This window comes from Stenella coeruleoalba, assembly GCF_951394435.1.
Source record: "Stenella coeruleoalba genome assembly, contig: scaffold_40, whole genome shotgun sequence".
In the NCBI taxonomy this organism is placed as follows: domain Eukaryota; kingdom Metazoa; phylum Chordata; class Mammalia; order Artiodactyla; family Delphinidae; genus Stenella; species Stenella coeruleoalba.
In genome coordinates, this window is record NW_027646100.1 from 2,480,598 (window position 1) to 2,624,776 (window position 144,179).

Below are 144,179 nucleotides of genomic sequence, written 5' to 3' on the forward strand. Positions count from 1 at the left end.
AAGCAAGCATAAGTTGGTTTTCTAAATTTGAGACCCTGTTCTGTTCTGTAATTCAGTTCCTGTGTAGCCAAGTTTACATTCCGTGTATTACTGATATCTTATGATGTTTCTTTTTCTGTGTGACTTACTTCAGTTAGAATCATCATACCTGAATCCACTCATTGTGCTGCTAAGGGCCTGATGACACAGATTTCATTGCTGAGTGATATTGCTTTGTAAGTAAATACCACAACTTCTTTATCCATTTTTCACTTTCTGCGATGTTGAACTTGTACTGTAAACGAGGTTGTTGTAAACAGAGCCGTTCCAAACTTTGGGGTGGCTGTGTCTTTTTGATTTTAATTTCCCTAAGCTATAGGACCATAAGTGGCAGTGCCCTAGGCTCTGTTGCTTTGTTTTTTAGATGTTTCAGGAAACACCATACACTTCTCCCGAGTGTCTGTTGGCAATTTACATCCCGCCCATCAGCATAACAAGGCTCCCAGTTCTCCATGGCCTGTCCTGCCTTTCTGGATTTTACACTTTTTTCAGATGGCCCTTTTGACCGGGGGGAAGTGAGACTTCATTGTAGTGCAGATTTCCTTTGCAAGCTTGCTTGGTTGGCCAAAAAGGGGGTATGTGTTTTTTCCTGAATATATTCAGGAAAAAACGCATACGCCCTTTTTGGCCAAGTGCATCATTGTGGACGTTCTGCCTCTTTTCCTATGCTTTCAATGCAATTCCAGTCTACCTCCTGAAATCGGTTTCCTGCAATTCTGCCCCGCTTTCAAGTCCTCTTGGCAGCCTTACTTCAGTCTATTTTTGGACGATAGCTGTCATTTATAACTCTGCAGGTTTGTGAATTACAGTGCCCCTGAGCTCCTTTCTTCAACTCGCTTTCTTTTGAGCTGGCCGCAACACCGCAGGATGGCTTCAGGCCCTAATCTGGTTCCGGCCCGGCATGCTGAGCCTTTGGTTAATTCCTCTTCCTGGTGGGAAATGAGAGTTAAATTTGCCCGTCCAGACACCTCCAGCTAGCCTCTCATTGGTTCTCGCTATTCCTGTTCATCTTCCGCAGAAATTGCAAACTGGGCCAAACAGGAGGTTAAAGGGACTGACTCTCCAAGTGGGGAGAGTGTTAGTAAAGCGTCTGGAATGTTGCACCCGAGTACCAGGGGAGGAAAACTGAGACATATTTGAACACGTCTCCCAATCACATGGTTGATCATACTCTAGGTTCCACATGCATGTTTTAGCTGAAGGAAGAATACCTTAAACCTGGGTAGTTGAAACCCGTGGAATGGGTACCATGCAATATGACTTCAAAGGGTCTTCATTTGCTCACCGAACCTCTCCAATCCTATCACTGCTGCGTTTATGCCCCTGTACACATGCTTGATTCTCTTTCGGAGACATAGCAATCCATAGGTTTTAAGATACTTACTAGTCAGGTACATTCTTAGGCGTTTAATATGGGGTGTTGAGTCCATTTCGTTGAGCAAGGAGTAGCTCTTGTCTATTCCATATTTGGCTTAAGGAACTTTATCTGTGCTCATTTCAATCTCTGGTTTTATGCAGCACCCCAACTCACCTTTACCCTTAAGCAAGAATAAGTTGGTTTTCTAAATTTGAGACCCTGTTCTGTTCTGTAATTCAGTTCCTGTGTAGCCAAGTTTTCATTCCGTGTATTAGTGATATCTTATGATGTTTCTTTTTCTGTGTGACTTATTTCAGTTAGAATCATCATACCTGAATCCACTCATTGTGCTGCTAAGGGCCTGATGACACAGATTTCATTGCTGAGTGATATTGCTTTGTAAGTAAATACCACAACTTCTTTATCCATTTTTCACTTTCTGCGATGTTGAACTTGTACTGTAAACGAGGTTCTTGTAAACAGAGCCGTTCCAAACTTTGGGGTGGCTGTGTCTTTTTGATTTTAATTTCCCTAAGCTATAGGACCATAAGTGGAAGTGCCCTAGGTTCTGTTGCTTTGTTTTTTAGATGTTTCAGGAAACACCATACACTTCTCCCGAGTGGTTGTTGGCAATTTACATCCCGCCCATCAGCATAACAAGGCTCCCAGTTCTCCATGGCCTGTCCTGCCTTTCTGAATTTTACACTTTTTTTCAGATGGCCCTTTTGACCGGGGGGAAGTGAGACTTCATTGTAGTGCAGATTTCCTTTGCAAGCTTGCTTGGTTGGCCAAAAAGGGCGTATGCGTTTTTTCCTGAATATATTCAGGAAAAAACGCATACGCCCTTTTTGGCCAAGTGCATCATTGTGGACGTTCTGCCTCTTTTCCTATGCTTTCAATGCAATTCCAGTCTACCTCCTGAAATCGGTTTCCTGCAATTCTGCCCCGCTTTCAAGTCCTCTTGGCAGCCTTACTTCAGTCTATTTTTGGACGATAGCTGTCATTTATAACTCTGCAGGTTTGTGAATTACAGTGCCCCTGAGCTCCTTTCTTCAACTCGCTTTCTTTTGAGCTGGCCGCAACAGCGCAGGATGGCTTCAGGCCCTAATCTGGTTCCAGTACGGCACACTGAGCCTTTGGTTATTTCCTCTTCCTGGTGGGAAATGAGAGTTAAATTTGCCCGTCCAGACACCTCCAGCTAGCCTCTCATTGGCTCTCGCTATTCCTGTTCATCTTCCGCAGAAATTGCAAACTGGGCCAAACAGGAGGTTAAAGGCGCTGACTCTCCAAGTGGGGAGAGTGTTAGTAAAGCGTCTGGAATGTTGCACCCGAGTACCAGGGGAGGAAAACTGAGACATATTTGAACACGTCTCCTGATCACATGGTTCATCATAATCTGGGTTCCACATGCATGTTTTACCTGAAGGAAGAATACCTAAAACCTGGGTAGTTGAAACCCTTGGAATGGGTACCATGCAATATGACTTCAAAGGGTCTTCATTTGCTCACCGAACCTCTCCAATCCTATCACTGCTGCGGTTATGCCCCTGTACACATGCTTGATTCTCTTTCGGAGAGATAGCAATCCATAGGTTTTAAGATACTTACTAGTCAGGTACATTCTTAGGCGTTTAATATGCGGTGTTGAGTCCATTTCGTTGAGCAAGGAGTAGCTCTTGTCTATTCCATATTTGGCTTAAGGAACTTTATCTGTGCTCATTTCAATCTCTGGTTTTATGTAGCAACCCAACTCACCTTTCCCCTTAAGCAAGCATAAGTTGGTTTTCTAAATTTGATAACCTGTTCTGTTTTGGAATTCAGTTCCTGTGTAGCCAAGTTTACATTCCGTGTATTAGTGATATCTTATGATGTTTTTTTTCTGTGTGACTTATTTCAGTTAGAATCATCGTACCTGAATCTACTCATTATGCTGCTACGGGCCTGATGACATAGATTTCATTGCTGAGTGATACTGCATTGTACGTAAGTACCACAAGTTCTTTATCCATTTTTCACTTTCTGCGATGTTGAACTTGTACTGTAAACGAGGTTCTTGTAAACAGAGCCGTTCCAAACTTTGGGGTGGCTGTGTCTTTTTGATTTTAATTTCCCTAAGCTATAGGACCATAAGTGGAAGTGCCCTAGGTTCTGTTGCTTTGTTTTTGAGATGTTTCAGGAAACACCATACACTTCTCCCGAGTGTCTGTTGGCAATTTTCATCCCGCCGATCAGCATAACAAGTCTCCCAGTTCTCCATGGCCTGTCCTGCCTTTCTGGATTTTACACTTTTTTCAGATGGCCCTTTTGACCGGGGGGAAGTGAGACTTCATTGTAGTGCAGATTTCCTTTGCAAGGTTGCTTGGTTGGCCAAAAAGGGCGTATGCGTTTCTTCCTGAATATATTCAGGAAAAAACGCATACGCCCTTTTTGGCCAAGTGCATCATTGTGGACGTTCTGCCTCTTTTCCTATGCTTTCAATGCAATTCCAGTCTACCTCCTGAAATCGGTTTCCTGCAATTCTGCCCCGCTTTCAAGTCCTCTTGGCAGCCTTACTTCAGTCTATTTTTGGACGATAGCTGTCATTTATAACTCTGCAGGTTTGTGAATTACAGTGCCCCTGAGCTCCTTTCTTCAACTCGCTTTCTTGTGACCTGGCCGCAACACCGCAGGATGGCTTCAGGCCCTAATCTGGTTCCGGCCCGGCATGCTGAGTCTTTGGTTAATTCCTCTTCCTGGTGGGAAATGAGAGTTAAATTTGCCCGTCCAGACACCTCCAGCTAGCCTCTCATTGGTTCTCGCTATTCCTGTTCATCTTCCGCAGAAATTGCAAACTGGGCCAAACAGGAGGTTAAAGGGACTGACTCTCCAAGTGGGGAGAGTGTTAGTAAAGCATCTGGAATGTTGCACCCGAGTACCAGGGGAGGAAAACTGAGACATATTTGAACACGTCTCCCGATCACATGGTTGATCATACTCTAGGTTCCACATGCATGTTTTAGCTGAAGGAAGAATACCTTAAACCTGGGTAGTTGAAACCTGTGGAATGGGTACCATGCAATATGACTTCAAAGGGTCTTCATTTGCTCACTGAACCTCTCCAATCCTAGCACTGCTGCGTTTATGCCCCTGTACACATGCTTGATTCTCTTTCGGAGACATAGCAATCCATAGGTTTTAAGATACTTACTAGTCAGGTACATTCTTAGGCGTTTAATATGGGGTGTTGAGTCCATTTCGTTGAGCAAGGAGTAGCTCTTGTCTATTCCATATTTGGCTTAAGGAACTTTATCTGTGCTCATTTCAATCTCTGGTTTTATGCAGCACCCCAACTCACCTTTACCCTTAAGCAAGAATAAGTTGGTTTTCTAAATTTGAGACCCTGTTCTGTTCTGTAATTCAGTTCCTGTGTAGCCAAGTTTACATTCCGTGTATTACTGATATCTTATGATGTTTCTTTTTCTGTGTGACTTATTTCAGTTAGAATCATCGTACCTGAATCCACTCATTGTGCTGCTAAGGGCCTGATGACACAGATTTCATTGCTGAGTGATATTGCTTTGTAAGTAAATACCACAACTTCTTTATCCATTTTTCACTTTCTGCGATGTTGAACTTGTACTGTAAACGAGGTTCTTGTAAACAGAGCCGTTCCAAACTTTGGGGTGGCTGTGTCTTTTTGATTTTAATTTCCCTAAGCTATAGGACCATAAGTGGAAGTGCCCTAGGTTCTGTTGCTTTGTTTTTTAGATGTTTCAGGAAACACCATACACTTCTCCCGAGTGGTTGTTGGCAATTTACATCCCGCCCATCAGCATAACAAGGCTCCCAGTTCTCCATGGCCTGTCCTGCCTTTCTGGATTTTACACTTTTTTCAGATGGCCCTTTTGACCGGGGGGAAGTGAGACTTCATTGTAGTGCAGATTTCCTGTGCAAGCTTGCTTGGTTGGCCAAAAAGTGCGTATGCGTTTTTTCCTGAATATATTCAGGAAAAAACGCATACGCCCTTTTTGGCCAAGTGCATCATTGTGGACGTTCTGCCTCTTTTCCTATGCTTTCAATGCAATTTCAGTCTACCTCCTGAAATCGGTTTCCTGCAATTCTGCCCCGCTTTCAAGTCCTCTTGGCAGCCTTACTTCAGTCTATTTTTGGACGATAGCTGTCATTTATAACTCTGCAGGTTTGTGAATTACAGTGCCCCTGAGCTCCTTTCTTCAACTCGCTTTCTTGTGACCTGGCCGCAACACCGCAGGATGGCTTCAGGCCCTAATCTGGTTCTGGCACGGCACGCTGAGCCTTTGGTTATTTCCTCCTCCTGGTGGGAAATGAGAGTTAAATTTGCCCGTCCAGACACCTCCAGCTAGCCTCTCATTGGTTCTCGCTATTCCTGTTCATCTTCCGCAGAAATTGCAAACTGGGCCAAACAGGAGGTTAAAGGCGCTGACTCTCCAAGTGGGGAGAGTGTTAGTAAAGCGTCTGGAATGTTGCACCCGAGTACCAGGGGAGGAAAACTGAGACATATTTGAACATGTCTCCCGATCACATGGTTGATCATACTCTAGGTTCCACATGCATGTTTTAGCTGAAGGAAGAATACCTTAAACCTGGGTAGTTGAAACCCGTGGAATGGGTACCATGTAATATGACTTCAAAGGGTCTTCATTTGCTCACCGAACCTCTCCAATCCTATCACTGCTGCGTTTATGCCCCTGTACACATGCTTGATTCTCATTCGGAGACATAACAATCCATAGGTTTTAAGATACTTACAAGTCAGGTACATTCTTAGGCGTTTAATACGCGGTGTTGAGTCCATTTCGTTGAGCAAGGAGTAGCTCTTGTCTATTCCATATTTGGCTTAAGGAACTTTATCTGTGCTCATTTCAATCTCTGGTTTTATGCAGCACCCCAACTCACCTTTACCCTTAAGCAAGCATAAGTTGTTTTTCTAAATTTGAGACACTGTTCTGTTCTGTAATTCAGTTCCTGTGTAGCCAAGTTTACATTCCGTGTATTACTGATATCTTATGATGTTTCTTTTTCTGTGTGACTTATTTCAGTTAGAATCATCATACCTGAATCCACTCATTGTGCTGCTAAGGGCCTGATGACAGAGATTTCATTGCTGAGTGATATTGCTTTGTAAGTGAATACCACAACTTCTTTATCCATTTTTCACTTTCTGCGATGTTGAACTTGTACTGTAAACGAGGTTCTTGTAAACAGAGCCGTTCCAAACTTTAGGGTGGCTGTGTCTTTTTGATTTTAATTTCCCTAAGCTATAGGACCATAAGTGGAACTGCCCTAGGCTCTGTTGCTTTGTTTTTTAGATGTTTCAGGAAACACCATACACTTCTCCCTAGTGGTTGTTGGCAATTTACATCCCGCCCTTCAGCATAACAAGGCTCCCAGTTCTCCATGGCCTGTCCTGCCTTTCTGGATTTTACACTTTTTTCAGATGGCCCTTTTGACCGGGGGGAAGTGAGACTTCATTGTAGTGCAGATTTCCTTTGCAAGCTTGCTTGGTTGGCCAAAAAGGGCGTATGCGTTTTTTCCTGAATATATTCAGGAAAAAACGCATACGCCCTTTTTGGCCAAGTGCATCATTGTGGACGTTCTGCCTCTTTTCCTATGCTTTCAATGCAATTCCAGTCTACCTCCTGAAATCGGTTTCCTGCAATTCTGCCCCGCTTTCAAGTCCTCTTGGCAGCCTTACTTCAGTCTATTTTTGGACGATAGCTGTCATTTATAACTCTGCAGGTTTGTGAATTACAGTGCCCCTGAGCTCCTTTCTTCAACTCGCTTTCTTGTGAGCTGGCCGCAACACCGCAGGATGGCTTCAGGCCCTAATCTGGTTCCGGCACGGCACGCTGAGCCTTTGGTTAATTCCTCTTCCTGGTGGGAAATGAGAGTTAAATTTGCCCGTCCAGACACCTCCAGCTAGTCTCTCATTGGTTCTCGCTATTCCTGTTCATCTTCCGCAGAAATTGCAAACTGGGCCAAACAGGAGGTTAAAGGGACTGACTCTCCAAGTGGGGAGAGTGTTAGTAAAGCGTCTGGAATGTTGCACCCGAGTACCAGGGTACGAAAACTGAGACATATTTGAACACGTCTCCCGATCACATGGTTGATCATACTCTGGGTTCCACATGCATGTTTTAGCTGAAGGAAGAATACCTAAAACCTGGGTAGTTGAAACCCGTGGAATGGGTACCATGCAATATGACTTCAAAGGGTCTTCATTTGCTCACCGAACCTCTCCAATCCTATCACTGCTGCGTTTATGCCCCTGTACACATGCTTGATTCTCTTTCGGAGACATAGCAATCCATAGGTTTTAAGATACTTACTAGTCAGGTACATTCTTAGGCGTTTAATATGCGGTGTTGAGTCCATTTCGTTGAGCAAGGAGTAGCTCTTGTCTATTCCATATTTGACTTAAGGAACTTTATCTGTGCTCATTTCAATCTCTGGTTTTATGCAGCACCCCAACTCACCTTTCCCCTTAAGCAAGCATAAGTTGGTTTTCTAAATTTGAGACCCTGTTCTGTTCTGTAATTCAGTTCCTGTGTAGCCAAGTTTACCTTCCGTGTATTACTGATAACTTATGATGTTTCTTTTTCTGTGTGACTTATTTCAGTTAGAATCATCATACCTGAATCCACTCATTGTGATGCTAAGGGCCTGATGACATAGATTTCATTGCTGAGTGATATTGCTTTGTAAGTAAATACCACAACTTCTTTATCCATTTTTCACTTTCTGCGATGTTGAACTTGTACTGTAAACGAGGTTCTTGTAAACAGAGCCGTTCCAAACTTTGGGGTGGCTGTGTCTTTTTGATTTTGAATTCCCTAAGCTATAGGACCATAAGTGGAAGTGCCCTAGGCTCTGTTGCTTTGTTTTTTAGATGTTTCAGGAAACACCATACACTTCCCCCGAGTGGTTGTTGGCAATTTACATCCCGCCCATCAGCATAACAAGGCTCCCAGTTCTCCATGGCCTGTCCTGCCTTTCTGGATTTTACACTTTTTTCAGATGGCCCTTTTGACCGGGGGGAAGTGAGACTTCATTGTAGTGCAGATTTCCTTTGCAAGCTTGCTTGGTTGGCCAAAAAGGGCGTATGCGTTTTTTCCTGAATATATTCAGGAAAAAATGCATACGCCCTTTTTGGCCAAGTGCATCATTGTGGACGTTCTGCCTCTTTTCCTATGCATTCAATGCAATTCCAGTCTACCTCCTGAAATCGGTTTCCTGCAATTCTGCCCCGCTTTGAAGTCCTCTTGGCAGCCTTACTTCAGTCTATTTTTGGACGATAGCTGTCATTTATAACTCTGCAGGTTTGTGAATTACAGTGCCCCTGAGCTCCTTTCTTCAACTCGCTTTCTTGTGACCTGGCCGCAACACCGCAGGATGGCTTCAGGCCCTAATCTGGTTCCAGCACGGCACGCTGAGCCTTTGGTTATTTCCTCTTCCTGGTGGGAAATGAGAGTTAAATTTGCCCGTCCAGACACCTCCAGCTAGTCTCTCATTGGTTCTCGCTATTCCTGTTCATCTTCCGCAGAAATTGCAAACTGGGCCAAACAGGAGGTTAAAGGGACTGACTCTCCAAGTGGGGAGAGTGTTAGTAAAGCGTCTGGAATGTTGCACCCGAGTACCAGGGGAGGAAAACTGAGACATATTTGAACACGTCTCCCGTTCACATGGTTGATCATACTCTGGGTTCCACATGCATGTTTTAGCTGAAGGAAGAATACCTAAAACCTGGGTAGTTGAAACCCGTGGAATGGGTACCATGCAATATGACTTCAAAGGGTCTTCATTTGCTCACCGAACCTCTCCAATCCTATCACTGCTGCGTTTATGCCCCTGTACACATGCTTGATTCTCTTTCGGAGACATAGCAATCCATAGGTTTGAAGGTACTTACTAGTCAGGTACATTCTTAGTCGTTTAATATGCGGTGTTGAGTCCATTTCGTTGAGCAAGGAGTAGCTCTTGTCTATTCCATATTTGGCTTAAGGAACTTTATCTGTGCTCATTTCAATCTCTGGTTTTATGCAGCACCCCAACTCACCTTTACTCTTAAGCAAGAATAAGTTGGTTTTCTAAATTTGAGAACCTGTTCTGTTCTGTAATTCAGTTCCTGTGTAGCCAAGTTTACATTCCGTGTATTACTGATATCTTATGATGTTTCTTTTTCTGTGTGACTTATTTCAGTTAGAATCATCATACCTGAATCCACTCATTGTGCTGCTAAGGGCCTGATGACACAGATTTCATTGCTGAGTGATATTGCTTTGTAAGTAAATACCACAACTTCTTTATCCATTTTTCACTTTCTGCGATGTTGAACTTGTACTGTAAACGAGGTTCTTGTAAACAGAGCCGTTCCAAACTTTGGGGTGGCTGTGTCTTTTTTATTTTAATTTCCCTAATCTATAGGACCATAAGTGGAACTGCCCTAGGCTCTGTTGCTTTGTTTTTTAGATGTTTCAGGAAACACCATACACTTCTCCCTAGTGGTTGTTGGCAATTTACATCCCGCCCTTCAGCATAACAAGGCTCCCAGTTCTCCATGGCCTGTCCTGCCTTTCTGGATTTTACACTTTTTTCAGATGGCCCTTTTGACCGGGGGGAAGTGAGACTTCATTGTAGTGCAGATTTCCTTTGCAAGCTTGCTTGGTTGGCCAAAAAGGGCGTATGCGTTTTTTCCTGAATATATTCAGGAAAAAACGCATACGCCCTTTTTGGCCAAGTGCATCATTGTGGACGTTCTGCCTCTTTTCCTATGCTTTCAATGCAATTCCAGTCTACCTCCTGAAATCGGTTTCCTGCAATTCTGCCCCGCTTTCAAGTCCTCTTGGCAGCCTTACTTCAGTCTATTTTTGGACGATAGCTGTCATTTATAACTCTGCAGGTTTGTGAATTACAGTGCCCCTGAGCTCCTTTCTTCAACTCGCTTTCTTGTGAGCTGGCCGCAACACCGCAGGATGGCTTCAGGCCCTAATCTGGTTCCGGCACGGCACGCTGAGCCTTTGGTTAATTCCTCTTCCTGGTGGGAAATGAGAGTTAAATTTGCCCGTCCAGACACCTCCAGCTAGTCTCTCATTGGTTCTCGCTATTCCTGTTCATCTTCCGCAGAAATTGCAAACTGGGCCAAACAGGAGGTTAAAGACACTGACTCTCCAAGTCGGGAGAGTGTTAGTAAAGCGTCTGGAATGTTGCACCCGAGTACCAGGGTACGAAAACTGAGACATATTTGAACACGTCTCCCGATCACATGGTTGATCATACTCTGGGTTCCACATGCATGTTTTAGCTGAAGGAAGAATACCTAAAACCTGGGTAGTTGAAACCCGTGGAATGGGTACCATGCAATATGACTTCAAAGGGTCTTCATTTGCTCACCGAACCTCTCCAATCCTATCACTGCTGCGTTTATGCCCCTGTACACATGCTTGATTCTCTTTCGGAGACATAGCAATCCATAGGTTTTAAGATACTTACTAGTCAGGTACATTCTTAGGCGTTTAATATGCGGTGTTGAGTCCATTTCGTTGAGCAAGGAGTAGCTCTTGTCTATTCCATATTTGACTTAAGGAACTTTATCTGTGCTCATTTCAATCTCTGGTTTTATGCAGCACCCCAACTCACCTTTCCCCTTAAGCAAGCATAAGTTGGTTTTCTAAATTTGAGACCCTGTTCTGTTCTGTAATTCAGTTCCTGTGTAGCCAAGTTTACATTCCGTGTATTACTGATATCTTATGATGTTTCTTTTTCTGTGTGACTTACTTCAGTTAGAATCATCATACCTGAATCCACTCATTGTGCTGCTAAGGGCCTGATGACACAGATTTCATTGCTGAGTGATATTGCTTTGTAAGTAAATACCACAACTTCTTTATCCATTTTTCACTTTCTGCGATGTTGAACTTGTACTGTAAACGAGGTTCTTGTAAACAGAGCCGTTCCAAACTTTGGGGTGGCTGTGTCTTTTTGATTTTAATTTCCCTAAGCTATAGGACCATAAGTGGAAGTGCCCTAGGTTCTGTTGCTTTGTTTTTTAGATGTTTCAGGAAACACCATACACTTCTCCCGAGTGTCTGTTGGCAATTTACATCCCGCCCATCAGCATAACAAGGCTCCCAGTTCTCCATGGCCTGTCCTGCCTTTCTGGATTTTACACTTTTTTCAGATGGCCCTTTTGACCGGGGGGAAGTGAGACTTCATTGTAGTGCAGATTTCCTTTGCAAGCTTGCTTGGTTGGCCAAAAAGGGCGTATGCGTTTTTTCCTGAATATATTCAGGAAAAAACGCATACGCCCTTTTTGGCCAAGTGCATCATTGTGGACGTTCTGCCTCTTTTCCTATGCTTTCAATGCAATTCCAGTCTACCTCCTGAAATCGGTTTCCTGCAATTCTGCCCCGCTTTCAAGTCCTCTTGGCAGCCTTACTTCAGTCTATTTTTGGACGATAGCTGTCATTTATAACTCTGCAGGTTTGTGAATTACAGTGCCCCTGAGCTCCTTTCTTCAACTCGCTTTCTTTTGAGCTGGCCGCAACACCGCAGGATGGCTTCAGGCCCTAATCTGGTTCCGGTACGGCACGCTGAGCCTTTGGTTATTTCCTCTTCCTGGTGGGAAATGAGAGTTAAATTTGCCCGTCCAGACACCTCCAGCTAGCCTCTCATTGGTTCTCACTATTCCTGTTCATCTTCCGCAGAAATTGCAAACTGGGCCAAACAGGAGGTTAAAGGGACTGACTCTCCAAGTGGGGAGAGTGTTAGTAAAGCGTCTGGAATGTTGCACCCGAGTACCAGGGGAGGAAAACTGAGACATATTTGAACATGTCTCCCGATCACATGGTTGATCATACTCTAGGTTCCACATGCATGTTTTAGCTGAAGGAAGAATACCTTAAACCTGGGTAGTTGAAACCCGTGGAATGGGTACCATGTAATATGACTTCAAAGGGTCTTCATTTGCTCACCGAACCTCTCCAATCCTATCACTGCTGCGTTTATGCCCCTGTACACATGCTTGATTCTCTTTCGGAGACATAACAATCCATAGGTTTTAAGATACTTACAAGTCAGGTACATTCTTAGGCGTTTAATACGCGGTGTTGAGTCCATTTCGTTGAGCAAGGAGTAGCTCTTGTCTATTCCATATTTGGCTTAAGGAACTTTATCTGTGCTCATTTCAATCTCTGGTTTTATGCAGCACCCCAACTCACCTTTACCCTTAAGCAAGAATAAGTTGGTTTTCTAAATTTGAGACCCTGTTCTGTTCTGTAATTCAGTTCCTGTGTAGCCAAGTTTACATTCCGTGTATTAGTGATATCTTATGATGTTTCTTTTTCTGTGTGACTTATTTCAGTTAGAATCATCGTACCTGAATCCACTCATTGTGCTGCTAAGGGCCTGATGACACAGATTTCATTGCTGAGTGATATTGCTTTGTAAGTAAATACCACAACTTCTTTATCCATTTTTCACTTTCTGCGATGTTGAACTTGTACTGTAAACGAGGTTCTTGTAAACAGAGCCGTTCCAAACTTTGGGGTGGCTGTGTCTTTTTGATTTTAATTTCCCTAAGCTATAGGACCATAAGTGGAAGTGCCCTAGGTTCTGTTGCTTTGTTTTTTAGATGTTTCAGGAAACACCATACACTTCTCCCGAGTGGTTGTTGGCAATTTACATCCCGCCCATCAGCATAACAAGGCTCCCAGTTCTCCATGGCCTGTCCTGCCTTTCTGGATTTTACACTTTTTTCAGATGGCCCTTTTGACCGGGGGGAAGTGAGACTTCATTGTAGTGCAGATTTCCTGTGCAAGCTTGCTTGGTTGGCCAAAAAGTGCGTATGCGTTTTTTCCTGAATATATTCAGGAAAAAACGCATACGCCCTTTTTGGCCAAGTGCATCATTGTGGACGTTCTGCCTCTTTTCCTATGCTTTCAATGCAATTTCAGTCTACCTCCTGAAATCAGTTTCCTGCAATTCTGCCCCGCTTTCAAGTCCTCTTGGCAGCCTTACTTCAGTCTATTTTTGGACGATAGCTGTCATTTATAACTCTGCAGGTTTGTGAATTACAGTGCCCCTGAGCTCCTTTCTTCAACTCGCTTTCTTGTGACCTGGCCGCAACACCGCAGGATGGCTTCATGCCCTAATCTGGTTCTGGCACGGCACGCTGAGCCTTTGGTTATTTCCTCCTCCTGGTGGGAAATGAGAGTTAAATTTGCCCGTCCAGACACCTCCAGCTAGCCTCTCATTGGTTCTCGCTATTCCTGTTCATCTTCCGCAGAAATTGCAAACTGGGCCAAACAGGAGGTTAAAGGCGCTGACTCTCCAAGTGGGGAGAGTGTTAGTAAAGCGTCTGGAATGTTGCACCCGAGTACCAGGGGAGGAAAACTGAGACATATTTGAACATGTCTCCCGATCACATGGTTGATCATACTCTAGGTTCCACATGCATGTTTTAGCTGAAGGAAGAATACCTTAAACCTGGGTAGTTGAAACCCGTGGAATGGGTACCATGTAATATGACTTCAAAGGGTCTTCATTTGCTCACCGAACCTCTCCAATCCTATCACTGCTGCGTTTATGCCCCTGTACACATGCTTGATTCTCTTTCGGAGACATAACAATCCATAGGTTTTAAGATACTTACAAGTCAGGTACATTCTTAGGCGTTTAATACGCGGTGTTGAGTCCATTTCGTTGAGCAAGGAGTAGCTCTTGTCTATTCCATATTTGGCTTAAGGAACTTTATCTGTGCTCATTTCAATCTCTGGTTTTATGCAGCACCCCAACTCACCTTTACCCTTAAGCAAGCATAAGTTGTTTTTCTAAATTTGAGACACTGTTCTGTTCTGTAATTCAGTTCCTGTGTAGCCAACTTTACATTCCGTGTATTACTGATATCTTATGATGTTTCTTTTTCTGTGTGACTTATTTCAGTTAGAATCATCATACCTGAATCCACTCATTGTGCTGCTAAGGGCCTGATGACAGAGATTTCATTGCTGAGTGATATTGCTTTGTAAGTGAATACCACAACTTCTTTATCCATTTTTCACTTTCTGCGATGTTGAACTTGTACTGTAAACGAGGTTCTTGTAAACAGAGCCGTTCCAAACTTTAGGGTGGCTGTGTCTTTTTGATTTTAATTTCCCTAAGCTATAGGACCATAAGTGGAACTGCCCTAGGCTCTGTTGCTTTGTTTTTTAGATGTTTCAGGAAACACCATACACTTCTCCCTAGTGGTTGTTGGCAATTTACATCCCGCCCATCAGCATAACAAGGCTCCCAGTTCTCCATGGCCTGTCCTGCCTTTCTGGATTTTACACTTTTTTCAGATGGCCCTTTTGACCGGGGGGAAGTGAGACTTCATTGTAGTGCAGATTTCCTTTGCAAGCTTGCTTGGTTGGCCAAAAAGGGCGTATGCGTTTTTTCCTGAATATATTCAGGAAAAAACGCATACGCCCTTTTTGGCCAAGTGCATCATTGTGGACGTTCTGCCTCTTTTCCTATGCTTTCAATGCAATTCCAGTCTACCTCCTGAAATCGGTTTCCTGCAATTCTGCCCCGCTTTCAAGTCCTCTTGGCAGCCTTACTTCAGTCTATTTTTGGACGATAGCTGTCATTTATAACTCTGCAGGTTTGTGAATTACAGTGCCCCTGAGCTCCTTTCTTCAACTCGCTTTCTTGTGAGCTGGCCGCAACACCGCAGGATGGCTTCAGGCCCTAATCTGGTTCCGGCACGGCACGCTGAGCCTTTGGTTAATTCCTCTTCCTGGTGGGAAATGAGAGTTAAATTTGCCCGTCCAGACACCTCCAGCTAGTCTCTCATTGGTTCTCGCTATTCCTGTTCATCTTCCGCAGAAATTGCAAACTGGGCCAAACAGGAGGTTAAAGACACTGACTCTCCAAGTCGGGAGAGTGTTAGTAAAGCGTCTGGAATGTTGCACCCGAGTACCAGGGTACGAAAACTGAGACATATTTGAACACGTCTCCCGATCACATGGTTGATCATACTCTGGGTTCCACATGCATGTTTTAGCTGAAGGAAGAATACCTAAAACCTGGGTAGTTGAAACCCGTGGAATGGGTACCATGCAATATGACTTCAAAGGGTCTTCATTTGCTCACCGAACCTCTCCAATCCTATCACTGCTGCGTTTATGCCCCTGTACACATGCTTGATTCTCTTTCGGAGACATAGCAATCCATAGGTTTTAAGATACTTACTAGTCAGGTACATTCTTAGGCGTTTAATATGCGGTGTTGAGTCCATTTCGTTGAGCAAGGAGTAGCTCTTGTCTATTCCATATTTGACTTAAGGAACTTTATCTGTGCTCATTTCAATCTCTGGTTTTATGCAGCACCCCAACTCACCTTTCCCCTTAAGCAAGCATAAGTTGGTTTTCTAAATTTGAGACCCTGTTCTGTTCTGTAATTCAGTTCCTGTGTAGCCAAGTTTACCTTCCGTGTATTACTGATAACTTATGATGTTTCTTTTTCTGTGTGACTTATTTCAGTTAGAATCATCATACCTGAATCCACTCATTGTGATGCTAAGGGCCTGATGACATAGATTTCATTGCTGAGTGATATTGCTTTGTAAGTAAATACCACAACTTCTTTATCCATTTTTCACTTTCTGCGATGTTGAACTTGTACTGTAAACGAGGTTCTTGTAAACAGAGCCGTTCCAAACTTTGGGGTGGCTGTGTCTTTTTGATTTTGAATTCCCTAAGCTATAGGACCATAAGTGGAAGTGCCCTAGGCTCTGTTGCTTTGTTTTTTAGATGTTTCAGGAAACACCATACACTTCTCCCGAGTGGTTGTTGGCAATTTACATCCCGCCCATCAGCATAACAAGGCTCCCAGTTCTCCATGGCCTGTCCTGCCTTTCTGGATTTTACACTTTTTTCAGATGGCCCTTTTGACCGGGGGGAAGTGAGACTTCATTGTAGTGCAGATTTCCTTTGCAAGCTTGCTTGGTTGGCCAAAAAGGGCGTATGCGTTTTTTCCTGAATATATTCAGGAAAAAATGCATACGCCCTTTTTGGCCAAGTGCATCATTGTGGACGTTCTGCCTCTTTTCCTATGCATTCAATGCAATTCCAGTCTACCTCCTGAAATCGGTTTCCTGCAATTCTGCCCCGCTTTGAAGTCCTCTTGGCAGCCTTACTTCAGTCTATTTTTGGACGATAGCTGTCATTTATAACTCTGCAGGTTTGTGAATTACAGTGCCCCTGAGCTCCTTTCTTCAACTCGCTTTCTTGTGACCTGGCCGCAACACCGCAGGATGGCTTCAGGCCCTAATCTGGTTCCAGCACGGCACGCTGAGCCTTTGGTTATTTCCTCTTCCTGGTGGGAAATGAGAGTTAAATTTGCCCGTCCAGACACCTCCAGCTAGTCTCTCATTGGTTCTCGCTATTCCTGTTCATCTTCCGCAGAAATTGCAAACTGGGCCAAACAGGAGGTTAAAGGGACTGACTCTCCAAGTGGGGAGAGTGTTAGTAAAGCGTCTGGAATGTTGCACCCGAGTACCAGGGGAGGAAAACTGAGACATATTTGAACACGTCTCCCGTTCACATGGTTGATCATACTCTGGGTTCCACATGCATGTTTTAGCTGAAGGAAGAATACCTAAAACCTGGGTAGTTGAAACCCGTGGAATGGGTACCATGCAATATGACTTCAAAGGGTCTTCATTTGCTCACCGAACCTCTCCAATCCTATCACTGCTGCGTTTATGCCCCTGTACACATGCTTGATTCTCTTTCGGAGACATAGCAATCCATAGGTTTGAAGGTACTTACTAGTCAGGTACATTCTTAGTCGTTTAATATGCGGTGTTGAGTCCATTTCGTTGAGCAAGGAGTAGCTCTTGTCTATTCCATATTTGGCTTAAGGAACTTTATCTGTGCTCATTTCAATCTCTGGTTTTATGCAGCACCCCAACTCACCTTTACTCTTAAGCAAGAATAAGTTGGTTTTCTAAATTTGAGAACCTGTTCTGTTCTGTAATTCAGTTCCTGTGTAGCCAAGTTTACATTCCGTGTATTACTGATATCTTATGATGTTTCTTTTTCTGTGTGACTTATTTCAGTTAGAATCATCATACCTGAATCCACTCATTGTGCTGCTAAGGGCCTGATGACACAGATTTCATTGCTGAGTGATATTGCTTTGTAAGTAAATACCACAACTTCTTTATCCATTTTTCACTTTCTGCGATGTTGAACTTGTACTGTAAACGAGGTTCTTGTAAACAGAGCCGTTCCAAACTTTGGGGTGGCTGTGTCTTTTTTATTTTAATTTCCCTAATCTATAGGACCATAAGTGGAACTGCCCTAGGCTCTGTTGCTTTGTTTTTTAGATGTTTCAGGAAACACCATACACTTCTCCCTAGTGGTTGTTGGCAATTTACATCCCGCCCTTCAGCATAACAAGGCTCCCAGTTCTCCATGGCCTGTCCTGCCTTTCTGGATTTTACACTTTTTTCAGATGGCCCTTTTGACCGGGGGGAAGTGAGACTTCATTGTAGTGCAGATTTCCTTTGCAAGCTTGCTTGGTTGGCCAAAAAGGGCGTATGCGTTTTTTCCTGAATATATTCAGGAAAAAACGCATACGCCCTTTTTGGCCAAGTGCATCATTGTGGACGTTCTGCCTCTTTTCCTATGCTTTCAATGCAATTCCAGTCTACCTCCTGAAATCGGTTTCCTGCAATTCTGCCCCGCTTTCAAGTCCTCTTGGCAGCCTTACTTCAGTCTATTTTTGGACGATAGCTGTCATTTATAACTCTGCAGGTTTGTGAATTACAGTGCCCCTGAGCTCCTTTCTTCAACTCGCTTTCTTGTGAGCTGGCCGCAACACCGCAGGATGGCTTCAGGCCCTAATCTGGTTCCGGCACGGCACGCTGAGCCTTTGGTTAATTCCTCTTCCTGGTGGGAAATGAGAGTTAAATTTGCCCGTCCAGACACCTCCAGCTAGTCTCTCATTGGTTCTCGCTATTCCTGTTCATCTTCCGCAGAAATTGCAAACTGGGCCAAACAGGAGGTTAAAGACACTGACTCTCCAAGTCGGGAGAGTGTTAGTAAAGCGTCTGGAATGTTGCACCCGAGTACCAGGGTACGAAAACTGAGACATATTTGAACACGTCTCCCGATCACATGGTTGATCATACTCTGGGTTCCACATGCATGTTTTAGCTGAAGGAAGAATACCTAAAACCTGGGTAGTTGAAACCCGTGGAATGGGTACCATGCAATATGACTTCAAAGGGTCTTCATTTGCTCACCGAACCTCTCCAATCCTATCACTGCTGCGTTTATGCCCCTGTACACATGCTTGATTCTCTTTCGGAGACATAGCAATCCATAGGTTTTAAGATACTTACTAGTCAGGTACATTCTTAGGCGTTTAATATGCGGTGTTGAGTCCATTTCGTTGAGCAAGGAGTAGCTCTTGTCTATTCCATATTTGACTTAAGGAACTTTATCTGTGCTCATTTCAATCTCTGGTTTTATGCAGCACCCCAACTCACCTTTCCCCTTAAGCAAGCATAAGTTGGTTTTCTAAATTTGAGACCCTGTTCTGTTCTGTAATTCAGTTCCTGTGTAGCCAAGTTTACATTCCGTGTATTACTGATATCTTATGATGTTTCTTTTTCTGTGTGACTTACTTCAGTTAGAATCATCATACCTGAATCCACTCATTGTGCTGCTAAGGGCCTGATGACACAGATTTCATTGCTGAGTGATATTGCTTTGTAAGTAAATACCACAACTTCTTTATCCATTTTTCACTTTCTGCGATGTTGAACTTGTACTGTAAACGAGGTTCTTGTAAACAGAGCCGTTCCAAACTTTGGGGTGGCTGTGTCTTTTTGATTTTAATTTCCCTAAGCTATAGGACCATAAGTGGAAGTGCCCTAGGTTCTGTTGCTTTGTTTTTTAGATGTTTCAGGAAACACCATACACTTCTCCTGAGTGGTTGTTGACAATTTACATCCCGCCCATCAGCATAACAAGGCTCCCAGTTCTCCATGGCCTGTCCTGCCTTTCTGGATTTTACCCTTTTTTCAGATGGCCCTTTTGACCGGGGGGAAGTGAGACTTCATTGTAGTGCAGATTTCCTTTGCAAGCTTGCTTGGTTGGCCAAAAAGGGCGTATGCGTTTTTTCCTGAATATATTCAGGAAAAAACGCATACGCCCTTTTTGGCCAAGTGCATCATTGTGGACGTTCTGCCTCTTTTCCTATGCTTTCAATGCAATTCCAGTCTACCTCCTGAAATCGGTTTCCTGCAATTCTGCCCCGCTTTCAAGTCCTCTTGGCAGCCTTACTTCAGTCTATTTTTGGACGATAGCTGTCATTTATAACTCTGCAGGTTTGTGAATTACAGTGCCCCTGAGCTCCTTTCTTCAACTCGCTTTCTTGTGAGCTGGCCGCAACACCGCAGGATGGCTTCAGGCCCTAATCTGGTTCCGGTACGGCACGCTGAGCCTTTGGTTATTTCCTCTTCCTGGTGGGAAATGAGAGTTAAATTTGCCCGTCCAGACACCTCCAGCTAGCCTCTCATTGGTTCTCACTATTCCTGTTCATCTTCCGCAGAAATTGCAAACTGGGCCAAACAGGAGGTTAAAGGGACTGACTCTCCAAGTGGGGAGAGTGTTAGTAAAGCGTCTGGAATGTTGCACCCGAGTACCAGGGGAGGAAAACTGAGACATATTTGAACATGTCTCCCGATCACATGGTTGATCATACTCTAGGTTCCACATGCATGTTTTAGCTGAAGGAAGAATACCTTAAACCTGGGTAGTTGAAACCCGTGGAATGGGTACCATGTAATATGACTTCAAAGGGTCTTCATTTGCTCACCGAACCTCTCCAATCCTATCACTGCTGCGTTTATGCCCCTGTACACATGCTTGATTCTCTTTCGGAGACATAACAATCCATAGGTTTTAAGATACTTACAAGTCAGGTACATTCTTAGGCGTTTAATACGCGGTGTTGAGTCCATTTCGTTGAGCAAGGAGTAGCTCTTGTCTATTCCATATTTGGCTTAAGGAACTTTATCTGTGCTCATTTCAATCTCTGGTTTTATGCAGCACCCCAACTCACCTTTACCCTTAAGCAAGCATAAGTTGTTTTTCTAAATTTGAGACACTGTTCTGTTCTGTAATTCAGTTCCTGTGTAGCCAACTTTACATTCCGTGTATTACTGATATCTTATGATGTTTCTTTTTCTGTGTGACTTATTTCAGTTAGAATCATCATACCTGAATCCACTCATTGTGCTGCTAAGGGCCTGATGACAGAGATTTCATTGCTGAGTGATATTGCTTTGTAAGTGAATACCACAACTTCTTTATCCATTTTTCACTTTCTGCGATGTTGAACTTGTACTGTAAACGAGGTTCTTGTAAACAGAGGCGTCCCAAACTTTGGGGTGGCTGTGTCTTTTTGATTTTAATTTCCCTAAGCTATAGGACCATAAGTGGAAGTGCCCTAGGTTCTGTTGCTTTGTTTTTTAGATGTTTCAGGAAACACCATACACTTCTCCCGAGTGGTTGTTGGCAATTTACATCCCGCCCATCAGCATAACAAGGCTCCCAGTTCTCCATGGCCTGTCCTGCCTTTCTGGATTTTACACTTTTTTCAGATGGCCCTTTTGACCAGGGGGAAGTGAGACTTCATTGTAGTGCAGATTTCCTTTGCAAGCTTGCTTGGTTGGCCAAAAAGGGCGTATGCGTTTTTTCCTGAATATATTCAGGAAAAAACGCATACGCCCTTTTTGGCCAAGTGCATCATTGTGGACGTTCTGCCTCTTTTCCTATGCTTTCAATGCAATTCCAGTCTACCTCCTGAAATCAGTTTCCTGCAATTCTGCCCCGCTTTCAAGTCCTCTTGGCAGCCTTACTTCAGTCTATTTTTGGACGATAGCTGTCATTTATAACTCTGCAGGTTTGTGAATTACAGTGCCCCTGAGCTCCTTTCTTCAATTCGCTTTCTTTTGAGCTGGCCGCAACACCACAGGATGGCTTCAGGCCCTAATCTGGTTCCGGCACGGCACGCTGAGCCTTTGGTTATTTCCTCTTCCTGGTGGGAAATGAGAGTTAAATTTGCCCGTCCAGACACCTCCAGCTAGCCTCTCATTGGTTCTCGCTATTCCTGTTCATCTTCCGCAGAAATTGCAAACTGGGCCAAACAGGAGGTTAAAGGGACTGACTCTCCAAGTGGGGAGAGTGTTAGTAAAGCGTCTGGAATGTTGCACCCGAGTACCAGGGGAGGAAAACTGAGACATATTTGAACACGTCTCCCGATCACATGGTTGATCATACTCTAGGTTCCACATGCATGTTTTAGCTGTAGGAAGAATACCTTAAACCTGGGTAGTTGAAACCCGTGGAATGGGTACCATGCAATATGACTTCAAAGGGTCTTCATTTGCTCACCGAACCTCTCCAATCCTATCACTGCTGCGTTTATGCCCCTGTACACATGCTTGATTCTCTTTCGGAGACATAGCAATCCATAGGTTTGAAGGTACTTACTAGTCAGGTACATTCTTAGTCGTTTAATATGCGGTGTTGAGTCCATTTCGTTGAGCAAGGAGTAGCTCTTGTGTATTCCATATTTGGCTTAAGGAACTTTATCTGTGCTCATTTCAATCTCTGGTTTTATGCAGCACCCCAACTCACCTTTACTCTTAAGCAAGAATAAGTTGGTTTTCTAAATTTGAGACCCTGTTCTGTTCTGTAATTCAGTTCCTGTGTAGCCAAGTTTACATTCCGTGTATTACTGATATCTTATGATGTTTCTTTTTCTGTGTGACTTATTTCAGTTAGAATCATCATACCTGAATCCACTCATTGTGCTGCTAAGGGCCTGATGACACAGATTTCATTGCTGAGTGATATTGCTTTGTAAGTAAATACCACAACTTCTTTATCCATTTTTCACTTTCTGCGATGTTGAACTTGTACTGTAAACGAGGTTCTTGTAACCAGAGCCGTTCCAAACTTTGGGGTGGCTGTGTCTTTTTTATTTTAATTTCCCTAAGCTATAGGACCATAAGTGGAACTGCCCTAGGCTCTGTTGCTTTGTTTTTTAGATGTTTCAGGAAACACCATACACTTCTCCCTAGTGGTTGTTGGCAATTTACATCCCGCCCTTCAGCATAACAAGGCTCCCAGTTCTCCATGGCCTGTCCTGCCTTTCTGGATTTTACACTTTTTTCAGATGGCCCTTTTGACCGGGGGGAAGTGAGACTTCATTGTAGTGCAGATTTCCTTTGCAAGCTTGCTTGGTTGGCCAAAAAGGGCGTATGCGTTTTTTCCTGAATATATTCAGGAAAAAACGCATACGCCCTTTTTGGCCAAGTGCATCATTGTGGACGTTCTGCCTCTTTTCCTATGCTTTCAATGCAATTCCAGTCTACCTCCTGAAATCGGTTTCCTGCAATTCTGCCCCGCTTTCAAGTCCTCTTGGCAGCCTTACTTCAGTCTATTTTTGGACGATAGCTGTCATTTATAACTCTGCAGGTTTGTGAATTACAGTGCCCCTGAGCTCCTTTCTTCAACTCGCTTTCTTGTGAGCTGGCCGCAACACCGCAGGATGGCTTCAGGCCCTAATCTGGTTCCGGCACGGCACGCTGAGCCTTTGGTTAATTCCTCTTCCTGGTGGGAAATGAGAGTTAAATTTGCCCGTCCAGACACCTCCAGCTAGTCTCTCATTGGTTCTCGCTATTCCTGTTCATCTTCCGCAGAAATTGCAAACTGGGCCAAACAGGAGGTTAAAGACACTGACTCTCCAAGTCGGGAGAGTGTTAGTAAAGCGTCTGGAATGTTGCACCCGAGTACCAGGGTACGAAAACTGAGACATATTTGAACACGTCTCCCGATCACATGGTTGATCATACTCTGGGTTCCACATGCATGTTTTAGCTGAAGGAAGAATACCTAAAACCTGGGTAGTTGAAACCCGTGGAATGGGTACCATGCAATATGACTTCAAAGGGTCTTCATTTGCTCACCGAACCTCTCCAATCCTATCACTGCTGCGTTTATGCCCCTGTACACATGCTTGATTCTCTTTCGGAGACATAGCAATCCATAGGTTTTAAGATACTTACTAGTCAGGTACATTCTTAGGCGTTTAATATGCGGTGTTGAGTCCATTTCGTTGAGCAAGGAGTAGCTCTTGTCTATTCCATATTTGACTTAAGGAACTTTATCTGTGCTCATTTCAATCTCTGGTTTTATGCAGCACCCCAACTCACCTTTCCCCTTAAGCAAGCATAAGTTGGTTTTCTAAATTTGAGACCCTGTTCTGTTCTGTAATTCAGTTCCTGTGTAGCCAAGTTTACCTTCCGTGTATTACTGATAACTTATGATGTTTCTTTTTCTGTGTGACTTATTTCAGTTAGAATCATCATACCTGAATCCACTCATTGTGATGCTAAGGGCCTGATGACATAGATTTCATTGCTGAGTGATATTGCTTTGTAAGTAAATACCACAACTTCTTTATCCATTTTTCACTTTCTGCGATGTTGAACTTGTACTGTAAACGAGGTTCTTGTAAACAGAGCCGTTCCAAACTTTGGGGTGGCTGTGTCTTTTTGATTTTGAATTCCCTAAGCTATAGGACCATAAGTGGAAGTGCCCTAGGCTCTGTTGCTTTGTTTTTTAGATGTTTCAGGAAACACCATACACTTCTCCCGAGTGGTTGTTGGCAATTTACATCCCGCCCATCAGCATAACAAGGCTCCCAGTTCTCCATGGCCTGTCCTGCCTTTCTGGATTTTACACTTTTTTCAGATGGCCCTTTTGACCGGGGGGAAGTGAGACTTCATTGTAGTGCAGATTTCCTTTGCAAGCTTGCTTGGTTGGCCAAAAAGGGCGTATGCGTTTTTTCCTGAATATATTCAGGAAAAAATGCATACGCCCTTTTTGGCCAAGTGCATCATTGTGGACGTTCTGCCTCTTTTCCTATGCATTCAATGCAATTCCAGTCTACCTCCTGAAATCGGTTTCCTGCAATTCTGCCCCGCTTTGAAGTCCTCTTGGCAGCCTTACTTCAGTCTATTTTTGGACGATAGCTGTCATTTATAACTCTGCAGGTTTGTGAATTACAGTGCCCCTGAGCTCCTTTCTTCAACTCGCTTTCTTGTGACCTGGCCGCAACACCGCAGGATGGCTTCAGGCCCTAATCTGGTTCCAGCACGGCACGCTGAGCCTTTGGTTATTTCCTCTTCCTGGTGGGAAATGAGAGTTAAATTTGCCCGTCCAGACACCTCCAGCTAGCCTCTCATTGGTTCTCGCTATTCCTGTTCATCTTCCGCAGAAATTGCAAACTGGGCCAAACAGGAGGTTAAAGGGACTGACTCTCCAAGTGGGGAGAGTGTTAGTAAAGCGTCTGGAATGTTGCACCCGAGTACCAGGGGAGGAAAACTGAGACATATTTGAACACGTCTCCCGTTCACATGGTTGATCATACTCTGGGTTCCACATGCATGTTTTAGCTGAAGGAAGAATACCTAAAACCTGGGTAGTTGAAACCCGTGGAATGGGTACCATGCAATATGACTTCAAAGGGTCTTCATTTGCTCACCGAACCTCTCCAATCCTATCACTGCTGCGTTTATGCCCCTGTACACATGCTTGATTCTCTTTCGGAGACATAGCAATCCATAGGTTTGAAGGTACTTACTAGTCAGGTACATTCTTAGTCGTTTAATATGCGGTGTTGAGTCCATTTCGTTGAGCAAGGAGTAGCTCTTGTCTATTCCATATTTGGCTTAAGGAACTTTATCTGTGCTCATTTCAATCTCTGGTTTTATGCAGCACCCCAACTCACCTTTACTCTTAAGCAAGAATAAGTTGGTTTTCTAAATTTGAGAACCTGTTCTGTTCTGTAATTCAGTTCCTGTGTAGCCAAGTTTACATTCCGTGTATTACTGATATCTTATGATGTTTCTTTTTCTGTGTGACTTATTTCAGTTAGAATCATCATACCTGAATCCACTCATTGTGCTGCTAAGGGCCTGATGACACAGATTTCATTGCTGAGTGATATTGCTTTGTAAGTAAATACCACAACTTCTTTATCCATTTTTCACTTTCTGCGATGTTGAACTTGTACTGTAAACGAGGTTCTTGTAAACAGAGCCGTTCCAAACTTTGGGGTGGCTGTGTCTTTTTGATTTTAATTTCCCTAAGCTATAGGACCATAAGTGGAACTGCCCTAGGCTCTGTTGCTTTGTTTTTTAGATGTTTCAGGAAACACCATACACTTCTCCCTAGTGGTTGTTGGCAATTTACATCCTGCCCTTCAGCATAACAAGGCTCCCAGTTCTCCATGGCCTGTCCTGCCTTTCTGGATTTTACACTTTTTTCAGATGGCCCTTTTGACCGGGGGGAAGTGAGACTTCATTGTAGTGCAGATTTCCTTTGCAAGCTTGCTTGGTTGGCCAAAAAGGGCGTATGCGTTTTTTCCTGAATATATTCAGGAAAAAACGCATACGCCCTTTTTGGCCAAGTGCATCATTGTGGACGTTCTGCCTCTTTTCCTATGCTTTCAATGCAATTCCAGTCTACCTCCTGAAATCGGTTTCCTGCAATTCTGCCCCGCTTTCAAGTCCTCTTGGCAGCCTTACTTCAGTCTATTTTTGGACGATAGCTGTCATTTATAACTCTGCAGGTTTGTGAATTACAGTGCCCCTGAGCTCCTTTCTTCAACTCGCTTTCTTGTGAGCTGGCCGCAACACCGCAGGATGGCTTCAGGCCCTAATCTGGTTCCGGCACGGCACGCTGAGCCTTTGGTTAATTCCTCTTCCTGGTGGGAAATGAGAGTTAAATTTGCCCGTCCAGACACCTCCAGCTAGTCTCTCATTGGTTCTCGCTATTCCTGTTCATCTTCCGCAGAAATTGCAAACTGGGCCAAACAGGAGGTTAAAGACACTGACTCTCCAAGTCGGGAGAGTGTTAGTAAAGCGTCTGGAATGTTGCACCCGAGTACCAGGGTACGAAAACTGAGACATATTTGAACACGTCTCCCGATCACATGGTTGATCATACTCTGGGTTCCACATGCATGTTTTAGCTGAAGGAAGAATACCTAAAACCTGGGTAGTTGAAACCCGTGGAATGGGTACCATGCAATATGACTTCAAAGGGTCTTCATTTGCTCACCGAACCTCTCCAATCCTATCACTGCTGCGTTTATGCCCCTGTACACATGCTTGATTCTCTTTCGGAGACATAGCAATCCATAGGTTTTAAGATACTTACTAGTCAGGTACATTCTTAGGCGTTTAATATGCGGTGTTGAGTCCATTTCGTTGAGCAAGGAGTAGCTCTTGTCTATTCCATATTTGACTTAAGGAACTTTATCTGTGCTCATTTCAATCTCTGGTTTTATGCAGCACCCCAACTCACCTTTCCCCTTAAGCAAGCATAAGTTGGTTTTCTAAATTTGAGACCCTGTTCTGTTCTATAATTCAGTTCCTGTGTAGCCAAGTTTACCTTCCGTGTATTACTGATAACTTATGATGTTTCTTTTTCTGTGTGACTTATTTCAGTTAGAATCATCATACCTGAATCCACTCATTGTGATGCTAAGGGCCTGATGACATAGATTTCATTGCTGAGTGATATTGCTTTGTAAGTAAATACCACAACTTCTTTATCCATTTTTCACTTTCTGCGATGTTGAACTTGTACTGTAAACGAGGTTCTTGTAAACAGAGCCGTTCCAAACTTTGGGGTGGCTGTGTCTTTTTGATTTTGAATTCCCTAAGCTATAGGACCATAAGTGGAAGTGCCCTAGGCTCTGTTGCTTTGTTTTTTAGATGTTTCAGGAAACACCATACACTTCTCCCTAGTGGTTGTTGGCAATTTACATCCCGCCCATCAGCATAACAAGGCTCCCAGTTCTCCATGGCCTGTCCTGCCTTTCTGTATTTTACACTTTTTTCAGATGGCCCTTTTGACCGGGGGGAAGTGAGACTTCATTGTAGTGCAGATTTCCTTTGCAAGCTTGCTTGGTTGGCCAAAAAGGGCGTATGCGTTTTTTCCTGAATATATTCAGGAAAAAACGCATACGCCCTTTTTGGCCAAGTGCATCATTGTGGACGTTCTGCCTCTTTTCCTATGCATTCAATGCAATTCCAGTCTACCTCCTGAAATCGGTTTCCTGCAATTCTGCCCCGCTTTGACGTCCTCTTGGCAGCCTTACTTCAGTCTATTTTTGGACGATAGCTGTCATTTATAACTCTGCAGGTTTGTGAATTACAGTGCCCCTGAGCTCCTTTCTTCAACTCGCTTTCTTGTGACCTGGCCGCAACACCGCAGGATGGCTTCAGGCCCTAATCTGGTTCCAGCACGGCACGCTGAGCCTTTGGTTATTTCCTCTTCCTTGTGGGAAATGAGAGTTAAATTTGCCCGTCCAGACACCTCCAGCTAGTCTCTCATTGGTTCTCGCTATTCCTGTTCATCTTCCGCAGAAATTGCAAACTGGGCCAAACAGGAGGTTAAAGGGACTGACTCTCCAAGTGGGGAGAGTGTTAGTAAAGCGTCTGGAATGTTGCACCCGAGTACCAGGGGAGGAAAACTGAGACATATTTGAACACGTCTCCCGTTCACATGATTGATCATACTCTGGGTTCCACATGCATGTTTTAGCTGAAGGAAGAATACCTAAAACCTGGGTAGTTGAAACCCGTGGAATGGGTACCATGCAATATGACTTCAAAGGGTCTTCATTTGCTCACCGAACCTCTCCAATCCTATCACTGCTGCGTTTATGCCCCTGTACACATGCTTGATTCTCTTTCGGAGACATAGCAATCCATAGGTTTTAAGATACTTACTAGTCAGGTACATACTTAGGCGTTTAATATGCGGTGTTGAGTCCATTTCGTTGAGCAAGGAGTAGCTCTTGTCTATTCCATATTTGGCTTAAGGAACTTTATCTGTGCTCATTTCAATCTCTGGTTTTATGCAGCACCCCAACTCACCTTTCCCCTTAAGCAAGCATAAGTTGGTTTTCTAAATTTGAGACCCTGTTCTGTTCTGTAATTCAGTTCCTGTGTAGCCAAGTTTACATTCCGTGTATTACTGATATCTTATGATGTTTCTATTTCTGTGTGACTTATTTCAGTTAGAATCATCATACCTGAATCCACTCATTGTGCTGCTAAGGGCCTGATGACACAGATTTCATTGCTGAGTGATATTGCTTTGTAAGTAAATACCACAACTTCTTTATCCATTTTTCACTTTCTGCGATGTTGAACTTGTACTGTAAACGAGGTTCCTGTAAACAGAGGCGTCCCAAACTTTGGGGTGGCTGTGTCTTTTTGATTTTAATTTCCCTAAGCTATAGGACCATAAGTGGAAGTGCCCTAGGCTCTGTTGCTTTGTTTTTTAGATGTTTCAGGAAACACCATACACTTCTCCCGAGTGGTTGTTGGCAATTTACATCCCACCCATCACCATAACAAGGCTCCCAGTTCTCCATGGCCTGTCCTGCCTTTCTGTATTTTACACTTTTTTCAGATGGCCCTTTTGACCGGGGGGAAGTGAGACTTCATTGTAGTGCAGATTTCCTTTGCAAGCTTGCTTGGTTGGCCAAAAAGGGCGTATGAGTTTTTTCCTGAATATATTCAGGAAAAAACGCATACGCCCTTTTTGGCCAAGTGCATCATTGTGGACGTTCTGCCTCTTTTCCTATGCTTTCAATGCAATTCCAGTCTACCTCCTGAAATCGGTTTCCTGCAATTCTGCCCCGCTTTCAAGTCCTCTTGGCAGCCTAACTTCAGTCTATTTTTGGACGATAGCTGTCATTTATAACTCTGCAGGTTTGTGAATTACAGTGCCCCTGAGCTCCTTTCTTCAACTCGCTTTCTTTTGAGCTGGCCGCAACACCGCAGGATGGCTTCAGGCCCTAATCTGGTTCCGGCACGGCACGCTGAGCCTTTGGTTAATTCCTCTTCCTGGTGGGAAATGAGAGTTAAATTTGCCCGTCCAGACACCTCCAGCTAGTCTCTCATTGGTTCTCGCTATTCCTGTTCATCTTCTGCAGAAATTGCAAACTGGGGCAAACAGGAGGTTAAAGACACTGACTCTCCAAGTCGGGAGAGTGTTAGTAAAGCGTCTGGAATGTTGCACCCGAGTACCAGGGTACAAAAACTGAGACATATTTGAACACGTCTCCCGATCACATGGTTGATCATACTCTGGGTTCCACATGCATGTTTTAGCTGAAGGAAGAATACCTTAAACCTGGAGAGTTGAGACCCGTGGAATGGGTACCATGCAATATGACTTCAAAGGGTCTTCATTTGCTCACCGAACCTCTCCAATCCTATCACTGCTGCGTTTATTCCCCTGTACACACGCTTGATTCTCTTTTGGAGACATAGCAATCCATAGGTTTTAAGATACTTACTAGTCAGGTACATTCTTAGGGGTTTAATATGGGGTTTTGAGTCCATTTCGTTGAGCAAGGAGTAGCTCTTGTCTATTCCATATTTGGCTTAAGGAACTTTATCTGTGCTCATTTCAATCTCTGGTTTTATGCAGCACCCCAACTCACCTTTACCCTTAAGCAAGCATAAGTTGGTTTTCTAAATTTGAGACCCTGTTCTGTTTTGGAATGCAGTTCCTCTGTAGCCAAGTTTACATTCCGTGTATTACTGATATCTTATGATGTTTCTTTTTCTGTGTGACTTATTTCAGTTAGAATCATCATACCTGAATTCACTCATTGTGCTGCTAAGGGCCTGATGACACAGATTTCATTGCTGAGTGATATTGCTTTGTAAGTAAATACCACAACTTCTTTATCCATTTTTCACTTTCTGCGATGTTGAACTTGTACTGTAAACGAGGTTCTTGTAAACAGAGCCGTTCCAAACTTTGGGGTGGCTGTGTCTTTTTGATCTTGAATTCCCTAAGCTATAGGACCATAAGTGGAAGTGCCCTAGGCTCTGTTGCTTTGTTTTTTAGATGTTTCAGGAAACACCATACACTTCTCCCGAGTGGTTGTTGGCAATTTACATCCCGCCCATCAGCATAACAAGGCTCCCAGTTCTCCATGGCCTGTCCTGCCTTTCTGGATTTTACACTTTTTTCAGATGGCCCTTTTGACCGGGGGGAAGTGAGACTTCATTGTAGTGCAGATTTCCTTTGCAAGCTTGCTTGGTTGGCCAAAAAGGGCGTATGCGTTTTTTCCTGAATATATTCAGGAAAAAACGCATACGCCCTTTTTGGCCAAGTGCATCATTGTGGACGTTCTGCCTCTTTTCCTATGCATTCAATGCAATTCCAGTCTACCTCCTGAAATCGGTTTCCTGCAATTCTGCCCCGCTTTGAAGTCCTCTCGGCAGCCTTACTTCAGTCTATTTTTGGACGATAGCTGTCATTTATAACTCTGCAGGTTTGTGAATTACAGTGCCCCTGAGCTCCTTTCTTCAACTCGCTTTCTTGTGACCTGGCCGCAACACCGCAGGATGGCTTCAGGCCCTAATCTGGTTCCAGCACGGCACGCTGAGCCTTTGGTTATTTCCTCTTCCTGGTGGGAAATGAGAGTTAAATTTGCCCGTCCAGACACCTCCAGCTAGTCTCTCATTGGTTCTCGCTATTCCTGTTCATCTTCCGCAGAAATTGCAAACTGGGCCAAACAGGAGGTTAAAGGGACTGACTCTCCAAGTGGGGAGAGTGTTAGTAAAGCGTCTGGAATGTTGCACCCGAGTACCAGGGGAGGAAAACTGAGACATATTTGAACACATCTCCCGTTCACATGGTTGATCATACTCTGGGTTCCACATGCATGTTTTAGCTGAAGGAAGAATACCTAAAACCTGGGTAGTTGAAACCCGTGGAATGGGTACCATGCAATATGACTTCAAAGGGTCTTCATTTGCTCACCGAACCTCTCCAATCCTATCACTGCTGCGTTTATGCCCCTGTACACATGCTTGATTCTCTTTCGGAGACATAGCAATCCATAGGTTTTAAGATACTTACTAGTCAGGTACATTCTTAGGCGTTTAATATGCGGTGTTGAGTCCATTTCGTTGAGCAAGGAGTAGCTCTTGTCTATTCCATATTTGGCTTAAGGAACTTTATCTGTGCTCATTTCAATCTCTGGTTTTATGCAGCACCCCAACTCACCTTTCCCCTTAAGCAAGCATAAGTTGGTTTTCTAAATTTGAGACCCTGTTCTGTTCTGTAATTCAGTTCCTGTGTAGCCAAGTTTCCATTCCGTGTATTACTGATATCTTATGATGTTTCTATTTCTGTGTGACTTATTTCAGTTAGAATCATCATACCTGAATCCACTCATTGTGCTGCTAAGGGCCTGATGACACAGATTTCATTGCTGAGTGATATTGCTTTGTAAGTAAATACCACAACTTCTTTATCCATTTTTCACTTTCTGCGATGTTGAACTTGTACTGTAAACGAGGTTCCTGTAAACAGAGGCGTCCCAAACTTTGGGGTGGCTGTGTCTTTTTGATTTTAATTTCCCTAAGCTATAGGACCATAAGTGGAAGTGCCCTAGGCTCTGTTGCTTTGTTTTTTAGATGTTTCAGGAAACACCATACACTTCTCCCTAGTGGTTGTTGGCAATTTACATCCCACCCATCACCATAACAAGGCTCCCAGTTCTCCATGGACTGTCCTGCCTTTCTGTATTTTACACTTTTTTCAGATGGCCCTTTTGACCGGGGGGAAGTGAGACTTCATTGTAGTGCAGATTTCCTTTGCAAGCTTGCTTGGTTGGCCAAAAAGGGCGTATGCGTTTTTTCCTGAATATATTCAGGAAAAAAACGCATACGCCCTTTTTGGCCAAGTGCATCATTGTGGACGTTCTGCCTCTTTTCCTATGCTTTCAATGCAATTCCAGTCTACCTCCTGAAATCGGTTTCCTGCAATTCTGCCCCGCTTTCAAGTCCTCTTGGCAGCCTAACTTCAGTCTATTTTTGGACGATAGCTGTCATTTATAACTCTGCAGGTTTGTGAATTACAGTGCCCCTGAGCTCCTTTCTTCAACTCGCTTTCTTGTGAGCTGGCCGCAACACCGCAGGATGGCTTCATGCCCTAATCTGGTTCCGGCACGGCACGCTGAGCCTTTGGTTAATTCCTCTTCCTGGTGGGAAATGAGAGTTAAATTTGCCCGTCCAGACACCTCCAGCTAGTCTCTCATTGGTTCTCGCTATTCCTGTTCATCTTCCGCAGAAATTGCAAACTGGGCCAAACAGGAGGTTAAAGACACTGACTCTCCAAGTCGGGAGAGTGTTAGTAAAGCGTCTGGAATGTTGCACCCGAGTACCAGGGTACAAAAACTGAGACATATTTGAACACGTCTCCCGATCACATGGTTGATCATACTCTGGGTTCCACATGCATGTTTTAGCTGAAGGAAGAATACCTAAAACCTGGGTAGTTGAAACCCGTGGAATGGGTACCATGCAATATGACTTCAAAGGGTCTTCATTTGCTCACCGAACCTCTCCAATCCTATCACTGCTGCGTTTATGCCCCTGTACACATGCTTGATTCTCTTTCGGAGACATAGCAATCCATAGGTTTTAACATACTTACTAGTCAGGTACATTCTTAGGCGTTTAATATGCGGTGTTGAGTCCATTTCGTTGAGCAAGGAGTAGCTCTTGTCTATTCCATATTTGACCTAAGGAACTTTATCTGTGCTCATTTCAATCTCTGGTTTTATGCAGCACCCCAACTCATCTTTACCCTTAAGCAAGCATAAGTTGGTTTTCTAAATTTGAGACCCTGTTCTGTTCTGTAATTCAGTTCCTGTGTAGCCAAGTTTACATTCCGTGTATTACTGATATCTTATGATGTTTCTTTTTCTGTGTGACTTACTTCAGTTAGAATCATCATACCTGAATCCACTCATTGTGCTGCTAAGGGCCTGATGACACAGATTTCATTGCTGAGTGATATTGCTTTGTAAGTAAATACCACAACTTCTTTATCCATTTTTCACTTTCTGCGATGTTGAACTTGTACTGTAAACGAGGTTCTTGTAAACAGAGCCGTTCCAAACTTTGGGGTGGCTGTGTCTTTTTGATTTTAATTTCCCTAAGCTATAGGACCATAAGTGGCAGTGCCCTAGGCTCTGTTGCTTTGTTTTTTAGATGTTTCAGGAAACACCATACACTTCTCCCGAGTGTCTGTTGGCAATTTACATCCCGCCCATCAGCATAACAAGGCTCCCAGTTCTCCATGGCCTGTCCTGCCTTTCTGGATTTTACACTTTTTTCAGATGGCCCTTTTGACCGGGGGGAAGTGAGACTTCATTGTAGTGCAGATTTCCTTTGCAAGCTTGCTTGGTTGGCCAAAAAGGGCGTATGCGTTTTTTCCTGAATATATTCAGGAAAAAACGCATACGCCCTTTTTGGCCAAGTGCATCACTGTGGACGTTCTGCCTCTTTTCCTATGCTTTCAATGCAATTCCAGTCTACCTCCTGAAATCGGTTTCCTGCAATTCTGCCCCGCTTTCAAGTCCTCTTGGCAGCCTTACTTCAGTCTATTTTTGGACGATAGCTGTCATTTATAACTCTGCAGGTTTGTGAATTACAGTGCCCCTGAGCTCCTTTCTTCAACTCGCTTTCTTTTGAGCTGGCCGCAACACCGCAGGATGGCTTCAGGCCCTAATCTGGTTCCGGCACGGCACGCTGAGCCTTTGGTTAATTCCTCTTCCTGGTGGGAAATGAGAGTTAAATTTGCCCGTCCAGACACCTCCAGCTAGCCTCTCATTGGTTCTCGCTATTCCTGTTCATCTTCTGCAGAAATTGCAAACTGGGCCAAACAGGAGGTTAAAGGGACTGACTCTCCAAGTGGGGAGAGTGTTAGTAAAGCGTCTGGAATGTTGCACCCGAGTACCAGGGGAGTAAAACTGAGACATATTTGAACACGTCTCCCAATCACATGGTTGATCATACTCTAGGTTCCACATGCATGTTTTAGCTGAAGGAAGAATACCTTAAACCTGGGTAGTTGAAACCCGTGGAATGGGTACCATGCAATATGACTTCAAAGGGTCTTCATTTGCTCACCGAACCTCTCCAATCCTATCACTGCTGCGTTTATGCCCCTGTACACATGCTTGATTCTCTTTCGGAGACATAGCAATCCATAGGTTTTAAGATACTTACTAGTCAGGTACATTCTTAGGCGTTTAATATGGGGTTTTGAGTCCATTTCGTTGAGCAAGGAGTAGCTCTTGTCTATTCCATATTTGGCTTAAGGAACTTTATCTGTGCTCATTTCAATCTCTGGTTTTATGCAGCACCCCAACTCACCTTTACCCTTAAGCAAGAATAAGTTGGTTTTCTAAATTTGAGACCCTGTTCTGTTCTGTAATTCAGTTCCTGTGTAGCCAAGTTTTCATTCCGTGTATTACTGATATCTTATGATGTTTCTTTTTCTGTGTGACTTATTTCAGTTAGAATCATCATACCTGAATCCACTCATTGTGCTGCTAAGGGCCTGATGACACAGATTTCATTGCTGAGTGATATTGCTTTGTAAGTAAATACCACAACTTCTTTATCCATTTTTCACTTTCTGCGATGTTGAACTTGTACTGTAAACGAGGTTCTTGTAAACAGAGCCGTTCCAAACTTTGGGGTGGCTGTGTCTTTTTGATTTTAATTTCCCTAAGCTATAGAACCATAAGTGGAAGTGCCCTAGGTTCTGTTGCTTTGTTTTTTAGATGTTTCAGGAAACACCATACACTTCTCCCAAGTGGTTGTTGGCAATTTACATCCCGCCCATCAGCATAACAAGGCTCCCAGTTCTCCATGGCCTGTCCTGCCTTTCTGGATTTTACACTTTTTTCAGATGGCCCTTTTGACCGGGGGGAAGTGAGACTTCATTGTAGTGCAGATTTCCTTTGCAAGCTTGCTTGGTTGGCCAAAAAGGGCGTATGCGTTTTTTCCTGAATATATTCAGGAAAAAACGCATACGCCCTTTTTGGCCAAGTGCATCATTGTGGACGTTCTGCCTCTTTTCCTATGCTTTCAATGCAATTCCAGTCTACCTCCTGAAATCGGTTTCCTGCAATTCTGCCCCGCTTTCAAGTCCTCTTGGCAGCCTTACTTCAGTCTATTTTTGGATGATAGCTGTCATTTATAACTCTGCAGGTTTGTGAATTACAGTGCCCCTGAGCTCCTTTCTTCAACTCGCTTTCTTGTGACCTGGCCGCAACACCGCAGGATGGCTTCAGGCCCTAATCTGGTTCCGGCCCGGCATGCTGAGCCTTTGGTTAATTCCTCTTCCTGGTGGGAAATGAGAGTTAAATTTGCCCGTCCAGACACCTCCAGCTAGCCTCTCATTGGTTCTCGCTATTCCTGTTCATCTTCCGCAGAAATTGCAAACTGGGCCAAACAGGAGGTTAAAGGCGCTGACTCTCCAAGTGGGGAGAGTGTTAGTAAAGCGTCTGGAATGTTGCACCCGAGTACCAGGGGAGGAAAACTGAGACATATTTGAACACGTCTCCCGATCACATGGTTGATCATACTCTGGGTTCCACATGCATGTTTTAGCTGAAGGAAGAATACCTAAAACCTGGGTAGTTGAAACCTGTGGAATGGGTACCATGCAATATGACTTCAAAGGGTCTTCATTTGCTCACCGAACCTCTCCAATCCTATCACTGCTGCGTTTATGCCCCTGTACACATGCTTGATTCTCTTTCGGAGACATAGCAATCTATAGGTTTTAAGATACTTACTAGTCAGGTACATTCTTAGGCGTTTAATATGCGGTGTTGAGTCCATTTCGTTGAGCAAGGAGTAGCTCTTGTCTATTCCATATTTGGCTTAAGGAACTTTATCTGTGCTCATTTCAATCTCTGGTTTTATGCAGCACCCCAACTCACCTTTACCCTTAAGCAAGCATAAGTTGGTTTTCTAAATTTGAGACCCTGTTCTGTTCTGTAATTCAGTTCCTGTGTAGCCAAGTTTCCATTCCGTGTATTACTGATATCTTATGATGTTTCTTTTTCTGTGTGACTTATTTCAGTTAGAATCATCATACCTGAATCCACTCATTGTGCTGCTAAGGGCCTGATGACACAGATTTCATTGCTGAGTGATATTGCTTTGTAAGTAAATACCACAACTTCTTTATCCATTTTTCACTTTCTGCGATGTTGAACTTGTACTGTAAACGAGGTTCTTGTAAACAGAGCCATTCCAAACTTTGGGGTGGCTGTGTCTTTTTGATTTTAATTTCCCTAAGCTATAGGACCATAAGTGGAAGTGCCCTAGGTTCTGTTGCTTTGTTTTTTAGATGTTTCAGGAAACACCATACACTTCTCCCGAGTGTCTGTTGGCAATTTACATCCCGCCCATCAGCATAACAAGTCTCCCAGTTCTCCATGGCCTGTCCTGCCTTTCTGGATTTTACACTTTTTTCAGATGGCCCTTTTGACCGGGGGGAAGTGAGACTTCATTGTAGTGCAGATTTCCTTTGCAAGCTTGCTTGGTTGGCCAAAAAGGGCGTATGCGTTTTTTCCTGAATATATTCAGGAAAAAACGCATACGCCCTTTTTGGCCAAGTGCATCATTGTGGACGTTCTGCCTCTTTTCCTATGCTTTCAATGCAATTCCAGTCTACCTCCTGAAATCGGTTTCCTGCAATTCTGCCCCGCTTTCAAGTCCTCTTGGCAGCCTTACTTCAGTCTATTTTTGGACGATAGCTGTCATTTATAACTCTGCAGGTTTGTGAATTACAGTGCCCCTGAGCTCCTTTCTTCAACTCGCTTTCTTGTGACCTGGCCGCAACACCGCAGGATGGCTTCAGGCCCTAATCTGGTTCCGGCCCGGCATGCTGAGCCTTTGGTTAATTCCTCTTCCTGGTGGGAAATGAGAGTTAAATTTGCCCGTCCAGACACCTCCAGCTAGCCTCTCATTGGTTCTCGCTATTCCTGTTCATCTTCCGCAGAAATTGCAAACTGGGCCAAACAGGAGGTTAAAGGGACTGACTCTCCAAGTGGGGAGAGTGTTAGTAAAGCATCTGGAATGTTGCACCCGAGTACCAGGGGAGGAAAACTGAGACATATTTGAACACGTCTCCCGATCACATGGTTGATCATACTCTAGGTTCCACATGCATGTTTTAGCTGAAGGAAGAATACCTTAAACCTGGGTAGGTGAAACCTGTGGAATGGGTACCATGCAATATGACTTCAAAGGGTCTTCATTTGCTCACCGAACCTCTCCAATCCTAGCACTGCTGCGTTTATGCCCCTGTACACATGCTTGATTCTCTTTCGGAGACATAGCAATCCATAGGTTTAAAGATACTTACTAGTCAGGTACATTCTTAGGCGTTTAATATGGGGTGTTGAGTCCATTTCGTTGAGCAAGGAGTAGCTCTTGTCTATTCCATATTTGGCTTAAGGAACTTTATCTGTGCTCATTTCAATCTCTGGTTTTATGCAGCACCCCAACTCACCTTTACCCTTAAGCAAGAATAAGTTGGTTTTCTAAATTTGAGACCCTGTTCTGTTCTGTAATTCAGTTCCTGTGTAGCCAAGTTTACATTCCGTGTATTACTGATATCTTATGATGTTTCTTTTTCTGTGTGACTTATTTCAGTTAGAATCATCATACCTGAATCCACTCATTGTGCTGCTAAGGGCCTGATGACACAGATTTCATTGCTGAGTGATATTGCTTTGTAAGTAAATACCACAACTTCTTTATCCATTTTTCACTTTCTGCGATGTTGAACTTGTACTGTAAACGAGGTTCTTGTAAACAGAGCCGTTCCAAAGTTTGGGGTGGCTGTGTCTTTTTGATTTTAATTTCCCTAAGCTATAGGACCATAAGTGGAAGTGCCCTAGGTTCTGTTGCTTTGTTTTTTAGATGTTTCAGGAAACACCATACACTTCTCCCGAGTGGTTGTTGGCAATTTACATCCCGCCCATCAGCATAACAAGGCTCCCAGTTCTCCATGGCCTGTCCTGCCTTTCTGGATTTTACACTTTTTTCAGATGGCCCTTTTGACCGGGGGGAAGTGATACTTCATTGTAGTGCAGATTTCCTGTGCAAGCTTGCTTGGTTGGCCAAAAAGTGCGTATGCGTTTTTTCCTGAATATATTCAGGAAAAAACGCATACGCCCTTTTTGGCCAAGTGCATCATTGTGGACGTTCTGCCTCTTTTCCTATGCTTTCAATGCAATTCCAGTCTATCTCCTGAAATCGGTTTCCTGCAATTCTGCCCCGCTTTCAAGTCCTCTTGGCAGCCTTACTTCAGTCTATTTTTGGACGATAGCTGTCATTTATAACTCTGCAGGTTTGTGAATTACAGTGCCCCTGAGCTCCTTTCTTCAACTCGCTTTCTTGTGACCTGGCCGCAACACCGCAGGATGGCTTCATGCCCTAATCTGGTTCTGGCACGGCACGCTGAGCCTTTGGTTATTTCCTCCTCCTGGTGGGAAATGAGAGTTAAATTTGCCCGTCCAGACACCTCCAGCTAGCCTCTCATTGGTTCTCGCTATTCCTGTTCATCTTCCGCAGAAATTGCAAACTGGGCCAAACAGGAGGTTAAAGGCGCTGACTCTCCAAGTGGGGAGAGTGTTAGTAAAGCGTCTGGAATGTTGCACCCGAGTACCAGGGGAGGAAAACTGAGACATATTTGAACACGTCTCCCGATCACATGGTTGATCATACTCTGGGTTCCACATGCATGTTTTAGCTGAAGGAAGAATACCTAAAACCTGGGTAGTTGAAACCTGTGGAATGGGTACCATGCAATATGACTTCAAAGGGTCTTCATTTGCTCACCGAACCTCTCCAATCCTATCACTGCTGCGTTTATGCCCCTGTACACATGCTTGATTCTCTTTCGGAGACATAGCAATCTATAGGTTTTAAGATACTTACTAGTCAGGTACATTCTTAGGCGTTTAATATGCGGTGTTGAGTCCATTTCGTTGAGCAAGGAGTAGCTCTTGTCTATTCCATATTTGGCTTAAGGAACTTTATCTGTGCTCATTTCAATCTCTGGTTTTATGCAGCACCCCAACTCACCTTTACCCTTAAGCAAGCATAAGTTGGTTTTCTAAATTTGAGACCCTGTTCTGTTCTGTAATTCAGTTCCTGTGTAGCCAAGTTTACATTCCGTGTATTACTGATATCTTATGATGTTTCTTTTTCTGTGTGACTTATTTCAGTTAGAATCATCATACCTGAATCCACTCATTGTGCTGCTAAGGGCCTGATGACACAGATTTCATTGCTGAGTGATATTGCTTTGTAAGTAAATACCACAACTTCTTTATCCATTTTTCACTTTCTGCGATGTTGAACTTGTACTGTAAACGAGGTTCTTGTAAACAGAGCCATTCCAAACTTTGGGGTGGCTGTGTCTTTTTGATTTTAATTTCCCTAAGCTATAGGACCATAAGTGGAAGTGCCCTAGGTTCTGTTGCTTTGTTTTTTAGATGTTTCAGGAAACACCATACACTTCTCCCGAGTGTCTGTTGGCAATTTACATCCCGCCCATCAGCATAACAAGTCTCCCAGTTCTCCATGGCCTGTCCTGCCTTTCTGGATTTTACACTTTTTTCAGATGGCCCTTTTGACCGGGGGGAAGTGAGACTTCATTGTAGTGCAGATTTCCTTTGCAAGCTTGCTTGGTTGGCCAAAAAGGGCGTATGCGTTTTTTCCTGATTATATTCAGGAAAAAACGCATACGCCCTTTTTGGCCAAGTGCATCATTGTGGACGTTCTGCCTCTTTTCCTATGCTTTCAATGCAATTCCAGTCTACCTCCTGAAATCGGTTTCCTGCAATTCTGCCCCGCTTTCAAGTCCTCTGGGCAGCCTTACTTCAGTCTATTTTTGGACGATAGCTGTCATTTATAACTCTGCAGGTTTGTGAATTACAGTGCCCCTGAGCTCCTTTCTTCAACTCGCTTTCTTGTGACCTGGCCGCAACACCACAGGATGGCTTCAGGCCCTAATCTGGTTCCGGCCCGGCATGCTGAGCCTTTGGTTAATTCCTCTTCCTGGTGGGAAATGAGAGTTAAATTTGCCCGTCCAGACACCTCCAGCTAGCCTCTCATTGGTTCTCGCTATTCCTGTTCATCTTCCGCAGAAATTGCAAACTGGGCCAAACAGGAGGTTAAAGGGAGTGACTCTCCAAGTGGGGAGAGTGTTAGTAAAGCGTCTGGAATGTTGCACCCGAGTACCAGGGGAGGAAAACTGAGACATATTTGAACACGTCTCCCGATCACATGGTTGATCATACTCTAGGTTCCACATGCATGTTTTAGCTGAAGGAAGAATACCTTAAACCTGGGTAGTTGAAACCTGTGGAATGGGTACCATGCAATATGACTTCAAAGGGTCTTCATTTGCTCACCGAACCTCTCCAATCCTATCACTGCTGCGTTTATGCCCCTGTACACATGCTTGATTCTCTTTCGGAGACATAGCAATCCATAAGTTTTAAGATACTTACTAATCAGGTACATTCTTAGGCGTTTAATATGGGGTGTTGAGTCCATTTCGTTGAGCAAGGAGTAGCTCTTGTCTATTCCATATTTGGCTTAAGGAACTTTATCTGTGCTCATTTCCATCTCTGGTTTTATGCAGCACCCCAACTCACCTTTACCCTTAAGCAAGCATAAGTTGGTTTTCTAAATTTGAGACCCTCTTCTGTTCTGTAATTCAGTTCCTGTGTAGCCAAGTTTACATTCCGCGTATTACTGATATCTTATGATGTTTCTTTTTCTGTGTGACTTATTTCAGTTAGAATCATCATACCTGAATCCACTCATTGTGCTGCTAAGGACCTGATGACACAGATTTCATTGCTGAGTGATATTGCTTTGTAAGTAAATACCACAACTTCTTTATCCATTTTTCACTTTCTGCGATGTTGAACTTGTACTGTAAACGAGGTTCTTGTAAACAGAGCTGTTCCAAACTTTGGGGTGGCTGTGTCTTTTTGATTTTAATTTCCCTAAGCTATAGGACCATAAGTGGAAGTGCCCTAGGCTCTGTTGCTTTGTTTTTTAGATGTTTCAGGAAACACCATACACTTCTCCCGAGTGTCTGTTGGCAATTTACATCCCGCCCATCAGCATAACAAGGCTCCCAGTTCTCCATGGCCTGTCCTGCCTTTCTGGATTTTACACTTTTTTCAGATGGCCCTTTTGACCGGGGGGAAGTGAGACTTCATTGTAGTGCAGATTTCCTTTGCAAGCTTGCTTGGTTGGCCAAAAAGGGCGTATGCGTTTTTTCCTGAATATATTCAGGAAACAACGCATACGCCCTTTTTGGCCAAGTGCATCATTGTGGACGTTCTGCCTCTTTTCCTATGCTTTCAATGCAATTCCAGTCTACCTCCTGAAATCGGTTTCCTGCAATTCTGCCCCGTTTTCAAGTCCTCTTGGCAGCCTTACTTCAGTCTATTTTTGGACAATAGCTGTCATTTATAACTCTGCAGGTTTGTGAATTACAGTGCCCCTGAGCTCCTTTCTTCAACTCGCTTTCTTGTGAGCTGGCCGCAACACCGCAGGATGGCTTCAGGCCCTAATCTGGTTCCGGTACGGCACGCTGAGCCTTTGGTTATTTCCTCTTCCTGGTGGGAAATGAGAGTTAAATTTGCCCGTCCAGACACCTCCAGCTAGCCTCTCATTGGTTCTCGCTATTCCTGTTCATCTTCCGCAGAAATTGCAAACTGGGCCAAACAGGAGGTTAAAGGCGCTGACTCTCCAAGTGGGGAGAGTGTTAGTAAAGCGTCTGGAATGTTGCACCCGAGTACCAGGGGAGGAAAACTGAGACATATTTGAACACGTCTCCCGTTCACATGGTTGATCATACTTGGGTTCCACATGCATGTTTTAGCTGAAGGAAGAATACCTTAAACCTGGAGAGTTGAGACCCGTGAAATGGGTACCATGCAATATGACTTCAAAGGGTCTTCATTTGCTCACCGAACCTCTCCAATCCTATCACTGCTGCGTTTATGCCCCTGTACACATGCTTGATTCTCTTTCGGAGACATAGCAATCCATAGGTTTTACGATACTTACTAGTCAGGTACATTCTTAGGCATTTAATATGCGGTGTTGAGTCCATTTCGTTGAGCAAGGAGTAGCTCTTGTCTATTCCATATTTGACTTAAGGAACTTTATCTGTGCTCATTTCAATCTCTGGTTTTATGCAGCACCCCAACTCACCTTTACCCTTAAGCAAGCATAAGTTGGTTTTCTAAATTTGAGACCCTGTTCTGTTCTGTAATTCAGTTCCTGTGTAGCCAAGTTTACATTCCATGTATTACTGATATCTTATGATGTTTCTTTTTCTGTGTGACTTATTTCAGTTAGAATTATCATACCTGAATCCACTCATTGTGATGCTAAGGGCCTGATGACATAGATTTCATTGCTGAGTGATATTGCTTTGTAAGTAAATACCACAACTTCTTTATCCATTTTTCACTTTCTGCGATGTTGAACTTGTACTGTAAACGAGGTTGTTGTAAACAGAGGCGTCCCAAACTTTGGGGTGGCTGTGTCTTTTTGATTTTAATTTCCCTAAGCTATAGGACCATAAGTGGCAGTGCCCTAGGCTCTGTTGCTTTGTTTTTTAGATGTTTCAGGAAACACCATACACTTCTCCCGAGTGTCTGTTGGCAATTTACATCACGCCCATCAGCATAACAAGGCTCCCAGTTCTCCATGGCCTGTCCTGCCTTTCTGGATTTTACACTATTTTCAGATGGCCCTTTTGACCGGGGGGAAGTGAGACTTCATTGTAGTGCAGATTTCCTTTGCAAGCTTGCTTGGTTGGCCAAAAAGGGCGTATGCGTTTTTTCCTGATTATATTTAGGAAAAAACGCATACGCCCTTTTTGGCCAAGTGCATCATTGTGGACGTTCTGCCTCTTTTCCTATGCTTTCAATGCAATTCCAGTCTACCTCCTGAAATCGGTTTCCTGCAATTCTGCCCCGCTTTCAAGTCCTCTTGGCAGCCTTACTTCAGTCTATTTTTGGACGATAGCTGTCATTTATAACTCTGCAGGTTTGTGAATTACAGTGCCCCTGAGCTCCTTTCTTCAACTCGCTTTCTTGTGACCTGGCCGCAACACCGCAGGATGGCTTCAGGCCCTAATCTGGTTCCGGCCCGGCATGCTGAGCCTTTGGTTAATTCCTCTTCCTGGTGGGAAATGAGAGTTAAATTTGCCCGTCCAGACACCTCCAGCTAGCCTCTCATTGGTTCTCGCTATTCCTGTTCATCTTCCGCAGAAATTGCAAACTGGGCCAAACAGGAGGTTAAAGGGACTGACTCTCCAAGTGGGGAGAGTGTTAGTAAAGCGTCTGGAATGTTGCACCCGAGTACCAGGGGAGGAAAACTGAGATATATTTGAACACGTCTCCCGATCACATGGTTGATCATACTCTAGGTTCCACATGCATGTTTTAGCTGAAGGAAGAATACCTTAAACCTGGGTAGTTGAAACCCGTGGAATGGGTACCATGCAATATGACTTCAAAGGGTCTTCATTTGCTCACCGAACCTCTCCAATCCTAGCACTGCTGCGTTTATGCCCCTGTACACATGCTTGATTCTCTTTTGGAGACATAGCAATCCATAGGTTTTACGATACTTACTAGTCAGGTACATTCTTAGGCGTTTAATATGCGGTGTTGAGTCCATTTCGTTGAGCAAGGAGTAGCTCTTGTCTATTCCATATTTGACTTAAGGAACTTTATCTGTGCTCATTTCAATCTCTTGTTTTATGCAGCACCCCAACTCACCTTTACCCTTAAGCAAGTATAAGTTGGTTTTCTAAATTTGAGACCCTGTTCTGTTCTGTAATTCAGTTCCTGTGTAGCCAAGTTTACATTCCGTGTATTACTGATATCTTATGATGTTTCTTTTTCTGTGTGACTTATTTCAGTTAGAATCATCATACCTGAATCCACTCATTGTGCTGCTAAGGGCCTGATGACACAGATTTCATTGCTGAGTGATATTGCTTTGTAAGTAAATACCACAACTTCTTTATCCATTTTTCACTTTCTGCGATGTTGAACTTGTACTGTAAACGAGGTTCTTGTAAACAGAGCTGTTCCAAACTTTGGGGTGGCTGTGTCTTTTTGATTTTAATTTCCCTAAGCTATAGGACCATAAGTGGAAGTGCCCTAGGCTCTGTTGCTTTGTTTTTTAGATGTTTCAGGAAACACCATACACTTCTCCCGAGTGGTTGTTGGCAATTTACATCCCGCCCATCAGCATAACAAGGCTCCCAGTTCTCCATGGCCTGTCCTGCCTTTCTGGATTTTACACTTTTTTCAGATGGCCCTTTTGACCGGGGGGAAGTGAGACTTCATTGTAGTGCAGATTTCCTTTGCAAGCTTGCTTGGTTGGCCAAAAAGGGCGTATGCGTTTTTTCCTGAATATATTCAGGAAAAAACGCATACGCCCTTTTTGGCCAAGTGCATCATTGTGGACGTTCTGCCTCTATTCCTATGCTTTCAATGCAATTCCAGTCTACCTCCTGAAATCGGTTTCTTGCAATTCTGCCCCGCTTTCAAGTCCTCTGGGCAGCCTTACTTCAGTCTATTTTTGGACGATAGCTGTCATTTATAACTCTGCAGGTTTGTGAATTACAGTGCCCTGCGCTCCTTTCTTCAACTCGGTTTCTTTTGAGCTGGCCGCAACACCGCAGGATGACTTCAGGCCCTAATCTGGTTCCGGTACGGCACGCTGAGCCTTTGGTTATTTCCTCTTCCTGGTGGGAAATGAGAGTTAAATTTGCCCGTCCAGACACCTCCAGCTAGCCTCTCATTGGTTCTCGCTATTCCTGTTCATCTTCCGCAGAAATTGCAAACTGGGCCAAACAGGAGGTTAAAGGCGCTGACTCTCCAAGTGGGGAGAGTGTTAGTAAAGCGTCTGGAATGTTGCACCCGAGTACCAGGGGAGGAAAACTGAGACATATTTGAACACGTCTCCCGATCACATGGTTGATCATACTCTGGGTTCCACATGCATGTTTTAGCTGAAGGAAGAATACCTAAAACCTGGGTAGTTGAAACCCGTGGAATGGGTACCATGCAATATGACTTCAAAGGGTCTTCATTTGCTCACCGAACCTCTCCAATCCTATCACTGCTGCGTTTATGCCCCTGTACACATGCTTGATTCTCTTTCGGAGACATAGCAATCCATAGGTTTTAAGATACTTACTAGTCAGGTACATTCTTAGGCGTTTAATATGCGGTGTTGAGTCCATTTCGTTGAGCAAGGAGTAGCTCTTGTCTATTCCATATTTGGCTTAAGGAACTTTATCTGTGCTCATTTCAATCTCTGGTTTTATGCAGCACCCCAACTCACCTTTCCCCTTAAGCAAGCATAAGTTGGTTTTCTAAATTTGAGACCCTGTTCTGTTTTGGAATGCAGTTCCTGTGTAGCCAAGTTTACATTCCGTGTATTAGTGATATCTTATGATGTTTCTTTTTCTGTGTGACTTATTTCAGTTAGAATCATCATACCTGAATCCACTCATTGTGCTGCTAAGGGCCTGATGACACAGATTTCATTGCTGAGTGATATTGCTTTGTAAGTAAATACCACAACTTCTTTATCCATTTTTCACTTTCTGCGATGTTGAACTTGTACTGTAAACGAGGTTCTTGTAAACAGAGCCGTTCCAAACTTTGGGGTGGCTGTGTCTTTTTCATTTTAATTTCCCTAAGCTATAGGACCATAAGTGGAAGTGCCCTAGGTTCTGTTGCTTTGTTTTTTAGTTGTTTCAGGAAACACCATACACTTCTCCCAAGTGGTTCTTGGCAATTTACATCCCGCCCATCAGCATAACAAGGCTCCCAGTTCTCCATGGCCTGTCCTGCCTTTCTGGATTTTACACTTTTTTCAGATGGCCCTTTTGACCGGGGGGAAGTGAGACTTCATTGTAGTGCAGATTTCCTTTGCAAGCTTGCTTGGTTGGCCAAAAAGGGCGTATGCGTTTTTTCCTGAATATATTCAGGAAAAAACGCATACGCCCTTTTTGGCCAAGTGCATCATTGTGGACGTTCTGCCTCTTTTCCTATGCTTTCAATGCAATTCCAGTCTACCTCCTGAAATCGGTTTCCTGCAATTCTGCCCCGCTTTCAAGTCCTCTTGGCAGCCTTACTTCAGTCTATTTTTGGACGATAGCTGTCATTTATAACTCTGCAGGTTTGTGAATTACAGTGCCCCTGAGCTCCTTTCTTCAACTCGCTTTCTTGTGACCTGGCCGCAACACCGCAGGATGGCTTCAGGCCCTAATCTGGTTCCGGCCCGGCATGCTGAGCCTTTGGTTAATTCCTCTTCCTGGTGGGAAATGAAAGTTGAATTTGCCCGTCCAGACACCTCCAGCTAGCCTCTCATTGGTTCTCGCTATTCCTGTTCATCTTCCACAGAAATTGCAAACTGGGCCAAACAGGAGGTTAAAGGGACTGACTCTCCAAGTGGGGAGAGTGTTAGTAAAGCGTCTGGAATGTTGCACCCGAGTACCAGGGGAGGAAAACTGAGACATATTTGAACACGTCTCCCGTTCACATGGTTGATCATACTCTGGGTTCCACATGCATGTTTTAGCTGAAGGAAGAATACCTTAAACCTGGAGAGTTGAGACCCGTGTAATGGGTACCATGCAATATGACTTCAAAGGGTCTTCATTTGCTCACCGAACCTCTCCAATCCTATCACTGCTGTGTTTATGCCCCTGTACACACGCTTGATTCTCTTTTGGAGACATAGCAATCCATAGGTTTTAAGATACTTACTAGTCAGGTACATTCTTAGGCGTTTAATATGGGGTTTTGAGTCCATTTCGTTGAGCAAGGAGTAGCTCTTGTTTATTCCATATTTGGCTTAAGGAACTTTATCTGTGCTCATTTCAATCTCTGGTTTTATGCAGCACCCCAACTCACCTTTCCCCTTAAGCAAGCATAAGTTGGTTTTCTAAATTTGAGACCCTGTTCTGTTTTGGAATGCAGTTCCTGTGTAGCCAAGTTTACATTCCGTGTATTAGTGATATCTTATGATGTTTCTTTTTCTGTGTGACTTATTTCAGTTAGAATCATCATACCTGAATCCACTCATTGTGCTGCTAAGGGCCTGATGACACAGATTTCATTGCTGAGTGATATTGCTTTGTAAGTAAATACCACAACTTCTTTATCCATTTTTCACTTTCTGCGATGTTGAACTTGTACTGTAAACGAGGTTCTTGTAAACAGAGCCGTTCCAAACTTTGGGGTGGCTGTGTCTTTTTGATTTTAATTTCCCTAAGCTATAGGACCATAAGTGGAAGTGCCCTAGGCTCTGATGCTTTGTTTTTTAGATGTTTCAGGAAACACCATACACTTCTCCTGAGTGTCTGTTGGCAATTTACATCCCTCCCATCAGCATAACAAGGCTCCCAGTTCTCCATGGCCTGTCCTGCCTTTCTGGAGTTTACACTTTTTTCAGATGGCCCTTTTGACCGGGGAGAAGTGAGACTTTATTGTAGTGCAGATTTCCTTTGCAAGTTTGCTTGGTTGGCCAAAAAGGGCGTATGCGTTTTTTCCTGAATATATTCAGGAAAAAACGCATACGCCCTTTTTGGCCAAGTGCATCATTGTGGACCTTCTGCCTCTTTTCCTATGCCTTCAATGCAATTCCAGTCTACCTCCTGAAATCGGTTTCCTGCAATTCTGCCCCGCTTTCAAGTGCTCTTGGCAGCCTTACTTCAGTCTATTTTTGGACGATAGCTGTCATTTATAACTCTGCAGGTTTGTGAATTACAGTGCCCCTGAGCTCCTTTCTTCAACTCGCTTTCTTGTGACCTGGCCGCAACACCGCAGGATGTCTACAGGCCCTAATCTGGTTCCGGCACGGCACGCTGAGCCTTTGGTTAATTCCTCTTCCTGGTGGGAAATGAGAGTTAAATTTGCCCATCCAGACACCTCCAGCTAGTCTCTCATTGGTTCTCGCTATTCCTGTTCATCTTCCACAGAAATTGCAAACTGGGCCAAACAGGAGGTTAAAGGGACTGACTCTCCAAGTGGGGAGAGTGTTAGTAAAGCGTCTGGAATGTTGAACCCGAGTGCCAGGGTACGAAAACTGAGACATATTTGAACACGTCTCCCGATCACATGGTTGATCATAATCTAGGTTCCACATGCATGTTTTAGCTGAAGGAACAATACCTTAAACCTGGAGAGTTGAGACCCGTGGAATGGGTACTATGCAATATGACTTCAAAGGGTCTTCATTTGCTCACCGAACCTCTCCAATCCTATCACTGCTGCTTTTATGCCCCTGTACACACGCTTGATTCTCTTTTGGAGACATAGCAATCCATAGGTTTTAAGATACTTACTAGTCAGGTACATTCTTATGCGTTTAATATGGGGTTTTGAGTCCATTTCGTTGAGCAAGGAGTAGCTCTTGTCTATTCCATATTTGGCTTAAGGAACTTTATCTGTGCTCATTTCAATCTCTGGTTTTATGCAGCACGCCAACTCACCTTTCCCCTTAAGCAAGCATAAGTTGGTTTTCTAAATTTGAGACCCTGTTCTGTTTTGGAATGCAGTTCCTGTGTAGCCAAGTTTACATTCCGTGTATTACTGATATCTTATGATGTTTCTTTTTCTGTGTGACTTATTTCAGTTAGAATCATCATACCTGAATCCACTCATTGTGCTGCTAAGGGCCTGATGACACAGATTTCATTGCTGAGTGATATTGCTTTGTAAGTAAATACCACAACTTCTTTATCCATTTTTCACTTTCTGCGATGTTGAACTTGTACTGTAAACGAGGTTCTTGTAAACAGAGCCATTCCAAACTTTGGGGTGGCTGTGTCTTTTTGATTTTAATTTCCCTAAGCTATAGGACCATAAGTGGAAGTGCCCTAGGTTCTGTTGCTTTGTTTTTTAGATGTTTCAGGAAACACCATACACTTCTCCCGAGTGTCTGTTGGCAATTTACATCCCGCCCATCAGCATAACAAGTCTCCCAGTTCTCCATGGCCTGTCCTGCGTTTCTGGATTTTACACTTTTTTCAGATGGCCCTTTTGACCGGGGGGAAGTGAGACTTCATTGTAGTGCAGATTTCCTTTGCAAGCTTGCTTGGTTGGCCAAAAAGTGCGTATGCGTTTTTTCCTGAATATATTCAGGAAAAAACGCATACGCCCTTTTTGGCCAAGTGCATCATTGTGGACGTTCTGCCTCTTTTCCTATGCTTTCAATGCAATTCCAGTCTACCTCCTGAAATCGGTTTCCTGCAATTCTGCCCCGCTTTCAAGTCCTCTTGGCAGCCTTACTTCAGTCTATTTTTGGACGATAGCTGTCATTTATAACTCTGCAGGTTTGTGAATTACAGTGCCCCTGAGCTCCTTTCTTCAACTCGCTTTCTTGTGACCCGGCCGCAACACCGCAGGATGGCTTCAGGCCCTAATCTGGTTCCGGCCCGGCATGCTGAGCCTTTGGTTAATTCCTCTTCCTGGTGGGAAATGAGAGTTGAATTTGCCCGTCCAGACACCTCCAGCTAGCCTCTCATTGGTTCTCGCTATTCCTGTTCATCTTCCACAGAAATTGCAAACTGGGCCAAACAGGAGGTTAAAGGGACTGACTCTCCAAGTCGGGAGAGTGTTAGTAAAGCGTCTGGAATGTTGCACCCGAGTACCAGGGGAGGAAAACTGAGACATATTTGAACACGTCTCCCGTTCACATGGTTGATCATACTCTGGGTTCCACATGCATGTTTTAGCTGAAGGAAGAATACCTTAAACCTGGAGAGTTGAGACCCGTGTAATGGGTACCATGCAATATGACTTCAAAGGGTCTTCATTTGCTCACCGAACCTCTCCAATCCTATCACTGCTGCATTTATGCCCATGTACACATGCTTGATTCTCTTTCAGAGACATAGCAATCCATAGGTTTTAAGATACTTACTAGTCAGGTACATTCTTAGGCGTTTAATATGCGGTGTTGAGTCCATTTCGTTGAGCAAGGAGTAGCTCTTGTCTATTCCATATTTGGCTTAAGGAACTTTATCTGTGCTCATTTCAATCTCTGGTTTTATGCTGCACCCCAACTCATCTTTCCCCTTAAGCAAGCATAAGTTGGTTTTCTAAATTTGAGACCCTGTTCTGTTCTGTAATTCAGTTCCTGTGTAGCCAAGTTTACATTCCGTGTATTACTGATATCTTATGATGTTTCTTTTTCTGTGTGACTTATTTCAGTTAGAATCATCATACCTGAATCCACTCATTGTGATGCTAAGGGCCTGATGACACAGATTTCATTGCTGAGTGATATTGCTTTGTAAGTAAATACCACAACTTCTTTATCCATTTTTCACTTTCTGCGATGTTGAACTTGTACTGTAAACGAGTTTCTTGTAAACAGAGCCGTTCCAAACTTTGGGGTGGCTGTGTCTTTTTGATTTTAATTTCCCTAAGCTATAGGACCATAAGTGGAAGTGCCCTAGGTTCTGTTGCTTTGTTTTTTAGATGTTTCAGGAAACACCATACACTTCTCCCAAGTGGTTGTTGACAATTTACATCCCGCCCATCAGCATAACAAGGCTCCCAGTTCTCCATGGCCTGTCCTGCCTTTCTGGATTTTACACTTTTTTCAGATGGCCCTTTTGACCGGGGGGAAGTGAGACTTCATTGTAGTGCAGATTTCCTTTGCAAGCTTGCTTGGTTGGCCAAAAAGGGCGTATGCGTTTTTTCCTGAATATATTCAGGAAAAAACGCATACGCCCTTTTTGGCCAAGTGCATCATTGTGGACGTTCTGCCTCTTTTCCTATGCTTTCAATGCAATTCCAGTCTACCTCCTGAAATCGGTTTCCTGCAATTCTGCCCCGCTTTCAAGTCCTCTTGGCAGCCTTACTTCAGTCTATTTTTGGACGATAGCTGTCATTTATAACTCTGCAGGTTTGTGAATTACAGTGCCCCTGAGCTCCTTTCTTCAACTCGCTTTCTTGTGACCTGGCCGCAACACCGCAGGATGTCTTCAGGCCCTAATCTGGTTCTGGCACGGCACGCTGAGCCTTTGGTTAATTCCTCTTCCTGGTGGGAAATGAGAGTTATATTTGCCCATCCAGACACCTCCAGCTAGTCTTTCATTGGTTCTCGCTATACCTGTTCATCTTCCACAGAAATTGCAAACTGGGCCAAACAGGGAGTTAAAGGGACTGACTCTCCAAGTGGGGAGAGTGTTAGTAAAGCGTCTGGAATGTTGCACCCGAGTACCAGGGTACGAAAACTGAGACATATTTGAACACGTCTCCCGATCACATGGTTGATCATACTCTAGGTTCCACATGCATGTTTTAGATGAAGGAAGAATACCTTAAACCTGGGTAGTTGAAACCCGTGTAATGGGTACCATGCAATATGACTTCAAAGGGTCTTCATTTGCTCACGAACCTCTCCAATCCTATCACTGCTGCGTTTATGCCCCTGTACACATGCTTGATTCTCTTTCGGGGACATAGCAATCCATAGGTTTTTAGATACTTACGAGTCAGGTACATTCTTAGGCGTTTAATATGGGGTTTTGTGTCCATTTCGTTGAGCAAGGAGTAGCTCCTGTGTATTCCATATTTGGCTTAAGGAACTTTATCTGTGCTCATTTCAATCTCTGGTTTTATGCAGCACCCCAACTCACCTTTCACCTTAAGCAAGCATAAGTTGGTTTTCTAAATTTGAGACCCTGTTCTGTTTTGGAATGCAGTTCCTGTGTAGCCAAGTTTACATTCCGTGTATTAGTGATATCTTATGATGTTTCTTTTTCTGTGTGACTTATTTCAGTTAGAATCATCGTACCTGAATCCACTCATTATGCTGCTACGGGCCTGATGACATAGATTTCATTGCTGAGTGATACTGCATTGTACGTAAGTACCACAAATTCTTTATCCATTTTTCACTTTCTGTGATATTGAACTTGTACGGTAAACGAGGTTCTTGTAAACGGAGGCGTCCCAAACTTTGGGGTGGCTGTGTCTTTTTGATTTTAATTTCCCTAAGCTATAGGACCATAAGCGCAAGTGCCCTCGGCTCTGTTGCTTTGTTTTTTAGATGTTTCAGGAAACACCATACACTTCTCCTGAGTGTCTGTTGGCAATTTACATCCCGCCCATCAGCATAACAAGGCTCCCAGTTCTCCATGGCCTGTCCTGCCTTTCTGGATTTTACACTTTTTTCAGATGGCCCTTTTGACCGGGGGGAAGTGAGACTTCATTGTAGTGCAGATTTCCTTTGCAAGTTTGCTTGGTTGTCCAAAAAGTGCGTATGCGTTTTTTCCTGAATATATTCAGGAAAAAACGCATATGCCCTTTTTGGCCAAGTGCATCATTGTGGACGTTCTGCCTCTTTTCCTATGCCTTCAATGCAATTCCAGTCTACCTCCTGAAATTGGTTTCCTGCAATTCTGCCCCACTTTCAAGTCCTCTTGGCAGCCTTACTTCAGTCTATTTTTGGACGATAGCTGTCATTTATAACTCTGCAGGTTTGTGAATTACAGTGCCCCTGAGCTCCTTTCTTCAACTCGCTTTCTTGTGGCCTGGCCGCAACACCGCAGGATGTCTTCAGGCCCTAATCTGGTTCTGGCACGGCACGCTGAGCCTTTGGTTAATTCCTCTTCCTGGTGGGAAATGAGAGTTAAATTTGCCCGTCCAGACACCTCCAGCTATTCTTTCATTGGTTCTCGCTATTCCTGTTCATCTTCCACAGAAATTGCAAACTGGGCCAAACAGGAGGTTAAAGGGACTGACTCTCCAAGTCGGGAGAGTGTTAGTAAAGCGTCTGGAATGTTGCACCCGAGTACCAGGGGAGGAAAACTGAGACATATTTGAACACGTCTCCCGTTCACATGGTTGATCATACTCTGGGTTCCACATGCATGTTTTAGCTGAAGGAAGAATACCTTAAACCTGGAGAGTTGAGACCCGTGTAATGGGTACCATGCAATATGACTTCAAAGGGTCTTCATTTGCTCACCGAACCTCTCCAATCCTATCACTGCTGCGTTTATGCCCCTGTACACACGCTTGATTCTCTTTTGGAGACATAGCAATCCATAGGTTTTAAGATACTTACTTGTCAGGTACATTCTTAGGCGTTTAATATGGGGTTTTGAGTCCATTTCGTTGAGCAAGGAGTAGCTCTTGTCTATTCCATATTTGGCTTAAGGAACTTTATCTGTGCTCATTTCAATCTCTGGTTTTATGCAGCACCCCAACTCACCTTTCCCCTTAAGCAAGCATAAGTTGGTTTTCTAAATTTGAGACCCTGTTCTGTTTTGGAATGCAGTTCCTGTGTAGCCAAGTTTACATTCCGTGTATTAGTGATATCTTATGATGTTTCTTTTTCTGTGTGACTTATTTCAGTTAGAATCATCATACCTGAATCCACTCATTATGCTGCTACGGGCCTGATGACATAGATTTCATTGCTGAGTGATACTGCATTGTACGTAAGTACCACAAATTCTTTATCCATTTTTCACTTTCTGTGATATTGAACTTGTACGGTAAACGAGGTTCTTGTAAACGGAGGCGTCCCAAACTTTGGGGTGGCTGTGTCTTTTTGATTTTAATTTCCCTAAGCTATAGGACCATAAGCGCAAGTGCCCTCGGCTCTGTTGCTTTGTTTTTTAGATGTTTCAGGAAACACCATACACTTCTCCTGAGTGTCTGTTGGCAATTTACATCCCGCCCATCAGCATAACAAGGCTCCCAGTTCTCCATGGCCTGTCCTGCCTTTCTGGATTTTACACTTTTTTCAGATGGCCCTTTTGACCGGGGGGAAGTGAGACTTCATTGTAGTGCAGATTTCCTTTGCAAGTTTGCTTGGTTGTCCAAAAAGTGCGTATGCGTTTTTTCCTGAATATATTCAGGAAAAAACGCATACGCCCTTTTTGGCCAAGTGCATCATTGTGGACGTTCTGCCTCTTTTCCTATGCCTTCAATGCAATTCCAGTCTACCTCCTGAAATTGGTTTCCTGCAATTCTGCCCCACTTTCAAGTCCTCTTGGCAGCCTTACTTCAGTCTATTTTTGGACGATAGCTGTCATTTATAACTCTGCAGGTTTGTGAATTACAGTGCCCCTGAGCTCCTTTCTTCAACTCGCTTTCTTGTGGCCTGGCCGCAACACCGCAGGATGTCTTCAGGCCCTAATCTGGTTCTGGCACGGCACGCTGAGCCTTTGGTTAATTCCTCTTCCTGGTGGGAAATGAGAGTTAAATTTGCCCGTCCAGACACCTCCAGCTATTCTTTCATTGGTTCTCGCTATTCCTGTTCATCTTCCACAGAAATTGCAAACTGGGCCAAACAGGAGGTTAAAGGGACTGACTCTCCAAGTCGGGAGAGTGTTAGTAAAGCGTCTGGAATGTTGCACCCGAGTACCAGGGGAGGAAAACTGAGACATATTTGAACACGTCTCCCGTTCACATGGTTGATCATACTCTGGGTTCCACATGCATGTTTTAGCTGAAGGAAGAATACCTTAAACCTGGAGAGTTGAGACCCGTGTAATGGGTACCATGCAATATGACTTCAAAGGGTCTTCATTTGCTCACCGAACCTCTCCAATCCTATCACTGCTGCGTTTATGCCCCTGTACACACGCTTGATTCTCTTTTGGAGACATAGCAATCCATAGGTTTTAAGATACTTACTTGTCAGGTACATTCTTAGGCGTTTAATATGGGGTTTTGAGTCCATTTCGTTGAGCAAGGAGTAGCTCTTGTCTATTCCATATTTGGCTTAAGGAACTTTATCTGTGCTCATTTCAATCTCTGGTTTTATGCAGCACCCCAACTCACCTTTCCCCTTAAGCAAGCATAAGTTGGTTTTCTAAATTTGAGACCCTGTTCTGTTTTGGAATGCAGTTCCTGTGTAGCCAAGTTTACATTCCGTGTATTAGTGATATCTTATGATGTTTCTTTTTCTGTGTGACTTATTTCAGTTAGAATCATCATACCTGAATCCACTCATTGTGCTGCTAAGGGCCTGATGACACAGATTTCATTGCTGAGTGATATTGCTTTGTAAGTAAATACCACAACTTCTTTATCCATTTTTCACTTTCTGCGATGTTGAACTTGTACTGTAAACGAGGTTCTTGTAAACAGAGCCGTTCCAAACTTTGGGGTGGCTGTGTCTTTTTGATTTTAATTTCCCTAAGCTATAGGACCATAAGTGGAAGTGCCCTAGGTTCTGTTGCTTTGTTTTTTAGTTGTTTCAGGAAACACCATACACTTCTCCCAAGTGGTTCTTGGCAATTTACATCCCGCCCATCAGCATAACAAGGCTCCCAGTTCTCCATGGCCTGTCCTGCCTTTCTGGATTTTACACTTTTTTCAGATGGCCCTTTTGACCGGGGGGAAGTGAGACTTCATTGTAGTGCAGTTTTCCTTTGCAAGCTTGCTTGGTTGGCCAAAAAGGGCGTATGCGTTTTTTCCTGAATATATTCAGGAAAAAACGCATACGCCCTTTTTGGCCAAGTGCATCATTGTGGACGTTCTGCCTCTTTTCCTATGCTTTCAATGCAATTCCAGTCTACCTCCTGAAATCGGTTTCCTGCAATTCTGCCCCGCTTTCAAGTCCTCTTGGCAGCCTTACTTCAGTCTATTTTTGGACGATAGCTGTCATTTATAACTCTGCAGGTTTGTGAATTACAGTGCCCCTGAGCTCCTTTCTTCAACTCGCTTTCTTGTGACCTGGCCGCAACACCGCAGGATGGCTTCAGGCCCTAATCTGGTTTCGGCCCGGCATGCTGAGCCTTTGGTTAATTCCTCTTCCTGGTGGGAAATGAGAGTTGAATTTGCCCGTCCAGACACCTCCAGCTAGCCTCTCATTGGTTCTCGCTATTCCTGTTCATCTTCCGCAGAAATTGCAAACTGGGCCAAACAGGAGGTTAAAGGGACTGACTCTCCAAGTCGGGAGAGTGTTAGTAAAGCGTCTGGAATGTTGCACCCGAGTACCAGGGGAGGAAAACTGAGACATATTTGAACACGTCTCCCGTTCACATGGTTGATCATACTCTGGGTTCCACATGCATGTTTTAGCTGAAGGAAGAATACCTTAAACCTGGAGAGTTGAGACCCGTGGAATGGGTACCATGCAATATGACTTCAAAGGGTCTTCATTTGCTCACCGAACCTCCCCAATCCTATCACTGCTGCGTTTATGCCCCTGTACACACGCTTGATTCTCTTTTGGAGACATAGCAATCCATAGGTTTTAAGATACTTACTAGTCAGGTACATTCTTAGGCGTTTAATATGGGGTTTTGAGTCCATTTCGTTGAGCAAGGAGTAGCTCTTGTCTATTCCATATTTGGCTTAAGGAACTTTATCTGTGCTCATTTCAATCTCTGGTTTTATGCAGCACCCCAACTCACCTTTCCCCTTAAGCAAGCATAAGTTGGTTTTCTAAATTTGAGACCCTGTTCTGTTTTGGAATGCAGTTCCTGTGTAGCCAAGTTTACATTCCGTGTATTAGTGATATCTTATGATGTTTCTTTTTCTGTGTGACTTATTTCAGTTAGAATCATCATACCTGAATCCACTCATTGTGATGCTAAGGGCCTGATGACACAGATTTCATTGCTGAGTGATATTGCTTTGTAAGTAAATACCACAACTTCTTTATCCATTTTTCACTTTCTGCGATGTTGAACTTGTACTGTAAACGAGGTTCTTGTAAACAGAGCCGTTCCAAACTTTGGGGTGGCTGTGTCTTTTTCATTTTAATTTCCCTAAGCTATAGGACCATAAGTGGAAGTGCCCTAGGTTCTGTTGCTTTGTTTTCTAGATGTTTCAGGAAACACCATACACTTCTCCCGAGTGGTTGTTGGCAAATTACATCCCGCCCATCCTCATAACAAGGCTCCCAGTTCTCCATGGCCTGTCCTGCCTTTCTGGAGTTTACACATTTTTCAGATGGCCCTTTTGACCGGGGGGAAGTGAGACTTCATTGTAGTGCAGATTTCCTTTGCAAGCTTGCTTGGTTGGCCAAAAAGGGCGTATGCGTTTTTTCCTGAATATATTCAGGAAAAAACGCATACGCCCTTTTTGGCCAAGTGCATCATTGTGGACGTTCTGCCTCTTTTCCTATGCTTTCAATGCAATTCCAGTCTACCTCCTGAAATCGGTTTCCTGCAATTCTGCCCCGCTTTCAAGTCCTCTTGGCAGCCTTACTTCAGTCTATTTTTGGACGATAGCTGTCATTTATAACTCTGCAGGTTTGTGAATTACAGTGCCCCTGAGCTCCTTTCTTCAACTCGCTTTCTTGTGACCTGGCCGCAACACCGCAAGATGGCTTCAGGCCCTAATCTGGTTCCGGCACGGCACGCTGAGCCTTTGGTTAATTCCTCTTCCTGGTGGGAAATGAGAGTTAAATTTGCCCGTCCAGACACCTCCAGGTAGTCTCTCATGGTTCTCGCTATTCCTGTTCATCTTCCGCAGAAATTGCAAACTGGGCCAAACAGGAGGTTAAAGGGACTGACTCTCCAAGTGGGGAGAGTGTTAGTAAAGCGTCTGGAATGTTGCACCCGAGTACCAGGGGAGGAAAACTGAGACATATTTGAACACGTCTCCCGTTCACATGGTTGATCATACTCTGGGTTCCACATGCATGTTGTAGTTGAAGGAAGAATACCTTAAACCTGGAGAGTTAAGACCCGTGTAATGGGTACCATGCAATATGACTTCAAAGGGTCTTCATTTGCTCACCGAACCTCTCCAATCCTATCACTGCTGCGTTTATGCCCCTGTACACATGCTTGATTCTCTTTCGGAGACATAGCAATCCATAGGTTTTAAGATACTTACTAGTCAGGTACATTCTTAGGCGTTTAATATGGGGTTTTGAGATCATTTCGTTGAGCAAGGAGTAGCTCTTGTCTATTCCATATTTGGCTTAAGGAACTTTATCTGTGCTCATTTCAATCTCTGGTTTTATGCAGCACCCCAACTCACCTTTCCCCTTAAGCAAGCATAAGTTGGTTTTCTAAATTTGAGACCCTGTTCTGTTTTGGAATGCAGTTCCTGTGTAGCCAAGTTTACATTCCGTGTATTAGTGATATCTTATGATGTTTCTTTTTCTGTGTGACTTATTTCAGTTAGAATCATCATACCTGAATCCACTCATTATGCTGCTACGGGCCTGATGACATAGATTTCATTGCTGAGTGATACTGCATTGTACGTAAGTACCACAAGTTCTTTATCCATTTTTCACTTTCTGTGATATTGAACTTGTACGGTAAACGAGGTTCTTGTAAACAGAGGCCTCCCAAACTTTGGGGTGGCTGTGTCTTTTTGATTTTAATTTCCCTAAGCTATAGGACCATAAGTGGAAGTGCCCTAGGCTCTGATGCTTTGTTTTTTAGATGTTTCAGGAAACACCATACACTTCTCCTGAGTGTCTGTTGGCAATTTACATCCCGCCCATCAGCATAACAAGGCTCCCAGTTCTCCATGGCCTGTCCTGCTTTTCTGGAGTTTACACTTTTTTCAGATGACCCTTTTGACCGGGGAGAAGTGAGACTTCATTGTAGTGCAGATTTCCTTTGCAAGTTTGCTTGGTTGGCCAAAAAGGGCGTATGCGTTTTTTCCTGAATATATTCAGGAAAAAACGCATATGCCCTTTTTGGCCAAGTGCATCATTGTGGACGTTCTGCCTCTTTTCCTATGCCTTCAATGCAATTCCAGTCTACCTCCTGAAATCGGTTTCCTGCAATTCTGCCCCGCTTTCAAGTCCTCTTGGCAGCCTTACTTCAGTCTATTTTTGGACGATAGCTGTCATTTATAACTCTGCAGGTTTGTGAATTACAGTGTCCCTGAGCTCCTTTCTTCAACTCGCTTTCTTGTGAACTGGCCGCAACACCGCAGGATGTCTACAGGCCCTAATCTGGTTCCGGCACGGCACGCTGAGCCTTTGGTTAATTCCTCTTCCTGGTGGGAAATGAGAGTTAAATTTGCCCATCCAGACACCTCCAGCTAGTCTCTCATTGGTTCTCGCTATTCCTGTTCATCTTCCACAGAAATTGCAAACTGGGCCAAACAGGAGGTTAAAGGCGCTGACTCTCCAAGTGGGGAGAGTGTTAGTAAAGCGTCTGGAATGTTGAACCCGAGTACCAGGGTACGAAAACTGAGACATATTTGAACACGTCTCCCGATCACATGGTTGATCATAATCTAGGTTCCACATGCATGTTTTAGCTGAAGGAACAATACCTTAAACCTGGAGAGTTGAGACCCGTGGAATGGGTACCATGCAATATGACTTCAAAGGGTCTTCATTTGCTCACGAACCCCTCCAATCCTATCACTGCTGCATTTATGCCCATGTACACATGCTTGATTCTCTTTTGGAGACATAGCAATCCATAGGTTTTAAGATACTTACTAGTCAGGTACATTCTTAGGCGTTTAATATGCGGTGTTGAGTCCATTTCGTTGAGCAAGGAGTAGCTCTTGTCTATTCCATATTTGGCTTAAGGAACTTTATCTGTGCTCATTTCAATCTCTGGTTTTATGCAGCACCCCAACTCACCTTTCCCCTTAAGCAAGCATAAGTTGGTTTTCTAAATTTGAGACCCTGTTCTGTTCTGTAATTCAGTTCCTGTGTAGCCAAGTTTACATTCCGTGTATTACTGATATCTTATGATGTTTCTTTTTCTGTGTGACTTATTTCAGTTAGAATCATCATACCTGAATCCACTCATTGTGATGCTAAGGGCCTGATGACACAGATTTCATTGCTGAGTGATACTGCTTTGTAAGTAAATACCACAACTTCTTTATCCATTTTTCACTTTCTGCAATGTTGAACTTGTACTGTAAACGAGTTTCTTGTAAACAGAGCCGTTCCAAACTTTGGGGTGGCTGTGTCTTTTTGATTTTAATTTCCCTAAGCTATAGGACCATAAGTGGAAGTACCCTAGGTTCTGTTGCTTTGTTTTTTAGATGTTTCAGGAAACACCATACACTTCTCCCAAGTGGTTGTTGGCAATTTACATCCCGCCCATCAGCATAACAAGGCTCCCAGTTCTCCATGGCCTGTCCTGCCTTTCTGGATTTTACACTTTTTTCAGATGGCCCTTTTGACCGGGGGGAAGTGAGACTTCATTGTAGTGCAGATTTCCTTTGCAAGCTTGCTTGGTTGGCCAAAAAGGGCGTATGCGTTTTTTCCTGAATATATTCAGGAAAAAACGCATACGCCCTTTTTGGCCAAGTGCATCATTGTGGACGTTCTGCCTCTTTTCCTATGCTTTCAATGCAATTCCAGTCTACCTCCTGAAATCGGTTTCCTGCAATTCTGCCCCGCTTTCAAGTCCTCTTGGCAGCCTTACTTCAGTGTATTTTTGGACGATAGCTGTCATTTATAACTCTGCAGGTTTGTGAATTACAGTGCCCCTGAGCTCCTTTCTTCAACTCGCTTTCTTTTGAGCTGGCCGCAACACCGCAGGATGTCTTCAGGCCCTAATCTGGTTCTGGCACGGCACGCTGAGCCTTTGGTTAATTCCTCTTCCTGGTGGGAAATGAGAGTTAAATTTGCCCGTCCAGACACCTCCAGCTAGTCTTTCATTGGTTCTCGCTATTCCTGTTCATCTTCCACAGAAATTGCAAACTGGGCCAAACAGGAGGTTAAAGGGACTGACTCTCCAAGTCGGGAGAGTGTTAGTAAAGCGTCTGGAAAGTTGCACCCGAGTACCAGGGTACAAAAACTGAGACATATTTGAACACGTCTCCCGATCACATGGTTGATCATACTCTAGGTTCCACATGCATGTTTTAGCTGAAGGAAGAATACCTTAAACCTGGGTAGTTGAAACCCGTGGAATGGGTACCATGCAATATGACTTCAAAGGGTCTTCATTTGCTCACGAACCTCTCCAATCCTATCACTGCTGCATTTATGCCCCTGTACACATGCTTGATTCTCTTTCGGAGACATAGCAATCCATAGGTTTTAAGATACTTACTAGTCAGGTACATTCTTAGGCGTTTAATATGCGGTGTTGAGTCCATGTCGTTGAGCAAGGAGTAGCTCTTGTCTATTCCATATTTGGCTTAAGGAACTTTATCTGTGCTCATTTCAATCTCTGGTTTTATGCAGCACCCCAACTCACCTTTCCCCTTAAGCAAGCATAAGTTAGTTTTCTAAATTTGAGACCCTGCTCTGTTCTGTAATTCAGTTCCTGTGTAGCCAAGTTTCCATTCCGTGTATTACTGATATCTTATGATGTTTCTTTTTCTGTGTGACTTATTTCAGTTAGAATCATCATAGCTGAATCCACTCATTGTGCTGCTAAGGGCCTGATGACACAGATTTCATTGCTGAGTGATATTGCTTTGTAAGTAAATACCACAACTTCTTTATCCATTTTTCACTTTCTGCGATGTTGAACTTGTACTGTAAACGAGGTTCTTGTAAACAGAGCCGTTCCAAACTTTGGGGTGGCTGTGTCTTTTTGATTTTAATTTCCCTAAGCTATAGGACCATAAGTGGAAGTGCCCTAGGTTCTGTTGCTTTGTTTTTTAGTTGTTTCAGGAAACACCATACACTTCTCCCAAGTGGTTGTTGGCAATTTACATCCCGCCCATCAGCATAACAAGGCTCCCAGTTCTCCATGGCCTGTCCTGCCTTTCTGGATTTTACACTTTTATCAGATGGCCCTTTTGACCGGGGGGAAGTGAGACTTCATTGTAGTGCAGATTTCCTTTGCAAGCTTGCTTGGTTGGCCAAAAAGGGCGTATGCGTTTTTTCCTGAATATATTCAGGAAAAAACGCATACGCCCTTTTTGGCCAAGTGCATCATTGTGGACGTTCTGCCTCTTTTCCTATGCTTTCAATGCAATTCCAGTCTACCTCCTGAAATCGGTTTCCTGCAATTCTGCCCCGCTTTCAAGTCCTCTTGGCAGCCTTACTTCAGTATATTTTTGGACGATAGCTGTCATTTATAACTCTGCAGGTTTGTGAATTACAGTGCCCCTGAGCTCCTTTCTTCAACTCGCTTTCTTTTGAGCTGGCCGCAACACCGCAGGATGGCTTCCGGCCCTAATCTGGTTCCGGCACGGCACACTGAGCCTTTGGTTATTTCCTCTTCCTGGTGGGAAATGAGAGTTAAATTTGCCCGACCAGACACCTCCAGCTAGTCTCTCATTGGTTCTCCCTATTCCTGTTCATCTTCCGCAGAAATTGCAAACTGGGCCAAACAGGAGGTTAAAGGCGCTGACTCTCCAAGTGGGGAGAGTGTTAGTAAAGCGTCTGGAATGTTGCACCCGAGTACCAGGGGAGGAAAACTGAGACATATTTGAACACGTCTCCCGTTCACATGGTTGATCATACTTGGGTTCCACATGCATGTTTTAGCTGAAGGAAGAATACCTTAAACCTGGAGAGTTAAGACCCGTGTAATGGGTACCATGCAATATGACTTAAAAGGGTCTTCATTTGCTCACCGAACCTCTCCAATCCTATCACTGCTGCGTTTATGCCCCTGTACACATGCTTGATTCTCTTTCGGAGAGATAGCAATCCATAGGTTTTAAGATACTTACTAGTCAGGTACATTCTTAGGCGTTTAATATGCGGTGTTGAGTCCATTTCGTTGAGCAAGGAGTAGCTCTTGTCTATTCCATATTTGGCTTAAGGAACTTTATCTGTGCTCATTTCAATCTCTGGTTTTATGCAGCACCCCAACTCACCTTTCCCCTTAAGCAAGCATAAGTTGGTTTTCTAAATTTGAGACCCTGTTCTGTTTTGGAATGCAGTTCCTGTGTAGCCAAGTTTACATTCCGTGTATTAGTGATATCTTATGATGTTTCTTTTTCTGTGTGACTTATTTCAGTTAGAATCATCATACCCGAATCCACTCATTATGCTGCTACGGGCCTGATGACATAGATTTCATTGCTGAGTGATACTGCATTGTACATAAGTACCACAAGTTCTTTATCCATTTTTCACTTTCTGTGATATTGAACTTGTACGGTAAACGAGGTTCTTGTAAACGGAGGTGTCCCAAACTTTGGGGTGGCTGTGTCTTTTTGATTTTAATTTCCCTAAGCTATAGGACCATAAGTGGAAGTGCCCTAGGCTCTGATGCTTTGTTTCTTAGATGTTTCAGGAAACACCATACACTTCTCCCAAGTGTTTGTTGGCAATTTACATCCCGCCCATCAGCATAACAAGGCTCCCAGTTCTCCATGGCCTGTCCTGCCTTTCTGGAGTTTACACTTTTTTCAGATGGCCCTTTTGACCGGGGAGAAGTGAGACTTCATTGTAGTGCAGATTTCCTTTGCAAGTTTGCTTGGTTGGCCAAAAAGGGCGTATGCGTTTTTTCCTGAATATATTCAGGAAAAAACGCATACGCCCTTTTTGGCCAAGTGCATCATTGTGGACGTTCTGCCTCTTTTCCTATGCCTTCAATGCAATTCCAGTCTACCTCCTGAAATCGGTTTCCTGCAATTCTGCCCCGCTTTCAAGTCCTCTTGGCAGCCTTACTTCAGTCTATTTTTGGACGATAGCTATCATTTATAACTCTGCAGGTTTGTGAATTACAGTGCCCCTGAGCTCCTTTCTTCAACTCGCTTTCTTGTGACCTGGCCGCAACACCGCAGGATGTCTACAGGCCCTAATCTGGTTCCGGCACGGCACGCTGAGCCTTTGGTTAATTCCTCTTCCTGGTGGGAAATGAGAGTTAAATTTGCCCATCCAGACACCTCCAGCTAGTCTCTCATTGGTTCTCGCTATTCCTGTTCATCTTCCACAGAAATTGCAAACTGGGCCAAACAGGAGGTTAAAGGCGCTGACTCTCCAAGTGGGGAGAGTGTTAGTAAAGCGTCTGGAATGTTGAACCCGAGTACCAGGGTACGAAAACTGAGACATATTTGAACACGTCTCCCGATCACATGGTTGATCATAATCTAGGTTCCACATGCATGTTTTAGCTGAAGGAACAATACCTTAAACCTGGAGAGTTGAGACCCGTGGAATGGGTACCATGCAATATGACTTCAAAGGGTCTTCATTTGCTCACGAACCCCTCCAATCCTATCACTGCTGCATTTATGCCCATGTACACATGCTTGATTCTCTTTCGGAGACATAGCAATCCATAGGTTTTAAGATACTTACTAGTCAGGTACATTCTTAGGCGTTTAATATGCGGTGTTGAGTCCATTTCGTTGAGCAAGGAGTAGCTCTTGTCTATTCCATATTTGGCTTAAGGAACTTTATCTGTGCTCATTTCAATCTCTGGTTTTATGCAGCACCCCAACTCACCTTTCCCCTTAAGCAAGCATAAGTTGGTTTTCTAAATTTGAGACCCTGTTCTGTTCTGTAATTCAGTTCCTGTGTAGCCAAGTTTACATTCCGTGTATTACTGATATCTTATGATGTTTCTTTTTCTGTGTGACTTATTTCAGTTAGAATCATCATACCTGAATCCACTCATTGTGATGCTAAGGGCCTGATGACACAGATTTCATTGCTGAGTGATATTGCTTTGTAAGTAAATACCACAACTTCTTTATCCATTTTTCACTTTCTGCGATGTTGAACTTGTACTGTAAACGAGTTTCTTGTAAACAGAGCCGTTCCAAACTTTGGGGTGGCTGTGTCTTTTTGATTTTAATTTCCCTAAGCTATAGAACCATAAGTGGAAGTGCCCTAGGTTCTGTTGCTTTGTTTTTTAGATGTTTCAGGAAACACCATACACTTCTCCCAAGTGGTTGTTGGCAATTTACATCCCGCCCATCAGCATAACAAGGCTCCCAGTTCTCCATGGCCTGTCCTGCCTTTCTGGATTTTACACTTTTTTCAGATGGCCCTTTTGACCGGGGGGAAGTGAGACTTCATTGTAGTGCAGATTTCCTTTGCAAGCTTGCTTGGTTGGCCAAAAAGGGCGTATGCGTTTTTTCCTGAATATATTCAGGAAAAAACGCATACGCCCTTTTTGGCCAAGTGCATCATTGTGGACGTTCTGCCTCTTTTCCTATGCTTTCAATGCAATTCCAGTCTACCTCCTGAAATCGGTTTCCTGCAATTCTGCCCCGCTTTCAAGTCCTCTTGGCAGCCTTACTTCAGTCTATTTTTGGACGATAGCTGTCATTTATAACTCTGCAGGTTTGTGAATTACAGTGCCCCTGAGCTCCTTTCTTCACTCGCTTTCTTGTGACCTGGCCGCAACACCGCAGGATGTCTTCAAGCCCTAATCTGGTTCTGGCACGGCACGCTGAGCCTTTGGTTCATTCCTCTTCCTGGTGGGAAATGAGAGTTATATTTGCCCATCCAGACACCTCCAGCTAGTCTTTCATTGGTTCTCGCTATTCCTGTTCATCTTCCACAGAAATTGCAAACTGGGCCAAACAGGAAGTTAAAGGGACTGACTCTCCAAGTGGGGAGAGTGTTAGTAAAGCGTCTGGAATATTGCACCCGAGTACCAGGGTACGAAAACTGAGACATATTTGAACACGTCTCCCGATCACATGGTTGATCATACTCTAGGTTCCACATGCATGTTTTAGATGAAGGAAGAATACCTTAAACCTGGGTAGTTGAAACCCGTGGAATGGGTACCATGCAATATGACTTCAAAGGGTCTTCATTTGCTCACGAACCTCTCCAATCCTATCACTGCTGCGTTTATGCCCCTGTACACATGCTTGATTCTCTTTCGGGGACATAGCAATCCATAGGTTTTAAGATACTTACGAGTCAGATACATTGTTAGGCGTTTAATATGGGGTTTTGTGTCCATTTCGTTGAGCAAGGAGTAGCTCTTGTGTATTCCATATTTGGCTTAAGGAACTTTATCTGTGCTCATTTCAATCTCTGGTTTTATGCTGCACCCCAACTCACCTTTCACCTTAAGCAAGCATAAGTTGGTTTTCTAAATTTGAGACCCTGTTCTGTTTTGGAATGCAGTTCCTGTGTAGCCAAGTTTACATTCCGTGTATTAGTGATATCTTATGATGTTTCTTTTTCTGTGTGACTTATTTCAGTTAGAATCATCGTACCTGAATCCACTCATTATGCTGCTACGGGCCTGATGACATAGATTTCATTGCTGAGTGATACTGCATTGTACGTAAGTACCACAAGTTCTTTATCCATTTTTCACTTTCTGTGATATTGAACTTGTACGGTAAACGAGGTTCTTGTAAACGGAGGCGTCCCAAACTTTGGGGTGGCTGTGTCTTTTTGATTTTAATTTCCCTAAGCTATAGGACCATAAGCGCAAGTGCCCTCGGCTCTGTTGCTTGGTTTTTTAGATGTTTCAGGAAACACCATACACTTCTCCTGAGTGTTGGCAATTTACATCCCGCCCATCAGCATAACAAGGCTCCCAGTTCTCCATGGCCTGTCCTGCCTTTCTGGATTTTACACTTTTTTCAGATGGCCCTTTTGACCGGGGGGAAGTGAGACTTCATTGTAGTGCAGATTTCCTTTGCAAGTTTGCTTGGTTGGCCAAAAAGAGCGTATGCGTTTTTTCCTGAATATATTCAGGAAAAAACGCATACGCCCTTTTTGGCCAAGTGCCTCATTGTGGACGTTCTGCCTCTTTTCCTATGCCTTCAATGCAATTCCAGTCTACCTCCTGAAATCGGTTTCCTGCAATTCTGCCCCGCTTTCAAGTCCTCTTGGCAGCCTTACTTCAGTCTATTTTTGGACGATAGCTGTCATTTATAACTCTGCAGGTTTGTGAATTACAGTGCCCCTGAGCTCCTTTCTTCAACTCGCTTTCTTGTGACCTGGCCGCAACACCGCAGGATGGCTACAGGCCCTAATCTGGTTCTGGCACGGCACGCTGAGCCTTTGGTTAATTCCTCTTCCTGGTGGGAAATGAGAGTTAAATTTGCCCATCCAGACACCTCCAGCTAGTCTCTCATTGGTTCTCGCTATTCCTCTTCATCTTCCACAGAAATTGCAAACTGGGCCAAACAGGAGGTTAAAGGGACTGACTCTCCAAGTGGGGAGAGTGTTAGTAAAGCGTCTGGAATGTTGAACCCGAGTACCAGGGTACGAAAACTGAGACATATTTGAACACGTCTCCCTATCACATGGTTGATCATAATCTAGGTTCCACATGCATGTTTTAGCTGAAGGAACAATACCTTAAACCTGGAGAGTTGAGACCCGTGGAATGGGTACCATGCAATATGACTTCAAAGGGTCTTCATTTGCTCACGAACCCCTCCAATCCTATCACTGCTGCATTTATGCCCATGTACACATGCTTGATTCTCTTTCGGAGACATAGCAATCCATAGGTTTTAAGATACTTACTAGTCAGGTACATTCTTAGGCGTTTAATATGCGGTGTTGAGTCCATTTCGTTGAGCAAGGAGTAGCTCTTGTCTATTCCATATTTGGCTTAAGGAACTTTATCTGTGCTCATTTCAATCTCTGGTTTTATGCAGCACCCCAACTCACCTTTCCCCTTAAGCAAGCATAAGTTGGTTTTCTAAATTTGAGACCCTGTTCTGTTCTGTAATTCAGTTCCTGTGTAGCCAAGTTTACATTCCGTGTATTACTGATATCTTATGATGTTTCTTTTTCTGTGTGACTTATTTCAGTTAGAATCATCATACCTGAATCCACTCATTGTGATGCTAAGGGCCTGATGACACAGATTTCATTGCTGAGTGATATTGCTTTGTAAGTAAATACCACAACTTCTTTATCCATTTTTCACTTTCTGCGATGTTGAACTTGTACTGTAAACGAGTTTCTTGTAAACAGAGCCGTTCCAAACTTTGGGGTGGCTGTGTCTTTTTGATTTTAATTTCCCTAAGCTATAGGACCATAAGTGGAAGTGCCCTAGGTTCTGTTGCTTTGTTTTTTAGATGTTTCAGGAAACACCATACACTTCTCCCAAGTGGTTGTTGGCAATTTACATCCCGCCCATCTGCATAACAAGGCTCCCAGTTCTCCATGGCCTGTCCTGCCTTTCTGGATTTTACACTTTTTTCAGATGGCCCTTTTGACCGGGGGGAAGTGAGACTTCATTGTAGTGCAGATTTCCTTTGCAAGCTTGCTTGGTTGGCCAAAAAGGGCGTATGCGTTTTTTCCTGAATATATTCAGGAAAAAACGCATACGCCCTTTTTGGCCAAGTGCATCATTGTGGACGTTCTGCCTCTTTTCCTATGCTTTCAATGCAATTCCAGTCTACCTCCTGAAATCGGTTTCCTGCAATTCTGCCCCGCTTTCAAGTCCTCTTGGCAGCCTTACTTCAGTCTATTTTTGGACGATAGCTGTCATTTATAACTCTGCAGGTTTGTGAATTACAGTGCCCCTGAGCTCCTTTCTTCAACTCGCTTTCTTGTGACCTGGCCGCAACACCGCAGGATGGCTTCAGGCCCTAATCTGGTTCTGGCACGGCACGCTGAGCCTTTGGTTAATTCCTCTTCCTGGTGGGAAATGAGAGTTATATTTGCCCATCCAGACACCTCCAGCTAGTCTTTCATTGGTTCTCGCTATTCCTGTTCATCTTCCACAGAAATTGCAAACTGGGCCAAACAGGAAGTTAAAGGGACTGACTCTCCAAGTGGGGAGAGTGTTAGTAAAGCGTCTGGAATGTTGCACCCGAGTACCAGGGTACGAAAACTGAGACATATTTGAACACGTCTCCCGATCACATGGTTGATCATACTCTAGGTTCCACATGCATGTTTTAGATGAAGGAAGAATACCTTAAACCTGGAGAGTTGAAACCCGTGGAATGGGTACCATGCAATATGACTTCAAAGGGTCTTCATTTGCTCACGAACCTCTCCAATCCTATCACTGCTGTGTTTATGCCCCTGTACACACGCTTGATTCTCTTTCGGAGACATAGCAATCCATAGGTTTTAAGATACTTACTAGTCAGGTGCATTCTTAGGCGTTCAATATGGGGTTTTGTGTCCATTTCGTTGAGCAAGGAGTAGCTCTTGTGTATTCCATATTTGGCTTAAGGAACTTTATCTGTGCTCATTTCAATCTCTGGTTTTATGCAGCACCCCAACTCACCTTTCCCCTTAAGCAAGCATAAGTTGGTTTTCTAAATTTGAGACCCTGTTCTGTTTTGGAATGCAGTTCATGTGTAGCCAAGTTTACATTCCGTGTATTAGTGATATCTTATGATGTTTCTTTTTCTGTGTGACTTATTTCAGTTAGAATCATCGTACCTGAATCCACTCATTATGCTGCTACGGGCCTGATGACATAGATTTCATTGCTGAGTGATACTGCATTGTACGTAAGTACCATAAGTTCTTTATCCATTTTTCACTTTCTGTGATATTGAACTTGTACGGTAAACGAGGTTCTTGTAAACGGAGGCGTCCCAAACTTTGGGGTGGCTGTGTCTTTTTGATTTTAATTTCCCTAAGCTATAGGACCATAAGCGCAAGTGCCCTCGGCTCTGTTGCTTTGTTTTTTAGATGTTTCAGGAAACACCATACACTTCTCCTGAGTGTCTGTTGGCAATTTACCTCCCGCCCATCAGCATAACAAGGCTCCCAGTTCTCCATGGCCTGTCCTGCCTTTCTGGATTTTACACTTTTTTCAGATGGCCCTTTTGACCGGGGGGAAGTGAGACTTCATTGTAGTGCAGATTTCCTTTGCAAGTTTGCTTGGTTGTCCAAAAAGTGCGTATGCGTTTTTTCCTGAATATATTCAGGAAAAAACGCATACGCCCTTTTTGGCCAAGTGCATCATTGTGGACGTTCTGCCTCTTTTCCTATGCTTTCAATGCAATTCCAGTCTACCTCCTGAAATCGGTTTCCTGCAATTCTGCCCCGCTTTCAAGTCCTCTTGGCAGCCTTACTTCAGTCTATTTTTGGACGATAGCTGTCATTTATAACTCTGCAGGTTTGTGAATTACAGTGCCCCTGAGTTCCTTTCTTCAACTCGCTTTCTTGTGACCTGGCCGCAACACCGCAGGATGGCTTCAGGCCCTAATCTGGTTTCGGCCCGGCATGCTGAGCCTTTGGTTAATTCCTCTTCCTGGTGGGAAATGAGAGTTGAATTTGCCCGTCCAGCCACCTCCAGCTAGCCTCTCATTGGTTCTCGCTATTCCTGTTCATCTTCCGCAGAAATTGCAAACTGGCCCAAACAGGAGGTTAAAGGGACTGACTCTCCAAGTCGGGAGAGTGTTAGTAAAGCGTCTGGAATGTTGCACCCGAGTACCAGGGGAGGAAAACTGAGACATATTTGAACACGTCTCCCGTTCACATGGTTGATCATACTCTGGGTTCCACATGCATGTTTTAGCTGAAGGAAGAATACCTTAAACCTGGAGAGTTGAGACCCGTGTAATGGGTACCATGCAATATGACTTCAAAGGGTCTTCATTTGCTCACCGAACCTCCCCAATCCTATCACTGCTGCGTTTATGCCCCTGTACACACGCTTGATTCTCTTTTGGAGACATAGCAATCCATAGGTTTTAAGATACTTACTAGTCAGGTACATTCTTAGGCGTTTAATATGGGGTTTTGAGTCCATTTCGTTGAGCAAGGAGTAGCTCTTGTCTATTCCATATTTGGCTTAAGGAACTTTATCTGTGCTCATTTCAATCTCTGGTTTTATGCAGCACCCCAACTCACCTTTCCCCTTAAGCAAGCATAAGTTGGTTTTCTAAATTTGAGACCCTGTTCTGTTTTGGAATGCAGTTCCTGTGTAGCCAAGTTTACATTCCGTGTATTAGTGATATCTTATGATGTTTCTTTTTCTGTGTGACTTATTTCAGTTAGAATCATCATACCTGAATCCACTCATTGTGCTGCTAAGGGCCTGATGACACAGATTTCATTGCTGAGTGATATTGCTTTGTAAGTAAATACCACAACTTCTTTATCCATTTTTCACTTTCTGCGATGTTGAACTTGTACTGTAAACGAGGTTCTTGTAAACAGAGCCGTTCCAAACTTTGGGGTGGCTGTGTCTTTTTCATTTTAATTTCCCTAAGCTATAGGACCATAAGTGGAAGTGCCCTAGGTTCTGTTGCTTTGTTTTTTAGATGTTTGAGGAAACACCATACACTTCTCCCGAGTGGTTGTTGGCAAATTACATCCCGCCCATCAGCATAACAAGGCTCCCAGTTCTCCATGGCCTGTCCTGCCTTTCTGGATTTTACACTTTTTTCAGATGGCCCTTTTGACCGGGGGGAAGTGAGACTTCATTGTAGTGCAGATTTCCTTTGCAAGCTTGCTTGGTTGGCCAAAAAGGGCGTATGCGTTTTTTCCTGAATATATACAGGAAAAAACGCATACGCCCTTTTTGGCCAAGTGCATCATTGTGGACGTTCTGCCTCTTTTCCTATTCTTTCAATGCAATTCCAGTCTACCTCCTGAAATCGGTTTCCTGCAATTCTGCCCCGCTTTCAAGTCCTCTTGGCAGCCTTACTTCAGTCTATTTTTGGACGATAGCTGTCATTTATAACTCTGCAGGTTTGTGAATTACAGTGCCCCTGAGCTCCTTTCTTCAACTCGCTTTCTTGTGACCTGGCCGCAACACCGCAGGATGGCTTCAGGCCCTAATCTGGTTCCGGCACGGCACGCTGAGCCTTTGGTTAATTCCTCTTCCTGGTGGGAAATGAGAGTTAAATTTGCCCGTCCAGACACCTCCAGGTAGTCTCTCATTGGTTCTCGCTATTCCTGTTCATCTTCCGCAGAAATTGCAAACTGGGCCAAACAGGAGGTTAAAGGGACTGACTCTCCAAGTGGGGAGAGTGTTAGTAAAGCGTCTGGAATGTTGCACCCGAGTACCAGGGGAGGAAAACTGAGACATATTTGAACACGTCTCCCGTTCACATGGTTGATCATACTCTGGGTTCCACATGCATGTTTTAGCTGAAGGAAGAATACCTTAAACCTGGAGAGTTAAGACCCGTGTAATGGGTACCATGCAATATGACTTAAAAGGGTCTTCATTTGCTCACCGAACCTCTCCAATCCTATCACTGCTGCGTTTATGCCCCTGTACACATGCTTGATTCTCTTTCGGAGACATAGCAATCCATAGGTTTTAAGATACTTACTAGTCAGGTACATTCTTAGGCGTTTAATATGGGGTTTTGAGTCCATTTCGTTGAGCAAGGAGTAGCTCTTGTCTATTCCATATTTGGCTTAAGGAACTTTATCTGTGCTCATTTCAATCTCTGGTTTTATGCAGCACCCCAACTCACCTTTCCCCTTAAGCAAGCATAAGTTGGTTTTCTAAATTTGAGACCCTGTTCTGTTTTGGAATGCAGTTCCTGTGTAGCCAAGTTTACATTCCGTGTATTAGTGATATCTTATGATGTTTCTTTTTCTGTGTGACTTATTTCAGTTAGAATCATCATACCTGAATCCACTCATTATGCTGCTACGGGCCTGATGACATAGATTTCATTGCTGAGTGATACTGCATTGTACGTAAGTACCACAAGTTCTTTATCCATTTTTCACTTTCTGTGATATTGAACTTGTACGGTAAACGAGGTTCTTGTAAACGGAAGTGTCCCAAACTTTGGGGTGGCTGTGTCTTTTTGATTTTAATTTCCCTAAGCTATAGGACCATAAGTGGAAGTGCCCTAGGCTCTGATGCTTTGTTTTTTAGATGTTTCAGGAAACACCATACACTTCTCCTGAGTGTCTGTTGACAATTTACATCCCGCCCATCAGCATAACAAGGCTCCCAGTTCTCCATGGCCTGTCCTGCCTTTCTGGAGTTTACACTTTTTTCAGATGACCCTTTTGACCGGGGAGAAGTGAGACTTCATTGTAGTGTAGATTTCCTTTGCAAGTTTGCTTGGTTGGCCAAAAAGGGCGTATGCGTTTTTTCCTGAATATATTCAGGAAAAAACGCATACGCCCTTTTTGGCCAAGTGCATCATTGTGGACGTTCTGCCTCTTTTCCTATGCCTTCAATGCAATTCCTGTCTACCTCCTGAAATCGGTTTCCTGCAATTCTGCCCCGCTTTCAAGTCCTCTTGGCAGCCTTACTTCAGTCTATTTTTGGACGATAGCTGTCATTTATAACTCTGCAGGTTTGTGAATTACAGTGCCCCTGAGCTCCTTTCTTCAACTCGCTTTCTTGTGACCTGGCCGCAACACCGCAGGATGTCTTCAGGCCCTAATCTGGTTCCGGCACGGCACGCTGAGCCTTTGGTTAATTCCTCTTCCTGGTGGGAAATGAGAGTTAAATTTGCCCATCCAGACACCTCCAGCTAGTCTCTCATTGGTTCTCGCTATTCCTGTTCATCTTCCACAGAAATTGCAAACTGGGCCAAACAGGAGGTTAAAGGGACTGACTCTCCAAGTGGGGAGAGTGTTAGAAAAAGCGTCTGGAATGTTGAACCCGAGTACCAGGGTACGAAAACTGAGACATATTTGAACACGTCTCCCGATCACATGGTTGATCATAATCTAGGTTCCACATGCATGTTTTAGCTGAAGGAACAATACCTTAAACCTGGAGAGTTGAGACCCGTGGAATGGGTACCATGCAGTATGACTTCAAAGGGTCTTCATTTGCTCACGAACCCCTCCAATCCTATCACTGCTGCATTTATGCCCATGTACACATGCTTGATTCTCTTTCGGAGACATAGCAATCCATAGGTTTTAAGATACTTACTAGTCAGGTACATTCTTAGGCGTTTAATATGCGGTGTTGAGTCCATTTCGTTGAGCAAGGAGTAGCTCTTGTCTATTCCATATTTGGCTTAAGGAACTTTATCTGTGCTCATTTCAATCTCTGGTTTTATGCAGCACCCCAACTCTCCTTTCCCCTTAAGCAAGCATAAGTTGGTTTTCTAAATTTGAGACCCTGTTCTGTTCTGTAATTCAGTTCCTGTGTAGCCAAGTTTACATTCCGTGTATTACTGATATCTTATGATGTTTCTTTTTCTGTGTGACTTATTTCAGTTAGAATCATCATACCTGAATCCACTCATTGTGATGCTAAGGGCCTGATGACACAGATTTCATTGCTGAGTGATATTGCTTTGTAAGTAAATACCACAACTTCTTTATCCATTTTTCACTTTCTGCGATGTTGAACTTGTACTGTAAACGAGTTTCTTGTAAACAGAGCCGTTCCAAACTTTGGGGTGGCTGTGTCTTTTTGATTTTAATTTCCCTAAGCTATAGGACCATAAGTGGAAGTGCCCTAGGTTCTGTTTCTTTGTTTTTTAGATGTTTCAGGAAACACCATACACTTCTCCCAAGTGGTTGTTGGCAATTTACATCCCGCCCATCAGCATAACAAGGCTCCCAGTTCTCCATGGCCTGTCCTGCCTTTCTGGATTTTACACTTTTTTCAGATGGCCCTTTTGACCGGGGGGAAGTGAGACTTCATTGTAGTGCAGATTTCCTTTGCAAGCTTGCTTGGTTGGCCAAAAAGGGCGTATGCGTTTTTTCCTGAATATATTCAGGAAAAAACGCATACGCCCTTTTTGGCCAAGTGCATCATTGTGGACGTTCTGCCTCTTTTCCTATGCTTTCAATGCAATTCCAGTCTACCTCCTGAAATCGGTTTCCTGCAATTCTGCCCCGCTTTCAAGTCCTCTTGGCAGCCTTACTTCAGTCTATTTTTGGACGATAGCTGTCATTTATAACTCTGCAGGTTTGTGAATTACAGTGCCCCTGAGCTCCTTTCTTCAACTCGCTTTCTTGTGACCTGGCCGCAACACCGCAGGATGGCTTCAGGCCCTAATCTGGTTTCGGCCCGGCATGCTGAGCCTTTGGTTAATTCCTCTTCCTGGTGGGAAATGAGAGTTGAATTTGCCCGTCCAGACACCTCCAGCTAGCCTCTCATTGGTTCTCACTATTCCTGTTCATCTTCCGCAGAAATTGCAAACTGGGCCAAACAGGAGGTTAAAGGGACTGACTCTCCAAGTCGGGAGAGTGTTAGTAAAGCGTCTGGAATGTTGCACCCGAGTACCAGGGGAGGAAAACTGAGACATATTTGAACACGTCTCCCGTTCACATGGTTGATCATACTCTAGGTTCCACATGCATGTTTTAGCTGAAGGAAGAATACCTTAAACCTGGAGAGTTGAGACCCGTGTAATGGGTACCATGCAATATGACTTCAAAGGGTCTTCATTTGCTCACCGAACCTCCCCAATCCTGTCACTGCTGCGTTTATGCCCCTGTACACACGCTTGATTCTCTTTTGGAGACATAGCAATCCATAGGTTTTAAGATACTTACTAGTCAGGTACATTCTTAGGCGTTTAATATGGGGTTTTGAGTCCATTTCGTTGAGCAAGGAGTAGCTCTTGTCTATTCCATATTTGGCTTAAGGAACTTTATCTGTGCTCATTTCAATCTCTGGTTTTATGCAGCACCCCAACTCACCTTTCCCCTTAAGCAAGCATAAGTTGGTTTTCTAAATTTGAGACCCTGTTCTGTTTTGGAATGCAGTTCCTGTGTAGCCAAGTTTACATTCCGTGTATTAGTGATATCTTATGATGTTTCTTTTTCTGTGTGACTTATTTCAGTTAGAATCATCATACCTGAATCCACTCATCGTGCTGCTAAGGGCCTGATGACACAGATTTCATTGCTGAGTGATATTGCTTTGTAAGTAAATACCACAACTTCTTTATCCATTTTTCACTTTCTGCGATGTTGAACTTGTACTGTAAACGAGGTTCTTGTAAACAGAGCCGTTCCAAACTTTGGGGTGGCTGTGTCTTTTTCATTTTAATTTCCCTAAGCTATAGGACCATAAGTGGAAGTGCCCTAGGTTCTGTTGCTTTGTTTTTTCGATGTTTCAGGAAACACCATACACTTCTCCCGAGTGGTTGTTGGCAAATTACATCCCGCCCATCAGCATAACAAGGCTCCCAGTTCTCCATGGCCTGTCCTGCCTTTCTGGATTTTACACTTTTTTCAGATGGCCCTTTTGACCGGGGGGAAGTGAGACTTCATTGTAGTGCAGATTTCCTTTGCAAGCTTGCTTGGTTGGCCAAAAAGGGCGTATGCGTTTTTTCCTGAATATATTCAGGAAAAAACGCATACGCCCTTTTTGGCCAAGTGCATCATTGTGGACGTTCTGCCTCTTTTCCTATGCTTTCAATGCAATTCCAGTCTACCTCCTGAAATCGGTTTCCTGCAATTCTGCCCCGCTTTCAAGTCCTCTTGGCAGCCTTACTTCAGTCTATTTTTGGACGATAGCTGTCATTTATAACTCTGCAGGTTTGTGAATTACAGTGCCCCTGAGCTCCTTTCTTCAACTCGCTTTCTTGTGACCTGGCCGCAACACCGCAGGATGGCTTCAGGCCCTAATCTGGTTCCGGCATGGCACGCTGAGCCTTTGGTTAATTCCTCTTCCTGGTGGGAAATGAGAGTTAAATTTGCCCGTCCAGACACCTCCAGGTAGTCTCTCATTGGTTCTCGCTATTCCTGTTCATCTTCCGCAGAAATTGCAAACTGGGCCAAACAGGAGGTTAAAGGGACTGACTCTCCAAGTGGGGAGAGTGTTAGTAAAGCGTCTGGAATGTTGCACCCGAGTACCAGGGGAGGAAAACTGAGACATATTTGAACACGTCTCCCGTTCACATGGTTGATCATACTCTGGGTTCCACATGCATGTTTTAGCTGAAGGAAGAATACCTTAAACCTGGAGAGTTAAGACCCGTGTAATGGGTACCATGCAATATGACTTAAAAGGGTCTTCATTTGCTCACCGAACCTCTCCAATCCTATCACTGCTGCGTTTATGCCCCTGTACACATGCTTGATTCTCTTTCGGAGACATAGCAATCCATAGGTTTTAAGATACTTACTAGTCAGGTACATTCTTAGGCGTTTAATATGGGGTTTTGAGTCCATTTCGTTGAGCAAGGAGTAGCTCTTGTCTATTCCATATTTGGCTTAAGGAACTTTATCTGTGCTCATTTCAATCTCTGGTTTTATGCAGCACCCCAACTCACCTTTCCCCTTAAGCAAGCATAAGTTGGTTTTCTAAATTTGAGACCCTGTTCTGTTTTGGAATGCAGTTCCTGTGTAGCCAAGTTTACATTCCGTGTATTAGTGATATCTTATGATGTTTCTTTTTCTGTGTGACTTATTTCCGTTAGAATCATCGTACCTGAATCCACTCATTATGCTGCTACGGGCCTGATGACATAGATTTCATTGCTGAGTGATACTGCATTGTACGTAAGTACCACAAGTTCTTTATCCATTTTTCACTTTCTGTGATATTGAACTTGTACGGTAAACGAGGTTCTTGTAAACGGAGGCGTCCCAAACATTGGGGTGGCTGTGTCTTTTTGATTTTAATTTCCCTAAGCTATAGGACCATAAGCGCAAGTGCCCTAGGCTCTGTTGCTTTGTTTTTTCGATGTTTCAGGAAACACCATACACTTCTCCCGAGTGGTTGTTGGCAAATTACATCCCGCCCATCAGCATAACAAGGCTCCCAGTTCTCCATGGCCTGTCCTGCCTTTCTGGATTTTACACTTTTTTCAGATGGCCCTTTTGACTGGGGGGAAGTGAGACTTCATTGTAGTGCAGATTTCCTTTGCAAGCTTGCTTGGTTGGCCAAAAAGGGCGTATGCGTTTTTTCCTGAATATATTCAGGAAAAAACGCATACGCCCTTTTTGGCTAAGTGCATCATTGTGGACGTTCTGCCTCTTTTCCTATGCTTTCAATGCAATTCCAGTCTACCTCCTGAAATCGGTTTCCTGCAATTCTGCCCCACTTTCAAGTCCTCTTGGCAGCCTTACTTCAGTCTATTTTTGGACGATAGCTGTCATTTATAACTCTGCAGGTTTGTGAATTACAGTGCCCCTGAGTTCCTTTCTTCAACTCGCTTTCTTGTGACCTGGCCGCAACACCGCAGGATGGCTTCAGGCCCTAATCTGGTTTCGGCCCGGCATGCTGAGCCTTTGGTTAATTCCTCTTCCTGGTGGGAAATGAGAGTTGAATTTGCCCGTCCAGACACCTCCAGCTAGCCTCTCATTGGTTCTCGCTATTCCTGTTCATCTTCCGCAGAAATTGCAAACTGGCCCAAACAGGAGGTTAAAGGGACTGACTCTCCAAGTCGGGAGAGTGTTAGTAAAGCGTCTGGAATGTTGCACCCGAGTACCAGGGGAGGAAAACTGAGACATATTTGAACACGTCTCCCGTTCACATGGTTGATCATACTCTGGGTTCCACATGCATGTTTTAGCTGAAGGAAGAATACCTTAAACCTGGAGAGTTGAGACCCGTGTAATGGGTACCATGCAATATGACTTCAAAGGGTTTTCATTTGCTCACCTAACCTCCCCAATCCTATCACTGCTGCGTTTATGCCCCTGTACACACGCTTGATTCTCTTTTGGAGACATAGCAATCCATAGGTTTTAAGATACTTACTAGTCAGGTACATTCTTAGGCGTTTAATATGGGGTTTTGAGTCCATTTCGTTGAGCAAGGAGTAGCTCTTGTCTATTCCATATTTGGCTTAAGGAACTTTATCTGTGCTCATTTCAATCTCTGGTTTTATGCAGCACCCCAACTCACCTTTCCCCTTAAGCAAGCATAAGTTGGTTTTCTAAATTTGAGACCCTGTTCTGTTTTGGAATGCAGTTCCTGTGTAGCCAAGTTTACATTCCGTGTATTAGTGATATCTTATGATGTTTCTTTTTCTGTGTGACTTATTTCAGTTAGAATCATCATACCTGAATCCACTCATTGTGCTGCTAAGGGCCTGATGACACAGATTTCATTGCTGAGTGATATTGCTTTGTAAGTAAATACCACAACTTCTTTATCCATTTTTCACTTTCTGCGATGTTGAACTTGTACTGTAAACGAGGTTCTTGTAAACAGAGCCGTTCCAAACTTTGGGGTGGCTGTGTCTTTTTCATTTTAATTTCCCTAAGCTATAGGACCATAAGTGGAAGTGCCCTAGGTTCTGTTGCTTTGTTTTTTCGATGTTTCAGGAAACACCATACACTTCTCCGGAGTGGTTGTTGGCAAATTACATCCCGCCCATCAGCATAACAAGGCTCCCAGTTCTCCATGGCCTGTCCTGCCTTTCTGGATTTTACACTTTTTTCAGATGGCCCTTTTGACCGGGGGGAAGTGAGACTTCATTGTAGTGCAGATTTCCTTTGCAAGCTTGCTTGGTTGGCCAAAAAGGGCGTATGCGTTTTTTCCTGAATATATTCAGGAAAAAACGCATACGCCCTTTTTGGCCAAGTGCATCATTGTGGACGTTCTGCCTCTTTTCCTATGCTTTCAATGCAATTCCAGTCTACCTCCTGAAATCGGTTTCCTGCAATTCTGCCCCGCTTTCAAGTCCTCTTGGCAGCCTTACTTCTGTCTATTTTTGGACGATAGCTGTCATTTATAACTCTGCAGGTTTGTGAATTACAGTGCCCCTGAGCTCCTTTCTTCAACTCGCTTTCTTGTGACCTGGCCGCAACACCGCAGGATGGCTTCAGGCCCTAATCTGGTTCCGGCACGGCACGCTGAGCCTTTGGTTAATTCCTCTTCCTGGTGGGAAATGAGAGTTAAATTTGCCCGTCCAGACACCTCCAGGTAGTCTCTCATTGGTTCTCGCTATTCCTGTTCATCTTCCGCAGAAATTGCAAACTGGGCCAAACAGGAGGTTAAAGGGACTGACTCTCCAAGTGGGGAGAGTGTTAGTAAAGCGTCTGGAATGTTGCACCCGAGTACCAGGGGAGGAAAACTGAGACATATTTGAACACGTCTCCCGTTCACATGGTTGATCATACTCTGGGTTCCACATGCATGTTTTAGCTGAAGGAAGAATACCTTAAACCTGGAGAGTTAAGACCCGTGTAATGGGTACCATGCAATATGACTTAAAAGGGTCTTCATTTGCTCACCGAACCTCTCCAATCCTATCACTGCTGCGTTTATGCCCCTGTACACATGCTTGATTCTCTTTCGGAGACATAGCAATCCATAGGTTTTAAGATACTTACTAGTCAGGTACATTCTTAGGCGTTTAATATGGGGTTTTGAGTCCATTTCGTTGAGCAAGGAGTAGCTCTTGTCTATTCCATATTTGGCTTAAGGAACTTTATCTGTGCTCATTTCAATCTCTGGTTTTATGCAGCACCCCAACTCACCTTTCCCCTTAAGCAAGCATAAGTTGGTTTTCTAAATTTGAGACCCTGTTCTGTTTTGGAATGCAGTTCCTGTGTAGCCAAGTTTACATTCCGTGTATTAGTGATATCTTATGATGTTTCTTTTTCTGTGTGACTTATTTCAGTTAGAATCATCATACCTGAATCCACTCATTATGCTGCTACGGGCCTGATGACATAGATTTCATTGCTGAGTGATACTGCATTGTACGTAAGTACCACAAGTTCTTTATCCATTTTTCACTTTCTGTGATATTGAACTTGTACGGTAAACGAGGTTCTTGTAAACGGAGGTGTCCCAAACATTGGGGTGGCTGTGTCTTTTTGATTTTAATTTCCCTAAGCTATAGGACCATAAGTGGAAGTGCCCTAGGCTCTGATGCTTTGTTTTTTAGATGTTTCAGGAAACACCATACACTTCTCCTGAGTGTCTGTTGACAATTTACATCCCGCCCATCAGCATAACAAGGCTCCCAGTTCTCCATGGCCTGTCCTGCCTTTCTGGATTTTACACTTTTATCAGATGGCCCTTTTGACCGGGGGGAAGTGAGACTTCATTGTAGTGCAGATTTCCTTTGCAAGCTTGCTTGGTTGGCCAGAAAGGGCGTATGTGTTTTTTCCTGAATATATTCAGGAAAAAACGCATACGCCCTTTTTGGCCAAGTGCATCATTGTGGACGTTCTGCCTCTTTTCCTATGCTTTCAATGCAATTCCAGTCTACCTCCTGAAATCGGTTTCCTGCAATTCTGCCCCGCTTTCAAGTCCTCTTGGCAGCCTTACTTCAGTCTATTTTTGGACGATAGCTGTCATTTATAACTCTGCAGGTTTGTGAATTACAGTGCCCCTGAGCTCCTTTCTTCAACTCGCTTTCTTTTGAGCTGGCCGCAACACCGCAGGATGGTTTCCGGCCCTAATCTGGTTCCGGCACGGCACGCTGAGCCTTTGGTTATTTCCTCTTCCTGGTGGGAAATGAGAGTTAAATTTGCCCGACCAGACACCTCCAGCTAGTCTCTCATTGGTTCTCCCTATTCCTGTTCATCTTCTGCAGAAATTGCAAACTGGGCCAAACAGGAGGTTAAAGGCGCTGACTCTCCAAGTGGGGAGAGTGTTAGTAAAGCGTCTGGAATGTTGCACCCGAGTACCAGGGGTGGAAAACTGAGACATATTTGAACACGTCTCCCGTTCACATGGTTTATCATACTTGGGTTCCATATGCATGTTTTAGCTGAAGGAAGAATACCTTAAACCTGGGTATTTGAAACCCGTGGAATGGGTACCATGCAATATGACTTCAAAGGGTGTTCATTTGCTCACCGAACCTCTCCAATCCTATCACTGCTGCGTTTATGCCCCTGTACACATGCTTGATTCTCTTTCGGAGACATAGCAATCCATAGGTTTTAAGATACTTACTAGTCAGGTACATTCTTAGGCGTTTAATATGCGGTGTTGAGTCCATTTCGTTGAGCAAGGAGTAGCTCTTGTCTATTCCATATTTGGCTTAAGGAACTTTATCTGTGCTCATTTCAATCTCTGGTTTTATGCAGCACCCCAACTCACCTTTCCCCTTAAGCAAGCATAAGTTGGATTTCTAAATTTGAGACCCTGTTCTGTTTTGGAATGCAGTTCCTGTGTAGCCAAGTTTACATTCCGTGTATTAGTGATATCTTATGATGTTTCTTTTTCTGTGTGACTTATTTCAGTTAGAATCATCATACCTGAATCCACTCATTGTGCTGCTAAGTGCCTGATGACACAGATTTCATTGCTGAGTGATATTGCTTTGTAAGTAAATACCACAACTTCTTTATCCATTTTTCACTTTCTGCGATGTTGAACTTGTACTGTAAACGAGGTTCTTGTAAACAGAGCCGTTCCAAACTTTGGGGTGGCTGTGTCTTTTTCATTTTAATTTCCCTAAGCTATAGGACCATAAGTGGAAGTGCCCTAGGTTCTGTTGCTTTGTTTTTTAGATGTTTCAGGAAACACCATACACTTCTCCCAAGTGGTTGTTGGCAAATTACATCCCGCCCATCAGCATAACAAGGCTCCCAGTTCTCCATGGCCTGTCCTGCCTTTCTGGATTTTACACTTTTATCAGATGGCCCTTTTGACCGGGGGGAAGTGAGACTTCATTGTAGTGCAGATTTCCTTTGCAAGCTTGCTTGGTTGGCCAAAAAGGGTGTATGCGTTTTTTCCTGAATATATTCAGGAAAAAACGCATACGCCCTTTTTGGCCAAGTGCATCATTGTGGACGTTCTGCCTCTTTTCCTATGCTTTCAATGCAATTCCAGTCTACCTCCTGAAATCGGTTTCCTGCAATTCTGCCCCGCTTTCAAGTCCTCTTGGCAGCCTTACTTCAGTCTATTTTTGGACGATAGCTGTCATTTATAACTCTGCAGGTTTGTGAATTACAGTGCCCCTGAGCTCCTTTCTTCAACTCGCTTTCTTGTGACCTGGCCGCAACACCGCAGGATGGCTTCAGGCCCTAATCTGGTTCCGGCACGGCACGCTGAGCCTTTGGTTAATTCCTCTTCCTGGTGGGAAATGAGAGTTAAATTTGCCCGTCCAGACACCTCCAGCTAGCCTCTCATTGGTTCTCGCTATTCCTGTTCATCTTCCGCAGAAATTGCAAACTGGGCCAAACAGGAGGTTAAAGGGACTGACTCTCCAAGTGGGGAGAGTGTTAGTAAAGCGTCTGGAATGTTGCACCCGAGTACCAGGGTAGGAAAACTGAGACATATTTGAACACGTCTCCCCATCACATGGTTGATCATAATCTAGGTTCCACATGCATGTTTTAGCTGAAGGAAGAATACCTTAAACCTGGGTAGTTGAAACCCGTGGAATGGGTACCATGCAATATGACTTCAAAGGGTCTTCATTTGCTCACCGAACCTCTCCAATCCTATCACTGCTGCGTTTATGCCCCTGTACACATGCTTGTTTCTCTTTCGGAGACATAGCAATCCATAGGTTTTAAGATACTTACTAGTCAGGTACATTCTTAGGCGTTTAATATGCGGTGTTGAGTCCATTTCGTTGAGCAAGGAGTAGCTCTTGTCTATTCCATATTTGGCTTAAGGAACTTTATCTGTGCTCATTTCAATCTCTGGTTTTATGCAGCACCCCAACTCACCTTTCCCCTTAAGCAAGCATAAGTTGGTTTTCTAAATTTGAGACCCTGTTCTGTTCTGTAATTCAGTTCCTGTGTAGCCAAGTTTACATTCCGTGTATTACTGATATCTTATGATGTTTCTTTTTCTGTGTGACTTATTTCAGTTAGAATCATCATACCTGAATCCACTCATTGTGCTGCTAAGGGCCTGATGACATAGATTTCATTGCTGAGTGATATTGCTTTGTAGGTGAATACCACAACTTCTTTATCCATTTTTCACTTTCTGCGATGTTGAACTTGTACTGTAAACGAGGTTCTTGTAAACAGAGCCATTCCAAACTTTGGGGTGGCTGTGTCTTTTTTATTTTAATTTCCCTAAGCTATAGGACCATAAGTGGAAGTGCCCTAGGCTCTCTTGCTTTGTTTCTTAGATGTTTCAGGAAACACCATACACTTCTCCCAATTGTCTGTTGGCAATTTACATCCCGCCCATCAGCATAACAAGGCTCCCAGTTCTCAATGGCCTGTCCTGCCTTTCTGGATTTTACACTTTTTTCAGATGGCCCTTTTGACCGGGGGAAAGTGAGAATTCATTGTAGTGCAGATTTCCTTTGCAAGCTTGCTTGGTTGGCCAAAAAGGGCTTATGCGTTTTTTCCTGAATATATTCAGGAAAAAACGCATACGTCCTTTTTGGCCAAGTGCATCATTGTGGACGTTCTGCCTCTTTTCCTATGCTTTCAATGCAATTCCAGTCTACCTCCTGAAATCGGTTTCCTGCAATTCTGCCCCGCTTTCAAGTCCTCTTGGCAGCCTTACTTCAGTCTATTTTTGGACGATAGCTGTCATTTATAACTCTGCAGGTTTGTGAATTACAGTGCCCCTGAGCTCCTTTCTTCAACTCGGTTTCTTGTGAGCTGGCCGCAACACCGCAGGATGGCTTCAGGGCCTAATCTGGTTCCGGTCCGGCATGCTGAGCCTTTGGTTAATTCCTCTTCCTGGTGGGAAATGAGAGGTAAATTTGCCCGTGCAGACACCTCCAGCTAGTCTCTCATTGGTTCTCGCTATTCCTGTTCATCTTCCACAGAAATTGCAAACTGGGCCAAACAGGAGGTTAAAGGGACTGACTCTCCAAGTCGGGAGAGTGTTAGTAAAGCGTCTGGAATGTTGCACCCGAGTACCAGGGGAGGAAAACTGAGATATATTTGAACACGTCTCCCGTTCACATGGTTGATCATACTCTGGGTTCCACATGCATGTTTTAGCTGAAGGAAGAATACCTTAAACCTGGAGAGTTGAGACCCGTGTAATGGGTACCATGCAATATGACTTCAAAGGGTCTTCATTTGCTCACCGAACCTCTCCAATCCTATCACTGCTGCGTTTATGCCCCTGTACACATGCTTCATTCTCTTTCGGAGACATAGCAATCCCTAGGTTTTAAGATACTTACTAGTCAGGTACATTCTTAGGCGTTTAATATGCGGTGTTGAGTCCGTTTCGTTGAGCAAGGAGTAGCTCTTGTCTATTCCATATTTGGCTTAAGGAACTTTATCTGTGCTCATTTCAATCTCTGGTTTTATGCAGCACCCCAACTCACCTTTCCCCTTAAGCAAGCATAAGTTGGTTTTCTAAATTTGAGACCCTGTTCTGTTCTGTAATTCAGTTCCTGTGTAGCCAAGTTTCCATTCCGTGTATTACTGATATTTTATGATGTTTCTTTTTCTGTGTGACTTATTTCAGTTAGAATCATCATACCTGAATCCACTCATTGTGCTGCTAAGGGCCTGATGACATAGATTTCATTGCTGAGTGATACTGCATTGTAAGTGAGTACCACAACTTCTTTATCCATTTTTCACTTTCTGCGATGTTGAACTTGTACTGTAAACGAGTTTCTTGTAAACAGAGCCGTTCCAAACTTTGGGGTGGCTGTGTCTTTTTGATTTTAATTTCCCTAAGCTATAGGACCATAAGTGGAAGTGCCCTAGGCTCTGTTGCTTTGTTTTTTAGATGTTTCAGGAAACACCATACACTTCTCCCAAGTGTCTGTTGGCAATTTACATCCCGCCCATCAGCATAACAAGGCTCCCAGTTCTCCATGGCCTGTCCTGCCTTTCTGGATTTTACACTTTTTTCAGATGGCCCTTTTCACCGGGGGAAAGTGAGACTTCATTGTAGTGCAGATTTCCTTTGCAAGCTTGCTTGGTTGGCCAAAAAGGGCGTATGCGTTTTTTCCTGAATATATTCAGGAAAAAACGCATACGCCCTTTTTGGCCAAGTGCATCATTGTGGACGTTCTGCCTCTTTTCCTATGCTTTCAATGCAATTCCAGTCTACCTCCTGAAATCGGTTTCCTGCAATTCTGCCCCGCTTTCAAGTCCTCTTGGCAGCCTTACTTCAGTCTATTTTTGGACGATAGCTGTCATTTATAACTCTGCAGGTTTGTGAATTACAGTGCCCCTGAGCTCCTTTCTTCAACTCGCTTTCTTGTGACCCGGCCGCAACACCGCAGGATGGCTTCAGGCCCTAATCTGGTTCCGGCCCGGCATGCTGAGCCTTTGGTTAATTCCTCTTCCTGGTGGGAAATGAGAGTTGAATTTGCCCGTCCAGACACCTCCAGCTAGCCTCTCATTGGTTCTCGCTATTCCTGTTCATCTTCCACAGAAATTGCAAACTGGGCCAAACAGGAGGTTAAAGGGACTGACTCTCCAAGTCGGGAGAGTGTTAGTAAAGCGTCTGGAATGTTGCACCCGAGTACCAGGGTAGGAAAACTGAGACATATTTGAACACGTCTCCCGATCACATGGTTGATCATACTCTGGGTTCCACATGCATGGTTTAGCTGAAGGAAGAATACCTTAAACCTGGAGAGTTGAGACCCGTGTAATGGGTACCATGCAATATGACTTCAAAGGGTCTTCATTTGCTCACCGAACATCTCCAATCCTATCACTGCTGCGTTTATGCCCCTGTACACATGCTTCATTCTCTTTCGGAGACATAGCAATCCCTAGGTTTTAAGATACTTACTAGTCAGGTACATTCTTAGGCGTTTAATATGCGGTGTTGAGTCCATTTCTTTGAGCAAGGAGTAGCTCTTGTCTATTCCATATTTGGCTTAAGGAACTTTATCTGTGCTCATTTCAATCTCTGGTTTTATGCAGCACCCCAACTCACCTTTCCCCTTAAGCAAGCATAAGTTGGTTTTCTAAATTTGAGACCCTGTTCTGTTCTGTAATTCAGTTCCTGTGTAGCCAAGTTTACATTCCGTGTATTACTGATATCTTATGATGTTTCTTTTTCTGTGTGACTTATTTCAGTTAGAATCATCATACCTGAATCCACTCATTGTGCTGCTAAGGGCCTGATGACACAGATTTCATTGCTGTGTGATATTGCTTTGTAAGTAAATACCACAACTTCTTTATCCATTTTTCACTTTCTGCGATGTTGAATTTGTACTGTAAACGAGGTTCTTGTAAACAGAGCCGTTCCAAACTTTGGGGTGGCTGTGTCTTTTTGATTTTAAATTCCCTAAGCTATAGGACCATAAGTGGAAGTGCCCTAGGCTCTGTTGCTTTGTTTTTTAGATGTTTCAGGAAACACCATACACTTCTCCCGAGTGGTTGTTGGCAATTTACATCCCGCCTTTCAGCATAACAAGGCTCACAGTTCTCCATGGCCTGTCCTGCCTTTCTGGATTCCAGACACCTCCAGCTAGTCTCTCATTGGTTCTCGCTATTCCTGTTCATCTTCCGCAGAAATTGCAAACTGGGCCAAACAGGAGGTTAAAGGGACTGACTCTCCAAGTGGGGAGAGTGTTAGAAAGCGTCTGGAATGTTGCACCCGAGTACCAGGGTCCGAAAACTGGGACATATTTGAACACGTCTCCCGATCACATGGTTGATCATACTCTAGGTTCCACATGCATGTTTTAGCTGAAGGAAGAATACCTTAAACCTGGGTAGTTGAAACCCGTGGAATGGGTACCATGCAATATGACTTCAAAGGGTCTTCATTTGCTCACGAACATCTCCAGTCCTATCACTGCTGCGTTTATGCCCCTGTACACATGCTTGATTCTCTTTCGGAGACATAGCAATCCATAGGTTTTAAGATACTTACTAGTCAGGTACATTCTTAGGCGTTTAATATGCGTTGTTGAGTCCATTTCGTTGAGCAAGGACTAGCTCTTGTCTATTCCATATTTGGCTTAAGGAACTTTATCTGTGCTCATTTCAATCTCTGGTTTTATGCAGCACCCCAACTCACCTTTACCCTTAAGCAAGCATAAGTTGGTTTTCTAAATTTGAGACCCTGTTCTGTTCTGTAATTCAGTTCCTGTGTAGCCAAGTTTACATTCCGTGTATTACTGATATCTTATGATGTTTCTTTTTCTGTGTGACTTATTTCAGTTAGAATCATCATACCTGAATCCACTCATTGTGCTGCTAAGGGCCTGATGACATAGATTTCATTGCTGAGTGATATTGCTTTGTAAGTAAATACCACAACTTCTTTATCCATTTTTCACTTTCTGCGATGTTGAACTTGTACTGTAAACGAGGTTCTTGTAAACAGAGCTGTCCCAAACTTTGGGGTGGCTGTGTCTTTTTGATTTTAATTTCCCTAAGCTATAGGACCATAAGTGGAAGTGCCCTAGGCTCTGTTGCTTTGTTTTTTCGATGTTTCAGGAAACACCATACACTTCTCCCGAGTGTCTGTTGGCAATTTTCATCCCGCCCATCAGCATAACAAGGCTCCCAGTTCTCCATGGCCTGTCCTGCCTTTCTGGATTTTACACTTTTTTCAGATGGCCCTTTTGACCGGGGGGAAGTGAGACTTCATTGTAGTGCAGATTTCCTTTGCAAGCTTGCTTGGTTGGCCAAAAAGGACGTATGCGTTTTTTCCTGAATATATTCAGGAAAAAACGCATATGCCCTTTTTGGCCAAGTGCATCATTGTGGACGTTCTGCCTCTTTTCCTATGCTTTCAATGCAATTCCAGTCTACCTCCTGAAATCGGTTTCCTGCAATTCTGCCCCGCTTTCAAGTCCTCTTGGCAGCCTTACTTCAGTCTATTTTTGGACGATAGCTGTCATTTATAACTCTGCAGGTTTGTGAGTTACAGTGCCCCTGAGATCCTTTCTTCAACTCGTTTTCTTGTGAGCTGGCTGCAACACCACTGGATGGCTTCAGGCCCTAATCTGGTTCCGGCACGGCATGCTGAGCCTTTGGTTATTTCCTCTTTCTGGTGGGAAATGAGAGTTAAATTGCCCGTCCAGACACCTCCAGCTAGTCTCTCATTGGTTCTCCCTATTCCTGTTCATCTTCCGCAGAAATTGCAAACTGGGCCAAACAGGAGGTTAAAGGTGCTGACTCTCCAAGTGGGGAGAGTGTTAATAAAGCGTCTGGAATGTTGCACCCGAGTACCAGGGGAGGAAAACTGAGACATATTTGAACACGTCTCCCGTTCACACGGTTGATCATACTCTGGGTTCCACATGCATGTTTTAGCTGAAGGAAGAATACCTTAAACCTGGAGAGTTGAGACCCATGTAATGGGTACCATGCAATATGACTTCAAAGGGTCTTCATTTGCTCACCGAACCTCTCCAATCCTATCACTGCTGCGTTTATGCCCCTGTACACACGCTTGATTCTCTTTTGGAGACATAGCAATCCATAGGTTTTAAGATACTTACTAGTCAGGTACATTCTTAGGCGTTTAATATGGGGTGTTGAGTCCATTTCGTTGAGCAAGGAGTAGCTCTTGTCTATTCCATATTTGGCTTAAGGAACTTTATCTGTGCTCATTTCAATCTCTGGTTTTATGCAGCACCCCAACTCACCTTCCCCTTAAGCAAGCATAAGTTGGTTTTCTAAACTTGAGACACTGTTCTGTTTTGTAATTCAGTTCATGTGTAGCCAAGTTCACATTCTGTGTATTAGTGATACCTTATGATGTTTCTTTTCTGTGTGACTTATTTCAGTTCGAATCATCATACCTGAATCCACTCATTATGCTGCTACGGGCCTGATGACATAGATTTCATTGCTGAGTGATATTGCATTGTACATAAGTACCACAAGTTCTTTATCCATTTTTCACTTTCTGCGATATTGAACTTGTACTGTAAACGAGGTTCTTGTAAACAGAGCCGTCCCAAACTTTGGGGTGGCTGTGTCTTTTTGATTTTAATTTCCCTAAGCTATAGGACCATAAGTGGAAGTGCCCTAGGTTCTGTTGCTTTGTTTTTTAGATGTTTCAGGAAACACCATACACTTCTCCAGAGTGGCTGTTGGCAATTTACATCCCGCCCATCAGCATAAGAAGGCTCCCAGTTCTCCATGGCCTGTCGTGCCTTTATGGATTTTACACTTTTTTCAGATGGCCCTTTTGACCAGGTGGAAATGAGGCTTCATTGTAGTGCAGATTTCCTTTGCAAGCTTGCTTGGTTGGCCAAAAAGTGCGTATGCGTTTTTTCCTGAATATATTCAGGAAAAAACACATACGCCCTTTTTGGCCATGTGCATCATTGTCGAGTTTCTTACTCTCTTCATATGCTTTCAATGCAATTCCAGTCTACCTCCTGAAATCGGTTTCCTGCAATTCTGCCTTGCTTTCAATGCCTCTTCATAGCCTTACCTCAATATATTTTTTAAAAATAGTTGGCCTTTATAACTCTGCAGGTTTTTGAATTGCAGTGGCCCTTAGCTCCATTTTTTAGCTCTTATTTTTGTGGTATTGCCCCATAACCACAGGATTCCTTGAAGCCCTATTTTTCTTCTGGGGCATCTGCTGTGCCTTTGGTTAATTCTTCTTACTGATGTGATATTAGAGTGACATGTGCCCATTGAAACCGCTACAGCTAGTTTCTCACTGGTTCCCCCTATTCCCATTCATCCTCTGCACTAACTGTAGACTGTGCGATACCAGAACTTAAAGGCATTGACTCCATGTGGGGATGTTGTTAGTAAAGTGGCTGGAATGTCGATCCGGAGCCCCAGGAGAGGAAAAATGAGGTGCGTTTTAGAAACCTTTCCCGATCATATGGTATACCAGTCGCTGGGTTTCCCAAGCATGGTTTAGCTGTAGGAAGATTCCCTTCAACCTGGAGTGTTGGGACCCTTGGACTGAGTAGCATGAAGTATTGCATTAAACTTTCGGCAGTTGCTCACCAAAGCTCACCAATCCTGTCAGCCCCAAGTGTCCAGCCTTATGTCTTATCCAGCTGTGGGTTTATATGTGGTCAATCCAGGTTGCATCACAGCCCCTGAGCGAATTTTGTAAGAATTTTTCTCTCTTTCATTGTTTCAGCGTTTTGTTTTTAAAATTTATTTCTATAATGGGGTTTAGCTCCTTTTCACTGCTGTGTTTGTGCCGCTCTGCACACACTTGATTCCCTTATGGAGATATATCAATACATGGGTTTTAAGATTCTTATTCCTCAGATATATTTCTCTGCGGTGTATAGGGTGTGTTGAGGCCTGTTCATTGAGCAAGGTGTAGATCTTGTCTAATACCTATTTGGTTTATTGAACGGTATCTGTGCTAATTTCAAACTCTGGTTTTATGCATCACCCCACCTCTCCTTTCCCCTTAAGCTGACATAAGTGTGTTTTCTAAATGTGAGACACTGTTCTGTTCTGTAATTCATTTCTTGTGCAGCCATATTTACCCTCCCTCTATAAGTGATATCTTATGATATGTTTCTTTTTCTGTTTGACTTATTTCAAGTAGTATTATCGGACCTAAATCCACTCTTTATCCTTCTACTAGCCTTATTACATTGATTTCATGGTGAAGAGATATTCCATTGTACATAAGTACCACATCTTCTTTATCCATTGTTCTCTTTCCTGGGATATTTAAGGTGTACTGAAGTTGAGGTTCTTGTAAACAGAGTAGCCCTAAACTGTGGTGTGCTTGTGTCTTGTTGATTTTTAGACTTCCCTAGATATACTCCCATGATTGGAAGTGTCCTATGCTCTGTAGCTCTGTTTTTTAGATGATTTAGGAACCACCATACACTTCTCCAGAGTGGCTCTCGGCAGTTCACACACTGCCCATCAGCGTATAAAGGCTCCCTGTTCTCCATGGCCTGTCCTGCATTTCTGGTTTTTACAATTTTTTAGGATGGCCCTTTTGACCGGTGGGAAGTGAGACTTCTTTGTTGTGCACATTTGCATTGCTTGCTTGCTTCGTTGCCCATAAAGTGCGTATGCGTTTTTTCCTGGATATAATCAGGAAAAAACGCATACGCCCTTTTGGGCCAACTGCATCATTGTCGAAATTCTGCCGCTTTTCATGTGCGTTAAAGACGAGTCCAATCTATCTCTTGAAATCTGTTTCTTGCAATTCTGTCTTGCATTCAGATCCTCTTCTTTGCCTTACCTCAACATATTTTTGGACGTTAGTTTTCATTTATAACTCTGCAGGTTTGTGAATTGCAGTGACCCTGAGCTCCATTTTTTAAGTTGCTCTTTTGTGAGCTGACCTCAAACCCACAGGATTGCTTCAGGCCCTATTTTGGCTCCGGCGAGGCAGGCTGAGCCTTTCTTTAATTCTTATTCTTAATGGGAAATTAGAGTGATATGTGCCCGTCCAAACCCCTACAACTCTTCTCTCATTGGTTCCCCCTCTTCCCGTTCATCCTCCTCACAATTTGCAAAATGTGTGAAACAGAAGTTTAAATGTGCTGATTCTCCAAGTGGGGAGATTCTAAGTAGCGTGGCTGGAATGGTGAACAGGAGCACCAGGAGAGGATAAATGAGGTGCATTTTAGACACATCTCCCGATCACATGGTGTACAGTCCTCTGGGTTTTCCATGCATGTTTTAGCTGTAGGAAGATCCCTTGAACCTGCAGATTTGGGACCCATTGAATGGGTACCAGGTAGTATTACTTTAAAGGGTGTGCATTTCCTCACCCAACCTCACATTTCTCTTAGCGCAAACAGTTTCCAGCCTTATGTCTCATCCTGCTGTGGGTCTAGATGTGTTCAATCCATGTTGCATCACCGTCCCTGAGGAAAAGTTGTAAGAGGTTTTCTCTGTCTCTCTGTCGTTTATTTTTTTCAATTTATTACTATATTGGTTACAGCTGATTTTCAAAGCTCTGTTTCTTGCTGCTGTACATCCACTTGATTCACGTACAGAGAGACATCAATAAATTCTTTTTCAGATTCTTACCAGTCGTATATATTCTTTTCCGGTGACTTGAGTGTGCTGAGTGCAGTTCTTTTAGCTACCGTGTAGGCCTTGTTGATTATCAGTTTGGTATTTGGAATGGTATCTTTGCTAATTTCAACCTCCTGGATGATGCCTCACCCCTCCCCACCTTTCCCGTTTAGCAGCCTTATGCGTGTTTTCTACATATTTGACTATGTTTTTGTTTTGTAATTTATTTCATGTGTAGCCATTTTGGATTCCACCTTTAAGTGATATCTTATGATATGTGTCTTTTTCTTTTTGAATTCTGTCACTTAGAATGATCATACGTAACTCCTCCGGAGTCGTTACAACTGGCCATATTTCATTGATTTCCAGGCTGAATAATATTCCACTCTACCTAAGTACCACATCTCTATCCATTTTTTCCCTCCAGAGACATTTAAGTTATATCCTAGTCGAGGATCTTTTAAACAGAGAGGGGGTAAACATTGGGGTGCCTGTGTCCTCTCGATTTTTGTTTTTCCCAAGATATACGCCCATGAGTGCAAGTGCCCTATGCTCTGTAGCTCATTTTTTAGATGCTTTAGTAAACACAATACACTTCTCCAGAATGGCCGTTGGCAATATACATTTCCACTATAAGTCTCACAGGGCTCCCTCTTCTCGTTGCCCTGTCCTGCATTTCTGTTGTTTACGCTTTATGAGGATGGCTCTTCTGACTGATGCGAAGTGATATCTTTTGTAGTATTGACTTCCAGTGCCCACCTGTTTGGTTGGCTAAAAAAGTGTATGCCCTTTTCTTGAATATATACAGAAAAGAACGCATACACCCTTTTTGGCCAACTGCAATGTTGGCAATGTTCAGCTCCTTTTCTTGTGCTTAATGGCGAGTCCTTTCTACCTCCTCAAATCCCTTTCCTGCCATTCTCCCTTGCTTACAAGTCCTTTTCTCTGACTTTCCTCAAGACATTTTTCAGTGATGGATATTTTCAACTCTGCAGTTTTGTGAATTTTACTGCCCCTGAGTTCCATTGTTCAACTCGTGTTTATGGGAACTGGCCACAAAGCAGCGGGATTTCCTCAAGCCCTATACTGTTTCCATGGGCAACCCTAGCCTTTGGTCAATTCGTCTTCCTGATTGGAAATTAGAGTGACATGTGCCTGTCTGAACACCTAGGACTTGTCTCTCATTGTTCCTCATCCTTCCGCTTCATCCTCTGGACAAATTCCAAACTGTACGCAACAGGATGTTGACAGTGCTGACATCTCCAAGTGGGGAGACTGTTAGTAAAGACGCTGGAGGGGTGAACCCGAGCACCAGGAGATGAGGAGATGAGATGCCTTTTCCAAACTCTTCCCGATCAGATGGTATACCATCCTCTGGGTGTGACAGACATGTTTTAGCAGTAGGAAGAGTCCCATTCATGTAAGGAGAACACCAGGGCTTTTTCAAAATCAGTGTCTCCCCGAAACCCAAACTGGGGAAGTTTTTAAGCTACGGCTACACATATGTTCATTAAGGGCCTTGGGAAGTAGGCAGAGTCCAAACTTTAGATGATTGAAGTCTTCAGGGTCAGAAGCACTCACCACCAGCTTCCCTTAGGCTACACTTTAACTGTCATTGATAGATGATGTCAATAAAAATATCTATTCTTTTTCAGATTATTTCCCCTTATAGGTTATTGCAAAATGTTGAGTGTAGTTCCCTGTGCTATACAGTAGTTCCTTGTTGATGATCTATTTTATACATAGCAGTGTGTATGTGTTCATTCCAAACTGTTAATTTATCCCTCCTCCCACCTTTCCCCTTTGGTAATAATAAATTATAAGATTTTATACTTCTCAGAAATGGGGGAGCTGAAAGAGAGGTATCATTTTCAATGGAAAAGCATTTAAAACAAGATTGAAGGTTTAACCAAGATTATTAGCTGTACATCCTTGGAAAGAAATCACTTCGTTTCTCTAATATTGACCTGACAAATAAGACAAACCTTTTCACTGAACTTGCTTATAAAAAGTGATGGAAATATCAAATGGAAGTGTTAAAAACATCTTATTTTACCCGAGCCTTATACACTGTTCTATGTTAACTACAGTTTGGCTCACACATCTGTTCATTGAGGTTACAATAGTCTCAATTTCTGTTACTGATCCTCCAGAGTGGACCCCAACAAGTGTCCCCCTGCCCAGTGTCATTGGGGCCAACAGATCGAGACTGAGTTTGGTTCACAAGCAAAGGAAACTTTATATTTTGATCAGAGAATGGAGAGGTGAGAGCATGCACTACCCCGTGGGCTGTGGGCTGGGCTGCTGTGTAGAGATCCTGTCAGAGTCAGTGGGAGGGAAGGAGGCGGCGGAGCTCTCGAGGGCCGGGTTGGCTGTAGCTCAGGCTCTATATCGTGGAGTCTGCACTGGGCCCCAGGAGCTGAGGTGTCGACCCAGCCATTCTGCACTAGGAAATCTGGTCTGAAGTGCCGGGTGTGGAACCTCTGCATGCGGGACCCTAGGAGCACGTGAAATTAGACAAAGCACAAAGGATAAAAAAGGTTAGACTTGACTTTATTGCCCAGATTCTATTTTTATCTCCCAGGGATTTTTAATGGGCTTTGCTGGGGACAAACCCCTCCTCTGCCTTTTGTCCCGTTCCTCATTCTTGGAGTGCTGAGGGTGCAGACCCTTCTTCTGTAACTGCTGAGTGCTGAGTTGGGAGCCCTCATACCCTGGGGCGAGGGTCAGAGCTTCTCCCCAGCAGCCTCCCGGTGACGTTGATTGTCCCCAGGACCCCTGCCTCCCTGCTCGTCCACCTGAGCACCAGCATTGGAAGTGTTATAGATTCTAATGACCTTTAAGGGTCCAGGAAAGAGATGTGCAGAGACGCTGTGGGGGCCGGTTTCACCCCGCCCCACATTTGTTCGGCCACCTTAGGCTGACCGTCTCTGCCAGCCTAGATGCTCTGACCAGTAGTCTGCGCTTTCTTCAGTTAGGCCCCTGAATTAACGTACAAACAGCACCAGGTGTCAGAGCCCTGCCCGCTCAACTCCCAGACAGTCCAGGGTCAGTGGTGACCAAGGACCATGATGGCTACTGAGTCAACAGCCTTTTGAAGTAAACAGGAGTCCAGCCGGTCTTATTGGCCACCATCATCAAGGTGTCTGTAGGCTTTTCTATGGTGACAGTGTGGTATACTGTTCCCCCGCCAAGATTATTAGCTCCCCTCTGGGTGCAGTAAGTCCTGCAAGCAGTAGTCTACTCTTTTGGGACACACTCTTGTTGTTTTATGAGAGAAACTCCAGGTCAAGTGATGTTCACACGAGTCGTCATGGTGCCCTGTTGCCCCCGGTTATCTCTCTGGATGTTGGAGTTGGAGGGCCTCCTCACTCGAGGTCGGTGTGCCCCCACGGAGCGAACCTGCAACTTCAGGGCATGGTTGGTGGTTAGGATCACCACGTGGGGTCCTTTTCCCTTAGGAGGGAGGTGGCCTTTTGGGCTGCTGATTTCCAGGTTTTTAGATACCAGCCAGTATCTTGGCCAGATGTGCAGTGGGCCAAGCCCCTTAGTGACCGTAGTTTATCCTACCTGGATGGCATTCTTGCATTGTTCCATTTCAAGTGGTCCCAGTTTTTGCACTAATTCTCCAATGGCGATTCACCTTTCACCGGGATTGTAAAGATCAAAGGGTTTAGCTAAATTAGGGAGTTCCAGGGCAAGGTCTGAATTGACTGCTCTTTCCATTCTTGAAAGGCCACTTCTGGATTCTATTCAAAAGGATCATCATCTTTTCCTTTCAGTGTTTTCATATAGAGGCCCAGCTAGTAGACTGTAGTTAGGGATCCAGAAGCAGCAAACCCTGGCCTCCCCAGGAACCCCTAAGCTGTCTTCTAGTTTTAGAAAGGGGTAAGGCTGAAAATGGTTTCTTCCCTTTCCTGGGATGGGCTTCTCTGACCTTCTGTGAGAATGAAGCCCAGGCAGGTCACCGCTAGTCTGTGATATTTGAGCTTTTTCTTGGACAACTTCTATCCTTTATTGGCTTGGTTAGTTCAGAGGCCTCCTTAGTAGGCTGGTGATCAGAATGTCGTCTGCATATTGAAGGAGGGTTTCCTTTTCCAGAGGTAGAACTTTTAGGTCTTTAGCTAAGCTTTCCCCAAAGATGGTGTGGGAATTTTTGCACCCCTTGGGGCCAGACGGCCGGAAGTATTGTTTTAGTTGTATGTAGAGTCCTGCCACTCACAAGCCAAAATTTCTTGTGACTCTGGGACTAATGGAATACAAAAGAAGGCATCATTGAAGACTAATACAGAATACCATGTCCTGGTGGTTGGTAGAATGACCAGCAGGGTGTAGGAATTAGGAGCAACTGGAGGTATATCCTCGGTGGCTTCACTGACTGTCCTGACATCCTTTACCAGGTCCCCAGCAGCCCATGGGGCTCTCGTGGTCAGACCTAATCCCAGAATATGGAGCTCGACCTGGGCAGGTACCACCACCCCCACCCCAGCCCACGGGGCTCTCGTGGTCAGGCCCCTCCCAGGATACAGAGCTACCCTTGCAGGTACCGTGGCAGGGCTGGGCACACAGGAACCGTGCACATAGCCCTCATTGCAGAGCACCCCCAGCTCACCTGTCGCTCAGAGCTGACACAGAGAGCACCTCAGAGCAGGACTTGAACTAACAAACAGCAGCTGCGACAGGTCTGTGACCCTGGGCATCACTCCGTGAGGCCTCCCTCCACCTGGTCTTCCAGAGACTTCCACTGCACCCGGGGCACCAGGCCTCTGTCTCCAACCACCACCTCACCCCTCCTCTGCCTGACTCCTGGGTTTCCTCTCATTAGGAGAGGGTTTTCTTGAAGTTGTCTCCCACTCATGGGCCAGATAAAATGATTAGAAAACAAGCCAAAGCTGCAGCCCCTTGTCTATCCTGACTCTCAGGAGCCCACACCTGTTCCTTGGACCTGGCCGGTTCAGCAAGTTCCATTTTCTGCAACTGTGAGCCCCTGAGGGGTGATGATTGGCTGACCTGGGCAGCCTTACCGTGCCGGCCAGCCCTCCCCAGGTGTGCCTGGGTTGAGATCAATATAAATACCACTCCAGGCAGCAAGAGCCCCTGCAGCCGTGCCTGACGCCATTTTCTCTGCCCTGTCAGCAGTCTCGCGGCTGGGCTGGTGGGAGGGAGTGAGAGGCCACGGCTTTGTGGGTGGCCCAGTGTGAGTGGGGCTCTGCTGGACTTTCTGCAGCAGTTGCCAGGCTGCCACCTGCTAAAGAAGAGGATGTGTCACCCATACCTGCTGCTGGAATTTCTCCCTGGGCAGAGGTGAGGAAGGAAAAAAGCAGTGGGGGCAGGGACAGGACGGGTATCTCAGGCAGGGAAATGGAAATCTTCCAGAAGAGCACCCAGGGCCAGGACCATCCTGGCTGGCCTGCAGGCACCAAGTCGGCCGGCATGCTGTCACTCGTGTGGCTCTATGGCCCTTCCTCTAGGCTTTCAAGTCCTTGTATATATTCAGGTGTTTTACCTGGGACGGGTGGGAATAGTTCAGCAGCAACTGGCCTGGGGCTCAGCTCACGTTTACTCACAGATGCCTCGACACGGTGCCCCAGCTTTGCAATGAGGACGCTTGTTGCGTGGGGGCTGCTGGCTGAATGGGAGACGATTCCCCACCACTGACCAACTTCAGAATTGTTTACAACTGGAGCAAGTGCCCTGATACGGTTTTCCTCTGTGTAACTGGTGGGTTCTGTGTTTTTTTCTCTTTTTCGTTTTTGGTTCAAGGTAGATTTTATTCCTCTTTTTTGTATTTACAGATATAAGCATGGAAATAATTTATTCATATAAATACATGTATGTGCAGGGAATAATTGTTTTTTCTGTTTTATTTTTTAAATTTTACTTCTTTTTAATTTTGAATTTTATTTTATATTTTTATACAGCAGGTTCTTATTGGTTATCTATTTTATACATATAAATGTATACATGCCAATCCCAGTCTCTCAACTCCTCCCACCACCACCCCCCAACAGCTTTCCCCCCTTGTTGTCCATACGTTTGTTGTCTACATCTGTTGCTCTATTTATGCCTTGCAAAATGGTTAATCTGTACAGTTTTTCTAGGTTCCACATATATGCATGAATATACAAGATTTGTTTTTCTCTTTCTGACTTACTTCACTCTGTATGACAGTCTCTAGATCCATCGACGTCTCTACAAATGACCCAATTTCATTCCTTTTCATGGCTTAGTAATATTCCATTTTATATATGTACCACAGCTTTATGCATTCGTCTGTCTGTGGGCATTTAGGTTGCTTCCATTACCTCGATATTGTAAATAGTGATGCAATGAACATTGCGGTGAATGACTCTTTTTGATTTATGGTTTTGTCTGGGTATATGTCCAGTACTGGGATTGCTGTATCATATGGTAATTCTATTGTTAGTTTCTTAAGAAATTCCATATTGTTCTCCATAATGACTGTATCAATTTATATTGCCAACAATAGTGGAAGAGGGTTCCTTTTCTCCAGACCCTTTCCAGCATTTTTTGTTTGTAGATTTTCAATGATGCCTATTCTACCAGGTGTGAGGTGATACCTCATTGTTGAATCCATTTCGTTGAGCAAGGGGTAGCTCTTGTCTATTACATATTTGGCTTATGGAATGGTATCTGTGCTAATTTCAAACTCTGCTTTTATGCAGCACCCCAACTCACCTTCCCCCTTAAGCAGGCATAAGTTGGTTTTCTAAACTTGAGACCCTGTTCTGTTTTGTAATTCAGTTCATGTGTAGCCAAGTTCACATTCCGTGTATTAGTGATACCTTATGATGTTTCTTTTTCTGTGTGACTTATTTCACTTAGAATCATCGTGCCTCAATCCACTCATTATGCTGGTAAGGGCCTGGTGACATAGATTTCATTGCTGAGTGGTATTCTGTTGTACAGAAGTACCGCAGCTTCTTTATCCATTATTTGCTCTCTGGGATATTTAACTTGTGCCGTAGAAGAGATTCCTGTAAAAAGAGCCGTCCCAAATTTTGGGGTTGCTGTGTCTTTTTGATATTAATTTCCCTAAGCTATAGGACCATAAGTGGAAGTGCCCTAGGCTCTGTTGCTTTGTTTTTTAGATGTTTCAGGAAACACCATACACTTCTCCCGAGTGTCTGTTGGCAATTTACATCCCGCCCATCAGCATAACAAGGCTCCCAGTTCTCCATGGCCTGTCCTGCCTTTCTGGATTTTACACTTTATTCTGATGGCCCTTTTGACTGGGGGGAAGTGAGACTTCATTGTAGTCCAGATTTGCTTTGCAAGCTTGCTTGGTTGGCCAAAAAGGGCGTATGCGTTTTTTCCTGAATATATTCAGGAAAAAACACATATGCCCTTTTGGCAAAGTGCATCATTGTGGACGTTCTGCCTCTTTTCCTATGCTTTCAATGCAATTCCAGTCTACCTCCTGAAATCGGTATCCTGCAATTCTGCCCCGCTTTCAAGTCCTCTTGGCAGCCTTACTTCAGTATATTTTTGGACGATAGCTGTCATTTATAACTCTGCAGGTTTGTGAATTACAGAGCCCCTGAGCTCCTTTCTTCAACTCACTTTCTTGTGAGCTGGCCGCAACACTGCAGGATGACTTCAGGCCCTAATCTGTTTCCGCCACGGCACGCTGAGCCTTTGGTTAATTCCTCTTCCTAGTGGGAAATGAGAGTTAAATTTGCCCGTCCAGACACCTCCAGCTAGTCTCTCATTGGTTCTCGCTATTCCTGTTCATCTTCCGCAGAAATTGCAAACTGGGCCAAACAGGAGGTTAAAGGCACTGACTCTCCAAGTCGGGAGAGTGTTAGTAAAGCGTCTGGAATGTTGCACCAGGGTACCAGGGGAGGAAAACTGAGACATATTTGAACACGTCTCCCGATCACATGGTTGATCATACTCTGGGTTCCACATGCATGTTTTAGCTGAAGGAAGAATACCTTAAACCTGGAGAGTTGAGACCCGTGTAATGGGTACCATGCAATATGACTTCAAAGGGTCTTCATTTGCTCACCGAACCTCTCCAATCCTATCACTGCTGCGTTTATGCCCCTGTACACATGCTTGATTCTCTTTTGGAGACATAGCAATCCATAGGTTTTACGATACTTACTAGTCAGGTACATTCTTACGCGTTTAATATGCGGTGTTGAGTCCATTTCGTTGAGCAAGGAGTAGCTCTTGTCTATTCCATATTTGACTTAAGTAACTTTATCTGTGCTCATTTCAATCTCTGGTTTTATGCAGCACCCCAACTCACCTTTACCCTTAAGCAAGCATAAGTTGGTTTTCTAAATTTGAGACCCTGTTCTGTTCTGTAATTCAGTTCCTGTGTAGCCAAGTTTACATTCCGTGTATTACTGATATCTTATGATGTTTCTTTTTCTGTGTGACTTATTTCATTTAGAATCATCATACCTGAACCCACTCATTGTGCTGCTAAGGGCCTGATGACATAGATTTCATTGCTGAGTGATATTGCTTTGTAAGTAAATACCACAACTTCTTTATCCATTTTTCACTTTCTGCGAATTTGAACTTGTACTGTGAACGAGGTTCTTATAAACAGAGGCGTCCCAAACTTTGGGGTGGCTGTGTCTTTTTGATTTTAATTTCCCTAAGCTATAGGACCATAAGTGGAAGTGCCCTAGGCTCTGTTGCTTTGTTTTTTAGATGTTTCAGGAAACACCATACACTTCTCCGGAGTGTCTGTTGGCAATTTACATCCCACCCATCAGCATAACAAGGCTCCCAGTTCTCCATGGCCTGTCCTGCCTTTCTGGATTTTACACATTTTTCAGATGGCCCTTTTGACCGGGGGGAAGTGAGACTTCATTGTAGTGCAGATTTCCTTTGCAAGCTTGCTTGTTTGGCCAAAAAGGGCGTATGCGTTTTTTCCTGAATATATTCAGGAAAAAACGCATACGCCCTTTTTGGCCAAGTGCATCATTGTGGACGTTCTGCCTCTTTTCCTATGCTTTCAATGCAATTTCAGTCTACCTCCTGAAATCGTTTTCCTGCAATTCTGCCCCGCTTTCAAGTCCTCTTGGCAGCCTTACTTCAGTCTATTTTTGGACGATAGCTGTCATTTATAACTCTGCAGGTTTGTGAATTACAGTGCCCCTGAGCTCCTTTCTTCAACTCGCTTTCCTTTGAGCTGGCCGCAACACCGCAGGATGGCTTCAGGCCCTAATCTGGTTCCAGCCCGGCATGCTGAGCCTTTGGTTAATTCCTCTTCCTGGTGGGAAATTAGAGTTAAATTTGCCCGTCCAGACAGCTCCAGCTAGCCTCTCATTGGTTCTCCCTATTCCTGTACATCTTCCGCTGAAATTGCAAACTGGGCCAAACAGGAGGTTAAAGGGACTGACTCTCCAAGTCGGGAGAGTGTTAGTAAAGCGTCTGGAATGTTGCACCCGAGTACCAGGGTACGAAAACTGAGACATATTTGAACACGTCTCCCGTTCACATGGTTGATCATACTCTGGGTTCCACATGCATGTTTTAGCTGAAGGATGAATACCTTAAACCTGGAGAGTTGAGACCCGTGGAATGGGTACCATGCAATATGACTTCAAAGGGTCTTCATTTGCTCACCGAACCTCTCCAATCCTATCACTGCTGCGTTTATGCCCCTGTACACACGCTTGATTTTCTTTTGGAGACATAGCAATCCATAGGTTTTAAGATACTTACTAGTCAGGTACATTCTTAGGCGTTTAATATGGGGTGTTGAGTCCATTTCGTTGAGCAAGGAGTAGCTCTTGTCTATTCCATATTTGGCTTAAGGAACTTTATCTGTGCTCATTTCAATCTCTGGTTTTATGCAGCACCCCAACTCACCTTCCCCCTTAAGCAAGCGTAAGTTGGTTTTCTAAACTTGAGACACTGTTCTGTTTTGTAATTCAGTTCATGTGTAGCCAAGTTCACATTCTGTGTATTAGTGATACCTTATGATGTTTCTTTTCTGTGTGACTTATTTCAGTTCGAATCATCATACCTGAATCCACTCATTATGCTGCTATGGGCCTGATGACATAGATTTCATTGCTGAGTGATATTGCATTGTACGTAAGTACCACAAGTTCTTTATCCATTTTTCACTTTCTGTGATATTGAACTTGTACCGTAAACGAGGTTCTTGTAAACAGAGCCGTCCCAAACTTTGGGGTGGCTGTGTCTTTTTGATTTTAATTTCCCTAAGCTATAGGACCATAAGTGGAAGTGCCCTAGGCTCTGTTGCTTTGTTTTTTAGATGTTTCAGGAAACACCATACACTTCTCCAGAGTGTCTGTTGGCAATTTACATCCCGCCCTTCAGCATAACAAGGCTCCCAGTTCTCCATGGCCTGTTGTGCCTTTCTGGATTTTACACTTTTTTCAGATGGCCCTTTTGACCGGGTGGAAGTGAGACTTCATTGTAGTGCAGATTTCCTTTGCAAGCTTGCTTGTTTGGCCAAAAAGTGCGTATGCGTTTTTTCCTGAATATATTCAGGAAAAAACGCATACGCCCTTTTTGGCCAAGTGCATCATTGTCGAGTTTCTGACTCTCTTCATATGCTTTCAATGCAATTCCAGTCTACCTCCTGAAATCGGTTTCCTGCAATTCTGCCTTGCTTTCAATGCCTCTTCATAGCCTTACCTCAATATATTTTTTAAAAATAGTTGACCTTTATAACTCTGCAGGTTTTTGAATTGCAGTGGCCCTTAGCTCCATTTTTTAGCTCTTATTTTTGTGGTCTTGCCCCATAACCACAGGATTCCTTGAAGCCCTATTTTTCTTCTGGGGCACCTTGCTGTGCCTTTGGTTAATTCTTCTTACTGATGTGATATTAGAGTGACATGTGCCCACTGAAACCGCTACAGCTAGTTTCTCACTGGTTCCCCCTATTCCCATTCATCCTCTGCACTAACTGCAGACTGTGCGATACCAGAACTTAAAGGCATTGACTCCATGTGGGGATGTTGTTAGTAAAGCGGCTGGAATGTCGATCCGGAGCCCCAGGAGAGGAAAAATGAGGTGCGTTTTAGAAACCTTTCCCGATCATATGGTATACCAGTCGCTGGGTTTCCCAAGCATGGTTTAGCTGTAGGAAGATTCCCTTCAACCTGGAGTGTTGGGACCCTTGGACTGAGTAGCATGAAGTATTGCATTAAACTTTCGGCAGTTGCTCACCAAAGCTCACCAATCCTGTCAGCCCCAAGTGTCCAGCCTTATGTCTTATCCAGCTGTGGGTTTATATGTGGTCAATCCAGGTTGCATCACAGCCCCTGAGCGAATTTTGTAAGAATTTTTCTCTCTTTCATTGTTTCAGCGTTTTGTTTTTAAAATTTATTTCTATAATGGGGTTTAGCTCCTTTTCACTGCTGTGTTTGTGCCGCTCTGCACACACTTGATTCCCTTATGGAGATATATCAATACATGGGTTTTAAGATTCTTATTCCTCAGATATATTTCTCTGCGGTGTATAGGGTGTGTTGAGGCCTGTTCATTGAGCAAGGTGTAGATCTTGTCTAATACCTATTTGGTTTATTGAACGGTATCTGTGCTAATTTCAAACTCTGGTTTTATGCATCACCCCACCTCTCCTTTCCCCTTAAGCTGACATAAGTGTGTTTTCTAAATGTGAGACACTGTTCTGTTCTGTAATTCATTTCTTGTGCAGCCATATTTACCCTCCCTCTATAAGTGATATCTTATGATATGTTTCTTTTTCTGTTTGACTTATTTCAAGTAGTATTATCGGACCTAAATCCACTCTTTATCCTTCTACTAGCCTTATTACATTGATTTCATGGTGAAGAGATATTCCATTGTACATAAGTACCACATCTTCTTTATCCATTGTTCTCTTTCCTGGGATATTTAAGGTGTACTGAAGTTGAGGTTCTTGTAAACAGAGTAGCCCTAAACTGTGGTGTGCTTGTGTCTTGTTGATTTTTAGACTTCCCTAGATATACTCCCATGATTGGAAGTGTCCTATGCTCTGTAGCTCTGTTTTTTAGATGATTTAGGAACCACCATACACTTCTCCAGAGTGGCTCTCGGCAGTTCACACACTGCCCATCAGCGTATAAAGGCTCCCTGTTCTCCATGGCCTGTCCTGCATTTCTGGTTTTTACAATTTTTTAGGATGGCCCTTTTGACCGGTGGGAAGTGAGACTTCTTTGTTGTGCACATTTGCATTGCTTGCTTGCTTCGTTGCCCATAAAGTGCGTATGCGTTTTTTCCTGGATATAATCAGGAAAAAACGCATACGCCCTTTTGGGCCAACTGCATCATTGTCGAAATTCTGCCGCTTTTCATGTGCGTTAAAGACGAGTCCAATCTATCTCTTGAAATCTGTTTCTTGCAATTCTGTCTTGCATTCAGATCCTCTTCTTTGCCTTACCTCAACATATTTTTGGACGTTAGTTTTCATTTATAACTCTGCAGGTTTGTGAATTGCAGTGACCCTGAGCTCCATTGTTTAAGTTGCTCTTTTGTGAGCTGGCCTCAAACCCGCAGGATTGCTTCAGGCCCTATTTTGGCTCCGGCGAGGCAGGCTGAGCCTTTCTTTAATTCTTATTCTTAATGGGAAATTAGAGTGATATGTGCCCGTCCAAACCCCTACAACTCTTCTCTCATTGGTTCCCCCTCTTCCCGTTCATCCTCCTCACAATTTGCAAAATGTGTGAAACAGAAGTTTAAATGTGCTGATTCTCCAAGTGGGGAGATTCTAAGTAGCGTGGCTGGAATGGTGAACAGGAGCACCAGGAGAGGATAAATGAGGTGCATTTTAGACACATCTCCCGATCACATGGTGTACAGTCCTCTGGGTTTTCCATGCATGTTTTAGCTGTAGGAAGATCCCTTGAACCTGCAGATTTGGGACCCATTGAATGGGTACCAGGTAGTATTACTTTAAAGGGTGTGCATTTCCTCACCCAACCTCACATTTCTCTTAGCGCAAACAGTTTCCAGCCTTATGTCTCATCCTGCTGTGGGTCTAGATGTGTTCAATCCATGTTGCATCACCGTCCCTGAGGAAAAGTTGTAAGAGGTTTTCTCTGTCTCTCTGTCGTTTATTTTTTTCAATTTATTACTATATTGGTTACAGCTGATTTTCAAAGCTCTGTTTCTTGCTGCTGTACATCCACTTGATTCACGTACAGAGAGACATCAATAAATTCTTTTTCAGATTCTTACCAGTCGTATATATTCTTTTCCGGTGACTTGAGTGTGCTGAGTGCAGTTCTTTTAGCTACCGTGTAGGCCTTGTTGATTATCAGTTTGGTATTTGGAATGGTATCTTTGCTAATTTCAACCTCCTGGATGATGCCTCACCCCTCCCCACCTTTCCCGTTTAGCAGCCTTATGCGTGTTTTCTACATATTTGACTATGTTTTTGTTTTGTAATTTATTTCATGTGTAGCCATTTTGGATTCCACCTTTAAGTGATATCTTATGATATGTGTCTTTTTCTTTTTGAATTCTGTCACTTAGAATGATCATACGTAACTCCTCCGGAGTCGTTACAACTGGCCATATTTCATTGATTTCCAGGCTGAATAATATTCCACTCTACCTAAGTACCACATCTCTATCCATTTTTTCCCTCCAGAGACATTTAAGTTATATCCTAGTCGAGGATCTTTTAAACAGAGAGGGGGTAAACATTGGGGTGCCTGTGTCCTCTCGATTTTTGTTTTTCCCAAGATATACGCCCATGAGTGCAAGTGCCCTATGCTCTGTAGCTCATTTTTTAGATGCTTTAGTAAACACAATACACTTCTCCAGAATGGCCGTTGGCAATATACATTTCCACTATAAGTCTCACAGGGCTCCCTCTTCTCGTTGCCCTGTCCTGCATTTCTGTTGTTTACGCTTTATGAGGATGGCTCTTCTGACTGATGCGAAGTGATATCTTTTGTAGTATTGACTTCCAGTGCCCACCTGTTTGGTTGGCTAAAAAAGTGTATGCCCTTTTCTTGAATATATACAGAAAAGAACGCATACACCCTTTTTGGCCAACTGCAATGTTGGCAATGTTGGCAATGTTCAGCTCCTTTTCTTGTGCTTAATGGCGAGTCCTTTCTACCTCCTCAAATCCCTTTCCTGCCATTCTCCCTTGCTTACAAGTCCTTTTCTCTGACTTTCCTCAAGACATTTTTCAGTGATGGATATTTTCAACTCTGCAGTTTTGTGAATTTTACTGCCCCTGAGTTCCATTGTTCAACTCGTGTTTATGGGAACTGGCCACAAAGCAGCGGGATTTCCTCAAGCCCTATACTGTTTCCATGGGCAACCCTAGCCTTTGGTCAATTCGTCTTCCTGATTGGAAATTAGAGTGACATGTGCCTGTCTGAACACCTAGGACTTGTCTCTCATTGTTCCTCATCCTTCCGCTTCATCCTCTGGACAAATTCCAAACTGTACGCAACAGGATGTTGACAGTGCTGACATCTCCAAGTGGGGAGACTGTTAGTAAAGACGCTGGAGGGGTGAACCCGAGCACCAGGAGATGAGGAGATGAGATGCCTTTTCCAAACTCTTCCCGATCAGACGGTATACCATCCTCTGGGTGTGACAGACATGTTTTAGCAGTAGGAAGAGTCCCATTCATGTAAGGAGAACACCAGGGCTTTTTCAAAATCAGTGTCTCCCCGAAACCCAAACTGGGGAATTTTTTAAGCTACAGCTACACATATGTTCATTAAGGGCCTTGGGAAGTAGGCAGAGTCCAAACTTTAGATGATTGAAGTCTTCAGGGTCAGAAGCACTCACCACCAGCTTCCCTTAGGCTACACTTTAACTGTCATTGATAGATGATGTCAATAAAAATATCTATTCTTTTTCAGATTATTTCCCCTTATAGGTTATTGCAAAATGTTGAGTGTAGTTCCCTGTGCTATACAGTAGTTCCTTGTTGATGATCTATTTTATACATAGCAGTGTGTATGTGTTCATTCCAAACTGTTAATTTATCCCTCCTCCCACCTTTCCCCTTTGGTAATAATAAATTATAAGATTTTATACTTCTCAGAAATGGGGGAGCTGAAAGAGAGGTATCATTTTCAATGGAAAAGCATTTAAAACAAGATTGAAGGTTTAACCAAGATTATTAGCTGTACATCCTTGGAAAGAAATCACTTCGTTTCTCTAATATTGACCTGACAAATAAGACAAACCTTTTCACTGAACTTGCTTATAAAAAGTGATGGAAATATCAAATGGAAGTGTTAAAAACATCTTATTTTACCCGAGCCTTATACACTGTTCTATGTTAACTACAGTTTGGCTCACACATCTGTTCATTGAGGTTACAATAGTCTCAATTTCTGTTACTGATCCTCCAGAGTGGACCCCAACAAGTGTCCCCCTGCCCAGTGTCATTGGGGCCAACAGATCGAGACTGAGTTTGGTTCACAAGCAAAGGAAACTTTATATTTTGATCAGAGAATGGAGAGGTGAGAGCATGCACTACCCCGTGGGCTGTGGGCTGGGCTGCTGTGTAGAGATCCTGTCAGAGTCAGTGGGAGGGAGGGAGGCGGCGGAGCTCTCGAGGGCCGGGTTGGCTGTAGCTCAGGCTCTATATCGTGGAGTCTGCACTGGGCCCCAGGAGCTGAGGTGTCGACCCAGCCATTCTGCACTAGGAAATCTGGTCTGAAGTGCCGGGTGTGGAACCTCTGCATGCGGGACCCTAGGAGCACGTGAAATTAGACAAAGCACAAAGGATAAAAAAGGTTAGACTTGACTTTATTGCCCAGATTCTATTTTTATCTCCCAGGGATTTTTAATGGGCTTTGCTGGGGACAAACCCCTCCTCTGCCTTTTGTCCCGTTCCTCATTCTTGGAGTGCTGAGGGTGCAGACCCTTCTTCTGTAACTGCTGAGTGCTGAGTTGGGAGCCCTCATACCCTGGGGCGAGGGTCAGAGCTTCTCCCCAGCAGCCTCCCGGTGACGTTGATTGTCCCCAGGACCCCTGCCTCCCTGCTCGTCCACCTGAGCACCAGCATTGGAAGTGTTATAGATTCTAATGACCTTTAAGGGTCCAGGAAAGAGATGTGCAGAGACGCTGTGGGGGCCGGTTTCACCCCGCCCCACATTTGTTCGGCCACCTTAGGCTGACCGTCTCTGCCAGCCTAGATGCTCTGACCAGTAGTCTGCGCTTTCTTCAGTTAGGCCCCTGAATTAACGTACAAACAGCACCAGGTGTCAGAGTCCTGCCCGCTCAACTCCCAGACAGTCCAGGGTCAGTGGTGACCAAGGACCATGATGGCTACTGAGTCAACAGCCTTTTGAAGTAAACAGGAGTCCAGCCGGTCTTATTGGCCACCATCATCACGGTGTCTGTAGGCTTTTCTATGGTGACAGTGTGGTATACTGTTCCCCCGCCAAGATTATTAGCTCCCCTCTGGGTGCAGTAAGTCCTGCAAGCAGTAGTCTACTCTTTTGGGACACACTCTTGTTGTTTTATGAGAGAAACTCCAGGTCAAGTGATGTTCACACGAGTCGTCATGGTGCCCTGTTGCCCCCGGTTATCTCTCTGGATGTTGGAGTTGGAGGGCCTCCTCACTCGAGGTCGGTGTGCCCACGGAGCGAACCCTGCAACTTCAGGGCATGGTTGGTGGTTAGGATCACCACGTGGGGTCCTTTTCCCTTAGGAGGGAGGTGGCCTTTTGGGCTGCTGATTTCCAGGTTTTTAGATACCGCCAGTATCTTGGCCAGATGTGGCAGTGGGCCAAGCCCCTTAGTGACCGTAGTTTATCCTACCTGGATGGCATTCTTGCATTGTTCCATTTCAAGTGGTCCCAGTTTTTGCACTAATTCTCCAATGGCGATTCACCTTTCACCGGGATTGTAAAGATCAAAGGGTTTAGCTAAATTAGGGAGTTCCAGGGCAAGGGTCTGAATTGACTGCTCTTTCCATTCTTGAAAGGCCACTTCTGGATTCTATTCAAAAGGATCATCATCTTTTCCTTTCAGTGTTTCATATAGAGGCCCAGCTAGTAGACTGTAGTTAGGGATCCAGAAGCAGCAAACCCTGGCCTCCCCAGGAACCCCTAAGCTGTCTTCTAGTTTTAGAAAGGGGTAAGGCTGAAAATGGTTTCTTCCCTTTCCTGGGATGGGCTTCTCTGACCTTCTGTGAGAATGAAGCCCAGGCAGGTCACCGCAGTCTGTGATATTTGAGCTTTTTCTTGGACAACTTCTATCCTTTATTGGCTTGGTAGTTCAGAGGCCTCCTTAGTAGGGCTGGTGATCAGAATGTCGTCTGCATATTGAAGGAGGGTTTCCTTTTCCAGAGGTAGAACTTTTAGGTCTTTAGCTAAGCTTTCCCCAAAGATGGTGTGGGAATTTTTGCACCCTTGGGGCCAGACGGCCCGGAAGTATTGTTTTAGTTGTATGTAGAGTCCTGCCACTCACAAGCCAAAATTTCTTGTGACTCTGGGACTAATGGAATACAAAAGAAGGCATCATTGAAGACTAATACAGAATACCATGTCCTGGTGGTTGGTAGAATGACCAGCAGGGTGTAGGAATTAGGAGCAACTGGAGGTATATCCTCGGTGGCTTCACTGACTGTCCTGACATCCTTTACCAGGTCCCCAGCAGCCCATGGGGCTCTCGTGGTCAGACCAATCCCAGAATATGGAGCTCACCTGGGCAGGTACCCCACCCCCACCCCAGCCCACGGGGCTCTCGTGGTCAGGCCCCTCCCAGGATACAGAGCTACCCTTGCAGGTACCGTGGCAGGGCTGGGCACACAGGAACCGTGCACATAGCCCTCATTGCAGAGCACCCCCAGCTCACCTGTCGCTCAGAGCTGACACAGAGCACCTCAGAGCAGGACTTGAACTAACAAACAGCAGCTGCGACAGGTCTGTGACCCTGGGCATCACTCCGTGAGGCCTCCCTCCACCTGGTCTTCCAGAGACTTCCACTGCACCCGGGGCAACAGGCCTCTGTCTCCAACCACCACCCACCCCTCCTCTCCCTGACTCCTGGGTTCCTCTCATTAGGAGAGGGTTTTCTTGAAGTTGTCTCCCACTCATGGGCCAGATAAAATGATTAGAAAACAAGCCAAAGCTGCAGCCCCTTGTCTATCCTGACTCTCAGGAGCCCACACCTGTTCCTTGGACCTGGCCGGTTCAGCAAGTTCCATTTTCTGCAACTGTGAGCCCCTGAGGGGTGATGATTGGCTGACCTGGGCAGCCTTACCGTGCCGGCCAGCCCTCCCCAGGTGTGCCTGGGTTGAGATCAATATAAATACCACTCCAGGCAGCAAGAGCCCCTGCAGCCGTGCCTGACGCCATTTTCTCTGCCCTGTCAGCAGTCTCGCGGCTGGGCTGGTGGGAGGGAGTGAGAGGCCACGGCTTTGTGGGTGGCCCAGTGTGAGTGGGGCTCTGCTGGACTTTCTGCAGCAGTTGCCAGGCTGCCACCTGCTAAAGAAGAGGATGTGTCACCCATACCTGCTGCTGGAATTTCTCCCTGGGCAGAGGTGAGGAAGGAAAAAAGCAGTGGGGGCAGGGACAGGACGGGTATCTCAGGCAGGGAAATGGAAATCTTCCAGAAGAGCACCCAGGGCCAGGACCATCCTGGCTGGCCTGCAGGCACCAAGTCGGCCGGCATGCTGTCACTCGTGTGGCTCTATGGCCCTTCCTCTAGGCTTTCAAGTCCTTGTATATATTCAGGTGTTTTACCTGGGACGGGTGGGAATAGTTCAGCAGCAACTGGCCTGGGGCTCAGCTCACGTTTACTCACAGATGCCTCGACACGGTGCCCCAGCTTTGCAATGAGGACGCTTGTTGCGTGGGGGCTGCTGGCTGAATGGGAGACGATTCCCCACCACTGACCAACTTCAGAATTGTTTACAACTGGAGCAAGTGCCCTGATACGGTTTTCCTCTGTGTAACTGGTGGGTTCTGTGTTTTTTTCTCTTTTTCGTTTTTGGTTCAAGGTAGATTTTATTCCTCTTTTTTGTATTTACAGATATAAGCATGGAAATAATTTATTCATATAAATACATGTATGTGCAGGGAATAATTGTTTTTTCTGTTTTATTTTTTAAATTTTACTTCTTTTTAATTTTGAATTTTATTTTATATTTTTATACAGCAGGTTCTTATTGGTTATCTATTTTATACATATAAATGTATACATGCCAATCCCAGTCTCTCAACTCCTCCCACCACCACCCCCCAACAGCTTTCCCCCCTTGTTGTCCATACGTTTGTTGTCTACATCTGTTGCTCTATTTATGCCTTGCAAAATGGTTAATCTGTACAGTTTTTCTAGGTTCCACATATATGCATGAATATACAAGATTTGTTTTTCTCTTTCTGACTTACTTCACTCTGTATGACAGTCTCTAGATCCATCGACGTCTCTACAAATGACCCAATTTCATTCCTTTTCATGGCTTAGTAATATTCCATTTTATATATGTACCACAGCTTTATGCATTCGTCTGTCTGTGGGCATTTAGGTTGCTTCCATTACCTCGATATTGTAAATAGTGATGCAATGAACATTGCGGTGAATGACTCTTTTTGATTTATGGTTTTGTCTGGGTATATGTCCAGTACTGGGATTGCTGTATCATATGGTAATTCTATTGTTAGTTTCTTAAGAAATTCCATATTGTTCTCCATAATGACTGTATCAATTTATATTGCCAACAATAGTGGAAGAGGGTTCCTTTTCTCCAGACCCTTTCCAGCATTTTTTGTTTGTAGATTTTCAATGATGCCTATTCTACCAGGTGTGAGGTGATACCTCATTGTTGAATCCATTTCGTTGAGCAAGGGGTAGCTCTTGTCTATTACATATTTGGCTTATGGAATGGTATCTGTGCTAATTTCAAACTCTGCTTTTATGCAGCACCCCAACTCACCTTCCCCCTTAAGCAGGCATAAGTTGGTTTTCTAAACTTGAGACCCTGTTCTGTTTTGTAATTCAGTTCATGTGTAGCCAAGTTCACATTCCGTGTATTAGTGATACCTTATGATGTTTCTTTTTCTGTGTGACTTATTTCACTTAGAATCATCGTGCCTCAATCCACTCATTATGCTGGTAAGGGCCTGGTGACATAGATTTCATTGCTGAGTGGTATTCTGTTGTACAGAAGTACCGCAGCTTCTTTATCCATTATTTGCTCTCTGGGATATTTAACTTGTGCCGTAGAAGAGATTCCTGTAAAAAGAGCCGTCCCAAATTTTGGGGTTGCTGTGTCTTTTTGATATTAATTTCCCTAAGCTATAGGACCATAAGTGGAAGTGCCCTAGGCTCTGTTGCTTTGTTTTTTAGATGTTTCAGGAAACACCATACACTTCTCCCGAGTGTCTGTTGGCAATTTACATCCCGCCCATCAGCATAACAAGGCTCCCAGTTCTCCATGGCCTGTCCTGCCTTTCTGGATTTTACACTTTATTCTGATGGCCCTTTTGACTGGGGGGAAGTGAGACTTCATTGTAGTCCAGATTTGCTTTGCAAGCTTGCTTGGTTGGCCAAAAAGGGCGTATGCGTTTTTTCCTGAATATATTCAGGAAAAAACACATATGCCCTTTTGGCAAAGTGCATCATTGTGGACGTTCTGCCTCTTTTCCTATGCTTTCAATGCAATTCCAGTCTACCTCCTGAAATCGGTATCCTGCAATTCTGCCCCGCTTTCAAGTCCTCTTGGCAGCCTTACTTCAGTATATTTTTGGACGATAGCTGTCATTTATAACTCTGCAGGTTTGTGAATTACAGAGCCCCTGAGCTCCTTTCTTCAACTCACTTTCTTGTGAGCTGGCCGCAACACTGCAGGATGACTTCAGGCCCTAATCTGTTTCCGCCACGGCACGCTGAGCCTTTGGTTAATTCCTCTTCCTAGTGGGAAATGAGAGTTAAATTTGCCCGTCCAGACACCTCCAGCTAGTCTCTCATTGGTTCTCGCTATTCCTGTTCATCTTCCGCAGAAATTGCAAACTGGGCCAAACAGGAGGTTAAAGGCACTGACTCTCCAAGTCGGGAGAGTGTTAGTAAAGCGTCTGGAATGTTGCACCAGGGTACCAGGGGAGGAAAACTGAGACATATTTGAACACGTCTCCCGATCACATGGTTGATCATACTCTGGGTTCCACATGCATGTTTTAGCTGAAGGAAGAATACCTTAAACCTGGAGAGTTGAGACCCGTGTAATGGGTACCATGCAATATGACTTCAAAGGGTCTTCATTTGCTCACCGAACCTCTCCAATCCTATCACTGCTGCGTTTATGCCCCTGTACACATGCTTGATTCTCTTTTGGAGACATAGCAATCCATAGGTTTTACGATACTTACTAGTCAGGTACATTCTTACGCGTTTAATATGCGGTGTTGAGTCCATTTCGTTGAGCAAGGAGTAGCTCTTGTCTATTCCATATTTGACTTAAGTAACTTTATCTGTGCTCATTTCAATCTCTGGTTTTATGCAGCACCCCAACTCACCTTTACCCTTAAGCAAGCATAAGTTGGTTTTCTAAATTTGAGACCCTGTTCTGTTCTGTAATTCAGTTCCTGTGTAGCCAAGTTTACATTCCGTGTATTACTGATATCTTATGATGTTTCTTTTTCTGTGTGACTTATTTCATTTAGAATCATCATACCTGAACCCACTCATTGTGCTGCTAAGGGCCTGATGACATAGATTTCATTGCTGAGTGATATTGCTTTGTAAGTAAATACCACAACTTCTTTATCCATTTTTCACTTTCTGCGAATTTGAACTTGTACTGTGAACGAGGTTCTTATAAACAGAGGCGTCCCAAACTTTGGGGTGGCTGTGTCTTTTTGATTTTAATTTCCCTAAGCTATAGGACCATAAGTGGAAGTGCCCTAGGCTCTGTTGCTTTGTTTTTTAGATGTTTCAGGAAACACCATACACTTCTCCGGAGTGTCTGTTGGCAATTTACATCCCACCCATCAGCATAACAAGGCTCCCAGTTCTCCATGGCCTGTCCTGCCTTTCTGGATTTTACACATTTTTCAGATGGCCCTTTTGACCGGGGGGAAGTGAGACTTCATTGTAGTGCAGATTTCCTTTGCAAGCTTGCTTGTTTGGCCAAAAAGGGCGTATGCGTTTTTTCCTGAATATATTCAGGAAAAAACGCATACGCCCTTTTTGGCCAAGTGCATCATTGTGGACGTTCTGCCTCTTTTCCTATGCTTTCAATGCAATTTCAGTCTACCTCCTGAAATCGTTTTCCTGCAATTCTGCCCCGCTTTCAAGTCCTCTTGGCAGCCTTACTTCAGTCTATTTTTGGACGATAGCTGTCATTTATAACTCTGCAGGTTTGTGAATTACAGTGCCCCTGAGCTCCTTTCTTCAACTCGCTTTCCTTTGAGCTGGCCGCAACACCGCAGGATGGCTTCAGGCCCTAATCTGGTTCCAGCCCGGCATGCTGAGCCTTTGGTTAATTCCTCTTCCTGGTGGGAAATTAGAGTTAAATTTGCCCGTCCAGACAGCTCCAGCTAGCCTCTCATTGGTTCTCCCTATTCCTGTACATCTTCCGCTGAAATTGCAAACTGGGCCAAACAGGAGGTTAAAGGGACTGACTCTCCAAGTCGGGAGAGTGTTAGTAAAGCGTCTGGAATGTTGCACCCGAGTACCAGGGTACGAAAACTGAGACATATTTGAACACGTCTCCCGTTCACATGGTTGATCATACTCTGGGTTCCACATGCATGTTTTAGCTGAAGGATGAATACCTTAAACCTGGAGAGTTGAGACCCGTGGAATGGGTACCATGCAATATGACTTCAAAGGGTCTTCATTTGCTCACCGAACCTCTCCAATCCTATCACTGCTGCGTTTATGCCCCTGTACACACGCTTGATTTTCTTTTGGAGACATAGCAATCCATAGGTTTTAAGATACTTACTAGTCAGGTACATTCTTAGGCGTTTAATATGGGGTGTTGAGTCCATTTCGTTGAGCAAGGAGTAGCTCTTGTCTATTCCATATTTGGCTTAAGGAACTTTATCTGTGCTCATTTCAATCTCTGGTTTTATGCAGCACCCCAACTCACCTTCCCCCTTAAGCAAGCGTAAGTTGGTTTTCTAAACTTGAGACACTGTTCTGTTTTGTAATTCAGTTCATGTGTAGCCAAGTTCACATTCTGTGTATTAGTGATACCTTATGATGTTTCTTTTCTGTGTGACTTATTTCAGTTCGAATCATCATACCTGAATCCACTCATTATGCTGCTATGGGCCTGATGACATAGATTTCATTGCTGAGTGATATTGCATTGTACGTAAGTACCACAAGTTCTTTATCCATTTTTCACTTTCTGTGATATTGAACTTGTACCGTAAACGAGGTTCTTGTAAACAGAGCCGTCCCAAACTTTGGGGTGGCTGTGTCTTTTTGATTTTAATTTCCCTAAGCTATAGGACCATAAGTGGAAGTGCCCTAGGCTCTGTTGCTTTGTTTTTTAGATGTTTCAGGAAACACCATACACTTCTCCAGAGTGTCTGTTGGCAATTTACATCCCGCCCTTCAGCATAACAAGGCTCCCAGTTCTCCATGGCCTGTTGTGCCTTTCTGGATTTTACACTTTTTTCAGATGGCCCTTTTGACCGGGTGGAAGTGAGACTTCATTGTAGTGCAGATTTCCTTTGCAAGCTTGCTTGTTTGGCCAAAAAGTGCGTATGCGTTTTTTCCTGAATATATTCAGGAAAAAACGCATACGCCCTTTTTGGCCAAGTGCATCATTGTCGAGTTTCTGACTCTCTTCATATGCTTTCAATGCAATTCCAGTCTACCTCCTGAAATCGGTTTCCTGCAATTCTGCCTTGCTTTCAATGCCTCTTCATAGCCTTACCTCAATATATTTTTTAAAAATAGTTGACCTTTATAACTCTGCAGGTTTTTGAATTGCAGTGGCCCTTAGCTCCATTTTTTAGCTCTTATTTTTGTGGTCTTGCCCCATAACCACAGGATTCCTTGAAGCCCTATTTTTCTTCTGGGGCACCTTGCTGTGCCTTTGGTTAATTCTTCTTACTGATGTGATATTAGAGTGACATGTGCCCACTGAAACCGCTACAGCTAGTTTCTCACTGGTTCCCCCTATTCCCATTCATCCTCTGCACTAACTGCAGACTGTGCGATACCAGAACTTAAAGGCATTGACTCCATGTGGGGATGTTGTTAGTAAAGCGGCTGGAATGTCGATCCGGAGCCCCAGGAGAGGAAAAATGAGGTGCGTTTTAGAAACCTTTCCCGATCATATGGTATACCAGTCGCTGGGTTTCCCAAGCATGGTTTAGCTGTAGGAAGATTCCCTTCAACCTGGAGTGTTGGGACCCTTGGACTGAGTAGCATGAAGTATTGCATTAAACTTTCGGCAGTTGCTCACCAAAGCTCACCAATCCTGTCAGCCCCAAGTGTCCAGCCTTATGTCTTATCCAGCTGTGGGTTTATATGTGGTCAATCCAGGTTGCATCACAGCCCCTGAGCGAATTTTGTAAGAATTTTTCTCTCTTTCATTGTTTCAGCGTTTTGTTTTTAAAATTTATTTCTATAATGGGGTTTAGCTCCTTTTCACTGCTGTGTTTGTGCCGCTCTGCACACACTTGATTCCCTTATGGAGATATATCAATACATGGGTTTTAAGATTCTTATTCCTCAGATATATTTCTCTGCGGTGTATAGGGTGTGTTGAGGCCTGTTCATTGAGCAAGGTGTAGATCTTGTCTAATACCTATTTGGTTTATTGAACGGTATCTGTGCTAATTTCAAACTCTGGTTTTATGCATCACCCCACCTCTCCTTTCCCCTTAAGCTGACATAAGTGTGTTTTCTAAATGTGAGACACTGTTCTGTTCTGTAATTCATTTCTTGTGCAGCCATATTTACCCTCCCTCTATAAGTGATATCTTATGATATGTTTCTTTTTCTGTTTGACTTATTTCAAGTAGTATTATCGGACCTAAATCCACTCTTTATCCTTCTACTAGCCTTATTACATTGATTTCATGGTGAAGAGATATTCCATTGTACATAAGTACCACATCTTCTTTATCCATTGTTCTCTTTCCTGGGATATTTAAGGTGTACTGAAGTTGAGGTTCTTGTAAACAGAGTAGCCCTAAACTGTGGTGTGCTTGTGTCTTGTTGATTTTTAGACTTCCCTAGATATACTCCCATGATTGGAAGTGTCCTATGCTCTGTAGCTCTGTTTTTTAGATGATTTAGGAACCACCATACACTTCTCCAGAGTGGCTCTCGGCAGTTCACACACTGCCCATCAGCGTATAAAGGCTCCCTGTTCTCCATGGCCTGTCCTGCATTTCTGGTTTTTACAATTTTTTAGGATGGCCCTTTTGACCGGTGGGAAGTGAGACTTCTTTGTTGTGCACATTTGCATTGCTTGCTTGCTTCGTTGCCCATAAAGTGCGTATGCGTTTTTTCCTGGATATAATCAGGAAAAAACGCATACGCCCTTTTGGGCCAACTGCATCATTGTCGAAATTCTGCCGCTTTTCATGTGCGTTAAAGACGAGTCCAATCTATCTCTTGAAATCTGTTTCTTGCAATTCTGTCTTGCATTCAGATCCTCTTCTTTGCCTTACCTCAACATATTTTTGGACGTTAGTTTTCATTTATAACTCTGCAGGTTTGTGAATTGCAGTGACCCTGAGCTCCATTGTTTAAGTTGCTCTTTTGTGAGCTGGCCTCAAACCCGCAGGATTGCTTCAGGCCCTATTTTGGCTCCGGCGAGGCAGGCTGAGCCTTTCTTTAATTCTTATTCTTAATGGGAAATTAGAGTGATATGTGCCCGTCCAAACCCCTACAACTCTTCTCTCATTGGTTCCCCCTCTTCCCGTTCATCCTCCTCACAATTTGCAAAATGTGTGAAACAGAAGTTTAAATGTGCTGATTCTCCAAGTGGGGAGATTCTAAGTAGCGTGGCTGGAATGGTGAACAGGAGCACCAGGAGAGGATAAATGAGGTGCATTTTAGACACATCTCCCGATCACATGGTGTACAGTCCTCTGGGTTTTCCATGCATGTTTTAGCTGTAGGAAGATCCCTTGAACCTGCAGATTTGGGACCCATTGAATGGGTACCAGGTAGTATTACTTTAAAGGGTGTGCATTTCCTCACCCAACCTCACATTTCTCTTAGCGCAAACAGTTTCCAGCCTTATGTCTCATCCTGCTGTGGGTCTAGATGTGTTCAATCCATGTTGCATCACCGTCCCTGAGGAAAAGTTGTAAGAGGTTTTCTCTGTCTCTCTGTCGTTTATTTTTTTCAATTTATTACTATATTGGTTACAGCTGATTTTCAAAGCTCTGTTTCTTGCTGCTGTACATCCACTTGATTCACGTACAGAGAGACATCAATAAATTCTTTTTCAGATTCTTACCAGTCGTATATATTCTTTTCCGGTGACTTGAGTGTGCTGAGTGCAGTTCTTTTAGCTACCGTGTAGGCCTTGTTGATTATCAGTTTGGTATTTGGAATGGTATCTTTGCTAATTTCAACCTCCTGGATGATGCCTCACCCCTCCCCACCTTTCCCGTTTAGCAGCCTTATGCGTGTTTTCTACATATTTGACTATGTTTTTGTTTTGTAATTTATTTCATGTGTAGCCATTTTGGATTCCACCTTTAAGTGATATCTTATGATATGTGTCTTTTTCTTTTTGAATTCTGTCACTTAGAATGATCATACGTAACTCCTCCGGAGTCGTTACAACTGGCCATATTTCATTGATTTCCAGGCTGAATAATATTCCACTCTACCTAAGTACCACATCTCTATCCATTTTTTCCCTCCAGAGACATTTAAGTTATATCCTAGTCGAGGATCTTTTAAACAGAGAGGGGGTAAACATTGGGGTGCCTGTGTCCTCTCGATTTTTGTTTTTCCCAAGATATACGCCCATGAGTGCAAGTGCCCTATGCTCTGTAGCTCATTTTTTAGATGCTTTAGTAAACACAATACACTTCTCCAGAATGGCCGTTGGCAATATACATTTCCACTATAAGTCTCACAGGGCTCCCTCTTCTCGTTGCCCTGTCCTGCATTTCTGTTGTTTACGCTTTATGAGGATGGCTCTTCTGACTGATGCGAAGTGATATCTTTTGTAGTATTGACTTCCAGTGCCCACCTGTTTGGTTGGCTAAAAAAGTGTATGCCCTTTTCTTGAATATATACAGAAAAGAACGCATACACCCTTTTTGGCCAACTGCAATGTTGGCAATGTTGGCAATGTTCAGCTCCTTTTCTTGTGCTTAATGGCGAGTCCTTTCTACCTCCTCAAATCCCTTTCCTGCCATTCTCCCTTGCTTACAAGTCCTTTTCTCTGACTTTCCTCAAGACATTTTTCAGTGATGGATATTTTCAACTCTGCAGTTTTGTGAATTTTACTGCCCCTGAGTTCCATTGTTCAACTCGTGTTTATGGGAACTGGCCACAAAGCAGCGGGATTTCCTCAAGCCCTATACTGTTTCCATGGGCAACCCTAGCCTTTGGTCAATTCGTCTTCCTGATTGGAAATTAGAGTGACATGTGCCTGTCTGAACACCTAGGACTTGTCTCTCATTGTTCCTCATCCTTCCGCTTCATCCTCTGGACAAATTCCAAACTGTACGCAACAGGATGTTGACAGTGCTGACATCTCCAAGTGGGGAGACTGTTAGTAAAGACGCTGGAGGGGTGAACCCGAGCACCAGGAGATGAGGAGATGAGATGCCTTTTCCAAACTCTTCCCGATCAGATGGTATACCATCCTCTGGGTGTGACAGACATGTTTTAGCAGTAGGAAGAGTCCCATTCATGTAAGGAGAACACCAGGGCTTTTTCAAAATCAGTGTCTCCCCGAAACCCAAACTGGGGAAGTTTTTAAGCTACGGCTACACATATGTTCATTAAGGGCCTTGGGAAGTAGGCAGAGTCCAAACTTTAGATGATTGAAGTCTTCAGGGTCAGAAGCACTCACCACCAGCTTCCCTTAGGCTACACTTTAACTGTCATTGATAGATGATGTCAATAAAAATATCTATTCTTTTTCAGATTATTTCCCCTTATAGGTTATTGCAAAATGTTGAGTGTAGTTCCCTGTGCTATACAGTAGTTCCTTGTTGATGATCTATTTTATACATAGCAGTGTGTATGTGTTCATTCCAAACTGTTAATTTATCCCTCCTCCCACCTTTCCCCTTTGGTAATAATAAATTATAAGATTTTATACTTCTCAGAAATGGGGGAGCTGAAAGAGAGGTATCATTTTCAATGGAAAAGCATTTAAAACAAGATTGAAGGTTTAACCAAGATTATTAGCTGTACATCCTTGGAAAGAAATCACTTCGTTTCTCTAATATTGACCTGACAAATAAGACAAACCTTTTCACTGAACTTGCTTATAAAAAGTGATGGAAATATCAAATGGAAGTGTTAAAAACATCTTATTTTACCCGAGCCTTATACACTGTTCTATGTTAACTACAGTTTGGCTCACACATCTGTTCATTGAGGTTACAATAGTCTCAATTTCTGTTACTGATCCTCCAGAGTGGACCCCAACAAGTGTCCCCCTGCCCAGTGTCATTGGGGCCAACAGATCGAGACTGAGTTTGGTTCACAAGCAAAGGAAACTTTATATTTTGATCAGAGAATGGAGAGGTGAGAGCATGCACTACCCCGTGGGCTGTGGGCTGGGCTGCTGTGTAGAGATCCTGTCAGAGTCAGTGGGAGGGAAGGAGGCGGCGGAGCTCTCGAGGGCCGGGTTGGCTGTAGCTCAGGCTCTATATCGTGGAGTCTGCACTGGGCCCCAGGAGCTGAGGTGTCGACCCAGCCATTCTGCACTAGGAAATCTGGTCTGAAGTGCCGGGTGTGGAACCTCTGCATGCGGGACCCTAGGAGCACGTGAAATTAGACAAAGCACAAAGGATAAAAAAGGTTAGACTTGACTTTATTGCCCAGATTCTATTTTTATCTCCCAGGGATTTTTAATGGGCTTTGCTGGGGACAAACCCCTCCTCTGCCTTTTGTCCCGTTCCTCATTCTTGGAGTGCTGAGGGTGCAGACCCTTCTTCTGTAACTGCTGAGTGCTGAGTTGGGAGCCCTCATACCCTGGGGCGAGGGTCAGAGCTTCTCCCCAGCAGCCTCCCGGTGACGTTGATTGTCCCCAGGACCCCTGCCTCCCTGCTCGTCCACCTGAGCACCAGCATTGGAAGTGTTATAGATTCTAATGACCTTTAAGGGTCCAGGAAAGAGATGTGCAGAGACGCTGTGGGGGCCGGTTTCACCCCGCCCCACATTTGTTCGGCCACCTTAGGCTGACCGTCTCTGCCAGCCTAGATGCTCTGACCAGTAGTCTGCGCTTTCTTCAGTTAGGCCCCTGAATTAACGTACAAACAGCACCAGGTGTCAGAGCCCTGCCCGCTCAACTCCCAGACAGTCCAGGGTCAGTGGTGACCAAGGACCATGATGGCTACTGAGTCAACAGCCTTTTGAAGTAAACAGGAGTCCAGCCGGTCTTATTGGCCACCATCATCAAGGTGTCTGTAGGCTTTTCTATGGTGACAGTGTGGTATACTGTTCCCCCGCCAAGATTATTAGCTCCCCTCTGGGTGCAGTAAGTCCTGCAAGCAGTAGTCTACTCTTTTGGGACACACTCTTGTTGTTTTATGAGAGAAACTCCAGGTCAAGTGATGTTCACACGAGTCGTCATGGTGCCCTGTTGCCCCCGGTTATCTCTCTGGATGTTGGAGTTGGAGGGCCTCCTCACTCGAGGTCGGTGTGCCCACGGAGCGAACCCTGCAACTTCAGGGCATGGTTGGTGGTTAGGATCACCACGTGGGGTCCTTTTCCCTTAGGAGGGAGGTGGCCTTTTGGGCTGCTGATTTCCAGGTTTTTAGATACCGCCAGTATCTTGGCCAGATGTGGCAGTGGGCCAAGCCCCTTAGTGACCGTAGTTTATCCTACCTGGATGGCATTCTTGCATTGTTCCATTTCAAGTGGTCCCAGTTTTTGCACTAATTCTCCAATGGCGATTCACCTTTCACCGGGATTGTAAAGATCAAAGGGTTTAGCTAAATTAGGGAGTTCCAGGGCAAGGGTCTGAATTGACTGCTCTTTCCATTCTTGAAAGGCCACTTCTGGATTCTATTCAAAAGGATCATCATCTTTTCCTTTCAGTGTTTCATATAGAGGCCCAGCTAGTAGACTGTAGTTAGGGATCCAGAAGCAGCAAACCCTGGCCTCCCCAGGAACCCCTAAGCTGTCTTCTAGTTTTAGAAAGGGGTAAGGCTGAAAATGGTTTCTTCCCTTTCCTGGGATGGGCTTCTCTGACCTTCTGTGAGAATGAAGCCCAGGCAGGTCACCGCAGTCTGTGATATTTGAGCTTTTTCTTGGACAACTTCTATCCTTTATTGGCTTGGTAGTTCAGAGGCCTCCTTAGTAGGGCTGGTGATCAGAATGTCGTCTGCATATTGAAGGAGGGTTTCCTTTTCCAGAGGTAGAACTTTTAGGTCTTTAGCTAAGCTTTCCCCAAAGATGGTGTGGGAATTTTTGCACCCTTGGGGCCAGACGGCCCGGAAGTATTGTTTTAGTTGTATGTAGAGTCCTGCCACTCACAAGCCAAAATTTCTTGTGACTCTGGGACTAATGGAATACAAAAGAAGGCATCATTGAAGACTAATACAGAATACCATGTCCTGGTGGTTGGTAGAATGACCAGCAGGGTGTAGGAATTAGGAGCAACTGGAGGTATATCCTCGGTGGCTTCACTGACTGTCCTGACATCCTTTACCAGGTCCCCAGCAGCCCATGGGGCTCTCGTGGTCAGACCAATCCCAGAATATGGAGCTCACCTGGGCAGGTACCCCACCCCCACCCCAGCCCACGGGGCTCTCGTGGTCAGGCCCCTCCCAGGATACAGAGCTACCCTTGCAGGTACCGTGGCAGGGCTGGGCACACAGGAACCGTGCACATAGCCCTCATTGCAGAGCACCCCCAGCTCACCTGTCGCTCAGAGCTGACACAGAGCACCTCAGAGCAGGACTTGAACTAACAAACAGCAGCTGCGACAGGTCTGTGACCCTGGGCATCACTCCGTGAGGCCTCCCTCCACCTGGTCTTCCAGAGACTTCCACTGCACCCGGGGCACCAGGCCTCTGTCTCCAACCACCACCCACCCCTCCTCTGCCTGACTCCTGGGTTCCTCTCATTAGGAGAGGGTTTTCTTGAAGTTGTCTCCCACTCATGGGCCAGATAAAATGATTAGAAAACAAGCCAAAGCTGCAGCCCCTTGTCTATCCTGACTCTCAGGAGCCCACACCTGTTCCTTGGACCTGGCCGGTTCAGCAAGTTCCATTTTCTGCAACTGTGAGCCCCTGAGGGGTGATGATTGGCTGACCTGGGCAGCCTTACCGTGCCGGCCAGCCCTCCCCAGGTGTGCCTGGGTTGAGATCAATATAAATACCACTCCAGGCAGCAAGAGCCCCTGCAGCCGTGCCTGACGCCATTTTCTCTGCCCTGTCAGCAGTCTCGCGGCTGGGCTGGTGGGAGGGAGTGAGAGGCCACGGCTTTGTGGGTGGCCCAGTGTGAGTGGGGCTCTGCTGGACTTTCTGCAGCAGTTGCCAGGCTGCCACCTGCTAAAGAAGAGGATGTGTCACCCATACCTGCTGCTGGAATTTCTCCCTGGGCAGAGGTGAGGAAGGAAAAAAGCAGTGGGGGCAGGGACAGGACGGGTATCTCAGGCAGGGAAATGGAAATCTTCCAGAAGAGCACCCAGGGCCAGGACCATCCTGGCTGGCCTGCAGGCACCAAGTCGGCCGGCATGCTGTCACTCGTGTGGCTCTATGGCCCTTCCTCTAGGCTTTCAAGTCCTTGTATATATTCAGGTGTTTTACCTGGGACGGGTGGGAATAGTTCAGCAGCAACTGGCCTGGGGCTCAGCTCACGTTTACTCACAGATGCCTCGGCACGGTGCCCCAGCTTTGCAATGAGGACGCTTGTTGCGTGGGGGCTGCTGGCTGAATGGGAGACGATTCCCCACCACTGACCAACTTCAGAATTGTTTACAACTGGAGCAAGTGCCCTGATACGGTTTTCCTCTGTGTAACTGGTGGGTTCTGTGTTTTTTTCTCTTTTTCGTTTTTGGTTCAAGGTAGATTTTATTCCTCTTTTTTGTATTTACAGATATAAGCATGGAAATAATTTATTCATATAAATACATGTATGTGCAGGGAATAATTGTTTTTTCTGTTTTATTTTTTAAATTTTATTTCTTTTTAATTTTGAATTTTATTTTATATTTTTATACAGCAGGTTCTTATTGGTTATCTATTTTATACATATAAATGTATACATGCCAATCCCAGTCTCTCAACTCCTCCCACCACCACCCCCCAACAGCTTTCCCCCCTTGTTGTCCATACGTTTGTTGTCTACATCTGTTGCTCTATTTATGCCTTGCAAAATGGTTAATCTGTACAGTTTTTCTAGGTTCCACATATATGCATGAATATACAAGATTTGTTTTTCTCTTTCTGACTTACTTCACTCTGTATGACAGTCTCTAGATCCATCGACGTCTCTACAAATGACCCAATTTCATTCCTTTTCATGGCTTAGTAATATTCCATTTTATATATGTACCACAGCTTTATGCATTCGTCTGTCTGTGGGCATTTAGGTTGCTTCCATTACCTCGATATTGTAAATAGTGATGCAATGAACATTGCGGTGAATGACTCTTTTTGATTTATGGTTTTGTCTGGGTATATGTCCAGTACTGGGATTGCTGTATCATATGGTAATTCTATTGTTAGTTTCTTAAGAAATTCCATATTGTTCTCCATAATGACTGTATCAATTTATATTGCCAACAATAGTGGAAGAGGGTTCCTTTTCTCCAGACCCTTTCCAGCATTTTTTGTTTGTAGATTTTCAATGATGCCTATTCTACCAGGTGTGAGGTGATACCTCATTGTTGAATCCATTTCGTTGAGCAAGGGGTAGCTCTTGTCTATTACATATTTGGCTTATGGAATGGTATCTGTGCTAATTTCAAACTCTGCTTTTATGCAGCACCCCAACTCACCTTCCCCCTTAAGCAGGCATAAGTTGGTTTTCTAAACTTGAGACCCTGTTCTGTTTTGTAATTCAGTTCATGTGTAGCCAAGTTCACATTCCGTGTATTAGTGATACCTTATGATGTTTCTTTTTCTGTGTGACTTATTTCACTTAGAATCATCGTGCCTCAATCCACTCATTATGCTGGTACGGGCCTGGTGACATAGATTTCATTGCTGAGTGGTATTCTGTTGTACAGAAGTACCGCAGCTTCTTTATCCATTATTTGCTCTCTGGGATATTTAACTTGTGCCGTAGAAGAGATTCCTGTAAAAAGAGCCGTCCCAAATTTTGGGGTTGCTGTGTCTTTTTGATATTAATTTCCCTAAGCTATAGGACCATAAGTGGAAGTGCCCTAGGCTCTGTTGCTTTGTTTTTTAGATGTTTCAGGAAACACCATACACTTCTCCCGAGTGTCTGTTGGCAATTTACATCCCGCCCATCAGCATAACAAGGCTCCCAGTTCTCCATGGCCTGTCCTGCCTTTCTGGATTTTACACTTTATTCTGATGGCCCTTTTGACCGGGGGGAAGTGAGACTTCATTGTAGTGCAGATTTCCTTTGCAAGCTTGCTTGGTTGGCCAAAAAGGGCGTATGCGTTTTTTCCTGAATATATTCAGGAAAAAACGCATATGCCCTTTTGGCAAAGTGCATCATTGTGGACGTTCTGCCTCTTTTCCTATGCTTTCAATGCAATTCCAGTCTACCTCCTGAAATCGGTATCCTGCAATTCTGCCCCGCTTTCAAGTCCTCTTGGCAGCCTTACTTCAGTATATTTTTGGACGATAGCTGTCATTTATAACTCTGCAGGTTTGTGAATTACAGAGCCCCTGAGCTCCTTTCTTCAACTCACTTTCTTGTGAGCTGGCCGCAACACTGCAGGATGACTTCAGGCCCTAATCTGTTTCTGCCACGGCACGCTGAGCCTTTGGTTAATTCCTCTTCCTAGTGGGAAATGAGAGTTAAATTTGCCCGTCCAGACACCTCCAGCTAGTCTCTCATTGGTTCTCCCTATTCCTGTTCATCTTCCGCAGAAATTGCAAACTGGGCCAAACAGGAGGTTAAAGGCACTGACTGTCCAAGTCGGGAGAGTGTTAGTAAAGCGTCTGGAATGTTGCACCCGAGTACCAGGGTATGAAAACTGAGACATATTTGAACACGTCTCCCGATCACACGGTTGATCATACTCTGGGTTCCACATGCATGTTTTAGCTGAAGGAAGAATACCTTAAACCTGGAGAGTTGAGACCCGTGGAATGGGTACCATGCAATATGACTTCAAAGGGTCTTCATTTGCTCACCGAACCTCTCCAATCCTATCACTGCTGCATTTATGCCCCAGTACACACGCTTGATTCTCTTTCGGAGACATAGCAATCCCTAGGTTTTAAGATACTTACTAGTCAGGTACATTCTTAGGCGTTTAATATGGGGTGTTGAGTCCATTTCGTTGAGCAAGGAGTAGCTCTTGTCTATTCCATATTTGGCTTAAGGAACTTTATCTGTGCTCATTTCAATCTCTGGTTTTATGCAGCACCCCAACTCACCTTTCCCCTTAAGCAAGCAGAAGTTGGTTTTCTAAATTTGAGACCCTGTTCTGTTTTGGAATTCAGTTCCTGTGTAGCCAAGTTTACATTCCGTGTATTAGTGATATCTTTTGATGTTTCTTTTTCTGTGTGACTTATTTCAGTTAGAATCATCGTACCTGAATCCACTCATTATGCTGCTACGGGCCTGATGACATAGATTTCATTGCTGAGTGATATTGCATTGTACGTAAGTACCACAAGTTCTTTATCCATTTTTCACTTTCTGTGATATTGAACTTGTACGGTAAACGAGGTTCTTGTAAACAGAGCCGTTCCAAACTTTGGGGTGGCTGTGTCTTTTTGATTTTAATTTCCCTAAGCTATAGGACCATAAGTGGAAGTGCCCTAGGTTCTGTTGCTTTGTTTTTTAGATGTTTCAGGAAACACCATACACTTCTCCCGAGTGTCTGTTGGCAATTTCCATCCCGCCCATCAGCATAACAAGGCTCCCAGTTCTCCATGGCCTGTCCTGCCTTTCTGGATTTTACACTTTTTTCAGATGGCCCTTTTGACCGGGGGGAAGTGAGACTTCATTGTAGTGCAGATTTCCTTTGCAAGCTTGCTTGGTTGGCCAAAAAGGGCGTATGCGTTTTTTCCTTAATATATTCAGGAAAAAACGCATACGCCCTTTTTGGCCAAGTGCATCATTGTGGACGTTCTGCCTCTTTTCCTATGCTTTCAATGCAATTCCAGTCTACCTCCTGAAATCGGTTTCCTGCAATTCTGCCCCGCTTTCAAGTCCTCTTGGCAGCCTTACTTCAGTCTATTTTTGGACGATAGCTGTCATTTATAACTCTGCAGGTTTGTGAATTACAGTGCCCCTGAGCTCCTTTCTTCAACTCGCTTTCTTGTGAGCTGGCCGCAACACCGCAGGATGGCTTCAGGCCCTAATCTGGTTCCGGCCCGGCATGCTGAGCCTTTGGTTAATTCCTCTTCCTGGTGGGAAATTAGAGTTAAATTTGCCCGTCCAGACACCTCCAGCTAGCCTCTCATTGGTTCTCGCTATTCCTGTTCATCTTCCGCAGAAATTGCAAACTGGGCCAAACAGGAGGTTAAAGGCACTGACTGTCCAAGTCGGGAGAGTGTTAGTAAAGCGTCTGGAATGTTGCACCCGAGTACCAGGGTATGAAAACTGAGACATATTTGAACACGTCTCCCGATCACACGGTTGATCATACTCTGGGTTCCACATGCATGTTTTAGCTGAAGGAAGAATACCTTAAACCTGGAGAGTTGAGACCCATGGAATGGGTACCATGCAATATGACTTCAAAGGGTCTTCATTTGCTCACCGAACCTCTCCAATCCTATCACTGCTGCATTTATGCCCCAGTACACACGCTTGATTCTCTTTCGGAGACATAGCAATCCCTAGGTTTTAAGATACTTACTAGTCAGGTACATTCCTAGGCGTTTAATATGGGGTTTTGAGTCCATTTCGTTGAGCAAGGAGTAGCTCTTGTCTATTCCATATTTGGCTTAAGGAACTTTATCTGTGCTCATTTCAATCTCTGGTTTTATGCAGCACCCCAACTCACCTTTCCCCTTAAGCAAGCATAAGTTGGTTTTCTAAATTTGAGACCCTGTTCTGTTTTGGAATGCAGTTCCTGTGTAGCCAAGTTTACATTCCGTGTATTAGTGATATCTTATGATGTTTCTTTTTCTGTGTGACTTATTTCAGTTAGAATCATCGTACCTGAATCCACTCATTATGCTGCTACGGGCCTGATGACTTAGATTTCATTGCTGAGTGATATTGCATTGTACATAAGTACCACATGTTCTTTATCCATTTTTCACTTTCTGTGATATTGAACTTGTACTGTAAACGAGGTTCTTGTAAACAGAGGCGTCCCAAACTTTGGGGTGGCTGTGTCTTTTTGATTTTAATTTCCCTAAGCTATAGGACCATAAGTGGAACTGCCCTAGGCTCTGTTGCTTTGTTTTTTAGATGTTTCAGGAAACACCATACACTTCTCCCTAGTGGTTGTTGGCAATTTACATCCTGCCCTTCAGCATAACAAGGCTCCCAGTTCTCCATGGCCTGTCCTGCCTTTCTGGATTTTACACTTTTTTCAGATGGCCCTTTTGACCGGGGGGAAGTGAGACTTCATTGTAGTGCAGATTTCCTTTGCAAGCTTGCTTGGTTGGCCAAAAAGGGCGTATGCGTTTTTTCCTGAATATATTCAGGAAAAAACGCATACGCCCTTTTTGGCCAAGTGCATCACTGTGGACGTTCTGCCTCTTTACCTATGCTTGAAATGCAATTCCTGTCTACCTCCTGAAATCGGTTTCCTGCAATTCTGCCCCGCTTTCAAGTCCTCTTGGCAGCCTTACTTCAGTCTATTTTTGGACGATAGCTGTCATTTATAACTCTGCAGGTTTGTGAATTACAGTGCCCCTGAGCTCCTTTCTTCAACTCGCTTTCTTGTGAGCTGGCCGCAACACCGCAGGATGTCTTCAGGCCCTAATGTGGTTCCGGCATGGCACGCTGAGCCTTTGGTTAATTCCTCTTCTTGGTGGGAAATGAGAGTTAAATTTGCCCATCCAGACACCTCCAGCTAGTCTTTCATTGGTTCTCGCTATTCCTCTTCATCTTCCACAGAAATTGCAAACTGGTCCAAACAGGTGGTTAAAGGGACTGACTCTCCAAGTGGGGAGAGTGTTAGTAAAGCATCTGGAATGTTGCACCCGAGTACCAGGGTTCGAAAACTGAGACATATTTGAACACGTCTCCCGATCACATGGTTGATCATACTCTAGGTTCCACATGCATGTTTTAGCTGAAGGAAGAATACCTTAAAGCTGGAGAGTTGAGACCCGTGTAATGGGTACCATGCAATATGACTTCAAAGGGTCTTCATTTGCTCACCGAACCTCTCCAATCCTATCACTGCTGCGTTTATGCCCCTGTACACATGCTTTATTCTCTTTTGGAGGCATAGCAATCCATAGGTTTTAAGATACTTACTAGTCAGGTACATTCTTAGGCATTTAATATGGGGTTTTGAGTCCATTTCGTTGAGCAAGGAGTAGCTCTTGTCTATTCCATATTTGGCTTAAGGAACTTTATCTGTGCTCATTTCAATCTCTGGTTTTATGCAGCACCCCAACTCACCTTTCCCCTTAAGCAAGCATAAGTTGGTTTTCTAAATTTTAGACCCTGTTCTGTTCTGTAATTCAGATCCTGTGTAGCCAAGTTTACATTCCATGTATTAGTGATATCTTATGATGTTTCTTTTTCTGTGTGACTTATTTCAGTTAGAATCATCGTACCTGAATCCACTCATTATGATGCTACGGGCCTGATGACATAGATTTCATTGCTGAGTGATATTGCTTTGTAAGTAAATACCACAACTTCTTTATCCATTTTTCACTTTCTGCGATGTTGAACTTGTACTGTAAACGAGGTTCTTGTAAACAGAGGCGTCCCAAACTTTGGGGTGGCTGTGTCTTTTTGATTTTAATTTCCCTAAGCTATAGGACCATAAGTGGCAGTGCCCTAGGCTTTGTTGCTTTGTTTTTTAGATGTTTCAGGAAACACCATACACTTCTCCTGAGTGTCTGTTGGTAATTTACATCCCGCCCATCAGCATAACAAGGCTCCCAGTTCTCCATGGCCTGTCCTGACTTTCTGGATTTTACACTTTTTTCAGATGGCCCTTTTGACCGGGGGGAAGTGAGACTTCATTGTAGTGCAGATTTCCTTTGCAAGCTTGCTTGGTTGGCCAAAAAGGGCGTATGCGTTTTTTCCTGAATATATTCAGGAAAAAACGCATACGCCCTTTTTGGCCAAGTGCATCATTGTGGACGTTCTGCCTCTTTTCCTATGCTTTCAATGCAATTCCAGTCTACCTCCTGAAATCGGTTTCCTGCAATTCTGTCCCGCTTTCAAGTCCTCTTGGCAGCCTTACTTCAGTCTATTTTTGGACGATAGCTGTCATTTATAACTCTGCAGGTTTGTGAATTACAGTGCCCCTGAGCTCCTTTCTTCAACTCGCTTTCTTTTGAGCTGGCCGCAACACCGCAGGATGGCTTCAGGCCCTAATCTGGTTCCGGCACGGCACGCTGAGCCTTTGGTTATTTCCTCTTCCTGGTGGGAAATGAGAGTTAAATTTGCCCGTCCAGACACCTCCAGCTAGTCTCTCATTGGTTCTCACTATTCCTGTTCATCTTCCAAGAAATTGCAAACTGGGCCAAACAGGAGGTTAAAGGCGGTGACTCTCCAAGTGGGGAGATTGTTAGTAAAGCGTCTGGAATGTTGCACCCGAGTACCAGGGGAGGAAATCTGAGACATATTTGAACACGTCTCCCGTTCACATGGTTGATCATACTTGGGTTCCACATGCATCTTTTAGCTGAAGGAAGAATACCTTAAACCTGGGTAGTTGAAACCCGTGGAATGGGTACCATGCAATATGACTTCAAAGGGTCTTCATTTGCTCACGAACCTCTCCAATCCTATCACTGCTGCGTTTATGCCCCTGTACACATGCTTGATTCTCTTTCGGAGACATAGCAATCCATAGGTTTTAAGATACTTACTAGTCAGGTACATTCTTAGGCGTTTAATATGGGGTGTTGAGTCCATTTCGTTGAGCAAGGAGTAGCTCTTGTCTATTCCATATTTGGCTTAAGGAACTTTATCTGTGCTCATTTCAATCTCTGGTTTTATGCAGCACCCCAACTCACCTTTCCCCTTAAGCAAGCATAAGTTGGTTTTCTAAATTTGAGACCCTGTTCTGTTCTGTAATTCAGTTCCTGTGTAGCCAAGTTTACATTCCGTGTATTACTGATATCTTATGATGTTTCTTTTTCTGTGTGACTTATTTCAGTTAGAATCATCATACCTGAATCCACTCATTGTGCTGCTAAGGGCCTGATGACACAGATTTCATTGCTGAGTGATATTGCTTTGTAAGTAAATACCACAACTTCTTTATCCATTTTTCACTTTCTGCGATGTTGAACTTGTACTGTAAACGAGGTTCTTGTAAACAGAGCCGTTCGAAACTTTGGGGTGGCTGTGTCTTTTTGATTTTAATTTCCCTAAGCTATAGGACCATAAGTGGAAGTGCCCTAGGTTCTGTTGCTTTGTTTTTTAGATGTTTCAGGAAACACCATACACTTCTCCCGAGTGGTTGTTGGCAATTTACATCCCGCCCATCAGCATAACAAGGCTCCCAGTTCTCCATGGCCTGTCCTGCCTTTCTGGATTTTACACTTTTTTCAGATGGCCCTTTTGACTGTGGGGAAGTGAGACTTCATTGTAGTGCAGATTTCCTTTGCAAGCTTGCTTGGTTGGCCAAAAAGTGCGTATGCGTTTTTTCCTGAATATATTCAGGAAAAAACGCATACGCCCTTTTTGGCCAAGTGCATCATTGTGGACGTTCTGCCTCTTTTCCTATGCTTTCAATGCAATTCCAGTCTACCTCCTGAAATCGGTTTCCTGCAATTCTGCTCCGCTTTCAAGTCCTCTTGGCAGCCTTACTTCAGTCTATTTTTGGACGATAGCTGTCATTTATAACTCTGCAGGTTTGTGAATTACAGTGCCCCTGAGCTCCTTTCTTCAACTCGCTTTCTTTTGAGCTGGCCGCAACACCGCAGGATGGCTTCAGGCCCTAATCTGGTTCCGGTACGGCACGCTGAGCCTTTGGTTATTTCCTCTTCCTGGTGGGAAATGAGAGTTAAATTTGCCCGTCCAGACACCTCCAGCTAGCCTCTCATTGGTTCTCGCTATTCCTGTTCATCTTCCGCAGAAATTGCAAACTGTGCCAAACAGGTGGTTAAAGGCGCTGACTCTCCAAGTGGGGAGAGTGTTAGTAAAGCGTCTTGAATGTTGCACCCGAGTACCACGGGAGGAAAACTGAGACATATTTGAACACGTCTCCCAATCACATGGTTGATCATACTCTAGGTTCCACATGCATGTTTTAGCTGAAGGAAGAATACCTAAAACCTGGGTAGTTGAAACCCGTGGAATGGGTACCATGCAATATGACTTCAAAGGGTCTTCATTTGCTCACCGAACCTCTCCAATCCTATCACTGCTGCGTTTATGCCCCTGTACACATGCTTGATTCTCCTTCGGCGACATAGCAATCCATAGGTTTTAAGATACTTACTAGTCAGGTACATTCTTAGGCGTTTAATATGCGGTGTTGAGTCCATTTCGTTGAGCAAGGAGTAGCTCTTGTCTATTCCATATTTGGCTTAAGGAACTTTATCTGTGCTCATTTCAATCTCTGGTTTTATGCAGCACCCCAACTCACCTTTCCCCTTAAGCAAGCATAAGTTGGTTTTCTAAATTTGAGACCCTGTTGTGTTCTGTAATTCAGTTCCTGTGTAGCCAAGTTTCCATTCCGTGTATTACTGATATCTTATGATGTTTCTTTTTCTGTGTGACTTATTTCAGTTAGAATCATCATACCTGAATCCACTCATTGTGCTGCTAAGGGCCTGATGACATAGATTTCATTGCTGAGTGATATTGCTTTGTAAGTGAATACCACAACTTCTTTATCCATTTTTCACTTTCTGCGATGTTGAACTTGTACTGTAAACGAGGTTCATGTAAACAGAGCCGTTTGAAACTTTGGGGTGGCTGTGTCTTTTTGATTTTAATTTCCCTAAGCTATAGGACCATAAGTGGAAGTGCCCTAGGCTCTGTTGCTTTGTTTTTTAGATGTTTCAGGAAACACCATACACTTCTCCCGAGTGTCTGTTGGCAATTTCCATCCCGCCCATCAGCATAACAAGGCTCCCAGTTCTCCATGGCCTGTCCTGCCTTTCTGGATTTTACACTTTTTTCAGATGGCCCTTTTGACCGGGGGGAAGTGAGACTTCATTGTAGTGCAGATTTCCTTTGCAAGCTTGCTTGGTTGGCCAAAAAGGGCGTATGCGTTTTTTCCTGAATATATTCAGGAAAAAACGCATACGCCCTTTTTGGCCAAGTGCATCATTGTGGACGTTCTGCCTCTTTTCCTATGCTTTCAATGCAATTCCAGTCTACCTCCTGAAATCGGTTTCCTGCAATTCTGCCCCGCTTTCAAGTCCTCTTGGCAGCCTTACTTCAGTCTATTTTTGGACGATAGCTGTCATTTATAACTCTGCAGGTTTGTGAATTACAGTGCCCCTGATCTCCTTTCTTCAACTCGCTTTCTTGTGACCTGGCCGCAACACCGCAGGATGGCTTCAGGCCCTAATCTGTTTCCGGCACGGCACGCTGAGCCTTTGGTTATTTCCTCTTCCTGGAGGGAAATGAGAGTTAAATTTGCCCGTCCAGACACCTCCAGCTAGTCTCTCATTGGTTCTCGCTATTCCTGTTCATCTTCCAAGAAATTGCAAACTGGGCCAAACAGGAGGTTAAAGGCGCTGACTCTCCAAGTGGGGAGAGTGTTAGTAAAGCGTCTGGAATGTTGCACCCGAGTACCAGGGGAGGAAAACTGAGACATATTTGAACACGTCTCCCGTTCACATGGTTGATCATACTTGGGTTCCACATGCATCTTTTAGCTGAAGGAAGAATACCTAAAACCTGGGTAGTTGAAACCCGTGGAATGGGTACCATGCAATATGACTTCAAAGGGTCTTCATTTGCTCACCGAACCTCTCCAATCCTATCACTGCTGCGTTTATGCCCCTGTACACATGCTTGATTCTCTTTCGGAGACATAGCAATCCATAGGTTTTAAGATACTTACTAGTCAGGTACATTCTTAGACGTTTAATATGCGGTGTTGAGTCCATTTCGTTGAGCAAGGAGTAGCTCTTGTCTATTCCATATTTGGCTTAAGGAACTTTATCTGTGCTCATTTCAATCTCTGGTTTTATGCAGCACCCCAACTCACCTTTCCCCTTAAGCAAGCATAAGTTGGTTTTCTAAATTTGAGACCCTGTTCTGTTCTGTAATTCAGTTCCTGTGTAGCCAAGTTTACATTCCGTGTATTACTGATATCTTATGATGTTTCTTTTTCTGTGTGACTTATTTCAGTTAGAATCATCATACCTGAATCCACTCATTGTGCTGGTAAGGGCCTGAAGACACAGATTTCATTGCTGAGTGATATTGCTTTGTAAGTAAATACCACAACTTTTTTATCCATTTTTCACTTTCTGCAATGTTGAACTTGTACTGTAAACGAGGTTCTTGTAAACAGAGCCATTCGAAACTTTGGGGTGGCTGTGTCTTTTTGATTTTAAATTCCCTAAGCTATAGGACCATAAGTGGAAGTGACCTAGGCTCTGTTGCTTTGTTTTTTAGATGTTTCAGGAAACACCATACACTTCTCCCGAGTGGTTGTTGGCAATTTACATCCCGCTCTTCAGCATAACAAGGCTCCCAGTTCTCCATGGCCTGTCCTGCCTTTTTGGATTTTACACTTTTTTCAGATGGCCCTTTTGACCGGGGGGAAGTGAGACTTCATTGTAGTGCAGATTTCCTTTGCAAGCTTGTTTGGTTGGCCAAAAAGGGCATATGCGTTTTTTCCTGAATATATTCAGGAAAAAACGCATACGCCCTTTTTGGCCAAGTGCATCATTGTGGACGTTCTGCCTCTTTTCCTATGCTTTCAATGCAATTCCAGTCTACCTCCTGAAATCGGTTTCCTGCAATTCTGCCCCGCTTTCAAGTCCTCTTGGCAGCCTTACTTCAGTATATTTTGGACGATAGCTGTCATTTATAACTCTGCAGGTTTGTGAATTACAGTGCCCCTGAGCTCCTTTCTTCAACTCGCTTTCTTTTGAGCTGGCCGCAACACTGCAGGATGGCTTCAGGCCCTAATGTGGTTCCGGCACGGCACACTGAGCCTTTGGTTATTTCCTCTTCCTGGTGGGAAATGAGAGTTAAATTTGCCCGTCCAGACACCTCCAGCTAGCCTCTCATTGGTTCTCGCTATTCCTGTTCATCTTCCGCAGAAATTGCAAACTGGGCCAAACAGGAGGTTAAAGGCGCTGACTCTCCAAGTGGGGAGAGTGTTAGTAAAGCGTCTGGAATGTTGCACCCGAGTACCAGGGGAGGAAAACTGAGACATATTTGAACACGTCTCCCATTCACATGGTTGATCATACTTGGGTTCCACATGCATGTTTTAGCTGAAGGAAGAATACCTAAAACCTGGGTAGTTGAAACCCGTGGAATGGGTACCATGCCATATGACTTCAAAGCGTCTTCATTTGCTCACCGAACCTCTCCAATCCTATCACTGCTGCGTTTATGCCCCTGTACACATGCTTGATTCTCTTTCGGAGACATAGCAATCCATAGGTTTTAAGATACTTACTAGTCAGGTACATTCTTAGGCGTTTAATATGGGGTGTTGAGTCCATTTCTTTGAGCAAGGAGTAGCTCTTGTCTATTCCATATTTGGCTTAAGGAACTTTATCTGTGCTCATTTCAATCTCTGGTTTTATGCAGCACCCCAACTCACCTTTACCCTTAAGCAAGCATAAGTTTCTTTTCTAAATTTGAGACCCTGTTCTGTTCTGTAATTCAGTTCCTGTGTAGCCAAGTTTCCATTCCGTGTATTACTGATATCTTATGATGTTTCTTTTTCTGTGTGACTTATTTCAGTTAGAATCATCATACCTGAATCCACTCATTGTGCTGCTAAGGGCCTGATGACACAGATTTCATTGCTGAGTGATATTGCTTTGTAAGTAAATACCACAACTTCTTTATCCATTTTTCAATTTCTGCGATGTTGAACTTGTACTGTAAACGAGGTTCTTGTAAACAGAGGCGTCCCAAACTTTGGGGTGGCTGTGTCTTTTTGATTTTAATTTCCCTAAGCTATAGGACCATAAGTGGAAGTGCCCTAGGTTCTGTTGCTTTGTTTTTTAGATGTTTCAGGAAACACCATACACTTCTCCTGAGTGTCTGTTGGTAATTTACATCCCGCCCATCAGCATAAAAAGGCTCCCAGTTCTCCATGGCCTGTCCTGCCTTTCTGGATTTTACACTTTTTTCAGATGGCCCTTTTGACCGGGGGGAAGTGAGACTTCATTGTAGTGCAGATTTCCTTTGCAAGCTTGCTTGGTTGGCCAAAAAGGGCGTATGCGTTTTTTCCTGAATATATTCAGGAAAAAACGCATACGCCCTTTTTGGCCAAGTGCATCATTGTGGACGTTCTGCCTCTTTTCCTATGCTTTCAATGCAATTCCAGTCTACCTCCTGAAATCGGTTTCCTGCAATTCTGCCCCGCTTTCAAGTCCTCTTGGCAGCCTTACTTCAGTCTATTTTTGGACGATAGCTGTCATTTATAACTCTGCAGGTTTGTGAATTACAGTGCCCCTGAGTTCCTTTCTTCAACTCGCTTTCTTGTGAGCTGGCCGCAACACCGCAGGATGTCTTCAGGCCCTAATCTGGTTCCGGCATGGCACGCTGAGCCTTTGGTTAATTCCTCTTCCTGGTGGGAAATGAGAGTTAAATTTGCCCATCCAGACACCTCCAGCTAGTCTTTCATTGGTTCTCGCTATTCCTGTTCATCTTCCACAGAAATTGCAAACTGGGCCAAACAGGTGGTTAAAGGGACTGACTCTCCAAGTGGGGAGAGTGTTAGTAAAGCGTCTGGAATGTTGCACCCGAGTACCAGGGTACGAAAACTGAGACATATTTGAACATGTCTCCCGATCACATGGTTGATCATACTCTAGGTTCCACATGCATGTTTTAGATGAAGGAAGAATACCTTAAACCTGGGTAGTTGAAACCCGTGGAATGGGTACCATGCAATATGACTTCAAAGGGTCTTCATTTGCTCACGAACCACTCCAATCCTATCACTGCTGTGTTTATGCCCCTGTACACATGCTTGATTCTCTTTCGGAGACATAGCAATCCATAGGTTTTAAGATACTTACTAGTCAGGTACATTCTTAGGCGTTTAATATGGGGTGTTGAGTCCATTTCGTTGAGCAAGGAGTAGCTCTTGTCTATTCCATATTTGGCTTAAGGAACTTTATCTGTGCTCATTTCAATCTCTGGTTTTATGCAGCACCCCAACTCACCTTTACCCTTAAGCAAGCATAAGTTGGTTTTCTAAATTTGAGACCCTGTTGTGTTCTGTAATTCAGTTCCTGTGTAGCCAAGTTTCCATTCCATGTATTACTGATATCTTATGATGTTTCTTTTTCTGTGTGACTTATTTCAGTTAGAATCATCATACCTGAATCCACTCATTGTGCTGCTAAGGGCCTGATGACACAGATTTCATTGCTGCGTGATATTGCTTTGTAAGTAAATACCACAACTTCTTTATCCATTTTTCACTTTCTGCGATGTTGAACTTGTACTGTAAACGAGGTTCTTGTAAACAGAGCCGTTCCAAACTTTGGGGTGGCTGTGTCTTTTTGATTTTAATTTCCCTAAGCTATAGGACCATAAGTGGAAGTGCCCTAGGTTCTGTTGCTTTGTTTTTTAGATGTTTCAGGAAACACCATACACTTCTCCCGAGTGGTTGTTGGCAATTTACATCCCGCCCATCAGCATAACAAGGCTCCCAGTTCTCCATGGCCTGTCCTGCCTTTCTGGATTTTACACTTTTATCAGATGGCCCTTTTGACCAGGGGGAAGTGAGACTTCATTGTAGTGCAGATTTCCTTTGCAAGCTTGCTTGGTTGGCCAAAAAGGGCGTATGCGTTTTTTCCTGAATATATTCAGGAAAAAACGCATACGCCCTTTTTGGCCAAGTGCATCATTGTGGACGTTCTGCCTCTTTTCCTATGCTTTCAATGCAATTCCAGTCTACCTCCTGAAATCGGTTTCCTACAATTCTGCTCCGCTTTCAAGTCCTCTTGGCAGCCTTACTTCAGTATATTTTGGGACGATAGCTGTCATTTATAACTCTGCAGGTTTGTGAATTACAGTGCCCCTGAGCTCCTTTCTTCAACTCGCTTTCTTTTGAGCTGGCCGCAACACCGCAGGGTGGCTTCAGGCCCTAATCTGGTTCCAGTACGGCACGCTGAGCCTTTGGTTAATTCCTCTTCCTGGTGGGAAATGAGAGTTAAATTTGCCCGTCCAGACACCTCCAGCTAGCCTCTCATTGGTTCTCGCTATTCCTGTTCATCTTCCGCAGAAATTGCAAACTGGGCCAAACAGGAGGTTAAAGGGACTGACTCTCCAAGTCGGGAGAGTGTTAGTAAAGCGTCTGGAATGTTGCACCCGAGTACCAGGGTACGAAAACTGGGACATATTTGAACACGTCTCCCGATCTCATGGTTGATCATACTCTAGGTTCCACATGCATGTTTTAGCTGAAGGAAGAATACCTAAAACCTGGGTAGTTGAAACCCGTGGAATGGGTACCATGCAATATGACTTCAAAGGGTCTTCATTGGCTCACCGAACCTCTCCAATCCTATCACTGCTGTGTTTATGCCCCTGTACACGTGCTTGATTCTCTTTCGGAGACATAGCAATCCATAGGTTTTAAGATACTTACTAGTCAGGTACATTCTTAGGCGTTTAATATGGGGTGTTGAGTCCATTTCGTTGAGCAAGGAGTAGCTCTTGTCTATTCCATATTTGGCTTAAGGAACTTTATCTGTGCTCATTTCAATCTCTGGTTTTATGCAGCACCCCAACTGACCTTTCCCCTTAAGCAAGCATAAGTTGGTTTTCTAAATTTGAGACCCTGTTCTGTTCTGTAATTCAGTTCCTGTGTAGCCAAGTTTCCATTCCGTGTATTACTGATATCTTATGATGTTTCTTTTTCTGTGTGACTTATTTCAGTTAGAATCATCATACCTGAATCCACTCATTGTGCTGCTAAGGGCCTGATGACACAGATTTCATTGCTGAGTGATATTGCTTTGTAAGTAAATACCACAACTTCTTTATCCATTTTTCACTTTCTGCGATGTTGAACTTGTACTGTAAACGAGGTTCTTGTAAACAGAGCCGTTCGAAACTTTGGGGTGGCTGTGTCTTTTTGATTTTAATTTCCCTAAGCTATAAGACCATAAGTGGAAGTGCCCTAGGTTCTGTTGCTTTGTTTTTTAGATGTTTCAGGAAACACCATACAATTCTCCCGAGTGGTTGTTGGCAATTTACATCCCGCCCATCAGCATAACAAGGCTCCCAGTTCTCCATGGCCTGTCCTGCCTTTCTGGATTTTACACTTTTTTCAGATGGCCCTTTTGACCGGGGGGAAGTGAGACTTCATTGTCGTGCAGATTTCCTTTGCAAGCTTGCTTGGTTGGCCAAAAAGGGTGTATGCGTTTTTTCCTGAATATATTCAGGAAAAAACGCATACACCCTTTTTGGCCAAGTGCATCATTGTGGACGTTCTGCCTCTTTTCCTATGCTTTCAATGCAATTCCAGTCTACCTCCTGAAATCGGTTTCCTGCAATTCTGCCCCGCTTTCAAGTCCTCTTGGCAGCCTTACTTCAGTCTATTTTTGGACGATAGCTGTCATTTATAACTCTGCAGGTTTGTGAATTACAGTGCCCCTGAGCTCCTTTCTTCAACTCGCTTTCTTGTGACCTGGCCGCAACACCGCAGGATGGCTTCAGGCCCTAATCTGGTTCTGGCATGGCACGCTGAGCCTTTGGTTATTTCCTCTTCCTGGTGGGAAATGAGAGTTAAATTTGCCCGTCCAGACACCTCCAGCTAGTCTCTCATTGGTTCTCGCTATTCCTGTTCATCTTCCAAGAAATTGCAAACTGGGCCAAACAGGAGGTTAAAGGGACTGACTCTCCAAGTGGGGAGAGTGTTAGTAAAGCGTCTGGAATGTTGCACCCGAGTACCAGGGGAGGAAAACTGAGACATATTTGAACACGACTCCCATTCACATGGTTGATCATACTTGGTTTCCACATGCATCTTTTAGCTGAAGGAAGAATACCTTAAACCTGGGTATTTGAAACCCGTGGAATGGGTACCATGCAATATGACTTCAAAGGGTCTTCATTTGCTCACCGAACCTCTCCAATCCTATCACTGCTGCGTTTATGCCCCTGTACACATGCTTGATTCTCTTTCGGAGACATAGCAATCCATAGGTTTTAAGATATTTACTAGTCAGGTACATTCTTAGGCGTTTAATATGCGGTGTTGAGTCCATTTCGTTGAGCAAGGAGTAGCTCTTGTCTATTCCATATTTGGCTTAAGGAACTTTATCTGTGCTCATTTCAATCTCTGGTTTTATGCAGCACCCCAACTCACCTTTCCCCTTAAGCAAGCATAAGTTGGTTTTCTAAATTTGAGACCCTGTTCTGTTCTGTAATTCAGTTCCTGTGTAGCCAAGTTTACATTCCGTGTATTACTGATATCTTATGATGTTTCTTTTTCTGTGTGACTTATTTCAGTTAGAATCATCATACCTGAATCCACTCATTATGCTGCTAAGGGCCTGATGACACAGATTTCATTGCTGAGTGATATTGCTTTGTAAGTAAATACCACAACTTTTTTATCCATTTTTCACTTTCTGCGATGTTGAACTTGTACTGTAAACGAGGTTCTTGTAAACAGAGCCGTTCGAAACTTTGGGGTGGCTGTGTCTTTTTGATTTTAAATTCCCTAAGCTATAGGACCATAAGTGGAAGTGCCCTAGGCTCTGTTGCTTTGTTTTTTAGATGTTTCAGGAAACACCATACACTTCTCCCGAGTGTTTGTTGGCAATTTACATACCGCCCTTCAGCATAACAAGGCTCCCAGTTCACAATGGCCTGTCCTGCCTTTCTGGATTTTACACTTTTTTCAGATGGCCCTTTTGACCGGGGGGAAGTGAGACTTCATTGTAGTGCAGATTTCCTTTGCAAGCTTGCTTGGTTGGCCAAAAAGGGCGTATGCGTTTTTTCCTGAATATATTCAGGAAAAAACGCATACGCCCTTTTTGGCCAAGTGCATCATTGTGGACGTTCTGCCTCTTTTCCTATGCTTTCAATGCAATTCCAGTCTACCTCCTGAAATCGGTTTCCTGCAATTCTGCCCCGCTTTCAAGTCCTCTTGGCAGCCTTACTTCAGTCTATTTTTGGACGATAGCTGTCATTTATAACTCTGCAGGTTTGTGAATTACAGTGCCCCTGAGCTCCTTTCTTCAACTCGCTTTCTTTTGAGCTGGCCGCAACACCGCAGGATGGCTTCAGGCCCTAATCTGGTTCCGGCACGGCACGCTGAGCCTTTGGTTAATTCCTCTTCCTGGTGGGAAATGAGAGTTAAATTTGCCCATCCAGACACCTCCAGCTAGTCTCTCATTGGTTCTCGCTATTCCTGTTCATCTTCCACAGAAATTGCAAACTGGGCCAAACAGGAGGTTAAAGGGACTGACTCTCCAAGTGGGGATAGTGTTAGTAAAGCGTCTGGAATGTTGCACCCGAGTACCAGGGTACGAAAACTGAGACATATATGAACACGTCTCCCGATCACATGGTTGATCATACTCTAGGTTCCACATGCATGTTTTAGCTGAAGGAAGAATACCTTAAACCTGGGTAGTTGAAACCCGTGGAATGGGTACCATGCAATATGACTTCAAAGGGTCTTCATTTGCTCACCGAACCTCTCCAATCCTATCACTGCTGCGTTTATGCCCCTGTACACATGCTTGATTCTCTTTTGGAGGCATAGCAATCCATAGGTTTTAAGATACTTACTAGTCAGGTACATTCTTAGCCGTTTAATATGGGGTTTTGAGTCCATTTCGTTGAGCAAGGAGTAGCTCTTGTCTATTCCATATTTGGCTTAAGGAACTTTATCTGTGCTGATTTCAATCTCTGGTTTTATGCAGCACCCCAACTCACCTTTCCCCTTAAGCAAGCATAAGTTGGTTTTCTAAATTTGAGACCCTGTTCTGTTTTGGAATGCAATTCCTGTGTAGCCAAGGTTACATTCCGTGTATTAGTGATATCTTATGATGTTTCTTTTTCTGTGTGACTTATTTCAGTTAGAATCATCGTACCTGAATCCACTCATTATGCTGCTACGGGCCTGATGACATAGATTTCATTGCTGAGTGATACTGCATTGTACGTAAGTACCACAAGTTCTTTATCCATTTTTCACTTTCTGCGATGTTGAACTTGTACTGTAAACGAGGTTCTTGTAAACAGAGCCGTTCCAAACTTTGGGGTGGCTGTGTCTTTTTGATTTTAATTTCCCTAAGCTATAGGACCATAAGTGGAAGTGCCCTAGGCTCTGTTGCTTTGTTTTTTAGATGTTTCAGGAAACACCATACACTTCTCCCGAGTGGTTGTTGGCAATTTCCATCCCGCCCATCAGCATAACAAGGCTCCCAGTTCTCCATGGCCTGTCCTGCCTTTCTGGATTTTACACTTTTTTCAGATGTCCCTTTTGACCAGGGGGAAGTGAGACTTCATTGTAGTGCAGATTTCCTTTGCAAGCTTGCTTGGTTGGCCAAAAAGGGCGTATGCGTTTTTTCCTGAATATATTCAGGAAAAAACGCATACGCCCTTTTTGGCCAAGTGCATCATTGTGGACGTTCTGCCTCTTTTCCTATGCTTTCAATGCAATTCCAGTCTACCTCCTGAAATCGGTTTCCTGCAATTCTGCCCCGCTTTCAAGTCCTCTTGGCAGCCTTACTTCAGTCTATTTTTGGACGATAGCTGTCATTTATAACTCTGCAGGTTTGTG

General features: G+C 44.1%; 1 long non-coding RNA gene across 2 annotated transcripts; it reads left to right on the plus strand.

Moving 5' to 3' along the window:
* Positions 1–30,153: 30,153 nt before the first annotated feature.
* LOC307181344 lies at positions 30,154–114,541 on the plus strand. Of its 2 annotated transcripts, none has more exons than XR_013826466.1 (3): positions 30,154–30,239; positions 101,305–101,386; positions 114,496–114,541. It is a non-coding gene; the product is annotated as an uncharacterized lncRNA (long non-coding RNA). The 2 variants fall into 2 exon arrangements; XR_013826467.1 differs by lacking the exon at positions 30,154–30,239 and adding an exon at positions 87,018–87,103.
* Positions 114,542–144,179: the final 29,638 nt, after the last annotated feature.